Genomic DNA, 144179 nt, shown 5'->3' on the forward strand with positions numbered 1-144179 from the left:
CTTGTTTTGTCAGGTCTTTTTTAATAACTAATTTGGTGGTAATATTTATCCCTTTCCTCTTCCTATTCAGAACAGTTCAACAGTTCAAAATCTCCTTGTCTTTTCTCTCTAAGTTTATTTCAGCCAATCTTGGAAAGAAAGTTGTACTTAGAATTTAAAAGATGCACCAGCTGGTAATGGACAGAAAGTTTCAACTTGAGAGACCATCCTTTCAAAAGCAACTTCCCTTTCTGGCTTATATTTACTCTGAAAAATTCACCTTTTCCCCACTCTGGTGCCTTTGTCTTCTCTTGTGCTTGCTCATTGCTGGCCAATGGCTATGCATTCACATTTCAGGAGGGCTTTTAATCTGACATGACCAATGCATATTAAGAAAAAAGTAAGTGAAAAGCTGAAAGACAACATCATGAGGCAAGCTATGTGAAGTCAAGCATGGCCTAAATTGGTAACCCTGACAAGTTTATCTTTTGATACAACTCTATTTCTTTGCTGGAGCAAGGAAGTGGTGGACTGTTTTTCTTTCTGTTTAAAGTTGTCACAGCTGAGAAAAGTAAGAATTTATTCCCACTATGTATTACAAAATTGGAAGAGAATTATATTGCATGTTGCCCCAAAATGTCTTCAAAAGCTTTGGAAAGCAAAAATTCATACTGGATTTAATTTTGAAATGAGATTTCATTTCAGATCCTTCAACTCAAATTCCCAACAACAACAGAAGTAATCACAGCTCTTAAGTGCTACTCTGCTAACTTAGCAAAGCTGAAAACCTTCCTGGACTGTTGATCTCTAGGGCAACATGCAAGATAAGAGCTTCCGGGGGTGCCAACCCACTAGATCTTAGGTCACAAACCTGAGGATGCATTATAGGTATATGCCAAGCATACAGCTGAGCAAACTGGCAAACCCCTGATAGGAATTTGTCTGGCAACCAATCTTGGCAGCTCTCTTTGCAAGAATGTTCTTGGTCTGTGCCCAGATTCCAAGGTTAATATGTTGCTGTGAGCTAATGTCATGCTACTAATTCACATTTATAAATTCACATTTTTAACAGAAAAAGAAGATCCATTTGGACATTTCTGAGCAGTTCTAGTAAAATTTGTTACAAGGGTTACCAGTAACAGCTGGTAATGGACAGAATGTATAATATATATATATTCAGCTGGTAATTGTCAGAATATATAATAATATAATCAGGCATTATTCCCATTATCTCAGATTCCCTGGTTTTGTTTTTTGTGAATTCATTTTCATTGTAGACAATCGATTAGATCCTGTTACCTGTCACGTCCTTTAGTTCACAGCTCTTACTGAGTTTGAGTCACATCCTTTATATTGCAGCCACTTGCTTGATCTTTCCCAGCCAAAGGTCTTTCTCCTCACTAATGTTCCAAACTAATTCTGCTGCTTCTTGAAAGTACTAACCTCCCTTCCTGTTGTGAAGGAGTTTTTGTATTTTCTAAGAAAGGAAGATTCACATACAGTGAATTTGGTTTGTTAGAGCAGCTAGTTTTACACACACATTGTTCAAGCAATGCTAAAATATATCAAGAGATGCCTAACTAATAAAGATGTAGCTGAAGCTGCTAACTTTGTACTGTGCTAAGTAGACCATGCTCTGAATTGACTAGCATTAATAAAAGGCTGAGGCCCCCTTGGGATTCTAATAAACTATTTCTGGTTATCCACAGGTTGTCAGTGACTGACATTGATATGTCCTGTTTCCCACACTAATGCAGGTTTCCTAGAAATCCTCACCTTCTATCAGCAATCTTACCGCATTTGAATTAGATTTCCCAACACACCTCAACACATGTGAAATAGCAAATATGAATTGCAGTCAAGTTTGCAGTTTTTTCATATGATGCATTTTTTGAGCTGAAAAATTGACCTTATTCAAACTCCTTCCTACTCTGAAATATATTGAAGGCCTTCTGTGAATACCTATTATTTGTCACAGATGACCTCTGAAATGCAATAAGATTTGCTCAAACATGTGCTTCATCAGAGGGTTCACCACATGTATCACTTCTGTTTTCTGGAAATACTAACTTGAGATATTTTTAAGACTGTGTGTTATTCTAGAGACTATATTTTGAAGAAAGTGTCAGCCTTCACTCTCTGTGAAGGAAGCTGGCTGGCCATATGTATTCATAACACGTATACAAAGCTCAAACACCTGCAACTCAGATACTTAAGATTTTTCAATAATCCCTTAGTGAATCTGATTCCATTGGGTAAAGCTGAGCTACATTGGGTCCAACTTCCATATGTTGTCTGACAATACTGCTTCAAGAGAAACTCTTCTCACATGTCTTAAATCAACACAGAGAAGCAGCTCCACAGGAATCTATAAGATCAGAAGAATAATCTGGTGTCACCTTGAGTGCTGTCAAGCACAAAGGATGACCAAAATAGATACAGCTCTGTTTCACTACATTATGGCTACCATATGTGACTTGGGAAGTATATCATAATATCCCATGACAATGTCTACTGAAGCACAAGCGACAGGAAGCTTTCCCACCAATATATTATTACAACTTATTAACTGATTTCTCAGCCACAACTGTAACTGTTGCATGTTCTCACTCCGTGAATAATCAAACTCTTGCCTATAAAAATAGAGATATTTATTAAAAGTCAATCTATAGTTCATTTGTTGTTGGTACTGGTTTTAATGCTGTTATCTAATAGTAGGATTTCAAATACAGGATAGGGATGACGAGTTAACTACATATGGCAAGGTCTATTGCCAGGTCACAATCAGGGTGAAAGGTTTTGGGGCTACAGGCTGGAGAGACAAAGGTCAGCCAGCAAAGGGCATGGTCACACGCAGCTCATTAGCCTCCTAGGAAGCAGCCTGCAGCAGCAGAGAAGGAGAAAAAGGAGAAAGGAGTTCCTAGTGAAATTCATAGGATAAGGTTGGATCTTAAATTGTAATGAAGAGTTTCTACAGACTTTTTTTAATTGGTTAATATTATTCCTAAATTAAAAATATGATTAAACAGTATTCCTATCTTGCTGTGGCTTTGTAAGAACTTAGTGGAAAAAACCACAGAGAACTATTTTTCCATATGGATAGGAAAATACATGGGATATTTCAGGTTCCAGATCATTACTCCGAAATTTTAGTCTTCCCAAACTGGATATTCACAATTATGATTAAAAAGAGAGGGAAGGTATTGTACAGCAATCATATCTTCAAGATTTGTTTGTTACAGAGGACATTCTGCAGCTCTTCAAAGAAGCAGACGTTATTTTCACCAAAGTCCAAAGGTGTTAGATTGCCACTAGATTTGTCTTACAGGATGAGTTCTGGGGGTGATTTCTTTGGAGGAGAACGGATCCAGATATTTCCTAAGAAGAGCAGATGAAGGAACTTACAGAGATTGAGATTCTGCTACTGAATCTGATTAATTAGCAGCAAGTTGCTTTTAGTTAGTGTGTTGCAGAGATCTGTAGCAAGTCACATCATGCTATCATTGCAAACAGGAGTCTGATAAACGCTGTAGCATGATGGTTGAAATACATCCAGCATATTGGCAGCCTGTTTGAACTAATTCTGTACATGGCTGGAGGATAGGCATATCATGATTGTGGTCCAACCACGTCGTGCCACCAAGTAAATTACAAGGGAACACTTCAATAAATGCCAGAGTTTGACATCTACCAGTAACATAGCATGAAGTATGCTGCAAGAACTGGAAGATTAAGAAACAAAGGAGCTGTCTTCATGAAAGCCTGTGTCTTGTCTTGGCATGGGATTAAAACAGGTAGGCAGGGGTGCATATTGAAAATTGTTCCTACCATGTTGGTACAGACACTGCAAATATATCTGTAAAATAGATTATAATTTTGTTGGGAATATGATTTTATTACAATTCTGCCTGAAAATAGTGCGCAAGTTTATGAAAGACAAAACACCTCACATATATAGTCTACACCCACTTCACAAATACAGGTCCTTCTCATTCACTTCCTTTGAAAATCAGGCTGTTTTTCTGGCTTTAAATTACCTATTGCTAAGCAAAGACTTGAGAAAAAATTTCACTGGTCATCTCAAGTGTTTTGCACATACTTCTTCAGACACATGAGACAAGATCAGAGCCTACTTACCAAACAAATTGGGGGACATATATGGAAGATTAAAAGTAAGAACCAAAAGGTTTTGCTATCTTGCTCAGAGACAAGAAAAGACTGTGAATTGTCTGGGGCCTGGTTTAGAGCCCTCAGGCTATAGCAGGGAACATACAGTTTTCTGTCTGCAAACTGTGAACCTGGACAGAAGAGTAGTACAGAAAGATTCACACAGTTAATGTGAAATTTGTTTATTTTAGTCAGGCAAGAAAATCTGATCTCAGTGCTTGACTTTGAAGGCATTAAGAGCTTCTTATTTAAAGATCAAACTGTTCAGGAAACTAATTGCTCACCCTTTAATTTCAAACTGAGAGAGATACATTCAATTCTACAGGAATCTTTCAAGCAACAAGAACAGCTGAAGAAAATGAGTAAGTCTGCTTGGTATGGAACAACAGCAAAGGTAAGCAGGGAGAAGGAAGCAGCATGAAGTAAAGAAAGCAGGATGGAGACGTGGTGAGCCACAGTGTTTGCAGAAGAAATCACCTTGCCCTGTGGCACAGGGGAAAAAAAAAAGGAGTAGCATCTGCAGTGTCTGTCAGCCTTAACTGCCATATTTATGATTATAACACCTGATCAGCAAACCATTTGATTGCAGCTGGATTGGGAAACCAGCTGCCGTTACTGCTGAGATAAGCAGCAGTATTCATGTGGTGGCATATAGCTGAGTACTGGCGAGGTGTGTTCTGAGGCCAGTGGGCATCTGCTAGCTGTTGATAGGAAACCCACAAAATGAGAAGTGCTGCTGCAGATACCATCATAGCTGGCACAGAAGGAGTTTCCTTCTGTGCTGAGCAGCAGTGCAGTGTGAACCCCTATCACAGCAGAACACCAAAACATCTTGGGGAGTATTGCTTTAGGTTATGAGTAGTATGCTGCCAAATAGAAAACAAAAGTTTAGAGGGAATGATTCCTAGCTGGTTCCAGCTGCAGTTCTGGTTCTGTAGAGATTTTCATCTTAGGCATCCCAGCCCCTGATGAAGGCACTTTGTGTAATTTGTATTCTTGAACTACGTGAAAACTGATTCCTGGGTTTCTAAATCTAATTTCAAACTGTTTAACTACACTGCATGCAATTAGCATTATCACCTCAAAAGCAGTAGAGAAAATTCCAGGTCAGGTAAGGTACTGACTTCAACACATCACTGAAATGAGCATGGAAGACAGTTGTGAGTTCAGGACAGAAGCACTGACAGTGCAATGGCAAATAGTTTTTATAGTCTGTTTTGACTACATTGCCAGCTTGGAAATGCTTATCCTACAGGAGGTATCTGCTCAGCTATGTGGATCTGTCACTTGGAGGACAGAAGTAACTGACATCCAGTACTAGGTTAGCATTTGTCCACATACAGGATGTCAAGGGGTAATGATGCACATGCTACCAGTGCTCATCACAAGTATCTGCCGATGGTGGAGAAATAGTAATATGTCTTTCCCATTCAGGTTTTGGGGGTTTTTCTGAGGAGGTGGGCAGAAGGAGAAGGGAGCAGGACAAAGTAGCTTATGATTTAGATGAAAGTTCATAATTAGGACATGGTTTTTACTTCCTGAATTGCGTCTTGAGTTGTTTACTGGAATCAACAATATAGAATAGATTGGGGAACTTGAGTCATTCTTCAAATGAAGGAACTTTATCGTACTTGCAATTTTGCTGGCACAATTCCTCCATTTTGTCAGCTAAGTCCCTTACTGTGGACTGTATAAAAAAGGAAAGCATCAGGAAAAAATATGACTCTTTATGTATAACAGGAGGTGACTGAGGGGGAGAGAAATTTTTAGGAAGGTTAATAATTTTTATCTGACACGAAGTGAGGAAGAGCACTTTGTATTGCATCCATTTCTGTCTGAACAAGCCTCAAGTTGCCATCCTGCTCCCTGCTAAAATAAATGCTAAACATTGCTAATGACCAATGAACTTAATTTCTCAGAGCATTTGTGAAATCCAGTTTTTGGATACACTGAGAAGTGAAGGTGTATTTCTTCCAAAGAAAAATGCCAAAGCTTTTCACTAAAAGAGCCCTCAAATTCCTACTGTTACTACAATGAAAAGAAAGCTAAGTAATTTAGGTGGCTGATGAATTGTATTAATAAGTAACCAAGAGATTATAGCATTATGACTGGCTTAAGTAATGCATCATTCACGCTGTTTCTGCAGTTCTGAATTTAAAATGCCACAGCAGACAAGGAATGGTGAAGAGCTGATAGTATTGAGTTACTAAAGGTTTATTAACCTTTACAATAGAAATAAAAATGAGTCAAATATTTGGAAGAAGGAATAGAAATAGCAGTGTTGTTTTAGAAGTATGATAAGCAAATTGTACTTTGATGCTGGCCTTATTTTATCATTGAAGATCGAGTTAAAATGTCATAGCATGAAAAAACTTCAAAGAATTTGGAAGTTTCAAGTGTGATTTCTTACAGCTACTTTTCAAAAATTTCTTGTAGTTGGATAAATTATAATAGTCAAAATATATCTTTAATAAGAGATATTGAGAAAAGCAGGTGAAAACAACATGAATAGAAAACATTAAATGAGGTCTTCTCTTGGTGAATGTATCTCTGGGCTTCAAAAACTTAAGATCGTCTTCTTTTTCTGAAATGAACATCTTCAGCTAATGGTTCTTCTGAAAGATCCAAAAGTGTTTCACAGAACTTTTGAGTATTAAAAAAACTAAAAATACTTTAGTACAAGCCACTTATAGCTCAAAATACCCAAGAACGTACAGAGACTAACATCTGCACTAGGGCAAATGTGATACTTACAAAGAAACTAGCTAAGGGCTCCATACCTGGACTTCACATTGCTGAATTAACATTGCCTCTGTACATGGGCAGAGTAACTGATGTGGATTTGCTTTGTGTCAGCAAAGCAATCCATAAGTCATGCTACAAGATGGATTGAATAGTGTCCATGCAGTTTTAAAAGACTGTTTCTTTTGGTTTTGATTGGGTGAAAGATGTGCAAATACTGAAGTCAGTTGTACTACTGGTGGAGGTGTAATAACCTTGGTGTAGGCTCTGTGCCTTAGCTACATATGCAAAGTTTGCTGCAACTCCCAGTTTAGATAACATAGGCCTAGATGCCCAGAGTTGGAAGTACTTTCCACTCTTAGAGGTGATGAGAACTTATATTAAGTATCTGCAATCCACATTTTTTGTCAAGATGCTTAGCCAGATTCGTCCACTTGACCATGTAGGTCCTGCAGATTCAATCCTCAAGTTTTTCATGGTGACTAAATTTGATGTAGCAGTTCTTTAATTAGCTATGGACATGCAGGAAGATCAAGCTAATTTTGGACATTATTTCAGAATTGACTAAGCCAGGGACTCAAGCCATTCATTGTTAGTCAATCATTTGGGAAAGTTAAATACAATACAAAGTGTGCTAGATGGTGTCTTTTTGTATGGTCTCCAACAGCAATGGGATACGTGCCAATAACTTCAGTGGGTGGGGAGTCCACCCTGAATCCCCATTTTCCAATTCTGATTTCTTCAGTTGAATTTATGAACTTTACCTAGAAATGAGAACTCAGGTTCCCACTGACAACTCTTTTTTCCCATATAATGGAGATTATATATTTTCTATTCTTCATTCAGATTGATATGCAGAGGATAAATGTATCACACTTTGCAGATAATGAGAGTTGTCTTCCTTTTTACAAGCAGGATTCCAGGTACTGGAAGCATCCATAACTACAAAGAGATATTTGCTGTAGGTGACCTTAATTATTCTGGGAGCAATTGCTTCTGATAGCTGATACCATATTCACTGATATAAATCATATTCACTGACACAAAAATCATTGTATTTGTGAGGCCAAGGTACCAACAAGACCAAGTTGTATTGCCAAGGGCACATCCTGCCTTCTGTATCAATTTGCTCTTCTGTTAGTAGTATCAATAAGAGCTCAGTGATGGAAGACTTCTGAAAGGCCTAGAGAGACTGACTTTCAAAAGTTATTTCAGTTAAAGTAGAAATCAATTTATTAAATAAAGTGAAAGAACTTCTTTTGGAACTTGCTGTCCACTGATGCAAAGGTTTCTGAGTAGTCTGATCCAGAAAAAAAAAGCATTTTGTTAAATAGGACGTCACGTCTGTACCTTCAGGGTTTTAGTGTGCATAAGACAAAAACGATTCCTAGTATAGTGAGATAAGATGTAAAGCTTCCTCACTGACTTATGTTGTGTCCAAACATGCCGATTCAACTAAAGCAAGATACTTTATTTGGACTTCATTGTACTTCTGCAGTTTTCTACTGTAACAATTGGATTTTGGCCTAAGCAATTAATATTTACTATTTTCTATTTATGAAAAAAAATATCCAAATTATAATAAAGCATTGTGACAACATCGAAATTAACACAGTGTTAGAAGCAATCCTCTGGGGTTTAAGACTTAATTCCACAAGAAATTTAAAGTGTTTTATCTTATTTCATTCTATAGTCTGACTCCCACCTCTTGATGAGCTGTGCTTCTGGCCCTTAGCCACTATTTTTTCACTGGGGATGTTTCCAAACTCACTTTGAGTCAGCACTTAAAAAAGCCGTCTTCTAGTTGGTTGCTTAGTACATCTTGTTTTGTCATCTGTTTCTGTAGTGAATAAAACTCCGCAATCTTACAGTTACCCTGTTGCAGAAAGGAACAGGCAAAAGATCATTTTGGTTTGTAATTGTAAATCTACATTAATTTTATTTTTTAGTGTCAGTAAATCATGCGCATTTTTGAAACAAACTTTTTTAATAAGAGCAGATTATTTTATAAGTGGTATTTATAGCATCTATTGAAACTATTGAAGTCACATTCTTCCATCTGACAAGCTCAACATTCAATGTGTTCTGAAAACTGAACATATTTTGTAGCAGCCTTCTCCTACAGACTGAAAATGGAAACTCCTGATGATGGGATCAAAGCCAAATGAGAAAAAAGTCTAAACAGAGTATCTGCTTAAGAAGTGGTAGTAAATCTGAGGCAGAAATACAGCCAGCAGTGAGATGTACTGAGATGTGCAGTGCCCTGCAGTGGGAGCTGAGATTTAGTGTCCTTCCATTGTATCTGAAAAACATCCTTACCTTTGAAGACAGGGTAAAATGTGTTGAACAATCCAGGTTAGAGCCAACACCTACTCCTTATAAAAATTCAGCTCTCTGCACAAATCCTGAGCAAACATTCATGGCATTTACCTTCTCCTCTGTGCCCTGAAACCTGCCTGGCCTACAACCTGCACAGTGGGGCACATATACAGTTGATCAGGTCCAGAGGCTTCATTCTGCCTTACCTATCGTCCTGCAACAGGATCACAAAGATCTGATACAAGAGCAACTATAAACAAATTTAGAAAATCAAATCAATTGAGTATACTGGTCATTTGACAGTTCTGACTCAGAACAGGCAAAATGCAACTAATCAAAAAACCCAGCCTTGGCACAAATTTGGTACCAAAAAAGACAGTCTTCTACAAGAGAGGAAGAAAGGCTCTTTCTTTGTCCAACATTAGTGCATTAAAAATATCTTTTTTTTTTTTTTTAACCTTCATTTCCACAGCCAAAACCTACTTGTCTTATAAGACTGAAGTAGTAGTAGTTGTGGGACAGCAATTAGGAGATGAGGTATACAGCACTGCCTCATTGACAGCTCTTACTCCTTGGTGGAAAGATCTGCATAGATTTAATTCTACATTCTTGACTGGGATTGGATATGTGAATTTCTTTTAGTTCTCTTTTACTGAAATACTCTTAAAACTAGATGTAGGGCATGGAAAATTACATATTACTCCCTACTTGAAAGTTGTAAAATTCTTTAGAGAAGCTGAAAAGCACTCGCCAATAGGATTCTAAATGGTGTTTGCTAAAATGCAGAACAATGCATGCTGTGAACAGAAAAACTGTTTTACACATGTATAGCAGCGGGTGGATGAACTGTTTAAAGTCAACCAGAGATGATAAATAAGTGTATATATCTGTGCATGCCTACTGATAATGTTCACAAATACCCTTCTAAGTGTTTCAGATGAGAGTTCTTTAATTTATTTATAAACCTCATGTACTCTGGAATTTTATTAGTCTGCATTCCACTCCCAGGAACAAGTTCCAAACAGCTCCAGGAGTACAGAAAAACATGAAGGAGACTGCTGTTTTGGACTGACTATAGAGGCTATGAAGTCATGCCACTGAATGTGTGGTGTTACCCTCTGAAAGAGGATAGAGTGTCAAGTACAGGAGAGAACTGTTCATTTTGCAGTTAGAGGCAAAATGCAGAAAAAAGTGTATGAGAGAAAGGACCAAGTAGTTGTTAAAACCAGGGTCTGAATAAGAGAGATACAAGTCACAAAATCAGGAAGTAAAATTGAGTGCTAAAACCATTAAGTGGCATCTGTGGCTACTTGCATGGAGTGAGCCTAATCCCAGTTAAGAACCTGAATTTACTACTCTTCCCTCTCTCATCCCCATGCAGAAATCCACCTAACAATTCAAGGACAAAATATGTCATTTTTCTTGGAGCTTCTAGTCCTATTTGAAATATTAAAACAAACAAACAGACATGCAGACAGACAGACAAACAAACACACACAACAATCTCCTTTTTGCCACATATCCAGGCTTCAATTTTTCTCTGAGACAATTGTAAATTGTATTTATCTCTCAGTATGCAGTCAAAAGAATAAAATCGTAGAATTCCTTATCCAACAAAGAAAAACAGCTTACAAACTACTTTCTGCTTAGCTCAAATTCTCAGGCCAAAGCATTCTTTTCTTTATCATATTTGAAGAGCAGTGATGTTTAAAAGAGCAATCTATAGACTCATTTTTCTAGAGCTATTTATCTCAAAATATCCTTACCTAACTACAAATGTTTTATTCTGAAAACCTCCTTAAACCATTAATAACCACCTGTGAGTCAAAGAACTTGAGTTCAAGAAATCTGGATGGTTAAGTATTGATCAAGAATACCTGTCATTTCAAGAACTCTGTGTAAGAAACCAGGCACTCAGTATGTGGAAAGGCTATTGACATGTGATGGACACTTCAGTGACCCAATAACCACTCTATGGAGTGACAGCACTGGAAAGAAGAGCAGTAGACTTTTTAAGATCATGTCTGCCAGCAGAATGATGTCTGGTTTTTATTTATCACATGTATAAAGCATCCAGAAATTTTGGCAGAATGTATGATAACTTCTCTTGGCATTTGGTGACTTCAAAGTGAACTCATGTTAGTTTGTTGTCCATTCTAAATAGCTGTCAGCTCTTGGATATAGTTCCATCTTTTGTAGATACTTGACAGGACGTTGTCTATAATTCATAACTAAAAGGTACGCTAAATAAAGTTAAATCAATCACCTATCTTGGAAATGTTATGCCCAGCATAGAATTCAGATATGCTGCACAGTTCCATGTTATTAGTAAAAACTGATCTTGAATTTACTGCAAACATATCAAACATCAATTCATTAGATCCCTATTATTGGCAAGGTGGTACAAATCCTCAGTGCAAATCCTGAATTAGGATTTGCACTGAGGACAAAAGAAAGTGCATCTTCACATCAACGAATTAACTTCTTGGCAATAGAGTGACATAGATCCAAGAAGAGACAGAGAACATTTTTTTTCCTGCATTTTACTTTCTGGTTAATGATTTTCTGACAGAAAGTTAGACAGTACTTTAATTTTAATTAATTGTATTTTTGCTTTTGCATGGAAGAAAGTTGTAGGATCACAGAGAAGTTACCTCCAACAATATAATCAATGAAAAGGAAATAGAAAAGGGTTCTCATTAGATTATGTGGTCCAATACTTGCTTCAAAGCAGGAGAAACATTATTTCATTGCTCATAACAGATATTTGTCTTTCATGTTTAATAAAATGCATGGTGGGACATAAGGGAGAGCAGCAGAAAGGAATGATTTTCTCAGATGCTGTCTAAGAACTGAATTACATGATGGACTCCACTACAAATTCCTGTCTTTGAAGATAACCATGTAGTAAAACATTAATCTTGTGTCTTAACACTAATTGTACGGTCATGCTTCTTTGGTCCATTCCTTTCCTATACAAAATTACAGTAATTTCATGACTATAAGGTACACCTTAAAGCCTAAAATTTTGATCTAAACCTGGAAGTACGCCTTATAATCCGGTGTGCCTTGTATATGGACCAAGTTTGGAAATTTGCCAAGCAAGAAGTGCGAGCCGCGCGCTGTGCACCGTGAGCTGGGCACAGCCGCGCACCGCGCCACACTGAGCCGAGCCACGCCGAGCTGAGCCGCGCAGAGCTGTGCAGCACCGAGCCGAGCCACACGGAGCCGTGCAGGGGGCGAGCAGGGCGGGCTGGCACAGTGCTTGGGGGGCTCTGCTGCTCACCAGGAAGCTTTGCCGCCTGCAGCTCCCGCCGCCTCCCCCAGCCCGGGGCAGCAGGTCCCCAGCCCACCCAACCCCACTGCCCTCGCCCCCCTGGGCCGCGCCCTCCCCTCACCTGGGTGAGAGTGGAGCCGGCAGGTTTAATCAAAGTGAGTGATTTTTCTCTGCTCTTTTTTTAGTTTTTAGGCTATGTTTAAAGGCTACGCCGATCCATGAAAAATGCAAATTGAGCAGCTGCCAATAAGCCCCACAATCGCACTATTCCGTTACTAATTCGTTACTTTGTTGCGTGTCCGATCCTCGCTGCAAACAAAAATGCGCCTTATAGTCTGATGTGTCTTATATATGGACAAAGTTGGGATGTTTGCCAACACCCGGAAGTGTGCCTTTTAATCCAGTGTGCCTTATAGTTGTGAAATTACTGCACTCATTACTGAAGATGTGACTTAGTTTCTCCATTTCTTTGCACTTTTCTTAACAAAGCTTATGCCATATTCACCCTACTGATGGCTTCAGAAATTGACAGACAGAAAAAACAATTGAATTTCAAAGGGGAAGAAGTCACAGGGTCCTTTTTTCTGAATCTATTTGTGGAGAGAAGAGGAAGGAAATATTAATTTTATGTAGCTATTGCTATGCCCAGCTTGACATCTTGCTTTGTTGGTGTATTGCTACCTCTAGGAAAATTTCACGCACTGTTCACTATTTTGGGTCTGCTGGTCCTTCTCCCCGGACTCAAAGATGCAGATTTCCTCCACTATCTTCTTTTCCTCCAGCATCTTACATTGTTTAAGTGCTGTAAGTTCATCATTATCCAAAAAAAAAAAAAAATTCTGATAGCCTTTTGAAGCCTTCTCAAGTTAACTACACACATGCAAAGACCTAAAAACAGTTAAAAACTGTGTTGCCTTCAGTCAGAAGATAGCTAATACTCATCTGAGCTGTGCTCCCTACAGAATCAGAACAAAAGTTGCACTCGATACTTCTTCATGGACAGTTATGTAAGTCCTTAATTTTTTATACATCTGAATGCACACAAACATGTTTATGGCTCGCTATCCAAAATGCAGCACTCTAACAGTCAAATACCTCACTACATACAAAGAGGTTTACCTCTAATAATAAAACCAAGCATGTCAAGACCCCCTTGTCATATGACTAGACCAACAGAGAATGTGCTAAGCTATCTGTTTTTTGGAAATATAATACTTTCCATGAACTTTATTTAACCTGTGTTAACACCATTGACATCAAATAGCTGACAAATGAGCTAATAAGGCACACTTAACTGAGTTCCTTAAAAAATATCAAGAATACTGAAGCAAAGCTAACAATAAATATCCACAAAAGCTTAAAATCACATGTTTGAGCTCCCTTTCCTTCAGAAAGAATTGTGTTTAAACAGGGAAAAGTGTTATGATGCTTTCCTTTGAAATATAAACAATATTTAAATCCTTCAGACAAGAGATAATTTATTGCATGTTGCACATTTGAAATGGTACTGTTTGGAGAACTGCTCCTACTCTCAGTAAGAATGAAACCTCGCTGCTTCTCTAGCATTCAGTAAAGTAGTAATAAAACTTTCAATGGGATATATGATGCTTGTCCAGCTATGACATTTGTATTAGCACATCTATACATAGTATACTATTAGCAGTTTAACGCTATTCCAAATTACTGTGAGTCTCAATGAAGATGTTTATTTTCAGTCTATGACTAAATAATTTATATAGAAGCCAATGGAATCAGTTTAGATTTGATGAGACACTGGCCCAAAATTTCTTAGTCTTAGCTATTTTGGTAAAAAATCTATTCTCACAAATAAATAGACTGGGAAATAAAAACCCTTTCACATGGCTAAATTTAATCAGAAGCATAAATAATGTGCCTTAGCTCCTCAGCCAAAGATTCATCATTCCTGGTATGACAGATTAAAGACAAGGATATCACAAAATGTTTTTTAAATAAGCCAGTCTCCTAATATTAACCCAGCATATTTTCTTTCTGTCAATTTTTGTGCAGAGGTAAGTATGTAATTATTGACAGCCCAAGCCAAAATTAAATTTAAAATCTCTCTTCCTTTCTGCAATGCACAGTCTCACAGCATCAGACCTTTGGAAAAATAGGATTAATAAGAGCATACTTAGAGAATGAAAAAAATTTCCTACACAAAATTGTGGAGGATTGCTGCTTACCTCAGCAACTGTATGTTGCTGGGAGTAGACAAACCAAGGGGCTGCCTTTCTAAAGGGATTTTAGCTTGCATTTCTTTGAATCAATGTGATTCACACTGTATCTGTCCATCTGTAGGATAATGCCCAAAGATGATCTGTGCTTGATGTGCAAATGCTAGGTCTATCATTTGCATGCACAAGTGATATGTAGAGACCCATTTGCACTTACATATGTAGAAGATGACATTTGAAAAACTGGCTTCTAGAATCATTCCTTCTGTGAATGTTATGCAGCCATCTGTACAAAAGTAACAACCAAATACTTTGTCATAAGCAGAGTATTGGCCTTTCAGATATGACTGGTTGAGAGGAATTTTTTTGTGCAAACTTCATTTCAACAGAAAATTGTTTTTCAACTAATTTTTAAATACAATGTTGGTTTTCAGCTGGATCCCTTCTACTGTCAATATTGCCAAATTTGATCAATCTGATATATGCTAATGTTTGTGTCCTGTGACTTCAGTTTTCTCCATAGTACTGTGATAGGGATTCTTGTAATACATCCTAGCAGCTTAGGGAGGGAAGTGAGGGTCTGTAGCTTATGACAGGACCTACTATCTCCATAGCATTTGGGGGGAAAAAGCCATACCACATTTCTTTTTCTTACTCCACGTTAGAAAGCATAAAAAATTCAACAAGGAAAAAACTCTGTCTAGCCCATCCAGTGAATCTGAAAAGTCGAACTTGCCACATAATGGTACATCATTCTTCCAGGTGGGAACTGTCCCAGGACAAAAGTCCTATTCAGGGGAAGTTTTTGGGATGTATTGTCAAAAATATTTCTTTGTGTTAAGACCAATGTTAAGCCAGCTGCTCAGACCAGGTGCAAGCTGGTCAGCACTGTTTTCAATGAAGTCCATTGCCACTTGATCAATGGAGTGAAGGGACAAAATCAAAGACAATGAGGAAGGCATGAAGGGCAAGACCTCAGATGATGAGAAGCACATATGGAATCCATGCACCATGCACTGTACAAAATGCTCAGTATGTTAAATCTATCAGGGGCTATGCTGTTGAGATGCCCAGCTACAGACATTAAAATACACATGTTGCATCTTAGATTACATCTGACTCGAATAACCTAAAACCAGGTGATAGCCAATAAAAAAATCATGAAAACAAGCATGTGGCAATATTCCAAAATCTGCTGAAATAGCATACATGCCAGGACATGTGCTCTGCTTTCACACATTGTGGCAGAGAAGTTAATTTTAAAAGTAGAAGTGACTTGTATTCTCCATATTACTCTTCGTAAATGCGCATTCCATGTTGTCCTTCCTCACTGTGAGACCAAGATCATGTGTGTACATGTATAGGCAGACTGGAGACATGGATGGGATATTTTCAATGAAGTCTTTCAGTATTTTGCCAGGAAAAAGAAAAGGCTTTTAAATTTTTCCTATTTGTTGAGAAACAATTTTGCTCTCAGCTGTAAATACTGCTATCTGTTGAACCAACCAGAATTTTACCCATGAATCAGAGAAAAATCCTCAACACAACACCAGCCTGTTCAGCCAAAAGAAATGTTCCTGCAGAGTATAGCTTTCAGAGAGAAATGTTGCATTAGACCTTACTTGCAAAACCTCTATGGAAAGCCAATGTTCTGTTGGGAGAAAAATATCTATGCTCCGTTTAAGAGCAGATATTAGAAATTTGCCAGATTTTCTCCCTTCTTTCCTTCTTGCCTTTCCTGGTTCTTTACAAAGAACAATGAAGCAATCTCATGCCATTTTGGTAATGCTTTTTTCACCCATCCTACTTTAATAGCTCTTGATATACACTTTCTGATCTGATGAATTATTGCATTTGATGCAAGACAATGAGAAATCAGGATCAAGAAGCCAGTGGACCTGGAATTTTCTTCTGTATATATTTGAAAATATGTTTTGATTTATTTGGTCCTCAACTGGCAGTACTAGAAACTATTTAGCAGTGCTTTTGTTTTTCTACCAGAAACTTGTCTAAGTAAGATTTTAACAATAAAGAACACCTGATAGGTGACAGATTCTACGAAGTAAATGTTTAAAATCATTCCCTGCTCTTCAGGCTGGCATCCATTTCTATAGAAACAGAGGTGGACATGGATCATTAGCATCAGAGTCAAATTAAATTACTAGTGGTCAGATTTTTTCACTGGGAAAAAAAATTTAATTAGCAGAAAGAAAGCTATAAAATTACCTCTGAAAAGGTATTTTAATGTATTCTGCTTTTGTCACACTGTGTGCTGGCGGAACACAGTAACAAATCATCCAGAGCCAGCAGAGAAGCAGAGGATAAGGAGAACTCCAGATCACATGCAACAGCTGGAAGGAAAAAGCAAAACAAAATACAGAGGAAGCTTTGGACGTCTAAAGCCCCCAAACTGAAATACCAATTTAATTTTTTTTTTTTTGAACAGTGGTTTTTTTATTACCTTTAAAAAAACAAAAAAAACTAAAAAACCAAAAACAAAACAAAAAACCCACACCAAAACAAAAACCAACCAACCAAAAAAAAAAAAAAAACCAAAAAAAAAAATCCAACAACAAAAAACTCTCAAATTCTCAAGTGCTTTTATTAATTGCAAAGAGACCCTTCAGGAATCACTTTTCTCAGAGAGAAGCAGCTATCTAGGTCACAGGGATATTTAATTACTAATCATATATTCTGTGATACCTTGTTTTACCAGTGCAGACTACCCCCAAAGACATGAAATAAGGAAGCTTTAGCAAAGTATCTTTTGCTAGATAATTGCAAAATGCTGAGCTGTAAGAACTCTAGACTTAAGGTCTCTTGGGATTAGTGTTTAACAGCATGGTACAGATACTGAACCTCGCATTTCTTTTATTGTGGTGAAGCTACTTTTCCATTAATGACATTGGTCCAGCTTTCTGAGCATGAGAAGCTTCCTTTGTGGGAAATCATGGCAATCAAAACCAGTTTTTCAGTGGCTGCTCTCAAGCCTAAGTGTGCCTGTGCTGGGCTTTATTTGCACATTACATGAACGACAATATTTGACTAATTTTTTGTTCTTTTGTCTCTATAAGCAGTTGAAAATCTTTCTACCTCTTCTTTCTAAAGTTCATACCCACTGCAAAAGGCTTTAAAGGCATCATCTAGGAGTCTGTGCTGCAAAATCGCCCTCCTATTTGAAGACAGAGCAGCAGCATTTCTTCACAGTAGTGTGGATGCCTAGGGCTCAGTAGCTTCCCTTCTCTTTGGATGAATTTCACTCCCCTCACAGATGGTTAAAGGATGAAAATTACGCGTTTTGTTTTGGGTTTTTTTTTCAGGAATTCTGCTTGATTTTTACAGTGCACTGATATAAAGGTCAAATTCCATCATCTTCTGCCAGAGAATTCTCTAAATTTTATTCTTTTCTTCCCAGAATCTCCAATTAAGCAGTACCCTTGCCTTAAAAATGTTTCATCTTTTGGAGGTTTTGCTAATTTATTTTCTTCCAAAAGAAATGTTACCTTTGTAAGCCTTCCTTGATTTCTTTATTTAGCTCCATTATTTCAGCATTTAGACATCAGCAATGGGTTGAGTCCTTTCTTTCATTCTCCAAAGCTCTCAGGAGCAAAAAAGAACATCATGTTCCTGTGGACTGCCCAGGACACATGCTGCACAGCTGTGCCAAATTTGCAGCTGACCAATTGGCCTGTGCTGCAAGAAGAGTCATTTTCAAAATTTACAATCGTTTATTTTAATGCGTGCCAGATAGGCCGATTCACTGTGAGAATTCTTTGATTTTATTGACGCTTAGAGACTCATCCAGTTCCCAGTGAAGTCAATGGATGTCCTTCCAGTCCTTATAGTAGGACTTGGACGAATGTCTAAGCAGGCAGAACTGTTTCCTGTCACCTATTTTGCTCACTGAGACATACAAAAGATCACCAATACCCATTCTGTACCATCTTATAGTGGCATTTATCCTGGAATTTAAAGGAATTGCATGATCTTTAAAGGTAGCTACAAATTAAAGGAGGCAACTGATTTAAACTAACAAATTTCCCAGTGATAAGCCTGTCTTGGAAAGAAAAAAAATGTCATCATTATATTTGAGGGTTTTTTCCAAAAATAATGTCCCTTTTGAAATCCTAAGCCCTGCTCAACTGAACATGGTGGCTTGTCTGGATAAAGAAAGTGCACAAAAAAGGAAATGTTAGGCATCTAATCTAAAATACAGTGATGTCATTTCACTAGCAGAATCTTTAAAAGAGTGGAAGCAGGCATAACTCAACCATAAAATGTTTTGATTAGCATTTTATGTCTGAAACTATTTCAGATTGAATATTTCAGTTTACAGTGCATATAAACAGACTTATGAAAACTAGAATTTACAGAGATGAAATCATAATCTGGAAGACTCCAAACCCAGATGAATTTGAGTCTGAAGCCAACAATAGCATCTCATCTGCAGTGTAAAATCAACAGGGCAGCAGCTATGTTCACATACTTACTTGTGTGTTAGTTTACAAGCACAAAAAGCATGTATACTCTACATGCTCTGATGCCATTTTTTGGTGCATGCAAAAATAAAGAGCGACTGGACTGTTCATGGCCTTTTGGCACCAATCTAGAAAGTTACTGGAATAAGATTCCTTAAAACAAAAAGAGAGAAAGTTGCCTATTGTAAGCACAAAGGTAGGTAGGTGACTTGTCAGAAGTGCACTGAAATTAAGGTGACATATCAAGTAAAGTGTTTAGTAGGGAAGCCTACAGGAATATAAATGCTACCCTTCATAGGCGAGTGGGAGAACCACTTATAATGTTATTACTCAAGGTGCTTGAGAACAGCTATATACAACAATTTTGGTATGAAGAGCATCAACTAGAAATATAATACGGCATTTCCATTCCCACTTTCACTACAGTTTAACATAATTGAAAGAGCATTGTTTCCAAAAGTACGAAACATTTTTCTACATTTCTGTAAAAGAAGTGAAATTCTATGAGATCAGTAAAGGGAAACACTAAATTTAAAGCCAAACAAATATAGAAGTAGTCATGTTAAACTGCAAGAAGAAAGGCAGAACAGATTTTCCTCCAAAAAAAAAGGGAAAAATAAAAATCTATGCCACTGCTAATGTTAAAATTTGACAGTTTTCTTAATAAAATGGTTTTAATTTCCAGTGGCATTGTTTTCCAAAGAGAAAACAGTCAGTCATAGAGAGCTGACAAGATCATGTGTGACAGATTGACCCTGGCTGGATGTCAGGTGCCAACCTATCACTCCTCTCCACAACTGGAAAGGGGAGAGAAAATATAACAAAAGGCTCATGGAGATAAAAACTGAGATTACAAACAGATTACTGTCATAGGCAAAACAGGCTCAACTTGGGGAAATTAACTGAATTTATTACCAATGAAAATCCCAGCAGAATGAGAGGTAAAAAAAAATCTTTAAAACACCTTTCCCCTATCCCTTCTTGCTTCCTGGGATCAACCTTCTCCCTGGGACATACCTCCTCCACTCCAGTGTTGGAGGGAGTTGGAGAATGGGTGTTATGACCAGTTCATCACAGATTGTTTCTGATGCTTCTCAGGGAGAGGAGTCCTTCCCTGCTCCTGTGTGAGGTCCCTCCACAGGACACAGTTCTCTACAAACTTCTCCAGTGTGAGTCATTCCCGTGGGCTGCAGGTCTTCATGAGGGTGCAGTCCTTCAAGAACTGCCTGCTCCAGTGTCTGTGGCCCACAGGGTCACAGCTCCTACCAACAAACCTGCTACTGCATGGGCTCCTCTCTCCACAGGTCCTGACAGGAGCCTGTTTCAGCCCAGGCCTCCCACAGGGTCACAGACTTCTCTCAGGCAGCCCCCTGCTCCAGCAGGGTCTCCTCCAAGGCTGCAGGTGGATCTCTGCATCCCCATGGCTCTCCCTGGGCTGCAGGGGCACAGCTGCCTCACCATGGGCTGCACCAGGGGCTGCAGGGGAACCCCAGCTCTGGCTCCTGGAGCACCTCCTGTGCATCCTTCACCAACTTTGGTGTCTCCAGGTCTGTTCCTCTTACATATTCTAACTCTGCTCTTCTCCAATTACATCTTCATAGTAACTTCTTTTTTGATTCTTAAGTGTGATACACAGAGGCATTACAATATCCTCTGGTTGTCTTGGCCATGGCCATCACTGCTCTCCATTCCTGCTCTTGCTGTACCTTGACCAAAAGACGACAGCTGTAATGAGAAGGACCAAGAAATTACTTTTTATGAACCACTATATCTAGGGATCTACAAAGTCTGGATTTTGTCACTATATGAGAGATGCAAAGGTATGAAAGGAATGGAAATCTGCCTTAGCTACTGGAGTTAATGCAGTGGCTAGCTAAGATAGCACTTATCATTTCTTCATATTATGACATCATTAAGAAGGTTTGAGTGGACAGAAGTTCCACAATCCTAGGTGCTATGTAAGCACAAAGAAAGGTATCCTCTTCTTGGGGCAGGAATTGTAAGGTAAAATGAGTGCTTTGACAACGTGGTACTCAGTGAGGTGAAAGAGAAGAACAGAGAGACAGCAGATAGAACAGACACCAAAGATGCTGAGAAACAGGTTGCTGTTTCTGCCTAAGACAATAATGGCCACTTTTCTCAGACTGTCTATGAGCTTCACAGTACATTTAGTCATTTCAGTTCTTGTCTGAAGAGTGGCTTGTACAGGAGAAGATAATGAAAATGGCAGAGTGTGAAAATGATGTAGGTAGTATGGGTAAGCACGCATGTGCATAAGGGGCAAGTCATGTCATCATTCTTGGGTTTTGCAAGGAAGACGTCTTTACTATTCCCTGAATTTCTTTATTGACCACTATATCATAAACAGTAGTACCAAAAGACTTTGAGGGACAGTGCTTTAAATTAATTGTCCTCAATATGCTACGATTCACTGAGAGAGATAGGTAGTAGATCCAGTACCAATGACTTTCAACAATTTCTTGGAAGTACACATATGGGAGAGTGTTTCGGGACTACACATCTGACAAACAGAGCTGAGATTGCTGGAGCTGACCAGGGCTTCATTCTTTATTCTGCCTACCAGCTACATTGATTAAAAAGGCTGAACAAAATATACTTAGGGCATTGCAGCAGGCAGTGCTGGTGGTGAAGGCAGAACACTGATTTGCCCCTGCAATCACCAGGTTGGATTTTCAATCACACTGGTGAACTTTAAATGGAAGCATGAACCTAAGTGCAGGACACAGTGAAATGGCCCCAGAATGCAATAAGACAACCATTTCTTCTGAAATCCTAATTAAAGTAGCAATGACGCTTGCATTGGTCATTAAGCCACCTTTTTCAGGATGTTTATTAAAAGTGAGCCAAATTGCTCTTTTAGTTTTTTTGTAACAATGGACTTCTGTGTCCTGTAAGGGAAGCAATTAATGTTCAATTAATAAATGAATGGTTTGGATCTGAAATAATACTCTGTTTCATTTGGCCTAACAATTTGCTTAAAGAGTTCTTGATAAGGATCTTAGACACAGAAGAGGAAATTGTTACTAGATCCTTGTTCAATTATTTTTACTTCCAACATTGCCCCAATAATATTCACAGACTGTCCACTGAAGAATTCCAGCTCTCTCAGAGACAAGCATACCAACATTCTCATAAAAGATTAAAATTCCTTCCCATATCAACAACAAATTAGTCATTCATTTTCACATTCTTGTACACTGGAATCAGAAAAATATAAATTACTAACTATTATTACACTCCCTTTACAAGAGCAACTATTTTAGTTAATTGCTTATTTGAGGATAGCTTATAAACAAATGAGAAAATGCACTTTAAATTTTAGCACTGAAGTATATAAAGTGGATTCTACCAGAAACAATGTTAGCACTTAGTGGGGAGATTTGGAGGATAATTCTTCAAATGAATAACTCTTAATTCAAAAAAAGATTTGCTGAAGACTTCATTTTCCTACATAGTAGTATAAAATGGATCAAAGTTTTTAGGATACTATTTCTGTGGTATGTAGTACTTATAACTAAGTCTGTATTTTCTTACCTCCTATAGTGGAGAGTACTTTTATTTGTAGATATAGGAATATGTTTACATGCATTTGTGATTATTTAATAGGTCTGTATGGTAATTTAATAATAAAGTCCAATTAAATCTTGTCTATTGACTAGATGAACAATTATGCCAATATTATTAACACTTCAACTCATAATATTTGAGAAAGTGACTCCTTTAAAGAGAGTTGACTGCATTGTTTTGCTATCAATAAACTCACATATATTTCTGTGAAGACACACTTGCAGCAAAGCTACTACAGAGGTATCTTTCATCTCATTTGGAATTTGTGAAATAAAAGTTTTTTTCTTTTTCCATATCCACACTGACCTCATCACCAGCATAAGTTGACTTGACTAGAAGTCCTTAGACAGAGGCAGCCAGGGCAAACTGAATATCCTGCTGTCTTCATGGAAGAAGGGTGAACTCTTCGAGAAATATTGAGGCTTCAGAAGTAATACTCTCATTGAAAGGGAAATCTAACTCAGTCTGCCTCCAAAAATTGCCTCTCCTTTTTGCCAAGGCTGACTGAGATTCCATGGCCATAAATATGAAATTAGCACTGTGTGGTAAACAAGATCACTACGCTGAGTGGAAATACTTCATTCCCATTTCAGCTTTTATACTAATGTATGGGACTCAGATACATAGATGAGGCATCTATTCAGCCTGTCCCTGTTTCTATTACACGTAGTGGAAGCTTATTAAGGTTGCATTGTATGAAAGCAGAGAAGTGAAATGTTCTTTTAAAAATTCAATACACACAATAATGTCCAGCTTGAAATACAGGAGGACTCCCAGCCCACAGAAAAGACCATCTGTAGACTATAAGCTCCTTGACTTTTCTTTTGAATAAAGTTTTTTCCAGCTCCCTACTCCATTACTGAAATGCTATTCCAGCATTCTTTGCAACATTTTGTAAACCATTAGCAACAATACATGTGCACATATGGAAAGAAAAAAATACATAGGAGAAGCTTTTGGTGGTTTAAAACTAAGATATTTGATAGTTATTTCAACAGGCCCCATATTTCCCCAGCTCTTCTGAGTTTAATACTGTAGAGCAGTACATGAAACACTATGCACATTGGTCACTCAGACCTTCCTTCGTCTCTCTCTACTGAAAGAAGAAATGCTCTCAAAGGACAACTGCTTACAACTTTTTCAGAGATCAATGTGTCACATTTGTCTCTGTACCTCAATTTTCCTGTGGACCTGTATAAGCCACAATCTTGCCCTCCAGCTTCTTCCATTTTCTTTCCATTTTGAGAGACAGTTGTGGCTACACTAAGGCACATAGTTTGAGGAAGGCACACCACAGGCTCACTCAGATTGAAGTTTTTCTGTGTGGCACTTTAGTTGTGAATCCATTAAGGCATCTGTGCCTTAAGATGAGCACTGTGAGAAGACAACCTTGCAGAGATACTGGCCCTCCTTGGACCACCATTTTCTACTTTCTGGTCTTCCAGAAAAAATGTAGACTGCAGTCATCAGGTATTGCAGCTCGGAGCTCTGAGCAGGATCTGAGACAGGAGATTTTCTTCCCACAGTCCAGACTCTTGCCAGTAATTCAATTCAGTCTCATACAAGAATAGCCACAGTTTCAGAACATGTCACACTGTTTTAATAGCACTTCCTCTCATCAGCTTCCAAGAAAATGTTTTGCTGTAGCAGCAATTCTTCTGTCCTGTGTTTAACCATGATGCTTCCTACAGTGCACCTCACCATATCGCGCTGTTCCCACAGTTCATACATTTTTGCATCATTTTTCCTATACTCAAGCCATCAGCATTTTCTGCTTCTTTCAAGACTTTCTGTCTTGAACGACTCACAAATGGTAGGTTTTTTTGTGTCACATATTATGCTGGATACAGTCTCAATCCACTTTTGTACTGAGTTCAGCTGGTTCTTACATCTTCAAGGCTATCACAAGATTCCTCTGAGATCTGATTTAGGATATGACACAGCTGATGAACTACAAGTTCCCGAAATTGCTTTCCTTTAGAAAGCTATGTTTAAGAAAAGAGGCCAGAGAGCAGTCCTGTCTCTTAAGAAGCTGGTGACCCTACCATAAGCCCCAGTTGCATCACATCGAGGGAGTACTTTTCAGCAGAAAGTTGCATTAATAAATTGTCCTTTGTAACATAGTTTCTGCTTCAGACAGCTGGCACACTCTAACAAGGATGGTGAGAGCAAAAACTAGCTTTCGTCATAATTTGCAGGAGATTATGGTGTCTTTGCACCAGACACTGATTTTTGTTTGCCATCTAAACCTATCCTTGTTCAAAACCAACAAATTGAGCAAACCCACCCCATACACCACTAACAAATACTGCTGGAGACTACATGGCTCTGTTCAAGGTTCATTTTCCTGTCTTGTGAAGGTTTCTGAGAGCTGCTTCTTTTCCAAATTGCATTCTGTTTCCAAAGTCATAGAGAAGTGAAATACTTGCTCTCATATGAAGCATGCAACAATGTACAAATTGGTGGGTAATGGGTAGACATCCTTATCTTTAAATTTCCATTCTTTTTCTTAGACCCAAAACCTTGCTTTAAAACTGTGGTTTGCTCTCCCTCCCCCAAGGCTCCCCCCACTTTCCTTTGTGGCTTAACAGATAAAGTCAGAACAGGAGGAGGTTTCACCACTTTCGCTGCATGTAAAAACATTAAATAATTCTGTTATTCTGAGGCTTGCTGATAGTATGAAAACGACAACTGAACACCAAGGATAGTGTTTTCTTTTTCTGCTTGTAACTGAGGGCTTCTCTGGTTGGGTTTTTCAGTTTAGTAAATTCCCGATGCAATTGTCTTGATATAAGCCTTTCAAAAAAATGTTTTATTTTCCTATTTTTTTCAAGGAAAGTACAATTTAAACATTTATTCAGTTTATATTGAAATATATTAGCTCACATACATTTGTCAAATCCTATTTTTATCTCATTAAAAATGCTTCCTAGTAGTAGATACCAAATAAATACTCTTCTAGAAATGTTACATGTAATATATTCACTCTATAACATTCCATGTCAAAACGAAAGAAATTAAAATTTCATAGAATCACTGACTCACAGAATAATTTAGGTTGGAAAGGACCACTGGGGGCTATTCAGTCCATTCTTTGTAATTTTCTCCAAGCATGGCTAACTTCAAATTTAGCTCATGTAAACACAAAAAAGGTTCCAAACACTAATTGTTCTTATAATTGCTTGTTTTACAGTGACATTCATTTAATAGCTTTGTGACATTTTTACAGTAAGATATATCTTTTTTTAGTACAGCAACTATGCTGTTGCCATAAATGACACAAACGCCCTACTCAGATGGCAGGCACAGAAATAATGATCAGTTATATGTGCATATGTGTTGGTTGGTATGCATGTGCACAGAGGATACCCTTGATGAATCATCCTGTCCTACAGCTGAAAGGTGGGACTGAAAATCTGTTTGCTGTTCCTTTGTAAGAGAAGTAGGTAGGAATAATAAAGGCAATATGCTGCCATGCATTTTCCCACAAAAAATGAAAGGCAAATATTCACAGCCTTCTCAACTAACTGAGATTCAAGGAAGCCTGACTTTCTAAGGTGCAGCTCACAGCTCCTGTATTACCATTTTGAGCTTGTTTGAATGACCACTGTCATGTTGTGTGATAATATTTGCAATTAAAAGCTTGAAATTTTAGAGCTGCACCCTTAGTTAGCAGTAGAATGCATTGATACATCCAATTAATCACCTTGCAAGTTTCTCTCAAAATTTAAAAATATGATAGCTCTGACCCATCAGTTTAAACACCAAGAAATCATTTATTTACTGCTGCAACAAAACAAACAAACCAACAAACCAAACCAAACAAACAAAGCCCCTGAAAAAAACAAACAAAAAACCCCAAAGAACTAAACAAAACACCCACCTACCTTCCTAGTCCAGGAAGCAAGAGTATACCAAATACACTTCTTTTTTGGCCCTGAACTCCTACTAGCTTCACAGGACGAGCCCTAATTTTTTATTTGCTTCCTAGTACTGTAATTGTTGGATATGTCACTTTAGATGCATTTTATGTAGGAGCAACAGCACATGTTCCTGCCTGGCAGAGTCTGGATTATTCATGCACATATTGCAGTGGATTTCACAGGCTCTACAAAAACATCTAAATTGGCAAGCTTTCTGATGCTTGGTCTTGCATCCTATCCACTTTGAAAGAGAAGGGAGTGTACCACCTATCAAGTATCTATACTGAGATGTACTGGGATGAGTGACTCCTCTGAATAATTGATTTAAGGGTCCACGATTTCTCAGAAAATTGTAACAATATGTGACATCCTCCACCTTGATGTAATTGGAAGAAACTACACAACTCTTACTCTGTAAAAGCTGATACAAAATTACTAACTGGTCTCAACCTAAGTTGAGCATCATCCTTTTCTGAGTTTATTTCTTCAGAATTAAAATTTCCCTGTGGTCACTGTCAATACCAAAAACTACAAACAGCATCTTTAGGAAAACAGTCTTAAAAGAAAATGCAGTTACAAATGGCCCTGGATATTTAGATACATTATTACACATGGAGGTCTTATTATTCCTAGCAGTCTTACTCAGACAGAGCTGAAATATCGGTATAGTTGTTGGCACAAAAACGATACAGTGACTGAGAAAACTTAAATTTCTGTTCACTCTGCATCACTTGTCTACACAGAAGACAAGAGTTTTACATGGCTGTCAAACCTGACTTTTCCATCATTTAGCATACAAGCACTGAAAGAGCAGAGGAGGAATTACTCATAGATTTCATAAAAAGCAGAATCCTTGTTTATGTAATTTTATGTGGTTGAAAGATAAACACAGATGTTGCATTTGCAGATATTATAACATTATTTTATCAATTGTGCTGTGCTCCAGACATGGAAAAGCATTGTATACTTAGATTTTTCAATTCTTAAAGATTTTTAAAAGTTTCTTGACAAAATGTATATTTCATACATTACTCAAAATTATGAGACTAAAGAAAAAAATAAAAAATCAACTTCCACATAGCTAAAGTTAGTTTGGATGCCTTTAAGCAAAATATTTAGAAGACTTTCCATGAACACAAAAGTATTTCCTAGATGGGATTAGCGCACAAAAATCTTATTTTCCACTGCTTTTGTGTTCTAAAATATGATCTAAAGCAAACTGGAGAAACTCCTTGGTAAAAGATGATATTGCAGAAGCAAGGCCTATTCTTTTTACAGCTGTAGTTACCTGGCTGCCAGATATCAGGCGAGGGAAGGGGGAGCAAATTTTGGGCCACTTTGATTCTCACGGGAAAATTTATGTAAGAGAGAATATAATTTCTCAGGGTTTGTGCCTCCTTCTGATAATTTGTATACATGTCCACTTTTACAGAACCACAGAAGGCCTCCAGTCGCCACCAATTCCGTCTATTTGGCTGAGTTAGGACAGCCAGAGTCTCTGCCAGGCAGATGTTTGACTATCTTCCTAAAAACACTTAATTATGGAGATTCCATTGCCTCCTCAGGTGCCTTGTATCTTGAAGAATGGAAAACAGCCTTAGATGTCAACCGTGACATGAATATAAACTGGAAATGTCCATGAAGGCAGATTGTCTGATTAGCTGAGATATTAACATTTATTGCTGATGTCAGAGTTTTGGCCAGAGAGACACTATTCTATTCTTCCCACAGAACTGAAATAAATTCAAACCGAATCACGTTGCGGTGCCCAGCATAATTGGCATACTGCTAATCAGCTTCCTTCCAGTTTTAAAATGAAAGTTGTCAGGCTTATTTCTCTGATTTCTAATGAGATTGCAAGTTTTGCTTCTTTCTTTCCTGAATTTCTCTGTCTTATTTTTAACTCATTCTTTTCCTTAGCATGCTAGAAAGATTATAAGCAGTGAAGGAACTTGCTTTTCACACTACTGTTTTGACTTCTGAAACAAACTTAAAGCTACATTTCTGAACAGCAACGTTTCCTTGTCCTGGCTACATCACCATTCATAGTCTTTGATGCTTGTCCTTCTTGTGATCCATTGTATTTATTTTGCCTTTATTTCATGTCTACAATAACTGTGGATAGTTTTTCTTGTTGTTTTACTGACTCCCATTCCTTCGGGAATTTGACATGAGTAATTTAGCAATGTGTGCTGGTAGAACAATATAATTACACTACAAAAAAATTTTCATCTTTGGGAGTAAAATGGATGTATGCATTGATTCTCCTCCAATTTCTTCCCTCAAATCAGCTGGCTGAAAATTCCACTGCAGCAGGATAGAATAATATTATGTCATAAATCACAGGACCCTCTTCTGAACTTAATAAATGGCATATGCCATTAGCATTCATCACACCCAAGGTATATTGCAATAAAACTCCTCTGCACAACCTCTTCTACCTTTGTCTATCTATCCCAGGAGACCAGACTCAGCACTGATAAAATCATAGAATTATTTAGATTGGAAAAGGTCTTTAAGATTATTGAGTCCAACCGTGAACTTAACACTGTCCATTAATCTAGGCAACTTACTTCACAAATGGATTTGCCTTGACATCCTATAAGAAACAGAAGGAAATCCTGTCGATTAAAATGTTCCATTAAAGAAAAAATATGGAGTTTGTCAGTTGAAGTGGAAGAGATCCTATACTCTGCTTTCTCCACAAATCCTCTGATAAGCACATTTTTTTGGTCTCAGTTTCCACACTTCAAAATTTCAATTCTAAGATCTAGCTGAACATTTTTCCTAGAGGAAAGGGAGATTCCAGTGTAGATCCTTTCCAGTGCTGCAAGACCTTTATCACAGAAAGGTTACACAGAGATAAGATGCAAAGGTTCATATCATGCAACGCCTACTAGTACTGAAAAAAAAGACCTGCTCACTTTTTTATTGCATTCTCCTAAGGAGCTTCTAGCAGAAATGCCCAAGAGGTCTCCTGACAGATGGAAACTACAGTTGTCTTAGCAAAAACGTGTGTATGGATTGTACCTTGATGATCTTGTCCTCTTACCCATATTTTACCCTTCTGTCTTCTGCTTTTTATTGACTGTTGCCTTGAAAATCCTTCCTGTTTACATGCTGCCTCAGTAACTTAACCTTACAATTTGTCAAGAATATATTTCTCAATAAACCTAGAACTAATCAAACACATCTACATGCATTAAAGCATGTAAATTTAATATGCAAAAGCTTTATGCAGTCCTTAAGACCCTCTGAAAAGTATCTTATAGAAGAAGAAACATGGTTTTCAACTTGTGCATTCTCCTTTTTGTCTCCTGGGGTCCTGTTTTGCAAAATTCCTAGGGCACACCTTGTTGCATAACTTTCACCTACTAAGATTAAATATAGGAAATTATTCCTGGAGACATTGGGATACTGCTGGGATCTATTGGAGAAAGGGGTGTGAAAGAGCTGGAGTGACCTTGAGACCCAAGTCACAACAGGCATGACAGCAAAGCAGCAAGGCTAGCATCAAAGTTACACGCTGCTATTTCCTGCTTCTTCTCTTTTGGGTCCCTTTCTGTCTTTGACTGACAGAAAAGGAAGCAAGTGAGATGCTCAAAGTGAAATCAAAAGTCAGGTTCGGGGAAGAAAACTTGTAAGGAAAGCAGAGACCCAGATGTCCTGAAGGGGCAGAGAAGAAGCAAGAAGGAGGTCCGGAACTTCCCCTGCAAACTTTTCCCTCCACTGACAGATACCATGGCAGTAGGGAGGAAGCACAGACATTGACTCTAGCCCTGCATTTCACCTGTGGGACAAGTCTAGTCTTGCCAGCTGGGAAACACTACTTGAGAGATTTTTAGTTCCCCTAAATATCCTCTGTTAGACCAGTTCCCAGGACTGGCATTCCAATCAGCCAGTCTGCCTAATCCCCTCCAAAAATCTGTGCTGTTTTTTGCCTTCAGCAATAGCAAATACCAGAAACAGCAGTCTGGACAGAAGAAATGGAACATAATTTCTTAATTCTGCTCTGCTTGCATTTTCAATCCCACAAACCTACCCTCCCCCCCAACAAAAAAAAAACCAACCAAAAGCCTGTGTGAGCTGATATTTCCCTCAAAAATTTTACTGTTCACTATTTAAATTATAGAAATCCTTTTGCTTGTGTACAAACAGCAGTCTCTACTCCAAAAGAAGTACTATTTTAAAAGGTCATTCTGTGTCTTTAGGTTGCCAGATAGACTACTGAAGGCATCTTTGCCCTCTGTCAGGGTCTGGGTCCTGGACCTTCAAGGATACAGCCTTGCAGTGGTTCTTTCACACACCTATGGGGTTAGATTCACACTGTCACCCTATAGGCCTTGGGAGCTGTCATCCTCTCCCATCTGCAGTCCTGAAGCAAACTGGATCTTAACGAACCAATGCAAAAATCTTTAATGGTTGCTAAGAAAACATCGTTCTAGTGATTCTTGGAAGCTTGAAAAATTAGGAACACAATGGGGAAACAAATAAAATCCTCTGCAAAGAATAATAGGCCAATGAAGAGCACCTTTTTAAGGAATCATAACTAATAACTGATTCCCCATACTTGGTACTTGGTTTAGAACATTTTTCCAAACAAATACCTCCAAAAAGTCTAAGGTTTCCAAAACCTGATCTATTGCATCTGACAGAAGCTTGTAGTAAAACTGGTCCACTTCTTGCTGTTGCTCATGATCAGACTACAAGGCAATCTACTATTGTAGAATCTCAAATTAAAACAAGATACTCTTCTCTCCTGCCCAGACAATACATACTCTTCTTTAGATTATTAAGTTCAGACGTACATTTTCTTACAAGGTATTTCAAGGCCTGATTTTTGCACTCTGTCTTGCAGCAAACACTCTGGACGTTCTGTGTTATCTCTCTTTTGGCTGCTTTTAAATGGGTCAACCTCTGTTCTTGTGTTCACATCATAGGACTCCATGAACTTTACCTTGCTTCTTGTGCGGCTGCCCTTGCATTCCTTCTCTGCCACTCTAGGTCTGTCTTTGCTTAGACTACCGCGCCTTCTTTCGAAGCGACAGTCCTGGTAACACTTGTACACATACTTAATACCTAAACAGTAGATCTGTCCCAAAGCAGTAGATGTATCTGCAGCATGAATGCCTTGCTGCAAGCTCGTGGTGTTGTGGCAGTAGGGAATAAACAATTTTATTCCGCACTGTGCAGAGCCTTTCAGACTCGGGCACTGGCAATCAATGGCATAACCCGGCGGCCTCTGTTGCTGCAGACAGCTGCCATCTCCACCCAGGCTGGGGTTGAGGGGCTTGCAGCCCACGGCTCCCGGTGGGCGGCACAGGGCTGGCAGGGCCGTGCGGAGGAGTGTGGCCATGCCCGCCGCTGCCAGGCGGCCCGGGGCGAGCAGACCGGCGGCGGGGAGCCCCCGGCAGCCCATCGAGGGAGGACGGCCGGCTGCACCGCACCGCTCCGCAGACAGCCGGGCACTCACAGCCCACAGTGACCGGCTTCGTTCCGGACTTCACCAGCTTCACACTTCACCAACGTGACCGCATTAACACAGGGGGGCGGGAAGGAAAGGAGAGGAGGAAAATCCCTAACGAGGAACTAGGCAGAAGCACGTGCTCGTCTGGCCTCCCGGCTGCACTGGTCCCCGCCGGGCTGAGGCGGAGCCCGAGGTTCGCAGACACGGCCCGAGGCTCGCAGGTATCGCAGAGCGCCGCGCCCGAGGACGACGACCCAAAAGCCACTGGCCACCGGAGGGAGCTGCGGGGAGCTCAGCGGCGGCCGGGCCCAGAGCGGGCTGTGCCGTGCCCGCGGCGGGCGCGGGGTGGGCGGTGCGGCCGTCAGTCAGCGGGCGCGGCGGGGCGGTGCCCGAGCGGGTTGGCGGAGGCGCCGAGGGCGGGGCGGGGGCAGATCCTGCGGCGGGCACGGCACCGCCGAGGCGCTGAGGCGGCGAGCGCGGTCGGGGCAGTGGGTCCGGCAGCGCGGTGGGACGGGCGCACGGCGGAGAGCGCGGCGTCGCGGCGGCAGCTGCTGCCCGGCGGTGGGAGAGAAGTGGTGACGGCCCCGCCGCTCCTGCTGCTCCAGCTGTTCCTGCCGCAGCTGCTGCTACCGCTGCTGCCGCTGAGGTAAAGCGAGTCCCGCTGCATCCGCTGCAGCTGGTGCTGCCCCCCGGGCGGCCGCCGGGGCAGGGGAGTGGGGCGGTGCGGGGCCGTGCGACTGTCCGGAACCCGGGCACCGACCGCCCCTCTGGGGCGACAGTCCGAGCGGCAGCGCCGCCCCGCTCAACTTTTCCCCCTTGCGGGGCGGGCTGTGGCGCCGCCGAGCCCTCCGGCGCGGCAGGCCGGGGCGGGCCGTCCGCTGTGGCCGAGGCCGAGCCCCGAGCACGGTGCAGACTCTCCCCTCGCGGCCGGAGGCGGCTCGGCCCGGCGCTTCCTGGACGGGCAGGACGGGCGGCGCTCCGCGGCCACCGCGGGGCTGCCCGGGAGCCCCGACCCGGGCCCGCGCTGGGATACAGCCCCAGGGCGGCGGAAGGGCTGTCCGTAGGAGCGCTGGGGCGGGAGCGGGCGGCGCGGCGTCCTTCGTGCCCGGGGCTCCGCCATCGTCCCCGCGCCCCGGGGAGCGCCGGCTAGGTGCAGCCCTGCCCGGCGGTGGAGGGGCTGCAAGCCCACGGGCACTGGCGCCCGGAGAACGGCTGCTCTGCGGCGGGGACTGCATGTCGGTGCAGGGCTCCGGTGTGGTTAACCTGCCGTCCTCTTCAACGGGACGGAAGTTCAGACTGTACAGCTTTTCTAAGTTTTTTAATTATCTTTATTAATTTAATTATTCTGCCGAAGTGGTCTGGATGCTTACCTGCCTTCGTCCATCGTTTGCAGCCTTTATAAGGTCTTTGAGATGTTTCAGAATGAGATGTGATATACAGTGCTCAGAATACTTGTTCAATGTGTACGTATTTGGACTCGTTCAAAGACTTGCGATATAATATCCACAGATTCAAAATAATTATTTCAGACTGGAAGCTGTATAAAGATATTACTTCGTGATAGATCACGGACTTCACTTTCTTGCAATAAATAGTGTTCTAATGTGGTACTTGGTCGACTCCACTTGGAGAGCGTACTCCAGAGAAAGCTGCTGTTTGAGTCACAGGTGTGTAGACACCTAGTGGGGAGAAGAGTAGGTCTCCAAGCAAATTTCCTCGCTTACCCCCAATTCTCATTATTTCAGTGTCTCCCTGAGTGTTGCTCAGCTCTTCAATCTACTAAGCTTACCCTGCAGTGGAAGGGAAGCTTGTGTTAGGCACTATTTCTCTAGGGAGTTTTAGAATTAGTATTAGAGAGACTGCAGTGCAAGGAGATATGGTTATTAAATTTGTTAATATAAAGGTGAAGAAAATCTGCATCTTGCATTAGGGATGCTGTAACAGTAACCAGCCCACCCCTCTGGTATCACAGTGCATGCATATGCAGTGTAGAAGTTTTTATTCTCTGGCACCAAAGGCGTGATAGCTTGTGTGGGAGGAAACACTTTGGTACCAGTGAAGTGGGAGCCAGATGTCATTTTTAACAGCGAAAGAAGGGAAGGGTAAAGGGGAAGATTTCATGGCCCCTGCCTTTTCCACCTAAATTTGTAGGAATGTCCTGAGTTATTTTGTTGAATTTTAAATTTTGTCACTACTGAAATGCCCAACATAAATGCCCAATATTCTGCTGAGTGGAATTCTGTCTGAACTCAGGAATTTTTAGAGTCATCAAGCTCTTAGACAGTAAATAAAAAACAAATTAACAATGATTCTCTTACAATACTTCATCCTCCTTTTCCATTTGACCAGCCAAATGCAAATCCAGTAGTACATCATCTCAAATGTAAGAGTGTTTCTTCCCTGAAGTGTTCAGTTTGTTCGTTTTAATCTATTTAAGATGGTGTCCAAGCTATATGTTTTAGGACCAGTCAGCTTAAGTCAGTTTGAGTCAAAATTTCTGAGTGTAGAGACTGTGTAATTTCAATTGAAGTAAAGGGATTTTTTTTTGTACAGAATTTTAGCAAAGCACTCCAAGAGGGCATTTTGGATACACTGTGGTGTTGCTGAGCAGCTGTGGAAAACTGGTGCTTGCCCCTGTGTTAGTTCTATCTACAAGAGTCTTGAACTCTTGAGTCTTAGTTCATCCCTGAACTGTAGTAACAATAGAAGCAATTGTAGTGACAATAGAAAAAGGCATAAATCCAAGAAGTTCAGAATGGCTGAGTCACAGGAGTGTCTCCAGGTACATGAACCGTAGGTCAGATGCTGGGGACTCTGTACTGAGGGTGGTGCTGATAAGTGAGTATGAACAGGTACTGCAGCTCCGAGCCCCAGGGAAACTGGGTCTAATGAAACTTTGCTACCATAACTTCACTGAGTCTTTCTAATGTTTTGAGTTTTTAAAATGCACTTTAAAATTGTCATAAGAAGTTCTTATGTTTCTACAACATTTCTAGTTCTGTATTTTCAAAAGATACATAAGAGACAGAAGTACTCATTTTAAATATATGGCCATAAAGTTTCTATGATACATTTGATAATAAAAGATCAGAGGAGTAGGTCAAGTCGGTTGAATTATGCAGTATTTAGAAGACTTTGTTGGCTGCCCAAATGCCCATAGGCAGTAGGAGTTAAATAAGTATTTGTAGCAGAGCACTTGTTGAACCTTCCTTAAAAAGAAAATAAATATTTCAGAGTATTTAAAGTAGTCAAAGTGGTAATTTTCTAGCAGGCTTTGCTGTGTGCATAGCTGGTTTTGATTGGAAACATTTGTATTAATCATTACACTTGGATCTACACTCTGTAAGTGCATTTTTTTTCTCTTGCTACGTGAAAGAGGAGAAATCCATGCTTTTGTAAAGGCTACTCTGCTATTTAGTTGATATATTGATACTTACGCTTTTTCCCCAATTTTTGTCGGTAGACTTTTCTCTGGTAGAAGAGACAAAATTAAATATCAATGAAACTATTCATGTTAATTGCAAAGTCTGTGACACTTGGTTGCATCAGGTAGGCAGCATAGTTTGTTTTTTCAGAAGTGGCTGCAGAAATTTCTAATTAAAACTGGTGGGAGCTGAGTGCCTAATACATATGGAGAGATTTGCAAGTTGTTAAAATAAATACTTATGTGCAAGCTTTTTGAAATAGGAAGTCTAATTCAGGTCAGATCATTCTTTCCTACAACAAAAACCGGTTGCAAGGGATGATACGGAAGTTCTTCAAGAACTTAACAAGATTTTCTGTCACGAGAGATGTTGTGCAATGTGCTGCAGGGACATGATGAACTGCAGAGGAGCCACATATAAATTGGGGATCAGGTTCATTCATTGGCACTGAAAGCCCATATGCATTCTTATAAACGCTTCTTAGCTTGTCAGTTAGTCATATTTAAAAGGACTTTGACAATGACAGACATTGAAAAATGGTGTGGAAAAGAGCTGTCAGATGTTCCCTGTTCCAGCCCTGTCTGATGGTGTCTCTTTACAGTGTAAAAAGGGAGTGTTTCACAAAAAAAATAATTTTCTATACATTGAGTACATAGCACATAGTCAATATTTTACCTGCTGGTATTACACAGCTCTCTCAGGTCTTTTATTCAGATGTAGTTTAGGACTTTCAGTGTAGCTTTGGATAGTACTTTCTGGTTTCCACTATAGCATTTCAAATTATGATTTGGCTTGTCTTTTTAAGTAGATTAAAATGAATAACAGTTGAAATAATGTTTAGAAAGCTTTCACTGTTCTATGTGTATTCAAGTAACGGTTTTCTAAATAAATTTGAGTTTTAGTCATATTTTTTCTTTTACTTTATGGTTAGGCAACCTTGAGCCAAAACTTCAGACCTGTGTTCTCATGCCTTTAATGTAATTTAAGCATACACCCTGGTACTTTACTCCTGCTAGGGCTGCTTAGGTGGTCTGGGTGTGCCTGTTTCAGTTGCCGATTGTTTTTCCAGTATTATACCATAAACACATTAAAAAAAAAAATCTGGAGGATGGAGGCGTGATAAAGCCCCCCTTTAAAAAAGAAAAAGGGGAAATATGGTAGTCATCAAGTAGAAGCTCTTTCGAGTCTTTGGTTATTTTACAGATTATGAGAGGACAAGTTCCTCCAAAAGGTTTTTGAAATACGGGCTTTAGGATGCAGATTGTTGCTCATCCTCACCCTTGTCATAAACAGGAGGAGACTGAATACTCCAGTGATCAATGCTAATTACAGTAAGCTCCTCCTCTGTCTTGACAGACCTTTTGTGGAGAAGGGGTGTGGCTGGCTGGCTTCAGGGAGATAATACATAAAATCTTGCTGCCAGGTTAGATACTGCACTGGAGGGATAGCTCCAGGGCTTAGCCCTCTCACCCTGAGACTTTTCAGTAGCCGTAAGTCAGAGAAGGAAGCATGCCTCATACTGCAGGGGTACAAATTTGGTTCAAGTAATGTAGCATATATCCTTTATAAGAATACAAATACTATCTGGAGATAATTTTTGTGCTCTTGCTTGATTTTATTGTTACATAGGATTCTTATGTGGGACACAGTCACAGTCTTTGCCAGGGTTGCAGAAAGCTTAAGTCATAGGTAGAATACCCAGTTCACAATCATCTAGAGAATGTGAAATTATTTCATCAGATTTCTCTTCTCTTTCCAGGAAAAGGATGTGTGCAGAGTTTGGTGGCAGAATATTTAAGGTGTGTGGGCAGTCTGTGGCAAATACGTCTGAAGAAAGAGTGACCGGCTAATGAGTCAGCTGAACTTGCATATGGAGACACAGAAGTGCTGGCAAGCCCAGGAAAAGAGCTAATTGGAAGACTATTGCTTAAGAAGAATTGGAACTTTTAACTTCTGCAATGGACAGTGACTGAGAATAAATACATTGGTGAAAACACCAGCAGTGAAAAGGCAGACTAGTGTTTTTTCATTCTCTGTTGGATTTTATTAAGAGACATTTTCATCATCCCATTTAATTCATCTTGAATTTCTCTGTACATAAAACTATAACTGGACAATTGCATTTTAATACTGTTTAATAACACTTTTGAATGTTAAATCATTTGCCAAGATGAGTGCTGAGGGATACCAATACAGAGCTTTATATGACTACAAAAAAGAGCGAGAAGAAGACATTGACTTGCACTTAGGAGATATATTAACTGTGAATAAAGGTACCTTACTTGCACTTGGATTCAGTGAAGGGGAAGAAGCAAAGCCTGAGGAAATAGGTTGGTTGAATGGCTTTAATGAAACCACAGGGGAGAGGGGGGATTTCCCAGGAACTTACGTTGAGTACGTTGGAAGAAAAAAAATATCTCCCCCTACTCCAAAGCCTCGTCCTCCTCGGCCTCTTCCAGTAGCACCAAGTCCTGCAAAAGCTGAATCAGAGACTGAGCAACAAGGTCAGTATTCAGAAGGTTCGTGGTTTCAGGTATTTTTGTTTCACAGTCTTGTCTGAGTGTACATTCGTGTATATAACACCTGCTGGTCAGCTTTTTTAGTGTACAGCTCATTTCAGTCAATTAAGAATTTTTTTTCTACATTGTAATATTTAACTCACACACTAGTTTGTCATTTCATGTCTCAGGCACAAGAACCAGTGAGTTATTGTGAGGTACATCTCACAGGTAGAAAAGTATGTTTTTAATTCTCCACTGTAAAAACTTTAGTGGAAAATGAGCTGGTTAACATTTATTTTATGTCTCTAAGAAACTTATGGGAGTGTTTCCTGTTGTGGTTCATCAGACTCACTGTTGAGAAAGTTCTCAGTCAGTCCAACACTATGCATTCTAAATAAAAGTATCTTCTTACCACAAGTCTCTTGCTAGAAGCAAGAGATATATTCTGATCTGGGGATATGGCATGCAGTAGAAAAATATAGCTTTGTATAAGAAAAGGTTAAATAGAGGAAATATCTTCCTTTTTAACCTGTATTTGCAACAGTATGTTAGGCAGAACTCAGAATTTTATCAGAACTATTCTGTTAAGAGAAGAAGCAAGTCTTCTCTTTTATAGTTGGAAAAGCTTTGGGATAAAAAACCAAAAGAAACAAAAAACTCTTCTTCAAAGTGATTTTGTCTCCTTTACCTGCTGACATTCAGATAGTTGGATTTTACAGATCAATAAGCCAAGTACATTTTAGAATAGACTTTACAGCCTATTAGAGAAGTTTAGAGTGGTTTATATTTCTTCAAATTCTAATACTTCATAAATTCTCTGGGTTTCTAGCTGTAGGTAGTAAGAGTTGTAGTATGTGATCATGATTTTCACAGTGAAAAATTCACTCATTACACCATAGTAATGAATAGTATCGTCACACTGCCTACACAGAAATGTTTGCAGCATCACTTGCAGATTTCTGGTATCAGTTTATCAACTTTTATCCCTCTGTGCATATTATAAGTTTATATTCAGCTGTGCTGATAACCAGCAAAGATAAGGACAGAAATATGTAAAAATGTATTTGGCAACCAAGTTAACCTGACAGAAGTATTTCTGTGTCAGTGGGGACTTACTGAAGAGTGAGTCTGCACTGGTTTATGTAGCAGTGTTCTGAAGCACTGTAGCAAGTGTTACTTGCAAGTCTGCGGTGCCAGATGTGAATCATTGGATGAATGTTAGGATGAATTTGTAGGGTGTAGTGGCATTTTGAGTTATGCTGTCCCTATCTCTGAACTCTCGACTGGTAGTCATTAGAGCCTCATGTTTTCTCTTTAATTAGAATAGTTTTGAATACAGAGTATTTCTTTTGGAAAAAAAAGCTATTATATCTTTGATCAGTCCTTGTATTGGATGTTAACGTGGGCTGCTCAGGTGACACTCACATTTCTTAACCCAACTGTGGAGATAGTTATCACCATTCTATGTAACTGCAGAATAAACATGGCTTTTTGGATAGACACCTTAATGCTGGCAGGTCATTTTGAATGGAAAGAAAGTCTCATTCTTTACGTGTGCATGCTATGCTGAAGCAACCAGCATCCTGGCTTTGACGTTTATTGGTTTAAAAAGTAGTGCTTTGTAACTTCTTTGGTTTCTGTACTCATGCTTGCTACATGCTTCTGTTCACAACTCCATGCTGTGAGCTGGCCATAGCACTGTACTGGGAAGTCCTGGTGTTAATCCTGCTGTTTCCAAGCCTCCCCAGACATTTATGGGAGTTGCAGGAGTTACTTTGGGAAATTCTGCTCTAGTTCTGAGGGGCTCTGCTTATATGTGAGGTTTATTGCCTTTAGACAAGGTACTCTTTACATGCAATGTCATGGGACTTTAGGAATTGTAAACAAAATGTTCTGATTTAACTGGGAGTCTTCATTCTCAAAGTCCGCACACATAAGCCTGTTGTGCTCTAAAATGTTTAAGAATCAGCTTGCAGTCCAACCTTTTTTTCTTCTGATTTAAAAAAAAAAAAGAAAAAAGAGACCAGGGATTAGAACCTCCTGAACAGAGATTTGAACTTCAGGCTTAGTTACTGTTAAAATAAAGTTAAAATACTTTCTTAAAAGAAATGAGGAAAAGTAGTCTCTTTACAGATCTTTTTTTTCTGAAGAGATCTAAGGCAGAGAGTGCTTTGAATCTTAGAAACAAATTTGGAAACGTTTATTTACTGAAAGAGTATTATAAGAATCAAAATGAAGGTGAAATTTTAAAGTTAACCAAATGCTACAAAAATTAGGGTAAAAGCCGAGGTGAGGACAGAAATGTAGTTCAGATAAAGAACAATGTAGCAATATGTTTGATTTCCAGGTGGCTTCACTATTTTTATATATATCATTTGGGACAGAGAATATTGTCCAGCAGCCAATGTAATGGCGGTAGGCCAAAAGATTCTTCCCAGGATGATACTTCTCTCTCCACCCAGAGTGTATTTCAAATAAATTAATGTGTAGTGTGAAACTTGCCTGACCAAAAGCAATCAAGTTTACATTTTCACTACTTGATGAATTGAACGTACTGTGGATTAAAATTACAAATTAATGGGCAACTGTAATTTAAGACTTCATAAGTGTACCTAATTGAGTTGTAATCCATATACTTTTTTAATTCTGTAAAGAGTCAATTCTGTATGTACCCCTGTTACATATATGTTGAGCAAGAGCACAAGAAGTGAGATTTCAAAGAATGTATATTCATAATCAAAGAAATTCCTTTAATTTTACCATACACCTAGATTTATTTTTTGAAGAAAACACTTTTTAATATTTTCAATACTCTTTAATACTTAATTACTCACTCAGTATGGATTTTTTCTTTGGCTTTATTAAGCCTGATCACTTGCTCCTCAATGTCCAGATTGTTTTGTATTAGATTTAATTTGCAGTATTTAAGCACAATGCTGCCAGTACTCACAGATGTGTATTACTCATACAAATAATCATACACATCTAAACACACTTTGCAGTCAGTGAGGCTGGTGATACAGGCAGAGCTGCTCATCAGGCCCATGTCTTCTAAGTCTTACCTAGAAACAGGGAGCTTCCTAAATGTGAAAAACTACTGAAAAACTACTCCCCTTTCTGGTGGTCCTAACTTCCATTAAAACACTTAAATATTTCTCCATATTTTTATTTTACTCATGACTTACTCAAGTTTTAGAACCATTGGTCAAGACAAGAATTGTCATTTCTTGACTGGAATTTTAGGACTGTTACATTTTGCCTGTCTTCCCCTTATCTTTGTCAATAAAGAAATACATTTAGTCTGATTTTGTGGGGATTTAAGAAAAAAATTCATCTGAAAGGATATGAAAATAAAAGAGAAACAAAAGCCCCAAGAAGTCTCTAGCACCTTCCAGTCTCAGGCCTGATGCATGTCAGAGCTATGGCATGGTAGATGAGATTCCGCTTGCTGTTGTGAGGTTCCAAGTGACCCAACCTGTCACTGTTTTTTTCCCATGAGGCAGGGGTGCCTGGCTGTTGCTGGGAGGATTGAGGTACCTGAAACAGTGGCGACATAGCATAGGGTCATCTGTATTCTCCCCATTAGAGACCTGAAGTTTATGTGAAACAGCAAAGATTTTATGTGACTGGGGTTTTTTTCTGGAAATTTTTTTTTTCAATTGAAGCTACATTAAGCTGGTTCCGTTTGCTTATTCCAGGTTTCCTCAACTCCTTGCAAATGAAAAGTGCATAAGCTGTACAAAGTCCAGATACATTTTGCAAACTTTGATTCAGCTCATCTGATATGGCCGCATACGCTTAGGGTTGATTCATACAGTATCATTTCCCTGCCTGGTTTGTGAAGGCTGATCTTAAGCAGACTTTGGAGCATAAATTTGATTGATGGGCTGAAATACTTTCAGATTTAACTTGGAATGCTAAATTCTCACTTTGAAATGAAGATCGAATTGCAGAAGGGCAGACCAGAACTTTATATGAATAATTTGTCTGTTTTGATGTTTTAGCACTTCCTGCAACTTCCTGTGTAACTTAAAAGGGTTGTTTATGTTGACACTTTGTACTATTTCAGCTGATTTTGAGCCTAAAAATAATTTGAAGCTCTTCCTTCTTGTGATGAAGCTATGAAACAGATGTAATTTTTTTTAAAGAAAAAGCCCATACTTTTTTTCACTATTCTTCTAGAACTGATACAGATCAGCAAGTAACACAAAGATAATAACAGAGAACATTTGGAAACTCTTGCCTTTCGCCAGCCAGGTTATGGTTATGCAATGTCTCACAGAGATCCAATCTGACAGAGGGCATAAAACCATTTTTGCATGGTTGGAACTGAATGTGGTGTAGGATTTCTTTCTTTAATTTTGCTATAAAGCTGGTGTAGCAATCCATTTGTGAAAATTATTTACATTTGTATATTGAGGGACATAAGAGTGAGTGAGATGCAGCAAACCTGGAGCCTCCATTGGGAAGAAAACAGTCATCTTGCCTCATTTAGGCAAATGGAAAAAAGAAATTATGGGATGAAATGATGAGTCACAATCTCATGACAAATACAAATGGTAAATGTATTTGCCATTCAAGCCAGGGCCCTTGAATTCTTTCTTTTTAGAGCCAGTTTGGGTATAAGCCTTTGTCCTGCTGCAGTTGTCAGAACTATGTTGCAGTCATTAATTTTGATATCAGTTCAGTTTGACTTGCTCTGAGAAGTGGGGCAAGTCCCTGCCATAAGGCCTTGCTGGCTACTTGTGATCACATTTCTAGGCAAATTTCTACCTGCCAGATAAGTGCATGCATCTGAAAACAAAAGTCCTTGCTTTATCACTGATGATTGCAAAGATTTTTGAAAGCTTCACTGAGGTGAGATGGAGCATTTTTTTCACAGTGATAATATCAGGTTGGTGATAGCTACAAAAGCCTTTGTAAGCACCACAGGAAGCACAGAGATAGACTTTGAAAGTACAAGAACACATAGAATAGAGGGCCTGGGCAAGTTCATGGTTGATGCATGGCCCCACCTACTGGTACAGGAGAAAGGAAGCAGGAGGAGGAAGGACCTTTAAAACAGAGTCTTCTGTGTTGCATTTTAATACTCACAGGATAAAAATTACAATGAGAGAGAGAGCTTTTTAAAATAATACTTCAATTAAACAACAGATATTTCTGTGAAAAATATATCACTTGGGGCACACAGAACCCCCTTTTATTCCTCAAAGGTGACCTTAGACTGAAAAGGCTTGTGTGCCTGAAATGATTCTCTTTTCCCTGACTGTATCAATGTAATTTATCTAATAAGAATAGTGCCTCATCTTGGTCTGGTCCTGTAGCTGTGATCCAGGAACATCTGAAAAAAACTTTCACTGGTTAGCAAATAGTTCTTACTTAGGCTTGCATATGATAACATCAGTTTGTGAGTTTCAGCAATGCATGGTACTAAGTGTTTGCCAAGAGTGGATCATTCAGCACCCTGAGCAAATAACCATGCCCGCTTAAATAGTTGTGTGATGCCATACATGCATCCAGATTTTCTTGTGTGAAAGAACACAGGTCTGTAACTGCAGCTGGCCTGTGCAGTTTCGCATCTGCGTCTTACTCAAAAGCCACTCTCCATGATGAACATCCATGAAATCAATCTGAAGGCTAAAATACAAAGAACTCCTTTATTTTCATAGCTAAGAATGACAAATGGAATTGCAAAATATTAAAGACATGCTTATTTTAACTGGAGAAGGTTATTAAGTCCTGAGAATACTGTGGTGAGAATCTAAGTACCTGGGGGAATTTAGAATTTCTGGCTTTAAATAATAATAGTGATAATAATAAAATTTAAACCCCCCCCCCAAAAAAAAAACCACCAACAAAAAACCCCACAAAACAGTAACTCTGGTTAATAGTTGCTACCTTTTGCTTGTGCTTTCAGCAAAATACATGTCTAAAATGCAATTCTATTTTGTGATGATTTTATTAAGAGAAGGCACTTGTGTTGATTTTCTTTTTTTGTTTGTTTGTTTTCTTTTTTTCCGCTCTGTTGTAGAAATGCCTGCATCCTTGGACATTTCCTGAAATCTTTTCATCAAATGTTAGCAGGTTTAACCTTTTGTACTAACATGACTGTGTTTTGTTCAGCCTTTTATAAATGCTGTATGCCACAGTCTACAAGAATTGCACCCAAATCTTGTTTTTTATTTTCACATGTTGACCCACTTTATTGGCATGTACGACAGCATTAAAAAATTATATTTAAACTGATGGCTTTTCAGGTAACAAGATCCTCAAGGCAGAGTTTCAAAAACACACTGCTGTCCTGATCCAGGGAAAGATGTGATTGCATGTGGGTTTTTCGCTTAAAAAAATTATTTTGAGACTATCTTATACTTCAAAACTACTGTGTAAACTATGACATGAATGATGAAAAATGTCTTTAACACTTCAGTTAGCTGCCAGACAATTTTCTCGTACAATATACTAAGTGTGTTTGTATATGCTCTTCATTGTTTGCTATGTTAGAGCATTTCCCAGAGGTCAGTATCTGAGATAATTTCTTCACTGGAGATTGTGGATGTTGAGGGCAAGAAGTGAAATATGCCAGTTTCCTTCTGTGCTGGCTGTGCTGGTAGATCACTTGGTGGCATCTGGGATGGGTAGATGCTCCTGCAGAAGGGAGACCTCTTGCCAGGAGTAGCAGTTACTTTGAATCCATGCAGGCTCCAGAACATTTTGAGCAGCTATTGTATCTTTTCAGTAAAATAGATGAAGTTGATTTTTTTTTGTGGGGTTTTTGCCTATGTTTTTTTCTTTGTAGTGTTTATATTTTAGAAAAATGGAGTTAACTCTGCTTTCCTTGATTTTTTTGATCCTTCCTTGTAAAACACATGCATACTTGAAGTGGCAAAAAGCCAAACTATTCCACTCAAGCACGTTAGTAGGTATACTTTACGTGGACTCTACCTGACTCTTTCTCCTCTGTGGGGTTGCATTTGCTGCATACAACATGTTTGAACACTCCCATTCCATTGCCTCTTGCTCACCACCTGGGAAGGAAGGAAGAGTAGTGCAACCTGAGCTCTGTAGTGGGAGAGGAATGCACTTCTGAGTGGTTTTTGCTGGGATAGAGTTACCACATCAACCTAGCAGGAGGCATGGCTGCACCAGGTTTGTATGTCTTGTTTACTGGTATAACAGTGGAATTTATTTGTTGGGGTTAGGAGAGAAGCCTTAAGTGCTATCACCTATTTTTTCCAAGATCTCTTCAACCTGCTTGGATAACATTGGTAGATAGCAGATAAGCATGGAGGACTATTCTTGGCAAAGAAACTTTTGAATGATGCACTGCAAATCAATGTTTCAAAGAAGATTATGACTTCTCCAGCAGTCTGTCTCAAAGAGAAGCCTCTTAGTTTGTGAGGTTACTTTTTATTTCCAAGTCCTCTTCCTCAGCTCTTTTTTGCTGGAGGTAGATGAAGGCACTTAAATTAGGGAATTCATGAAAGAAACCGCTAATTATGCGTCTTGGTAGATAAGGCTGCACAGCTGTATCTGTTTTCATTATCTCTCTATCCAGGAACATTCCAGAAATAAGCAGTTAAGGGGGAAAATTTTCAGTCTTTTTCTTATTTGCGCATGGTGTTCAACACTGTGAGCACACATTCCAGTCCTCTCATGCTATTTTTTCATGCAAATTTCATTGCAGTTTTTCATGTGCTGTGCTTGGATGGAGACAGGAAAATATCTGTTTTGGTTTTGACCTTACACTTGAATTCTCTCCTTGCAAAGACACGGCTGCTCAGCACAGTGAGGAGCATCAGAGACCATGGCAAAACCCTCCATCATTTCCTGCCTTGCTCATACTTGATTGGGACATGCGTGAGAGACATCTGCCCTGATGTGGTCTGCAAAAAGTTGTGGGGTGCAAGGACACCATGGGGTGCAGCGAGGTGTGATCTGTTTGTTCCTTGGCCTTTCAGTCTCTGCTGGTACATGAGTCTTCTGTGAAGGCTTATTTTAGGTACTTTGGAGTAAAATCTGAACAGGTGTTTCGGTACAATTTAGAAAATATTCTGACTAGTCCAAATCTACTCAATTGTTCTGAAGCCAGAATAGTGTAGCTAGTCAGTAGTCTAAATAAGCCATTTTCTTAATAAGGAAAGGATTTAGGGGAGGCTTTTTCCTCCTGTGCAGTTCTAGGCATAAAAATTTTCTAGTCATTCTTGTAATCTGGCCAATTGATAGAATTTTAAGGAACACATTCTAAACAGCAAGTAGCAATAATTTCTTCTGAAATAACAGAAATTAGGACCTCTGTTCATTGAGGGGGGGCTTCTTAAGGGCACAGAGTGATGATTGTTTGAATTCTCTTTGCTGTATTTATAATTCATTACTGTTGGTTGAAAGATGAGCATGCATTCCCTGCAACTTTCATGTTTTTCTGACGTCCTCTTGGATCAAACTTAGTGCTTACAACTCTAAAAACTTTCTGGTAGCCTGTATAAACTGCAGCCCCTTACATGAAATGAGAGATTTTCACAGTCCCATTATTGTCAGGACAGTTTTAGGGGATAATATGCAACCACTGATTGACCAATGTTTATACAGAGCAACTAGCATAGAATCTTGCTTCTTAGCAAGTTGAAAATCTCGTCTATAATTATTAGAACCTTCACTGAAAAAGCTAGTGGGCTGCTGGTTCCTTCCAGAGTGATTTAGGATGCAGGACTTTGAGTTGCATGAACAGTTTAGCCAAAAAGGGGAAGACAGTTACCAACTGTTATGCTTTTTCCCCAGATGTTTCCTCTAAGACAAATATGTAGGGTTTTATTATGACACAGTAAGAACATGCCAATTAGATGAGAATGGTTGTTTTGTTGGGGGGTTTTGTGGGTTTTCTTTTTTTTCCTTCTCAAGGTCTGTTTGAACTAAATAGCCAGTCAATTAAATACGGTGGTAAATTGTCTAGTAGTTTGAATGGAACATGCCCATGCTTGTTGATGTGAGCTTCTCTCTTCTAAATAGGGCATTAAAATCCTTTATTCAAAATCCTTTTGGATGCAAACTAAAAATAAAATTATTTTGAAGTACTGATGTTCTTGAAAATACTATACACGGTTGAGGGTTTTTTTTCCTTTACTTCACAGATTTGTTCATACAAAAAGCCATAGGTTACTATTCTACTTTCCCTTAAATTGGTGGAAAAACCGATCTCAACTTCAGAAGGAACAGGATCAGACCTAGCCAAGATTTAGCATCATTGGGAAAAATCCCATGGTTCTTACTGGTAGTTCTATTAGGCAAAATTCCCAATGTCTTTAGGGTTTGGATCACAAATGTTAGCTCTTTCTGGAAGAGATTCCAGTATACCAGAATCATAGAATATGAAAATGCATTAAATACTACACCATAAATGCTGATATAAAGAACAGAATCTGACTGTGCTTTCATAAATTTTGAATACAAGTAAGGGAAGCTCTGTTGTGAGCATCTCTTCTGAGGTTCTGGGCTAATGAAGGGCATGTAATTTTACCCTGTTATTCCTGTTTTGAGCTCGTAACTTCTAGATTAATTTAAAACTTGTTGTTAATTAGTCCAAACTGCTTCCTTCAGTACATACTTAGTGTAGATTACTTAACCTTTTATCCCTTTAATGTCCATTACATGGTAAGAATTGAGAATTTAGAAGTAAACGGTTTACACTTGGGAAACTATATATATTTAATTGTATTTGGTGATGACAGTATAGAAATTACTTTCCCTAAGTTATTTTATTTCAATGTATTCAGAAGTCTTCATTGATACATGCTAAAAATAGGCTGATAGATACTTTGACTGGGCTGATGTTTTCCTTACAGCTGTTTGGGTAACTAATGTGATGGTAATAGGGGTTTCTTATAATTGAGGAAGTGATATGGTGACAGTTTTACTTGTATATTCTGTTACTGTAACAAATAATTATATCTAGAATAAATGCAGAGTTTTATAACCTTGATGTATGTGCATTATAAAATGAACTGCACACTACAGTGGAGAATATTAAGATTTCAAAACTGCATCTAAAACTTGTGTTTAAACATATAAGTACAACCATTTGATACAATTTTTTAATGATGACCCTTTTTCCCACTTCTTCTTGCTTTTTTTTCCCCCCAAGGTTTCACTAAATTAAAATTGCTTCATTCAGGTTAATCAGTTTGTGGTCTTAAGCCAACTGTTCTTCCCAGCCGTCAGCCTTCTCTCTGGAAACAGGTTTATTCATTGATACTTCTGCTCTTTCCAGGGACATGACTAATTAGTGTTTCATAGAACTTCATAATGACAAATACTAAATCGTCTTTAGGACACTGTTATGAGCAAAGGTGCTATCATGTTTCCTGTAAGGAATGAGGTAAACAAAACAAACAATTAAAAAAACCTGAACAAACAAACCAAGAGCTTTAAGACAGTTTAAGGTTAATCTTTTTGTCATAGGAAGGCCGTGTAGATTTCACTTCAAAATGGTGAACCTGAGGAGTAACTCTTAAAAACTCTTACTATATAAGAACCTCAATAGTTTCTATTGCTTGAGATAACTAAAACCAGGAACCACAAATTCATTAGGTTTGTCTCTGTAAATCTTTATTTGTCCCAAGAAATGAGTACCATCTTCTCACTCCATGGCTAGCTTAAGTTACTGTGTACTGGATGTCCAAAGCAATTCCTTGCAGAACAAATCTTCCTGGCATACTTCTTCCTGCACCAGATGGAATCCGAATATAAGCATCAAAATCAAAAGAATTACTAGAATGTCAGTGCACAGATTCGACAAATATGGTAACATAATTTGGCGCTAGCTTACTTGTTTCATGATTTTGCAAATCCGTAGTTTCAAATTCTCAATACTTTGTTATACATGTAAAGCATGTTTCATAATAGAACATTACAGTGACACATGTTTTAAGCACCTCTTACTTTAGGTTTTTATGGTGCATCTCTAATAGTTTTGAGAGGTTTTTTGTTATATCACAGTCGTGATTCACAATGCAGGAATTTTTGCAAACAGGGACATTACATTGTAAATTACCACTCTTGAAACATGGATTTTGTTTTTCCAATACTAATCAATAACTTGCTTCCTTAAAAATGCTTTTGCTCCCATCTTGTCATATAGTAAACTGCAATCTTACTTAATCAAGAGGTGGGGCAGTGCAATTTCATCGTAGTATGACAATGTTCAAAGTTTTTCCTGGGTTACTCTGTTGCTAGCATCATATATTAGATTCCTCTTTCAGGAAACACTAGTTTAGAAAGTGGAAGTTAAGACATCAAGTGTGGATGATCGATGAGTAATGGGGGAGGTAGGAAATATGCTCTTGACACCTGGAATGGTTATTCATTAACTTTCCAGACACACAAAAACGTGGAAGGAGTGTTCTGCCATGGAAAAATCTGTGCTGTCTTGCAGGAGACTTCTCTGCCAGATTGGAGAAATTGAAGGATATACTTACTCCTTATGAAGTTTTCTGCACAACCTTCATGTTTTTAAGTTTTTTGTTTTTCTTATCTTTAGATGTTAATATGGAAATTGAAGGGTCATTAAGTTTGAGTGTACAAACAAGACACAGAACTCTAGAGAACCATGGCATTTGATCTTTGAAAACTATGTATGAATGCATGCTCCTATGAAAACCCCAGATTGCAAAAATCATTTGTAGTGGGCTAGAGAGGTATTTGACAGATTATGTGCAAGTACATACATGTGTGTTTCATTATTTGATTGCCTTAGGAGACTGGTGTTTAAGTTGGCAGATCTACTTAACTAAAAGCAAAGCTCTTTGGCTGGCAGGATTACAGAATGCCTGGAGAAGAGCATCCAAATGCTGAGAGCAAAAGACAGGGAATGTGTAATGTGCAGAATGCATTGGGAAGCTATAAAGCCAGCAGGAAAAAAATAGACTTGAATATGGTTCCAATTTGTTCTGTTGGACTCAAGTTGATAGCCATGCAGAAGTAAAAGCATGAAATTCTCTTATTTCAGTATCAAGTTAATGTTCTGGAAAATAATGTGTTTTCTATCATGCAAAGTATTATTTGGTTACCTATTTGCAGCTTGTCAGAAATCTTTAATCCATGCTTATTTTCTGACTCAATTTTTTTTTTAAAAACACAGCTTATTTTGGATGTTCACAGAGTACTGTCAGACTGTGACATAAGTGGCCACTACAATGGCTCTGAAAACTTTGTTCTTGTCTTTACTAGTATGACACAAAACTACACTGCTGCCTCCCAGTATATGTTAAATTTCTCCATTTAATTTTGTGATACGTAATTTGGAGATATTCTATGAAAAAAAAATCCCCCATCCAGTCTTTATGCATAAAAGTTTAGTACAAAACTATCCTGCAACATTTTTGAATCAGCAGACAAACAAGTTGAGTGTGTGTATCCTACACTGGTGGCCTTGCACTATCTTGATGTCTTCCTTCTCAACCTCAGGCAACATAGATTAGCATTTTCACTTGGTCCTATTCTTTGTTCACTCCTAGCTGAATGCCATTGTGGAATAACCAGCCACCTTGTTCTTTCTCCTAAGACTTCTTGGTTTGAGAGCAAGGTTTAAAATGTGGGAAGCTGACAGGTGAAAAGCAGACTGATATACTGAAACAAGAAAAAGAGAAGCAGAAGGGCTGGCTCCCCTGAGAGATCAAGAAATATGCTATTTGAAAAAACCCAAACCACCAAAAAAACAAAAATAAAAGGGGATTTCCCTTTAAATAAGGCCAGTTTAGGTGATTGCTCATACTGATATGTCTAAATTATTTTAAAGCTACTAGTGACACATTTACCATGAAGGAGCTAGAATCCTTTGAGAGGCAGCAGGTCCTGCAACAGGTCATGCAATAAATAGGTACCTGGTGGTAGCATAACAGAGCTTAGATGAGTTAGACCAAGTGTCTGCTGCATCTGCCATTTTTGAGGAGTTTTATCTTGTAAAATCCTCAGTAAAGTTCTCTGAAGTTGCCACATCTGAGCTATTTAGGAGACGAGTTTTTCCAGCTTCATGCAGGCAGTTCATGTGAACTGTGCTTAAAAACAAGGAGTCATTTGTGTTTTAGAAAAATCAGGTCAGTTTAAAATTAATATATTCCCCTTTCTCCTGTTCTCAGCAGGGAACTGGTTCTTTTGGAATGATTTTCTATCTGGGAGTCAAATGAGATACCCTTTTTCCTTCTGGCATGGCTGACATTTAAATGAATAGATAAATAGATAAATAAAAAAGTAAATTTGAAAAGGCACATGAAATGAGGAAAAGGCGTTCCCTTATGCTAAGGCCAAATAAAGGTAACTGGTTCTTTCTTCTAGCAAGATGACCAAGGGATTCCTCTGGAGCACAATAACTAAAAGACCATAAATGTAAGGCTTCCTTTCTTTTCTCTCTCTTTCTCTCTCTTCCCCGTCACCCCCACACCACCCCGCACCCAGTAGGATAGCAAAAAAACAACCAGATTGTACCTGGCATTTTGACAGAATAGTCAACTCTCAGTCCTTGCTAGCCAGTGTGGCAGAAGGCTTACTCCAGTCAGCCAGCAGCCTTTCAGTCTCTCAATCCCCCACCCATTTCATAGTGCGTTATAGCTAGAAGGCCTTTACATGTTTGATCACATCTCGTGCAAGTCAGCAATGTATTTTTAGACCTTTATTGCATCCTATAAACAATTCAACTGAGTGACTGTTACTTTAAGCTCTGTACCTATGTGGAAATTGAAATAAATATATTAGATAGATAATGCCACTATATATTCAGGTATAGATGGGTCAGAAGACCGGCTAGCTTTCTTGACAGGAGCAGGATGTTTGAAAAACTAGTTTGGATGTTTTATGTGTGTGACCTCTAGAAGATCTGTACACTAGCAGCACTTAAATATTCAAGACATTAGTTTTTCTTGTCATTCCATGTGTACACTTAGTAGTCCTCTAAGTCCAGAGACAGCATTGTTCCTGTTACCCATGAATTTTCTACAAGCAAGTTTGAGAATGTCTATAGCACATTCTGCTGTGCTGGAGTAGATCAGTGAAGGGCTGAGTAGGAGAAGTAAGGAAAGGAAGCAATGGATCAGAATGCTTCTTGCTCATCTCTAGGGTCTTTGTAGAGGATCTATAAAGAGCTTCTGCCTCCCTCATTTTTTCCATGAAAGAGCTGCTTTTATTTGATTCACCTGAGCTAAAGATAATAGGAAACATGTCAGTTCTTAACAAGATTTATGCTTTTTCTGGTTTTGTCCTTCTGTAACTTACACATTCCAAGATTACTTACAAAATATTTCTTTCAGTTATTTCATCCTGTTCTGCTCAGTCTCCCTCCTTCACAATACACTGCTGGTTTTCAAGAGAGACATTTTTCTTTGTTTTAGACCACAAGACACTCCAACACTGTAAGACTGCAAAAGGATTTCTTGTATTTGAAGTGTTTGGGTGCTGTTAGAGAGGCTTTGTCTCTTGCTTTTGGTCTCTTTGCATATGAATACTCTCACTGCAGGCTGAAATCCTGTTTCATACCTTCTTACCCTGACTTCAGTTAATCTTTGGCTTGCAGGTGGTGGTGTAAAAACAGCCAGTTTTTCATGAGCACTATCTTTGTTGTCATTTTCATTACACTACCTATAAACAGGTTTTGCATTATATGAATTTTATAACACAGTGTGCTGGTCAGTACACATGAAATCTTTCGCCAGTTAGCGTTAGTTAATTGATTGGGGCCCTGATGGCTTTGTAAAGGTTCATTAAATTAATTTGCCACCTTAAGTGCTAAGTCTGAATTAAAGCTGCTTCAGCAGTGCAGTGTGAAGAAACAATGATTTATGAGAGATCTTTCGGTTCATGCGTTAAGTACATGTACTTGGTATTGCATGGCATCCTTTTTGTTTAGGGTCTTGGTAGTATGAAATATATTGGAATAAGAAAATAACATGGATATTGCTATGCAGACAAATCTCAAAAGGAGTATGATATGGGTCAAAAAATCTTATTACATGTAGACTCCTTCTTCATCTGGAGCTAAAGAGGATGGTAGGATTACCTCTCTGTAGATTCAGTCCAGGATTTTCCTAATATTGTTTCTGTATCTATGTCAGATCACTCCATGGTTTAATGGCTGCAAAGACTAACCCAGTTTTACTTTCTTATAAGACTACTTTCAGCATTGCTGTATTCTGTTGCTACAGCTACAGCTTTAAGCTTTTTCTTTTTCTTTCTTCTTTTTTTTTTTTTTTTTTTTTTTTTTTTTTTTTTTGAGAAGGAATCATGTTTGATTTTATTTGGAACACATTAATTTTTTGAATAAAAGTCATGGTGCTGGAGAGCTGTTGCCATTTGCCATTGTTTGCATTTTTTTTCTGGGTGACTGCTATACTCTCATTATTTTTAACTTTCTATGTACTTACAAATGTTTCCCATAATTCCAAAAAGATGAAGGAACAGTGTTCACTTTTATCTGTCAGCAGTTTCTGCCAGTTCTTTTATGTAAATCTTCCAGATCTAAACAACTTGACTTCTCAAGCATAGTAATACGCATTATCTTTTTCTTGCAGTTGTGAAGAGTTTATTCTTCTAGATTTCTTGTCCATGGAGAGTTTGACAGGGATTTGTTGGCATTGTTCTCCCATTAGTTGCTCTACAGCAAAAAGGTAACAAAGCAAAGCATTCTTCCAGAGCAAAACAATATACTGCCCTGAATTTTTATGTATTGTGATTACTGAATAAAAAGAGAATGCTTTAAATGTGCTTCTCAAGCAGAGATACTATGCTATTATAAACCAGTGACGGTCTTGAATAAGAAACTTTATGTTACTGGAAAAAAGGAAATGGCAATAAGGAACAAGGATCCTTCAGAGATGGGACAGATGATTTTCAACATTGTTCCAGCAGCCATGGTACCTCACAGTGAAGGTTCATCCACAGTCCTGTCTTGGTTACAAACAGCAGATGCTGCTGGAGCACTGTTTCTAGCCATTACCATCTATGTGTGAAAAGGGAATTGGTGTTAGTAATCCTTGTAGGATAGCACCAGCCTACTCAGAAGAAAATGCATGTTATTGCTTTTTAAATGAAAATGGTTCCAGCACATGAACTTGCTCTCTTTATGAAGTTTTATCTGATAAAGGTCATTGAAATAATCTCACAATGACTTTCCACTGGTTGGCCAGAACCAAAATTTTCAAGTGCTTCTTGAGATCAACCTCAGCATTCCTTCCCCTAAAAGATATGCAACTGCTCCTCTCCTATGTGTCAGATGTTTCCAGGAAAAAACAGATAGGTATTTCCTCTCCCACTTGCTAAGAAGAGCTCAAGAACAAATTGTGGACCAAAGTACATTTACATGGGAAACCATTCTGAAATGAGATGATAGAAAATTCAGACTTGAAGAGGAAAATAAAATAAGCTACTGCATGATCATGACCTTTACAGTCTAGATAATATTTCAGCTACTAAATTGCTCAGTTCTTCAGGTGAGTTTTACCCCTTGAGAGTTCTGTCTGATAGAGCACTCTATCCCTTGTGCACTGAAATGGGCAGTGTAATACCATGGAGAAAATTCTATGTCTTTATACAAAAAGAGACAAAAGCATGAACTGAAATTGCACATGCAGCCTTAGTTCTTTGTGGTCGTGAGTGCTTGGCCTTGGTGGTGGTCTTGATGGTCTTACAATATAGTTTTGTTAATGTAATGTATCTGTTTAGTATAGCAGGCATCAGAGGGAGCTTTGCTGCCCATTCCTTATAGAGTAACAGTAGCAAAAGTACCATGTAAATATATTAACTTACATCTAGTCATTTTACAATAAATTATATTTTTTGTGATTTTTCATTCTTGCTTTGTTTTTAAAAAAAGTGTAGAGTGCAGAAGTTAATAGAAATCATAGCATAAATATCCTTGGGAATGATGAGGTAGTTTGTGGGAAGGCAGCTGGTAACAATTCTAAGGGAATGCGTAGTTAATCATAGTACCAGTAAGGGAGGATTTGTTTAGAGAGCTATTAAAATTTTATCTAATAAGGACTTCTATGCACCAGTACAGAAATCTGGATGTTTAATGGCAATAGTAATACTGAAGCACCGGGAACTTGATAAGTAAGTCATTACAAGGTGCAGCTGCCAGAGGAATGTGCTGTTTGTCCTCACGCCAGCACTGTCCACACTACACTTGAACATTTCAGTGTTATATGTTTCCCTTTTTGATAGTCTGTATGGTTTCATGCCAAACCACTGCCAGAAGCTGAAATTGTCATTTAGTGTCTCTGAGGAAAACTGAGCAGGCTAAGTTACTCAAATTCTTGCCTATCTCAGCTCTTTTCTAGTCCTGGAACAGCAATCCTGAAGGAAGGAAGGAGGGAATATAAAAAGCCTCACTTCATGAAAAAGGCAGTTCTTCACTTTATCGGTTCAGCTACTTTGTTGATCTTGTCCCATTCCTTCCTTTCTGTCATCTCTGCCATGACGTCCTTGCATATGGTGATGCAGTAACTTGGTACCTACATCACAGCTTACCTCTCATCTGCTGATATCTCTCTGACTGAAAACTGCTGGCAGGGAACCTGCAGATGTCAACAAGACATGAAAAACAGGTGTTGGCTTATTAAAATATTTTTTTTTCTCTGTCGTTGGAATCATGCACTGAAATCCAGGCTGGCTTGTTCTATTTAGAGACATTAACCTGTCCTTCCATTTAAAGTGATGGTAGGGAATGTGAGAGCACTACTATTGCTGTGCTTCTGCATGTCACAGAGTGCTTGGGGTGATCCCTGAGAGTGAAGGATAAGAAAGAATTACTTGCCAGTCTGCCACGCCTGAGAAAAGCATGGGAAGCCTCAAGCTGTGCCAATGCTCCAGACCACGTGAGGGAGGTGACATGTGCCTCTCCTGGAAGCCAGCAGTGTTGAAGTCCCAGTGCTAACCTGCTTGGGTTTCAGTTTCAACTGTATCTATCCTGACCCACACACTATTCTTCTCAGTTTTTCAAGTGCCCCCTCTACTTGCTTATTTCTTATTTTGTTATTTCTGTTTATCTCACAGGTCCTTGAAGAGTTGAGTTAGCAGGTGGTTTTCCCATCTCTTCCTTGCTTTTTGGGGGAGAGGGTTTCCTTTGCAAAACTATGTATTATGTACGGCATTATAATGCAGTGTACTTCATGCCAGAACATTTTACTTAGTTAATGGGGTTTTATTTCTTCAGAATAGTACTGCTCATATTTTTTAATCATGCTAACAATAGTTATAAATAGTTGCAGCCATTAAATTCATTAAATTCTGTTTGGAAGAAGAGTACTGCAAAAGCTCACCCATAGAGGGAAGCAGACTACTGTCTTAACTACAGGCTGCTTTTTAAAAATTATCCATGCTTCAGATGAAACCAACAAAGAACATCTGTTGTCTTAATTATAGCTTCTATTTCTAAGAAGTATGTTCTGTAGCAGATGAGAAAAGTGTCTGACAGCTCATAATTCATAAAGTTATTGAGGTTTAATCTGATAGAATATTATGTACAGAATTCCTTCCCAGTACAGACATTATCACTTCCCTTTCAACTGATGATAGAAACAGGGCTTTATGAAATAGTAAATTAATAAGTGTGAAACATGATTATCAGCCACAATTGAAAGTATTAAACTCTTATAAAGGAATATAATTCTCTATACTATGCTGCTTTGTGGTTTTGTTTTTCTGCTTATCTCCGTAACTAAACTTTCCTCAAGCCAGACACAATCTCTTTGTTCTTTCTCTCCCTACTTTCATTTTGCTTTCTCTTAGAGAAATTCTTAGTTGATTAATGTAGCAGCTCTAGGACAAGTATTCATTTTTGTGACAAGGAACGGTAAAAAGGTCCTGTATTTTCTTTTCAGAGAATTGGTATCTTATTAAGTAAGACTTTCAGTATCAAATCAGAGCTTTTTTCTGCCCAGTCCTGCCATCTCTTCTTTATGGATTATTTTCTTGCACTAATCTGCATTTACCAGGGCTTGTTTCACCCCTTTTCATATAGTTACCCCTTGTTCTTTTTAGCCCTGAGAGTGCAGCTGGCACAACTTCATAAACTGGGATGAAGAGAGGAATTAGTTCTCCTAGCCCCCCACAATTCCCTGCATAGTCACCGTGCACATGATACTTTGTCAACCAGAGCATTGCTTCCATGTGTACTGATAACCCTGGGAAGTATCTAGGCAAAATATTTTATTGGTTTCAGTTACAGCATTGATTTATGCAGGTAACTATGTCTTTTTGACATGCTGTATGTTACTAGGATAAAATGAAGTATCATTCAGTTTTTATTCTGACCCTCTTAGATTTAGCGGGTTGGGCTATAAATGGCCTAATCTTAATATGGATGTTTATCCATTTGAAAAAATGTCTGCCTTATTAGTCCACAATAAGTGCCACAATATTGTGACAAGTTTTGCACATTTTTCTGTAAAAGTCAGTTTGAGATCCCTTTTTCAAGTTTATAGGCTGTGTTGTTAGTACCTACCTTACACAGAGGAATCAGGAGGTGTTGGCTTTGTTTTGGGCAGTAAACTGGGACAGAGGAGTCAGGAGATCATGCTTGTGAGAACTGCCTTTTGGAATAAGTCCCTTGGATTATTGTCACTTGGTGTTAGTGATGTAGGATCACAGCAGAACTATGAATGCTTTGCAAAGATATTTGAAATTCGAAAGTGTATTGCCAGAATCCTGTTTTGCCATGAGGGTTAAATGTTGTTATTGAGATGCCCTTGATAGGCTTTATTTAGTTCTGCTTTATTCAGGTGTTCCACCATTGAAGACATTGTAAAAAGAGGAATGACAGCAGATGTAATAAACTATTTTCTCAGTATAGATCTGTATTTCCTTCAGAAAATCTTCAGTGTTATGCTAACAGGGAATATGTAAATCAAGTTCCACTTTCTCCCCCAAGTCATACCCAACACCTGTGGGCCAGTGGAAGAAGCAGACTGTCCTGGGTATACATAATATTCAAGGATTATAAAATGGTAGTATTTTCATTCAGCTTTCCAGTTGTACCCCAGTAATTTAAAGTCACCAGCAGGCATAATTTCCTTATTTCTTTTCATAGCTCTGGGGTCATTCATATCACAATAAATCCTGACTCTCAGACATTTTTTTGCCTCCATATAAATGGACTTCTTCTGAGCCCAAAGGCTCATAGTTTGGGTGGGCATGACCATTTCTTTTCCTAGGGCTGCAACACTCTTCACCTGTCTTCAGTTCTCCTGAATCTAGTCTTCTCTGCTGCTAAGACTTCTGTGATATTCCAAGTGTGTGACCTGCCTGACTGATGGCATCTCACAAAAGTAAGAGACAAGTAATAGCTGGCAGACTTATCAAGCCATTTATAATGATGTGACAAATTCATGGAAGCTTGAATCTCTTTCATGTTTTTTCATGAATGGTGGTGTGTTTAAAAATCTTTCTAATGAAACCAGTACTGCAGAAAATGTTTGAGGCCTGAACAGCTCTTCCTGCTGATGCTTTAAATGGTGTTTTCAGCCTCTAGTAGCATTTAACTATAGCCAAACTAAATCGCCTCAGTAGGGTCTAAGAGGAGGTATTCTCTACCAATAGTTGCAGCTGAATTTACTATCTATTGCAGTCTTTGATTTATTTGAGACACACTGTAACACTGACTTTCTCTTCAGTCTTACCCTTTTGTCTTTCATCTTTCACCAGTGAAAACCTTTTGCTAATGGCAATTGGGCAGTTCTGAACATTGTCCTTTTGGTTAGGTTATCTGAAAATGCAAATGTCAAGGCAAAGTTAAGCTCTTCAAATCTCAGAGTGAGTAGCTCTGTGGTATTTAATTGTAATACAAGACTTACCTTTTGTGTGTGTCTGACACTGAACCCAAGGCACAGATCTGTATCGAAAATTTCTACAGTTAGAATTTAGAGGGTTTTTTTTAGTCTTTCATACTGTTGTACTGAAACTTTTTGCAGGAAGTGACTACTTTTTGTGACTTGTTAAGACACATACAGTAGATCACAGAATTGCCTCTCACTGAGAGTTCAGAGTTTTTTGTCAGTAAGGCTTCTTTCACTCTGATGTATTCTGAGGCTCATGTCGCCTTTTCTCCTCCAGCTGATTACAGCAGGTGCTGAGATGGCTGTGTTGGCTGAGGGTCAGTGTCTGTACCAGCTGCCACCACAGGGCCATGAGAAGTTTCAGGTTGTGCCATCATCTGTGTCATGATGTACCTCCTAGTGCTTTCCACTTTTCCAGGGTCTGAACTTGTGTTTCTGCAGGCATGGCTTTAGGTGTGCTCCCAATGCAGTCTCCTCTGCTGTCTGATCTGGGAGTCACTAGTAGCCAGCACCCTGGAGGAGTACATGGAACATACCCCTGCCTGAAAGGCCCTGCAGAACTGCCAAACTGCCCTCATTTCCAATGCATCTTCACTGGAATTCCACATTGTGTAGTGATAAGCTGTTGGATACAGACATTAGGGATCCTTATTGAAATTCATATTCTGTTTCAAAGAAATGGGTGATAATAGTGGAACATTATTTGAATTCCATTTCCCATACCTAGTGGAGTAAATAACTGCTGAAATTGTAGTATTTCAATCAAGAAAGTAAGCTCCTGTGTTTCCCAGAATTTTCAACAGCAAGCATGGGTGTCGAACTATGCAGGAAACCCCCTATTGTCCGCAGCTGGTAGTGCATTATACTGATGGTGCTGCTGGTGGAAGGATTCTAGGTGCTTGAGCAGCCAAGATTCTTTTCAGTTTGTTTGCTAATCTTGTTGGAGCATTATCACAACTTGCTTGACCGTGATCCTTACTTTTGCATTTCTTCTCCTGCATTAATTAATATGCTTAATATATATGTTTAATATAGCTATTTTAAGTTCTGGTAAAACCTTTCATGTCTGGATTTATTGTACGATTTTCAAATAAGGACATGTGCAAAACTATTGAAAATCATTACGCTAGTGGATACGATTGCATGCATAAGGAGTGTATCTGCATGCACCATAAGTACTATGATCATCTTAAGACCTGAACTTTTATATAGAGCTGTATTGTCATCAAAAGCAAAATGTGTGCACAAACATTAATGCCCTTTCTGGAAAAATAAGAACTGGAGTTGGAATAATCTTAAAGTTAAATTAAAGTAGCATTAGTATATAGTTCCTGTAAATATTTAGAAATTAAACTCCCTTTCACGGTATGTACTGTACATTTTAAGGAGTTTTATTATACATGTTTTTCAATTTCATTCTTCTTCTAGCAGTAATGAAAGATATGTCTCAGAAGTATCTGAAGCCAAATTGCAGCTTTAAATTTCCACTTGTCATTGCCAGGTACTAACTCTATATCTTTTTACTGAGAACCCTTCCAAAAGGTGCAGCTGTGTGCTGGTTTCATCTTGCACTTTGTAGCTGTGCTGGCAACCTTTGAATGTAAGGTATGCTCTCATCTCCCACACATTGCCATTGCCTTAGAGCTGTTCAGTCCTGTCTGTAACAGAGAGAAGGAAGAGTTTGCAGATTGGAGACAGCCTTCATTTGTGGTTCATCTCACTTGTTCTCACTGTGGCAAGGTCAAAATAGAGCTAGTGGAAAATCCAGTTTTTATCAAGTGTCATCAGAAGCTTCCTTACTATCTGGAGACCCACTACCAGACCTAGAAAGAAGACAGTTTTGAGAACTGTTGTATTTTGGAGACCCTGGGATTAAGGGAAAGAAACAAAAACAAAAAACAATACAGAGACATTTGGGTAAAAATACTGCTTTAAATGTAAAACTGATACAGGTTTTAGCAAAGGGATCTACCAAGTTGCTCAAATCCTTTAGAATGGATTTGGTTCTTCAAACATCTTTGATCCCCTACAGTGTTCTTCAAAGAAAAAGACAACTTTGAAATCAGGTATTAAATGCAGGTTGCATGTGAGGTTTTTTTCAAGTTGTCTTTTACTAAAACTGACCTATCTAAAAAGTTTTTCTTACCCACTGCAAATCTTTCCATGCATGCTGGGTTTTCTCCTGATATACCTAATCTAGAATCAGGACTTCTTTAGTCATAACTTGTATTCTGGCTCTTGGTGCAAAAAAATATTTTATTCTGGAAATAAGGTGTAGGTTTCTTCAGTTTACCTTCTGAGATTTCCTTTCAGCATTTAGAAACTGAAGTGCACCATTCCCAAATTCGGTTGTCTTCTCTGTAAATGTAATAGTGGCTTCAGTTCTTTGAGTACTGTGAAGTTTTTTAGAGGTTTTTTTTCTGACTATGTGTGCTTTGTGAAGCCTTTTGCCTTTAACATAATTTTCTATTTTGTGCAGAAGTTGGGAAATTTGAAGCAAAAGTCAGCATGATGTTATGCGTTAATTATATTGAAGGTGACGCAATGAATAGGAAATCCTAGAGCCGGTGGGAGGTTAAAAGATTTCAATTTGCTCATGATATCTTTGACATGATCATGAAATTAATGGTTTTCTTCTACATTGCTGAGCATTGTAAATGTGTGTCTTAGATATTTTCTTCTGTAACTTCTGTGTTGCTGATAACTGCAGGTTTTGGACCTGCCATTGTGTGGTTGTTTGTGTCTTTTTGCTGTAGAGCATAAAAGAGAGGCGAATACCCGAATTTTCAGTCAAATACACAAGTATTTTACAAACTGTATATTTGTGGAATGGATTATCGTTCACTTGGCATGTCTCATATCGTATCTAAAAGTTCAGGAATGTCTTTGGCTATCTAAGTTTCCAGCTTTGGAAAGGAATGGGATAAAGAGAGGAAGAGACATCAGAAATCCTCTGAACTCCTAATGCATATTTTAGGCTAGGAGAGAAGTTTTGGAAACTTTTCATTTTAAGCAATGTGGCATTTTCTTTGTATACACGTTTTGTGGATATATTACTAATTTTGTGTAAATATAAAGGGAAATGCATAGCTTCCAAAAGGCTTTCACTTTAAATAAGAATATTATTGATTGATGCATAATCTACAACAAAGATATTTGTAGCAGATTATGATACAAACCTGGTTTCAAGCCAAAGTTCTGCTTAAAGTTGAGATGAGAAGCATAGAGCATCAGGAAGAGGCCCTCTCTGCTTAGGTAATTTAGATAAAGTCTACACCATCCTAATGTCCCATGGAGACAAAATGTTTTCTGTATTGTCTTGTCTTCACCTTGCAGCAGGCTTCTTCCCAAACGGATATCTTCCTGTGACCCTGCATTCTCCTCTTTGCTTTCCTTGGACTCCATCCCTTGTGTAGAAAGTCTTCACCAGTGGAAATTGGAATTATTTTTCTAAATACACTTTGTTGATAGGTCTTGCCATAATTTCAAGACATTATTTGGTTTATGGAAGAAAGCACTCAACAGCCTGGATGGGCCATCCCTGAACTGCCAAGCTGTCACTTGATAAGGTTCAACTGTCTGTCAGTTTTGCCTTCCATCCTCTGTCTCTATTTGTTCTTCTTTGTCTCCTTCCTCTGTTTCAGTTTAGACTGCTGACTGTGGCTGCATGCTGCCTCCATCTGGAATTAGGAGACAAGCATCTTTATTCAGAGATGGTGCAATTTTGTTAATGTTATGAAAGAGGGAGAAATTTAATGTAACTAGCTCCCTAAGGGATCAAAAAGTTACTTTCATAGGTAAAAATATGTAAACTGTGTTCTTAAAACTTGTTCTTCCTCAGCTACCATGCATGGGATCCATTTTAACCCCTTAGCATTCTCTTGAGTCTATTAACATCTCACAACCTGAGTATTTTCATAGAAAAATATATTACTCTAATCTTCGATTTATTATTATTTCAATAGATTTGTCCCTATCATAAGGTAGATGCATAATTTGGGATTGAAAAGAACTATTTGATTTGAATATTACAAAGTTGTTGGTCTGTATTTCAGTACGCCTCAACAGAGACTGCTTAGAGTGCAGCATATTCTACTGAGCCCCTCTTGTGTTGATGAGGCAAATGTAAAAGAGATGTTCCAAATGGAATCTGAAAGTGATTTGAAGATGGAAGGAGTTGAAAAGTCCATTTGCTCCCTGAGTAGCTTGTTCTGCATTAATACATCTATGTAACATGCTTTTGTTGAATTCAGCTTTTAATTGGAGTGTTGTACTAAGTAAACTATCTGACAGAATTTTAGGGTTTATTATGTCTACTCATTGGCATTTTGCAACTCACAAAGGTGTGAAAGAACCTATCCTCTGAAAAGCTGTATAGAGGATCCTTAGTTACAGTGCTGTCTGCTGTCTTTTGTTGCATTTTATGAGCCTAGTTTTAGATTTTTCTTTATTTTGCCCGGGATTTATCATGACACTAGCATGTAGGCATGCTACTTGTCCTTCCAGAGGGTGGATCAGGTGTTAGAACTCTTTGGATCTGTGGGAACTGCTCTTATGTTCTTCAAGTCATTAAAAAGCATCAGCAGGCCAGAGATCTGCATAGGCGACTCTTTTGAGACTCCTGAATGGTTATCTTCTGTCCCTTCTAAGTTAAACTGCTACAACTAACAGAAGTTTTTCTGGTATCCTCAGTTATGAACAGGTTAGAAAGTATTTCCATCATTTTGGTACCATAATTTTTCTACTTTTTGCCAGTATGCTTCACTTCCATTATTACCATTGTCTTTCATTCCACTCCTTGTCTCTACACTTCCAAACTTCTGTCCCTTCCTTGCTTTCTTGCTGCTTTTTAAATTTGTGCTGGTTTTGACTGGGGTAATTTTCTTCATAGTAGCTGTCATGGGGTGGATTTCAGATTCATACTGGAAGCAGTGCTTATAGCACAGGGATGTTTTATTTATTGCTGAGTGGGTTTTATACAGTGTAAAGACCCCACCTCACAAGCGAGGAGATCGGGGTGCCCAAGTTGAGAGGGGACACTGCCAGGACATGTGACCACAACTGACATGGAGACGTTCCATACACAGAGCACTGTGCTCAGCCTTAAATCTGGGTCAAGAATAAGAAAGTGGGAGGTGTACAAAGTGACAGTGTTCACCTTCCCATGTTGCCATTACCCTGATGAAACCCTGCTGTCCTGGAGATGGCTGAACATCTGCCTGGCCATGGGAAGCACTGAATTAATACCACTGAATTGCACTGAATAATAGCACTGAATTGATTTTACTTTGCTTTTTTGTGTGGTTTTTGTGTTCCCTATTAAACTATCTAGACCTCAACCCACTAATTTTCTCACTTCTCACTCTTACTTGTGACTCTCACCCGTATCCCACCAGAGGAGAGTACCTGAGCAGTTGTGTGGGACTTGGCTGCTGGCTGGGTTAAACTGCAGCAAATATGTTTGCATTTTTATGAAGTCATGTAATCCAAAATAGGGTGACTTACCAGCCAAAACTCTGTGCTCTTTCTCAGTTGATATATATTTTTTTGGCTATCTCAAAGTTTTTCTTTAAAAATTCTCTGTTAATAATTTTCTGGGTTTTTTTTTTCCCTTTTACTTAGTTATCATAATCATTTTGTTTCAGTCTTCTGAAAATAGGGTAGAGGGTGTGCATATATGTGTTTATACATATCCATATAGGTGTCATATAGGCACCTTTGTGTATGTGTTTTATGAAAGTAATTGCATTCATCTGCAGCTTGGCTTATTTTTCTTCCTTTTTTTTTTTAAAGGTTTTTCACTTCCAGACCTTACAGAGCAGTTCACACCTCCTGATGTTGCTCCACCGATTCTCGTCAAGATAGTAGAGACAATTGAAAAGAAAGGTAGGCTGAAGAATGATCTACCAAGGTATTTTTTTGCTTATGTGAACCAAGACTGCAGAATTGGATCCAGAGCTGGCATGTCCTCTTTCTAGAGGTGATAATGCATCACATTACTTAACATCCAAAACCATCTCCTTTAAGGTTTGTTGCACTGGTTTGTGCTCATTAGAGGCTGTTTGGACTGTAGGAACAAAAGCAGAGCTTACCTCAAATGGCATTTAATAATTAATATAAGTATTTATAGAAAGTAAGGGAAAAGGGTTTGATATTGTTTTGTTTTTTCTAACCAGTAATCACCCGTAATTGGTTATGTAAATGCCAGCATAACATTGAGTTAGATACACAGATGCACAGGGGAAAATAGTAATGTTTTGCCCTGAAAAAAGGAAATAGTAAAATATGAAAAGGTTTCAAGAGCTGGTTTTATTCTTCAGGAGCCAATTCTTTATTGCTGCTTTATAGTGAGCCAGTGTCGCTTTTATTTAATTTTTTTGCCCTCATCTGCTTTCTTGTGCTGATGTCTCTCCATCATTTTGAGGCTTTCTTCTTTCTTTCACAATGTCATACTTCTTTTGCCCTATTTCTATCTTTCTAGCACCTCCTCTGATGTTGGTTTCATAGTCATGGTGAGATAAGGGGCAGCTCAGTGAGTGCTGCTCATTTAGGGGCCTTAAGCTGGGGACAAGAGCAGAAGTGGTATTCTGATGAGAATCATGCTGCTGTCCTTGGGGACGTAGATTCTAACATGATCCTCTGGCACTTTAAAGGAGTATAATCCTGTCCTGAAAGAATAGGAGCTTACTGATATCAGTGTGAAGGGCTGGTATTTATCACCAGTTTGCATAAGGAACTGCTACTTTCCAGAGACAACACTGACAGTGCTTAATCGTCAGTGCTCTGCATCCCTTCATATGGTCTCTTTCCTTATGTCTTCTTTCTTTTCACTGACATAGGAAACTTGTAAACAGTATCTTTCATGTGAAGACACTTTATTGATGTCTTTTCTAATAATGCAAGTGAATTATTGGGCACATTATTTGATATATACAGATATTTTCTCTGACACCAGTGTGAATCTGTTTCCCAGTGCGACTGCTGGCATCTCTGATCTTCCTTGGCCATCTCTTTCTGCAAACACAGCAGCTTGAGTGCACAAAGAGGTGTCTGACAGCCTTAAAAAACAATCACATTCTGTAGTGTTGTAGGTGAAAGAATGTTGCTAATTTATACTGTAGGTACTTATTGAAGAAAACAGAAATATGTGGCATCAGGGCAACGGTCACTGAAATATTAATGTTGTCCTGAATGTGTCCCATCGATTTTGTTTCGAAGGTCTGGAGTATTCAACTTTGTATGGAGCACAAGGCTCAAGCAGTGCAGTGGAATTAAGACAAATTTTTGAATGTGGTAAGTACAGTTCTCTTCCTTAAAGCATTACACAGATTTTGTGGTCACACCACTCTCATTCACACGTGAGTTCTCAATAATACACTGTTTAGAAGACATATATAAGTAAAAACGTTTTCTAACTTTTACACTTGCTACAAAAATGTTTTTCACTTTTACATGTTGTCTTTTTTCATGGCTCCACTGCACTTTTTTTTCAAGAGTATTTATTTTAAACTCTTGTCATCCCACTTGTTCAAAGACTGACAGTCTAGCTGTACAGAGAAAAAGAAGATGTTTTGTTCAGAATCAAGGTAAAACTACATTGTTCCTGAAAGGCTGCAGGTTATTATTTTGTGAACAAATGGCCAGTTGTTTACATACAGTTCTAGGGTGCATTTTTTTGGTCTAATAGGTGGGATGTCAATAGCAGCCAGCTATCTACCAGCTTCAGAGTGATACCGAAGTGAAAGAGACAATTGAATTAATATTGTAGGCTGAGTTCTCAGACAGTAAAATGCAACTACACCACTAACACCATATCCCCATTCAAGTTTCCTGAAATATATTTCCTCTTCTCTTTTGGTATAAATTAATTTCTTCTTCAGGCCAGAATTCAGTATGAGACTAGAAGAGTTTGACCACGACTTGCCAAGCTGGGGTGCAATGTGTGGTGTGAGCTTTCATTTGCCTAAAAGAGTACAAAAATATGATGAAAATGTAGGGTAGAAAATTAAAATGGTTGCTTGTCTTGTTGAAAGCAAACTCACACAGTGATTTAGTCTCCTCATTTTTAACAATTTTCCACATTTATTAACAAAGGTAATAAGTGATGGTACTCTGAGTTGTCTGTTTTTTCAAAACAAAGGAGCATCCTGTCCTATGCTGATTATGGTAGGAGTGAACAAGTATATGTGTACAAGCAGGGAAAGAAGGTAGGCATGTGGTGCTAGCAGCCTCACGATAGCAGTCACATTTTTGGTGGTATATTTTTGTTTTTCAGTCCAGATAAATCCAGATTTTCTGTGGCACCAATTTGATTGTATCTCTTAATTTATCTGAATCCTTTCTTAAGTTTCTAAACAGAGCTACACTTTTATGAAAGGTTTATCTGTCTCTTGAGATTAAAAACTCGTGGTTTATATGTATTCTTACTTAAAATGTAGTTAGGTTTGAGTAACAGAATCAGAACTTTTCCATTTAGAAACAGTGTCTCTTTTGGACTTCTCCGTAAGACAGGATTAGGATCTTCCCAGGACAGAGCTGGTGCAGTGAGTATCCAGGTGCAGCGATAGAGACTGATCTCATTTTCTCTGCCTGCTCTCTTTGAATTGGCAGGATGACAATTCAGAGGGCAAAGTCAGCTTTGGTCTCAGAGTTATGAACTTGCATTAATGTGCTGTTCTGCTAGTGGTTAAAATGCTCTCCATTTTTTAATTGGACAACTGTCTGTTAGCATCAACACAATACATGATAGGCTTCAAAATCAAAGCTGATTTACATCTTGTCAGGTCAGCAGATGGAAGAATTCAGGTCTGCTTAAGATACTGTATCCAAAGAGTTGCAAAGTATATTCTTACTCATATGTTCATTATAGTAATTTGGGACATACTTCAGAGAAATGGTCAACACATAAGAAGTATGGTTTAATGTGGCCTAGGAAATAAAAAAGTGAACAGCAAAACTAATAAAAGCTATTTCTTTATATCATCTGAGACATTCATTTTGCCTTTTCTCTCATGCAAATTCTTTGGTGTCCGGTAAGATTTGAGCTCATACTGCAAGAGTTTTGTTGGGGAAAACAAAGGAGGTGGAGGAGCAGTAAGTTTCTTATTATCCTTTCTTGGCTGCCTTATTTCAAATATTGGTGGACACACCATTTATCTGAGTCCTCTACTTCACTGCTGCCTGTGTTTAAACTGGATAAACAGATTCAACAGTTATTCTACCAGGGACCTTGCTAGATAGAAGACTGATCAGCATTAATGCCTCTAAATTCTTGTACAAAATACAGATGTTTTTGTATTCATTTAGGAATTTACTGTGTCAGAGTTTCATGTTGTAGGATGAACTCTAACCTTGCTTTCACTAACTAAGGAGTTCTGTACTTTCCCGGTTTTATTTTTGCTGCTGATAATTCTTTGCTCCAATACTAACAAGTAGTCCTTTATGTGACACTCCCAAACCTTATCCCAAGTCATAACTGTCCTGGAAGCGTATCAAGTTTTACAAGATAAATCCCAACAGCTGCATAAAACACCAAGCACACAGTTCTGCACGTGTATGTTTGTTTCAACTTACTAACATAAATATTTCCAGACTTGGATCCTCGAGATGTTAATCAAACTTTCAGTCATAATAGAAGTAGCTCCCTGTAGAGAAGCTGCATTTGACTAAATCTTTGATTAGTACTTAGTTCTCACACAAAATATTTACACATAAAACACGGACCTGTTAAAAATATTCTGATGTTCCATAACATTGCTAAGATGCAGCAAGTCACTACTGTTACTCTGAGTTCAACCCTGAATTGTATGTGGCAGAAGGCCACACACAGTTATGGAAACCATTCGGTTCATCAGATGCCGAGGGACTGGGTATGGTATTGAGCTCTGTGTGTTCTTCATCTCAAAAACTTTTCTTGGTGTCTTACATTCTTATGAATTGCTCCCCATGAACCAGATGTAAGTTAGCAATTTTTGTTTTTTATGAGCTTGTATATTTTTTCCACTTTCTGAAGTCTAAATAGCATGTTGCTCTTTCCCTTTAGATGCCTCCTCATTAGATTTAGAGACATTTGATGTTAACACTTTATCAGATGCTCTCAAGAGGTATATCCTGGACCTGCCCAATCCCATCATTCCAGCAGCTGTTTACAGTGACATGATCTCTGTAGCTCAAGGTATGATTATTGCATTATTTCCAATATCAAACAAAAAGGTTTTTATTAGAATTCTGAATATCTGGTGGTTCGCATGTCACCCACAGAACAACAAAAATTCTACACAACCTGGCAGCATCTCAGAAGTCAAAAATATACCTTTACCCCTTTGAGTGAAAGCTATTATAGTTCAGATCTAGACATTATTCTGCATTATTTGGTTACTTATTTAGGTAAATGTAATGTAAAATATAAGGGATAACACAGTTCTCTTCATTTTAGTAACTAGAAATACTATAGAAGAACTGGGGGGAAAAATCAAGGACTTACTTGTATGCAGAAAGCTAATTTTTAACTTTTTATCAGTGCTGACAAAGTAAATGTATTAGAGGTCATGTAGTGCTGTGTTACATTGGGGTTGTGGATTATGAAGTGAGAAATACATGCATGTGAGATTCGTCATCTACAGTGGTCATTTCAAACAAGTACAGCTTACAGACCTTCAGCACATGGGCCAAGTATTCTGTTATATATCTCAGGACAGGATATTGTTACTGGTAACCTTCAAAGTTAGAACAGCACCTGTGAGACTTATCTAGAGCATCTCAGAATTACCCAATCATGTGTGACGCTAAACACAAGACAGACTTCTACCAGTACACTCTGACACATTGTGGTTTTTACCAAAATGCATATCTGTTTCCATTTGACTTTTAAATACTTGTTCTTTATTCTTCCCTGAGCATTTCACTTCTTTTAAAAGAAGAAAGAAATCTTTTGGCTCTAATTAAGGACAGAATTTTTTTTTTTCTCTAAAATTGGTGTTTCCAAAGCAGCCAAATATAGTTTCATTTTACTTTAATGTTCCTGTGCTGGTTTCAAGAACCATTTATCTGTTTGCTTGCAGAACTGCAGAGCGCAGAGGAATATGCTCAGTTGCTGAAGAAACTGATCAGATCTCCAAATATACCTCCCCAGTATTGGCTCACACTCCAGTATTTGCTTAAACATTTCCTCAGAGTTTGTCAAGCCTCCAGCAAAAATCTCTTGAATGCAAGATCTCTGGCTGAAATTTTCAGCCCTCTTCTTTTTAAATTCCAGATAGCAAGGTATGTGGGTCTTCTTTACCATATTTTGTACTATAAATATGAACTGGTTATATACAAAGTAAGATTAATTAAATAATCTTCTGACCTTATTTCTGATTGAGGGAATTATAGTAAATCCTTTCAATTGTTTCTAATAATTTAAAATAAAGTTTTGTATTTCTCCTAGTTCTTACTGCTAATCCATCTCTTGCAGCTCTGATAATACAGAACACCACATAAAAATCCTAGAGGTTTTAATCACAAGTGAATGGAATGAGAGACAGCCTGTACCAGGTAAAATATTTTTAATTTAAAATTATATGTTATCTTAAATATTAAAATTCAACTTAAGGGCAGTAAATGCTTGCGTTTTTCTATTTAAATCAAACTTAATGGAAAACAAAAGTGCAAAATTACAGAGCTAAGCAGAATTTATTTAGATGTTTTACAATGGTGTGCAATGTTTGTTCTATAAGAAATAGTCTTTTTCATTAAAATTATTTCAGTGACAATATTTGTATCGCCTTAGGACTCTTGTTCTCTTTCAGTAAACAGCAAATAGGATTTTGTATTTTTTAAGACCTATAAACCAATTGAATGCATATCATACAGTGGTAGAGGGGCTTTCTCGAATTTTTATTGAACTCTGAATTTACTCCCAGGCAAATTTTCTTAGACTTGCTATACCCTATGGAGACATTATTTACATATATGTTTATTTTAATCCAGATATGCAAAAAAATTATTTATCAATATCAATAAATAATGTAAAAAATATTAAGAGTCCATCCAGGAAAACTAGATCCTACTCGTATTGCTTCTGTAAGTTAACATCTAATAAGTCAACAAATAGTAAAGCACACCTCTAATTTATGCAAAATCCCTGGGTTTGAATCAAGTATTTGGTAGAAGCAAGGCAGAGTTGCTATCTATGTGCAAAGGAAATTATTAGTGCAGGAAACTTTACATATTAGCTGAAAGCAATTCCTTTCACAATTTATTAACAGAGAATGTCCTAACAAAGGAAAGGGTGAACAAAACATTGGACATCCTATATCTTTCCCATCTCTGTAGCCAAAGCACAAAATAAAGTTCTTGGCAGTAGGATTTGCAGGGTTGCTTAAGATCTGAAGAGCTAGAACACAGCAGAAATGTGCTTTATTTCCTGTATTTCAGGTAGGCATATTGTATAATCCTCTTCATCGGCTAATGAAGATTAATTTAAAATGGCTAAAATTTTTCGTCCTAATGCTCTGTTTGAAAGGCTTTTCTAATCTTGCCAGCTCTGTTAGTTAGGAAACTGTCCCTAACATTTTGCATACATCTGTTTTCAGCATTTGTTCAATTTTGGTGAAGTAGTTAAACAGGGGTTTCCAGAACTACTGTGTATTGTTATGCCTAATGCTTTGTAACCACTAGGAGAGTCCAAACTTACAGTATTTGTACTATTTTACCAAGAATCAGCAAATATATGCTAATTGTTAAAGAATTATTTTCTTTGTCACTTGTTACAAGCTTTAAAAAGCAAAACAGATCCTAATAGTCTAATGCTAATAGCACTTTTTATAGTTGCATGTTTGCAAATGCTTTGGAGTATGTAAATATATGTGTCTAGAAGCACTGGTTGGGAGGTTACAAAGGTAGGGTCAACAGTTCGTTCAGTTTCAAAGCAAGAATTTTATAAGTTGAATTTAAGAGATGACTCAGTTGCATATCTGCCTAACTTGCTTCATGTGAGGAAAGTATAAAAGTGAAAGGTGTTGATGTTAGAACTACTAATGAGGACTAGGAATCCAGTCATTTTGAGAGTGTCATTTGGGTGCTTGAAGAAATGCCATTGTATCCATCCAATTTATGTGATTTGACGCTACATTGATAATTATACTTGAATATCTTATTGTTTTTTAATATTAACTTCTGCATTAATTAATATAGCATGATGCAGTAGTTTACTTTGACAGTCCTACTAGGATTTTTCATGTGGTCTGTTACAAAAATAGAACTCCTTCCCTGTGCACTTCAAAGTCCATCATGTCTAGTAGAATGGTTTTTAGAACATTTGCACATGTACTAATATGCTGGAAAAAACACTCAGATACAAATTTTCAGGCTTTGTAGTGTCTGGTTAGCTAGTCTCTGCCATCAGGTCTGTAAAGATTTTGAATCATTTTCAAAAGTTGAATCTTAATAGAAAATTCTGTGAGTTTGCAGGATTAGGTCATGAGTCCATTTCCACACCAATATCATTCAGTGACCTGAACATCTGAAGCGGTCTGTTTTTATTGTTCTCATAGAACTATAGAAAACACTCTAAGATGTGTTTCTCAGAATCGTCATCTTTAAGATTATTGCTTTTAGAGGACTTATTTTCTATATAGACTGTTTAGATAGACTTAAATAAAAAGATCCAAATAAAATGCACCTTATTTGTCATGTAAGTATTTTGAGAATTACAGTCTTAAATAGAATTTTACACATGGAGGATTTGAGAGGTCTTAAGCTGAAACAATTTTACTTATTGAAAATAACCTCATGACAACTAAGTGATAACAGGAAAACCAGTGCTGCCAGTTTCTTCTCTTTTTCACAGGCTGGAGTGATGTCTTCCTTCCTTCTTAATTATTTTTGTTAAGATGAGAACATTCTGTCTAAAACAAGCTGTACATGAAGTTCTAGTGATATCTTATGCAGTATATAAATACATTAAATGTAGTGTTAAGAAATAGCCAATCTTAATAGCAAGTGGATCTTTGCACAGCTGTGGGGTTTTTTCCTTACCATATCACCCACTAATTATTCTTACCTGAAAACACTAGAAAGTAAGCAGCTGGACCTTATATCTTACTGTATTTTTAAATTAGGATCTTAAATTAGGCATCTTCAGTTGGACATCTTTTACCTAAAGTGATGCTTCTTGGATGTCGCAACACAAAAAGAACAGTTACTTAGTAGTAGACTATTACTTGACTTACCATGGAACAGTTGGATTGGAGCTTTTTGTCTGTTGTGGTGTTCATCAGCAAACTACTCCAGTTTGTGGATTTAAAAAGTGCTTAGTCCTACGTAAAAATACTGAAGTTAACAATACCTGTTAATAGAATCGTACATTTTTGTGTACCAGATGAAGACAAAGTAATGTTGCAGGAGAAATAAGGCTGGAAAAAATCAGATCAGTTTTCTGGTTCTTGTGTCATTGTTCAAGTTTGTTGGTAGGAGAGACAAAGGTGGTTTTGGTGGGCAAGGTAGGTGATTTTTGCATCCCATCTGAACATCCCAGCTTGATGTACAGCTGCACAGATTTTAAATTAAAGAGTACAAGTCTCTAAATGTGCCATCCAAAACAGTACTATTAGAAGGAAATGTCTTAATGGTACCAGATTTTAGCAAATAGTGCTGCTCAGAATCTTACACGTCATACAGACTTGTGAAGGTAAATAGTAGAAAACAGGCGATATCAGGCTATATTTATAGATATAGAAGACTGGGGTAGTTTTTCAGTTAATTGTCAAGGATCTTAAACGCTCCTGTTTTTTCTGTCTGGAGGTGGCCTGCCCTGGATGCAGATCCCAAAGCTGCCCACTGTAGGTGTAGTAAGTGCTCAGAGCAACAGGGTCTGTTTATCACTCATAGCTGTGAAGGCAGGCCACACAGAGAAAGTTGGGAGGTAATTTTGGGTGAAAAGTTTAGGGACATAGGGGTCGTTTCTGGAGCCTGGGTGTGTGAGAGTAATGTCTGTCTTAGGAAGGCAAGAGGAAGTGGGATGTGGTGAGAGAGCACGGGGATGTGTGGAGCTCGTGGCATTGCTGGTGAAGAGCAGAAGAGCTGCCTTGTATCAATGAATCAAAGCCTCCAATAGCCTGTGCACTGATTAGAGCTGTGCTGCTTTGTCTGGGCTGTCTATCCGAGTTTATCCCTGTTTCCCAGGCTTGTATGTAGCATTGTAAATAACAGCTCAGACTGAAATACTGCAGCCTGAAAAAGTAGTTCTCATTGCTCAGAACATCATAGCTCAGAATGAGTGAGGTAATAAGGCTGCTTTATATGTAACTGCTCACTTGTTGGGGAGGAGATGAAAGTCCAGACACTTTGCTTTTAGTTACAAAAGATACTCGGAAGAATGCTGGCATAACAGCTAGAGCAGGGCAGTGTAAAGGCTGATCCAATGTCTCCTGGAATTTGATTCCTCCTTAAAGACACCCGTGTTGCTACAGGCATCAGCCTGAGACCACAGTCCTGTTGATACTGTCCTGGGGACATAAAAAAATGTGTAGGAATGCTGTCCGTTGTCAGAACTTATCTGCACCATGTCACAGTCTTGGCTGGATTGCCAGCAGTGCCGAGCGTGGCTTGGAGCATGCGGAGGGCTGCGTGTGCCAGGGAGAGCCAGTGCGGTGCCCACGGCAGGGGAGACCGTGTGCATCCGTGTCCTACCCAGCAGAGGGCTCCCCTCCTAAGCTAATAAAAGGCTTTATCCCTGACCTCGTGGAAACCACTGTGCTTGGCTAACCACCTGCTTTGGAATGCTGTATCCTTGGCTTAAGTTTTGACACAAGCCAGTGCTTTATGTTTTTCAATATCTAATTGCAAGAATTTGATAAAAGTGGAACAATACATATGATGTTATTAGCATTTTTTTACAGATTGTTATGTCTGTGTGCAGGTATTTGTATGAGGGTATAAAACACGTGGAAGCACGTCAAACCTGACCAATTCTTTTCCTGCTTCAGTCATAATTTTTTAGAAAAAAAAAGTGCTATGTTAATAGAAGAACACACTGAGTATGACTGCAAGGAATATTAGGCTGCAAAATAAAATGGGCACCACTCAGGATTTTGAAATTTAGATGAAAAGACAAGACAGGGCAATATTTGGAAGTGCAGGTGTGTGCGTGCCCATATCTTTTTTGGACAAGACCCTTGTTCTCTCCTGGAGGATAATGAGGAACTCATTATCTCTGTGTAGGTATCTGTGCTTTTTTAATTGATAAAAAAGTTCAGTTTGGGTTGTTTTTTCTCCTTTCACTATATACATCTGTAATATGGTCCTACAAACCAGGAAATGTTCTCAATCCCTTCTGTAATTTTAACAGTAAAGAAGTGTATCAACTACAGTCTGAAACTAAATTAGTTCAGAAACATTGGTTTCCGTCTCCACTTGAAGTAGGCTGTACCTTCATGGCTCTGCTGCTTTAAATTATATTTAGAGCTGACAATTGTTCAGATATGCACAGCCTAAAACTAGGGAAGCAAGGGACTGTTATAGGTGAGGTTAATCAATCAAGTGCAAAACATGAAAAATGTACTGCAGATATTTGGGGTTTCATTATTAGGTGCAAGTGGTATTTCACAGCATAGGAAGATTTTGGTATGTGGAGTATTAAGGAGGCAAAAACTTTTCAATACTATTTGACTGCCTTAAGGAGCAACAAGAAGATCTTAAAGAAATTTTCTGTGTTTTTATTAGAAATTCTCACTGTTTGCAAGAGGTGTGAGGAAAATATTAATTCCCTTCTCTCCTCCTCTTAATGTGTCTGCTTCTCCTTTTACTTTGAATTTATTGCCTTGTAGAAGTTTAACTGGCGAAAAAAGTTAGCCTTTGTAGTCAGAGGGAAGTAGGCTCTTCAGTTGCTACTCTGTTCCTTTAGCAAGTTTGATCTCCACCAACACTAAGGCAAGGAAAATAGATTTGACCTAAGCTTCTCCCTCACTGTACAGCTTCTTTCCTCACCTGCCTGCCCAAGAAATGAACAATTCTGATATACTGGAAACCACCATGAATACAGACAGATGTTTTTCCTAATATTTTTAGTATATAGGAAATCGATAAAAAGTCTCACAGCCTCAGACTAAGGGTCTTGAAGGAGCACCACCTGTTTTTTTTTATCCAGCATGAGCATGTATGAGGTGATGCTGTGCTTGCAAGCACACTATTTTGCTTGCACAGAGCTGCTTCTAGAGATGCAGCTCTTTTCAAGGAAAATTTTTATTCTTTTTTTTTTCTTCTGCAGTTAGCCACTTCCTGTATTTGCTGTTCATGGTGCTTTTCTCATCTTCAATACTGCATGCAGCAGCCAGTGATAGGGACTATTTTAAGGCCGCTTACAATGGTCTTCTCATTTACTTAGATAAAATGAGAAAGTTAGCCCCTCATTGGCCACTTGTTAGCTGATGACAAGTTTTACTTTGAATCTGGCTCCCATCCCCCAACTGAAATCCCTGGCTCAGCAAATATTTGAACCTACCCAAGTTAATCATGAAACTGAGATCTTTATCTGAGAGAGACGTGCAAGCTACTGAGGGTGGTGGTTTCCTTTTTTTTTTTTTTTTTTTTCTTTTTTTCAGAGCGCTGAAGTCAGGTTCACTTTTTAATGATGAACCAGAGTAAGCGGATACCTTCTGCACAGCACAGAGGTTTAAGCAATTGAGATAGAAGGCTTGGATTTTCTCACTGCAAGTTACAACTCTTTTAGGGGGTTTTATGGAACATTGGTTGGAAAGCAGAGCAGTCTCTTTTTCTTCATTGCTTCAGAGAAGCTTCTTAGTAAATGGAGGTTTTAGGATTTGTTTTTAAGCAAGATTTTTGTAAGAGGAAACCAGTACTGGATTGTATCTTCGACTGTTTCACAAAGGTGATCATTTGCGATGCATAATTTACAAAGTAAGTGATTTTGAATTTCTGTGTTTCATCATCTTGGAAGTATTGTACTGTAACTGATTACCAGGTAGAGCTTTAAGAGTCTTTTAAGATATGTGAATTTAAATCAAGTACTTCAGTACCTCTCCAGGTTATATATGAAATGGGTAATAGCCTATGTGCCTCCTCTGTCTTTTCTTGCCTCCAGGCTAGGCTAGTCTGAGCTGAGCACTAACCTGATTATACAAGTTTGTTCAGTCCTAAATTTAGCCACCAGTGAAACTCTAGGGAAGTAATTTTTTCCTGAAAGTCTTTATTAATGGAATAAAAAATTTACTGATCCAATGAGACCTAAAAGCAGCAATGCAGTTTTTGTAAGAAATCTTTATAACTTAATTGAATAATTAGCTTGGCAAGTTAACTGTTTGGGTAACAGGTGGGCTAAACCTCTATGTTCAGTGCTTAGACTTGTGTCTGGGGTGATTTTAAGGATCCTATTTCACTTTGGAAATGGAAAGAATCTTTGGAGCATATCTACCTCAACAGGAAAGGGAGAGTCTACTTCAAAATGAAGCTTCTTAATGTACAAAGCAAATTAGCATGCATCTTTTTGTGTATGTTGGTACTCCAGACATGTTCTTGTTGATGCTTGTCTGTTCAGGGGCACAGACAGTGGAGGGAGTGAGAGGAGAGGGCAGGGGCAAAATATTTGGAAATCATATAAATTGTGTTAATTTTTTAAATGAATATTTGTGAGACAGAGCATATTTCAGCTGTTCCAGAATTTCTCATGGTGTAAGGCACAGATAGTGGCTACAGCAAATCTTTGTTGTAGTTATTTTTGGTCTCTGTTTTTCTCCCCCTATAGATTGTAGTAAGCATAAAGCATTCATATTGCTTACATAGCATTCTGCTCTGAAGTTAATAGCCTATTCTGTCCATGCTTATTCCAAGAGGTCAGAGAGAATTACAGTCAGTGATGGAGGCAGTTAAGATTGAATATTTCTAAATGGTTGGAAGGTGGTGCTGACATAAAGTCACGGGGCTAAGGACACACTGACACTCAGGAGACTCTTGATTTTAAAAACAATTAACTTGATAAATATATCAATGAGAATAGAAAAATGATGTGAAAAGGCAGACTAAATCTTATTGTATCCTCATAGCTTTATTATGTTGAGGAAAACCATTTTTTAAGATCTTGCTCACTTACGACTTTCTTCCATTATTTGAGTGAATCAGCTGAGTGTAAGATTACAATATTTGGTGTTTAGATTTCAAAATTAATTAATCTAGATTGATTTGAATTGTTTTATAACATAATAGTAATAGAGAAAGCCATCTCTGCGGTAAGCATGTGTTATATAGGAATATAAACTCTATTGGACCCATGTGCTCATAAAAATAGTAGAAATATGCAGGGTTTAGAAACATAATCCGTATTTCATTATGTGGCTATATGCATCTCTGTGTGTGTTTGTATAAAACATGTGTAATAGCTATATACACACACAGTCATGCTCTTCTCTAATGCTTCACTAACATGTGTAGTAGTTCTAGAATCCTTTTAAATCTTTCTGAATGGCAAACTTCAGCCATTCAAGCAGGAGAATGCACCTGAGATGTGACTGACCTGCTTTGAAAGGAGCTGCCCTGTGTGTGCGTGTGTGCTGTGTGCGCCTGTGTGTGTAAGAGCTACGTGCTGCAGCATATCAGCCTTTTGTCATCCTGCCAGGATTGGACTGTACCATGCTGCAAAATCAGGAAAATGAGCCAGGAACATGGGCAAGGAGAGCCGACTTGCTCCTTTTGTGTGTAATACTAGCTTTATATTGCAATTCTGCTAAATGTAGATTCTTCCCAAAACTGAAATTGTTATAAGATTAATGTAGAACAAAATGAGGAAGCAGGAGTGGTTTGGTGACATTATTTTGACATGATTGGCTGAGGATTATGATGTAATAGGTTACAGTGCAGCCCCTTATAGGTTTTAAAATGAATTCCAAGACACCATTACAAAGACAGCCTGACTCTTTTCTTGTATCTGAGCTTACTCAGTGAAACTCACACAAATGTACAATACTGTTTGGAATATGGAAGAACTGGATTTAGACTATCCTAAGACAGATATAAATTGTGGCACAGACTTGATGTTTTACATAGAAATGGATCCACCAGGTAAAACTGCAGTCTTATTATAGAAGACTTAATTAATTTTGGTCTTTTCTATAGCTGCTGAAAAATTCTTACTGGATATGTATAATTTCTTTACTTTATTATTGATGCAAATAGTTTTCCTTTTTTTCATAAATTATAATAAAATTGTGAATTAGTGCATGGTTGTAGTAATTGGAATCTTAGCATATTAAAATACCTGACTGCTTGATTGAATTTTTACTGAATTGACCTGTTTCTGTTTCAGTTTTATTATGTCAGATGTAGTTTTAGTCCTGCTATTTTATCATGTAAAAATTGTATTTCTTTTATTATTTTTTGCTGTCTCTGTTCCACACTGTGCCTAAAAGGAGATGCTGTAGTAACACTCATATTTCCTGAAACAGTGATTGCAAATCATTGACTTGGATTGTTTAAGGAAAAAACATTTCTAAAATCTAGCAATACTAATTGCTAGATGCCTGTTGTAGCATCATTTTTTCATATCACATGAAAGTATTGCACTATCCTGATATTCCTTGCAACTTTAAAAACATTGTCTTTTGAGCATGGTCATAATATACAGCACAAGAATTATGTACTTACTGGAGAACTGAAAGAGCTGAGTTGATAGTTGATTTTTAATCCTGATTCCAGTGTAGTCCCTCCGTTACTAAGTCAGTGCTGCAGTATCTTCTCTGGCACCCACTGGTGTACATATGCAGCTTTGACATTGAAAAAAAAAAGGTGGGGGTGGGGGGGATGTTTTTTAATCAGTCCTGGCATTTGGAACACAATTTATTCTGTAGAATACTAAGATTAACACAAGGGATATTTGGATCACAGATGGGTTTCTTAAACTGTTGGGCTTGGTTTTTTTTATTTTTTTGCAAATCATTAAACAGTATGCCAAGGATCACAAAACCCTGATTCTTCTTCAAATAATACTGTATTACTATGGGTTTGCATCTTTTATTACTCTGCTTCTAGGTAAGAAAACAGGAAAATTTTCTAAGTTCATTACATAGGAGGATAGAAAAAAGTGGCATGTTTTATTACTTGTGTTCGCCCAAAGATGGTGAAAGAAGGTAAAAGAAAAACTTCAGATTTTTTTTCTCAAATGCTTTCTTCACAGGGGCAGGAGTTGAGTATGGTGTTGTATTTTCCTTAAAATATATTATTGCAAGATAACATAATTTTTTTAAACAGTACAACTTCCTTTTGAATTTTTCTTTTCAAATTTCTTAATTCCTACAGTGTCTTTTAGACCCTGTTAATGATGGACAACTCTATTTGGCAACCAGTTCTTTTTTTTAACGCACTCTTAGGATTACAAAGTTTATGTACAAATGTGTAATTTTAAGGAATATATGGTCATATTTTCAGTGAGTTACAACTTTTCTTCCCCCCTTTCATTTGCAGCACTGCCTCCTAAGCCACCGAAACCTAATAGCGTAACTAACAATAGCATGAATAACAACATGTCATTACAAGACGCAGAGTGGTACTGGGGGGATATCTCAAGGTAAATCACCTCAAGACATGTATTTCTTATGTTTGGCTTTGTGCTACTCTTGCTGTGCCAATCTGTGTATATGTATTATGCTTTGAGTGTAAATTCACAACTGTAAGAGCAATTTTATTATAGCTTTCACCACAAACATATTACAGTTGGTTTTATTCCAAATATGATTAAAAAGCTATGACTTAGAATGTAGTACACAAAATGATTGTTCCATTACTTTAAGACTTCTATGAAATGCTATCATGAAAAGATAGCACTAAGAAAGAATTTTGTTCTTGTCTTTCATTCAGAGCCTCGGCTGTAGGCACAATGGTCAGCAAGTCAGACTAACAAGTGCCATATATTAGCAATATTTTTATCTGTACTATATATAGGTATACTAGACCAGTACTGTCTGCTCCAATTGCATAGGCTTGTATGAACAAGCAGAAAGAGCTTTGCATGAATAATAATTTTGTCCAGTAGTGAGAGCAAAGAGTATGCCATTTTTTATCCCACTTAAATAAGGTATAATGTAGTTGTGTTAATATGGAGACATAGAAGGCTTCTAAAACACACTTATTTCAAAACATTTGAATTTTAATTTAGAGCACTGTGGAAGAATAAGTGTGTAAGAACTAATTGTAATGATTGGTTACTTTTGCTTTCATTTTAGAGAAGAAGTAAATGAGAAACTTCGAGACACAGCTGATGGTACCTTTTTGGTACGAGATGCTTCAACCAAAATGCATGGGGACTACACACTGACACTGAGGTAAGATTGGTTACACTGGGTCTGTAATACTTGATAGTAAAATGCAATAACTGCGCTTAATGCAGAGTATTCTTAAGGAAATAGTACTTGAAGCATGCCTAACTTTTCAGTATACTTTATTTGCAGGAAAGGAGGAAATAACAAGTTAATCAAAATTTTTCACCGAGATGGAAAATATGGCTTTTCTGACCCATTAACGTTCAACTCTGTGGTCGAGCTAATAAACCACTACCGGAATGAATCTCTAGCCCAGTATAATCCTAAACTGGATGTGAAATTACTCTATCCAGTATCTAAGTACCAGCAGGTAATTTGGTTTATTTTCTTCATGTTTCACTTAAATATGGAGAAATTATTGCAGAACTTGCAGAACATGAACTTCAGCTCTGTTAATGTTTGAAAAAATCAAGTGGGTACAAAACTTGATATTTTTGTTTAAAACCAACTTCAAACAAAAACCCAAAATTTTACATGCATTGCATGTAAATATTTAAAACTTTAAATATTGCAGACACACAGTGAGAAAATAAACATTGTAATTATTATCCCACTCAATGGTGAAATATGTAATTTTCAGTATAAAGCTAAACACTTGCAATGCAAAATTCCTTTTTGTCATTAATTTCTCATTTGCATATTATGCATTTAGTGTATCTCCATATTGGTGAAAGAGGAATCACATTTCCATGTAATTATCTAAGCATTTCTAAACAGTTTTATTCAGAAAAGCTGTGCAATACGATTGTCTCCTTACAGAATGTCTTTCTTCCTGTTTATAATTCCAGGATCAAGTTGTAAAAGAGGATAGCATTGAAGCAGTAGGAAAGAAATTGCATGAATATAATACCCAGTTCCAAGAAAAAAGCAGAGAATATGACAGGCTCTATGAAGACTACACAAGAACATCTCAGGTGAGCTAGATTTGAACCAAAGGAAGAATGGCAGACTTTGTAGATTTTAAAGAATATTATTGTGAATTCATACTGTCATCTTCCTACTCTTCTCTTCCACCACCACTGCACTGCCCTGATGAGCTTGCTTGCACCAGTGCAATTGCTTACTCATGTTTGAGCAGCCACCACCTGTAAACTAAGCCACCCTCTGCCCAAGTCTGACAGCTCTATCAAAAGCAAGTACATAACTGGCTTGATTTACCACCACTTCTGCATACTGATCTCATCAAGCTGAATTACTGTTTTCAAGGCACATTTGCAGGGAAACATTGCATTTTATTATGAGTTTTTGAAGGGTCTGGTTTACCTATGCAGAATAAAGAAATGACATGTGTAGACAAAATGCAGGAATGAAAAGTTGCCTCTTTCAGCTTAATCAATTTTAGCCATGCCTTGAAGTGTCACTGAATTAGTCCAGTTTTACAGACTCAGAATCAAGACTGCAGAAAATATGCCTAAAAAGAATTGAAGAAAATTGGAGAGTTGCTGCCAACTTGAACTAATGACTTAAGACTTGGTTACCAGCTAGGTATGTAGGGGCAGGAGGGTAAACTAGATAATCTCCTGAGAGCTGTCAAGGCCACCTTCATTTCAGAAAGCCAGGTGTGCCTCTAAGGACTTAAGTTTATACAAACGGCAACGTGCACTGCCATAAAGTTCTAAGCATCAATTTATTTATGCAAAGTAAAGATTGTAATTGATTCTTTTTTAGCAGCTCTATTTCTTGAGAAAACTCATCATGGAAATCTTATCATGGTAGCCTTTTGCACAAACCTGTTGTCTCTATGCCATGAAGTTCAGCAGACAGAATACATTTTGTTGAAAAGATATTCTTCTACAATATACTGAAGTGTTTCTGTGATACAAGCCAATAAATCTTCCCCTTTATCTGATAACAACTGTAATAACAATTATTTTATTTTCAGGAAATTCAAATGAAAAGAACAGCCATTGAGGCATTTAATGAAACAATAAAAATATTTGAAGAGCAGTGCCAAACACAAGAAAGATACAGTAAGGAATACATTGAAAAATTTAAACGAGAAGGAAATGACAAAGAAATACAAAGGTCAGTATTTGATTTTGCATATCAAATTGTATGATTTTTGAAAAAACAAACAATGCCAAGTATAGGTCTGCCTAAAACTGAATCAGGATGACAAGTTTGAAATTGTTCAATTGTAAGCAAAGAAGCCTCAAATAGGGTAGATGTGAACTGGCAAAATATATAACTATATCTAGAGAAATAATCTATTAGGTGTCTACACCTCTAAATAGCAGACTGTAAAGTTATGAATAAGAAATCAGAGTGTAACCTAACACATTTTTCCATCTAGAATCATGCACAACTATGAAAAACTGAAGTCTCGGATAAGTGAAATTGTGGACAGCAGGCGTAGATTAGAAGAAGACCTAAAAAAGCAAGCAGCTGAATATAGAGAGATAGACAAGCGTATGAACAGCATTAAACCAGACCTCATACAGCTGAGGAAGACAAGAGATCAGTATTTGATGTGAGTATCATTAATTACAAATTTTAAGTTGTTTGGTTTTTTAATGGTGTCCAACTTTTGTGACTAAAAATCAATTTCATTTGCAATTATTGTCCAGGTGGCTGACTCAAAAAGGTGTTCGCCAAAAGAAGCTAAATGAATGGCTTGGAAATGAAAATGCAGAAGAGTAAGTATGGAAAGATTTAGATATTTCTGGGGTTTCAAATCACCTGAATACAAAAGTGAGATAAAGCATATTTAAGTCTTGGACCTCACAGAGGGAATCTCGAGCCTAGATCTTCAGTAACGTGTTAAGACATGACAGCCTACATAATGCAAGTATTAGAAAGGATGCTGTCTCACCCTCTACTCTCCTCCTTTCTTCAGTGAAGTGCATATTCAAGTTACTGTAGCAAAGCACTGAAATGTAACCTATGTCTTTTTTCTTGCAAGAAAAATTGAGTTCATAAGCAATCTGTATTTTAGAGAGATGTCATAAAGCTGGATAAGTTGTTCAGAAAGTCTCTTAGGAATGAGAAGTCTTTTTCCAAATCTGAACTGTGAGCACCATTATGTTGTCCAGTATAGGGGTACCCACATCATTTTCTCACATTGTTGTTGGAGATGATCAATTTCTATGTGCTGAGGAATATTCTCTGGTTTTGTGGTCTGTTTTATTTTTCTGGAAAATGGCAAGGTAATATTCTATCATTTTAAACAGTTTCGTTTACTGTAGGTTCTTACAGAGGCTAGGCTGATGAGTACATTTAAATTCTTTCTTGGGAAAAAAGGCAAAAAAGTGCTTGGCTTATGTAAACATAGACCAAATTTAAACAAAAGCAAGATGCAAAATAATATGGGAAGCAGAGTAACAGTGAAAAACGAACAAACAGAAAAATCAAAATTGTCTCAGAAGTATTTGTATCAACATTTTCTGCCTATGTAGTTTCTTGTGCATCCCTTTTATGCTGCCTGGTTGAATATACAATGAAAGCAGCTGACTGACAATACTGTAGTGCATTCTGCCTTGCATTCTGGCCTTGTCCACATCTATTTTAATTTGTCTTGGTTTATTGAGTCTCCTGCTGTTATCCTGGAAATTGTGCTTATCGCTGTGGTAGAAGGAGGAGATAAAAATGACATACACATTTTAAAGCCATGTTGTTTTCTCAGTCTTAGCGCAATTCAAAGATGAGATGTAAAATATGTAGGGCACCTGTTCTCACTAGTGTTCTTATCACTTAAACAGTAGACAACATTGTGGGTTTAGTGTAGCATCAAAATAGTAAGTGAAACTGTTTTAAAAAAATCTTCATTTTCTCTCACTCTGATACTCCTTGCTAACAAGTCTAATAGCTGCTGAAAAATTAAACTTTTAGAATATGGCTTTTCTTCTGAAGTTGTATTCTTCTGAAATTATATTGCAGAAAAATATCCCCCAGTATAATAAGCAGGATGCAAAACAAGAATTGCTTTCTCTGGATGCTGCTTAAAAACAGAGCCATTACTGAATATATATGAATGCCATGCAAGTCAAAAGAGTGATGGGATAAGGGACCTGGAGATAGTGTTATCTGAAACAAAACACCCCATTCTCATTATGAAAAATAGAATTCTGTGTGTAATTGCTGATTTCTGTAGACTACTTTGCGAATCTTCAGAAAGACAGAACCATGGATGAGTGAGAAGTCATCTTTTCTTAGACTAAGGAATACTAATTAAAAGCCTATTACATAGAGAAAAAATGCATTAGCCTAACACAGACTTACTGCAAGCTGAGCAGGAAAGGCAGGGTCAACCAGTATAGGATTTATGGGATTGGGGAGCTCTGAAACTGCAGAATTCCAAAGTGATATTCACACAGCTGAACCAGATGTTTCTTTTTTTGTGGTGGGCTTTAGCTCAGAGGATTTTCTGTAACTCTGAATCAACTTTATAATTGGTGGCTGATTTAGTAGAGAAGCATGTATTGCATGCTATTTTCATAATCTGCTTATAAGGAGAGAGGGATAGAGAGAGAGAGAGAGCACTGTTCTATTGCACCTTTTTCACAAAGCCATTCCCCTATAAATAATTAATCTGTCTCCCTGTGCAACTGCTCGGAGATTCTCCAAGCAGCAGCTGTAGTTGATACATTGCATAATTTTTCATTGCTGACCAAGTGTTCTGATCTTTAGAAACGAAGCTGACTCAGAGGGTACTGATTTTGTTGGGCTTTCTATTTACCAAAGCAGTAAGCCATGGCAGAAGTACTGAAGTGCTCACGGCATATTCTGAAAAATAAAACATCATCTTTTTATAGTCTTCTTAAAATTTATGTGTGTTCTTCAAAGAAACAAGAAACAAAGCTTATCTTTTACTTTTATCTAGTGGTTTAAATAGTGCAGTATTACTTCGTTTAAATCCCTAATTTTACCAAGGAGGCCTCCTGTACCACAGAATAAAGACTACATAATTAGTGGATTTTGTTCTGTGTTTCACAAACACATTTTTTCTTTTTGACAGCCAATACTCAATGGTAGAAGATGATGAGGACTTGCCCCATCATGATGAGAGAACATGGAATGTGGGAAATATCAACAGAAGCCAAGCCGAAAATCTGCTACGGGGAAAACGAGATGGAACATTCCTTGTTCGAGAAAGCAGCAAACAAGGCTGCTATGCCTGCTCTGTTGTGTATGTACCCTAACTTGCGAATGATCTAACCAACATGTGAGGGGCTACCTTCAGCTGGGAGCAGATAGACACTTGCATGTGTACAATTCCTCTTGGACCTTTAGGCTTAGAAGCAGGTCAAGGAGTCCTGAGGCCATTCTTACTGCTGCTCCACTTCCTTCATGGCTCCAACCTGTGCCACTCCCACAGAGGAGTCTCACTCGGAAAGGGAACCAAAACATGTGTGCACTCCATTCTGTGCAGCTACTAAGTTCTGCCTATCTCCTGCCCCCCTAAGCTAGGATGACATTCACAAATTTGGACTAAACAGGTTTTTACCATTATCCCACTGTAGAACAAAGGAATTTTGTGTACTGACTAGCATCTTAAGATGTATTGCTAGTACCTTATTTTCTGTCTTAATTTTACTGTTGTCATAAACTAAAAATTGGTTGGTTTTGTTTTTCTTTTAGGGTGGATGGCGAAGTAAAGCACTGTGTGATAAACAAAACACCTACTGGGTATGGATTTGCAGAGCCATATAACTTGTACAACTCGCTCAAAGAACTGGTGCTACATTACCAACATACATCACTTGTGCAGCACAATGATTCTCTCAATGTCACACTAGCCTACCCAGTATATGCACAGCAGAGGCGATGAAGATCTTTAGTACTCTGGGTTGTTTGTTGGTTTTTTTTAAAAAATGATTTAGCAACATTGAGGCCTCTGGAGAGAAAAAGGCTCCTTTCAACTTTACTCAAGAATTTGCAGTATCAAAGCTATCTGTCTTCAGATGGGACTAGAGATTTCCTTCACAACTGCAGTGGAAAAGATCACAGTGTTTTGCTGTGAATGTATGTTTGTAATCTGAAGTACTTTTTTTTTTTTGTAATTATAAAAGAAAAACACAAGAGAAAAATCCAAACCTGATCTCCCTGCAGGGACATAGAGGCCTTTAAGCATGGTGCTTGTTTATGACCACTTCTGAAGCTTTACCAACTAGAACATTGGATTATCCAGACAAGGTATAAGAGGTCTGTGTCTTTCAGTTATTGGAATTTTGTGGTCACAATCTGACTTGGAATGGTGTTGCTGCACTCAGTGGATCCAGACATACAGCATCGTGGTTCTGTTTTGGTTTCTGGTGAATGATATGTAGCAGAGTGGCACTTTCATTTCTAAGGGACACTTTAAAAGGACTTCAGTTACAGTATGTTGTTCAGAGTAATTGTAATAGCAAAGTGCCAGGAAGTGTTTTGTTTAGATGATTAAAAATCCTGTTTTAAGAATATATTTAAGAGTGAAGAAAACAGGATTTTCAATGGCATACAGTGTATAATAATGTACATAGTACTGGATGACTAACTGTCATTGATGGAAAACTGTCAATACCAAACTGCTTTGTTTTTTCCTTTTCTGTTCGCTGAAAGCTGAATTTTTAGATTATGCTATGCAATACTTGATTTTCTTTAGGCTGTAGTCTTCTCTCAAGCATATCTACAGATTAGGCTTGGTTTTTTAGGATTTTTTTGTCTTCTTTTTTATTTCTTTTGCCTGAGGATATTTTTTCTGATGATTATTTTTTGTTAATAATTTTCTTGCTGTGTTTTTGGGGTTTTTTTGCTTGTTTTGTTTTGTTGTTTTTTTAAATTTTGTTTTGTTTTGTTTTGTTTTGTTTTAATGTACAGGGAGCCAGCAAGAGTTGGCTTGAGAATTAAAACTATGAAATATTTTACAATTTTCGCTATATAGAATATTGAGCTACTAGCTCGAGGTTTTAAAAGTTAGTAAATTTTTTTTGACTAAATATTTTGTTGGGCAGTGCCTGATAAGCTTCAAAGCTGCTTAATTCAATAAAAAATATATGAACATTACAAAATATCACTGAGTCCAACAATACTGTTTCAGAGATATCTTTAGAATACGGTACCATGCTACGTTTGCTTCTTGAAGCATTTTGAACTTCTATCATGATTGTCTTTTTATATGGAAGACAAGAAAAATAGTGTATCCTTTGATAGTGACTGCAGAAAAAAATGGGGATATTTTGCTACTGCAGTTTAGAGTGTAGGTAGTTTGGATCTCAGAATGAATCCACCCTCACAGTAAATAAATGACTTCTTGACCTCCTGTGACAGAATTTTTGTCAGCCTGTAAAGGTATTTTCATTTCACATGAAGGAAGTTTCTCTAATCTGTTGCCTAGGTTTGTTTTTTGTATTAGTATTGTGGGAAAAAAAAAGTTTCCACCTCTACTGAGAATATTTGGATATAATATAGAACTAATTAAGACTTGAAAATGATTAGGCTATGATAAGTATTTTCAAAAGTCTGTAGCCTGAGGCAGTATCAAAGTGAACACTTCCATAATTTCAGGGCACCAGAGACTTTCAAAATCATTGCTCTGTTAAAGGAAACAAATCTCACTAAAAAAGTTACCCATAACCCTGGGGTAGTTCACTGTCAATGGTTTGCAATGGTTATTTATTACCCTGACCACTGAGGAAATTCACATGTTGCAAATCAATGAAGTAATGGAATTCAGAGAAATCTTGGAAAAGATTTGACTAAGTGAACGTATGAAATTATTCTTCCCCCAAGATGCAAAAGATAAGATCTATTACTATCAACGAGAGTTGCACACACAATCAAAAGAGTGAGCCCATGAAGTTCTCTCATAATAGCTCTGCTTAGAGATCCTGGTTTTTTATTTCAAAGTACGCAATTCTTTATAAGCTATTGGAAATAATAATAAGAAATTTGTCAGTCTCCAATAATCTTTATATTACCTTTTCTTTTTTAGATTGTCATTGTTACTTCAGTTCTGAGGCTGTAAGGCTCAGATTTTATTTTGACTTTGTTGTCTTTTCTTTCTTTCTTCTTTTTTATGTTTTTTTGTGGATTGTCTTTGCTTTCCTATTGGTGTATTTTCTTACTAGAATTTGTATCAGAAACAAGATTCAACAAATATTGTTTCATGATAGTCATCACTTAGAAAATTATTCTGAACATTTTTCCTGAATAGAAGTTTAGTCTTCATGCCTTCCCTTCTTCATTCCACATTTTTTTCAGGCCTGTAGGACCATGTGAATCTTTTATACTGATAACTGGTTTATATGAAAAACACCAACAATTACTCTAGCATGCCAGTTATGCTACTGGGCTTGAAGTTACAGATCAGTTCAATATACAGCAGTTTAACACTTAACAGCAATCCAAGATATTCTTCGGACATATATTAATTTCTGAATGTTAAATATTTTAAGAGTAAAGTCGCATTTTTTTTCTGTAGGCAAAATATATGTAATCTGAATTGATGTTTCACGTAGCGTTTGTCAAGAAATTTTATCATAGTCAAAGCATTTGGATCTAATTTTCCTCATATTAAGAAAACCCCTGCTATGTCAGTGGGCCATATCCTTAGCATGCTCAGCCCAGTATGGAATATAATTTGTTCCTGTGTGCTGTGCAACTTCTCTTTGTGTGTGGCTGTAGCAGAAAAAAAAAATAGTGTGTGTGCAGATTTGATACTTGCTTTTCTTGCACAAGCAACAATGAGAAATAAGCACTATGTTATAAGGATGAGTGCTTAGGGCTTCTTAAGGGGATGTTCTGCCTACACAGGGTCTGTGCAATTTGCAGGGATCATTTACGCCCTCAAATTGGCATGAGTGGGTTTTCTTTGGTACTTACATATTGTGTGGCCTCTGCATTTCTCTCCCTCCTTAATGCACAGAGCTAAGTCCTGCCAAAGGCCCTATTCACTGCAGAGTTGTTTGTCTTTAATGTACCATATTGTTCACTCCAGTTTTGATTTGATCTCAGACTACTATATACAGAAAAAAAAGCATGGGGATATAACTGAAGAAACACAGTGTTTTTCTGTATTTCTATTGATGCTTTTTTTTTTTTCTAATATAATTCATGGACAGGCTTTGTTCTGTTACTTTTTTTTTTCCTTGGTTGGGGAACTTTTTATTTTAAATCCCTGAGTTATGCTGCACTGCAGCATCACTTTCGCAAGGCCTTTGAAAGGCATGAGACACAGCAAAGAGAACCAAAACTCACAAGCAAAATTAAGAGTTTCTGATTTAAGTTGAAATATGAATTTGCAAGTTGGGGATGTGTATCTGTGCATACTTGTACACACTTGCTGTGTTTATGTATGAACAGTTCCCAATATAGATGCATTTTCACAGAACATGGTCATTTTGCTGAGTTTAATAAAGTGATATCATTAACTTTGTTTAAAGACGCACACATGCACACTAGACCTTTGTGAGTGCAGCATGTTTCCAGATACAGTTAGAAAACTGAGTTTCTGTGTTGTTGGGTAGTTTCTTTAAAAAAAAAAAAAAAAAAAAGCTTGTCTGTATGGTTCTGTTATGTTGTCAAGCAATCTGTAAAACCAAATCTTCAGATTTTCTATTTGGTGTCAGCTGTTCTGTAGTGACAAAATGGCTTCGTCTTGTAATTGGCAATGAAATAATAATGCTTGGGAAAACATTCAGATGCTTATAATGGGGAAAACTGCCGATTTTCACACAGTGCTTTTGCTATGCATGGTATTAAGTTGGGAAAGTGAATCCTGATTCTGTTTTCTTCAGGGTCACTTTAGAAATGGGCAGCTCAGAGCATAATGCCTCCCTTGGGACAAGGTTATAAAGTGCAACATTTTATGTAGAATCATGTGCTGTTTACTGCAGTTGAGACTAAACTGTAGGAGTTGGTTAAGGTTACATTGCACTTGTCCTGATGAGATTGCATTAGCTGCCCAAGATGCTGCTATTTTTTTTTTTAATTCTTGTTTTTTGAAAATAAAGCTCTGTTCTGTTACATGTCTTTAAAACATTAAGATTACTTTGTTTTAAAATTGTCTTGAGGAGGTGGAGGGTAAAGCAGATTGTAAATTGCCTTTACAAGGCAAAAGTGAAAACATGCCTCCTTAAAATTTTGTTCAAGCTGTAGAGTTGATGGAGCTGTGTCTTGTTTTTGAGTTGCTTTAAAAATTGTAATAAGTCTTCAAGCAGAATAAAGGTTGTTTTGAAACTGCAGTTCAGTTGTTGAGGCTTCAGTAAGGACTGTGATGCCTACTTTCCAGCATCCTTGCCTAACTCTTCCTGTCTCTATGTGGCCTTCTTTGAAAATGATACCCAAATGCTCTTATTATTAGAGAAACTAGGAAGCAAATAGTTTCAGCTGACTCACAGCCATTTTGTGTCTTGAATTGAATGAGGTAGTTGAGTACCTCCAAAATAATCTCATGTCAAACAGTGACAAAATGACTGTTTTGCTCATCTCATACTATTGCCAAAACAGTACAATACTCATGATCTGTTATCTGCCTCTTGCAGTGCAGAAGTGCAGGCAAAGTTATGGTTTTCTGAAAAGAGTGTGAACTTTTTCACTGGTTTCCATGAAGCTGGCCTGTGAACTTTTACTACTAAAAGTCATTTTCCAGTTTCTTGTCAGCATCTAATTGTGAAAATCAGCTTAAGACTGAAGAAGAGGGGGGAAGTATGGTGGGGAGGGAACTGGGTAAGGCCAATTGTGAACACTGTTTGCCTCCACTCATTATTGGTATATGGTATCTGACTTCTTTGAGCTCATTCATATCTTGCTGCAAGAGAGGTCCTCTGGGGAAGTCAGCCAGCTACTCTGGAAGAAGAAAGAGATTCCTATTCCCATCTGTCCAAGGTTTCCATTCTAAAATGTGCTTACATATTGCTCACACTAATGTGGAAGTACCCTGGACTGAGATAGTCAGAACAGACTTGAACAATTTTTAACAACCACAGTATTGTCACTGGCCCTTAGAGATTCTTATAATAAACTTAGACTAAGGACTATTACTGTATTTTTAGCCTGCTTAATAGCAAGTGGGGCTAGATCTCCAATGCTTGCATCTGTTGCAGTTTTTCTTGGAAGGCTGATTCTTTTATACTGACACTGAGTTTATCTCACTCCTGCCCCCTGAATTGATGTTGGGGACCACAAAGGTTTCTGCAGCCACAGAATCATCATTGAAAAATAAGGCGAGCTAGGTGATGAATCATGTATAATCATCATCTGTTGGAGAGAAATTTAGACTAATGGATCATAATCCAGAAAAATCTATGGACTGGCAAATTTCTTGCGAGTATCATACATTGTATAGAAATCACTCTTGGCAGACCAGAAAAGTAGATTGCAAAAATGCCATTCTATTTTTACTGTCTGCAGACAAACACTCCCCCACTTTCCCCCTCTGCTCTCTTGCTAAACTTTGACGGTCACAGAATCATAGGGAAAACTGCTTAAATCTATCTTTGTGCCTATACAAGTGGGTGTGATATTTTTAAAGGCTTGGGAATGCTCATGGGTTGGGATTCTTTCTCCCAGACTCGTGCATAGTTGTGTGCAAGTAATTTCACACAGATCCCTTTTTCTGAGCTGTGAAGCCAAAAAGAGGAGGAAAAGTTTTGAAACTCACTGTTCCCATTTCTATGGCTCTGCATGGACCAAGAGGTGCTCTCAGGGCTGCAGCTGGGCACAGAAGGGCAGGGGCAAGAATAGCAGCCCTGGGCCACCTATCACTGCCCACAATGGCCCTCCCAGCCCTTATGGGGGAAGAGCTGTTCTTGTTCATATGAGGACTCTTTTGAGATGACTGCCATTAGGATACACCTAGCATTTACAACAGGGGCTCCATTCCCTCAATTAAAGAGTGCAGACTGAGGAAACAGCAAACAGCAGAGACTTGCCAGCATCCCTGACTGGAAAGAAAGCTAAAAATAAGTGGTTTTACTTTCCCTGCAGGACAGCTTGCGGGGGAGGGAGGTCAGACATGCTTCCAGACAGACGTGGGCTGTGCAAGAGGCATTCCTATTGCCTTCCCTATTGCCTCTGGTACAACAAAAGACAGGAACTGTGGGAATACCGCATGGTTCTGGTGTTTCCCTTTAAATCCCTTTGAGGACTTATATCCTCGAATATATAGACCACCAAAAAGAGAAATTCTGTTGGGACTTTCTAGACAAACAGATATTAATTGATCAGCTACTATTTAAACTTTGGATAATCTTTGTAGGAACAAGCCTTTTGACCTCTGATCAAGCAATCAACCAGAAATGCCCTTCTTTGAAAAAGCGAGGTTTTATCCATGGCTATTCCAGCACTTGTTTTCTGCCAGAATGGCATTGCAAGGACACCACTTTTGCCATTCTGTCCTCTATGAAAAAATTACCTTTGCATACTAAAAATGGAGACATTTAGGGCTACTGATTTAAATGTGCAAATATTGACAGGAGTAAAATATAACAGGGAGCACACAAAAGGATCTAAAACCTACCATTCTCAGGTCTTTGTACAAAAAATATTGACAAAACTGGACATGAATATAGTTACAGTAATTTCACGATTATAAGCCACACCTGATTATAAGCCGCGCTTCCGGGTCTTGGCAACTTTTCGTTCTTTGTCCATATATAAGCCGCACCTGATTATACGCCGCACTTCCAGGTTCGGACCAAAATTTTAGTCAAAATGGTGCGGCTTATAATGGTGAATTTACTATAATTCAGATGATGATTTTGCTGTCGTGTATCTGGTATTCCTAACTCATTGGAAGACCATAGCCTGGGAAGAAAGAAAATGAATTCATACCTGAGAGCATTTCATTCTCTATAAATGTTTGTTTTTCACATGGTTTGCTTCTCGCCCCCACCGAATCTTGTGCTTGTTATAAAACAAATATTGCTGGATTTTTCGCATTTTTTTTTTCATGTTGAAACTGGTGGAAGTCCTTCAGCAGTCATCCATAGGGTGTTAGGTAAAACAGACACACTGAGAGTCAATGTTTGGACTCAATTCCACAGGGAAATGTGTGTCTCGTTTGTGTGACAGGGACATCCATTACCCCTGCCTGCCCAGTACTTGTGGCCGTGGTTCATGCAGGTGATGACTTTCATGGGCCCTCATGCCTGTCACTGCACTCAGCACAATGAGCAGAAAGCTTCACCTATCTAAAAGGTATAGCGACTCTTAACAGCTTATTTGTTGTAAGGCTTTAGAGACTTGATCAAGCATGATGTGGAAATATGAGAGGAATGGAAATCAGCAGCTGTCAGAACTGGAGTCATATCAGGGAGCAAAGGCAAGAGGAACAGCTTCACACCTCTCACCAGACTGCACAATCCAGTTTCCTTCTACCTTCCTTCTGAAATCCATGCAGGATTGGCCTTGGGTAAATGCTGTCACTTAAAAACATCAGCTGTTTGCAATCTCATGCAATTTGCAGCTCTTCCTTGTTTCAGAAAGACGGTGAGTTTGAACACTTAGAGGTGGGATTCATCTCATCTAATTTTAACCACATAAAGAAAGGCTTGTCATCAAAGCTGTCTGGCAAGACTCTCTTCAGAGAGAGCTAGGCAATTCCTCAGTGATTCATCCCACCTACCTCAGGCACTATTCTTAGGATGCAGTGAATCATTCTATGGAATTGTTCCATTGACTGGAAGGAGAGCCCAGGCAAATGGCATATGCTAGATGCGCACCTTTAATGTGGCTAAGGTTAGATGAACTCAGGCTCTTCCCTGCTGATAGGCAGTTCAGTTTTAATCTTTCCAGTACCAGCTGCGATATCTTCTGCTCTTAGGCATAATGATAAAGGACAATTAATATGGGTCTGGAATTTCAATTGGTTTCTAGAACTTGGGTTTTTCATAATAAATGCAAAGGTGACAGACAGGTTCAAAAAGATGCTGGCCCGTATCTTCCTTGGAGATGCAATGCTGGACTCCACGCCGAGGAATGCAGATAAGCAGTAATGCCATGATACTAACGCCTTCTCTGACTGCTTCAGGGAAAAACCTGGCACTGCCTCAGACCTGGCTTATCAGTGCCTCCCAACAGCCTGTCTATGTGAGTGCTATAGACCTCTCTTTTAAGGAATAATTTGGGATCTTGCCAGCCACTGAAAAAACATGGATGAAGAAGATGCTGCTATTTTTTCCAAGTAAGATCAGTTTGTTAGTTGCCACATCTGTATTTCCTTTCTTACCCAGGGAAAATTTAGGGAATTAGGCTTTCTTTCCTTCCAGGGTTCATAGCTGAGACCCCAGGGTGGGGTATTGCAATAGTAAAACTAAGATAGGAAGGACTTCAGTCAAATTACCTCCTTGTTGAACTGAGTTCTACCTCAGGGCAGGAGAGCTGTGTGAAATCCCCCAGACATCTACTACATGAAAAATTCAAGAAGATGGGCAGGTCCCATGAGTGTGTGCATACCTACTCCAGTCAAACCAAACCTTTCAGTGCAGAATGTTCTACTGTGAAGAGTCTATGGAGAGTCTGGGGAATTTCCCCACACAATGAAATGGAAGATCAGGCCTTGAACAGCTACAATTGCTAGAGTAGATCCATTGTCAGGTCAAAGGCAGGAACATTTCAGGGAGAAGGTTCAGAAGTCTTGAGATGAAAGAAGAGAAGCTGCTATGCAAACAGTCTGTTGCTCTACTGATAAGAGGCAACGTAAACAAGAAAGCCAGGGATTGACAACCAACCCTTGAGCACCAGAATTCCTCAGGATATGTGAGTAAAATCCTCAGAGTGGGTTCACAGCATTGCACTTCTTCACGGTAGGCACTGTGGATTTCTGGACAAAAGCATGTTGCTCCCAGATGAAAACAGACTGACCTAGTTCGTGAGTGAATGTGTACAGCCACCCTCCTTCAGGACTGCGAGTATTTCGGTCAGAATGAGAGGACAAACTGATTTTAAAAAAAAAAAAGCCACCTGTGTACAAATACACACAATTAAATTACATTGATATTTCAAAATGTCTTGATCTTCATTGCCAATAACAGTGTTACTAAAACTTAAATCTTGTCACGGTCTGTCAAATTTGCACCGTAATCTTGGCAGGCATGGATGAGCTAGGTCTTGTCTATGGTTCTTCAGAGGAAAAAATGTCTCTTATCTGGCTGGGCCATATGTGCTTCCAGCAGGGTGTGGCCAGAGACCAGACACAATTTGCCCATGTACCCTTCTGACAGTTGTGTGAGGCAACTCCTGACTCCAAACAGCCATTTCCAGAGTAAAGGAGAAGGCAGGAAAAGAAAGGGACTGCTATAAAAGCCTTGATAGTAAAAATTTCCCTTTTGGTGTCACATACCAAAGAGCACATCCTCTATCAAGATGGTTGAAGAAAGCTCATTTTACTAGGCAAGGTGGTTAGCTGTGGCAATTACATGAACAAGTCCTCCCTTATTTTCTCTATACCAATATGTATGCACATGCTCCCTTCAGCATGTCTCCAACAGAGACATGACTTTAACATCCATGACCTACAGCTCAGCTGACATTTCTTAGTGGAATACACCCAATAACATGACCTCAGGTCTGAAGACAAACTAACTAATGGAAAATGTGATCAATTTCTTAGCCAGGCTGTGCCCATGGATAGTCTTCTTTTCAAAATGCCACTCTCCACAGATTTCTGAAATTCAAGCATCCTTTGAAACTGGTATAAAATTGAGAAAAACCCTGTGGAGAAGCCAAAGAAATCCATGTCAATGCCTCAGTAAAGAAGTAACCATGCTACCCATGTGAAACACAGTGCTTTAGGGGTTTTCCCCTATGGACACTTGTGGAGCTTGAAAGATCCCATCCCTACTGTACATTTGTTGGAGGTAAGGATTTTTCCATTTTGGTTTTCTTTCTCTTAGGGCATTTTCTCCCATTTTGTTGCTAAAAAAAAATAACGGTCGTTACTTAAGAAAAGAAGTAACCGCGTAGAAGGGGGAGGAGTGCAGCTGGCTTTACTATGGTAGCTGAGGGAAATTTGCCTGGGAAGGGCAGAGATACCGCAAGATTGGGGCTGGGGAAAGGGGGTGGGCACAGCTCCTAGCTCTGTCTTGCTCTCTCAGCATTTGGGGTGGTGGGGGAAAGAGGCTGTGGTCACTGTGGGAAGAATTTGCCACCACTGTGGGGTTCTGTCTCCTGCTGCCTTCCACCATGAGTAGAGCTCTGCTTGTGGGAGCAGCCCTTGCACTGCAGCCTTACTAACACCCTCCCTCGCCAAACAGGGGACCCTTCGCCATCTGCTCAGTGCCTCCAGGGCCTCCAGCACCCCTGAACCCCTTTCCCCCTCCAAGGGAGCCTGTCTGGTGGTGTTCAGGAGCCAGGCTGCCACTGCCCGTCACTGCTCTTCTCTGCCATTGACCTGAGCTTTTTTCCCCACTACACTGTAGACCCACACCGCTGCAGCTCCAGCTCCACCTGTGGAGTTTCTGATCTTTCTCATCTACTACTCTGGGACTTTCCTCATCCCAGCTGCTGCTCCAAAGTCCCTGTTATGACTCATTTCACAATCCAGAGGGGCACAGAGATCAGCTGCCCCTGGGAATTTATAAGAAAACCTTTTTTTCCTTCTCTTCCTCTCCAGGCCCAGCTGCCATTCCAAACCGCCATTCCTGCATGGCTCCAGCCCCACAGCGTCCCCTGCAGGCATGGGGGAATTACCGCACCCACCCTGCCCGGCCATGAGCCCACAGCGCCCCTGCTGGCCATGCCCAGAACTGCACCACGGGGAAACTGATTAAAGGGCAGGGAGGGTGCAGAGTGTTAATTGGGTATTCTGGGGTTTTGGTCATTGTTGTTGTTTGTCAGCCTTGTTATACACATACATATCAGTAAAGAACTATTATTCCTTTTCCCATATCTTTGCCTGAAAGACCCCTAATTTCAAAGTTACAGTATTTTGGAGGGAAGGAGGTTACATTCTCTATTCCTGGGCAGATACCTTCCATTCAAACCAAGACAATATTTATGATTTCTAGATCAGATCTGACATATTTATCTCCAACAAACAAGGGCTGTGGTCTTTTTGACTGGTGTCAAATTTTAGTGTTCTGGCTGCTGATCGGGAAACCAGCTGAAGCAGCCAAAGCTACTCCCACTCATACACTTGGATTTTTTCAATGATAACAGAGTTGTGAGGGAAGGTGATGGCTGAATTATGCCCTAATATGAAATCAGGAGGCATGTAAGAACTATGCCTGATCCAGAAACTCAAAGAAAGTGCTCTCCCATATGGTAGTACATATGTAGTCCTTGACTGTTTTGTGTCCATGCCCAATTCAACATATATATTTTCCTCTTTAAGATGACATCTTCAGAGTCCCAGCATATAAGTGATATCTGAAGTTTATCTACATTTTCACCTCTAAAGCTTCTGATGCAAACCTAGCTCTGGAGCTTTGAGAACTAGCTCCTACTGCAAGAGGAGGATCACGAGACACAAAAAAACCCAAGTTTTCTTCCATTGTTTTTCTGAACTATCCATTTTCAATGGATTCGGTTTTTGGTGGATCTTCTTGATTGCAAGCACAAGGTACAAAAATATAACCAGGTGCCCACAGAGTCTTCTAGAAGCTTGGATTTACTTATCTTTATAATTTTTCTCTGCAGACAATTGAGGATAAAGTTTTCCAGCCCAACATCCTTATCAATTCAAAGTTACTTGTGTATTTGTTAGTACTGATGCATTTGATAATTCAGGGTTATATTCCTGTGTCATATACAGCAATTTCACGATTATAAGCCGCACCTGATTATAAGCCCCACGTTACAATACTGAGTGTGATAAAAGGTATCTGTTCTGTCACCATCTGTTGAAGGTGGGGGCAGTGATCCTTCTCTCTGTGGGAGATATTCTGCTAATGAGCCGTCCATTGAAACCAGGCAGGGCATTGTTCTTTATCTTTTCACAACCCATCCTTCCTCCAGAGAGTCATTTTCTGCTAATGGCCCATTGAGTCCCATTGTGTGACTGATAAAATTACTGCATCCCATTGGAAGTTGCTCCAGCCAGGGAGAAGAGCCCAACATTTCTTACCAAGATAAAAACAGAGGTTTTGGGACACTAAGGTAGCCCTTTTCTCCACTGGACTCCAGAGGAAAACCGGATTTCTCCACATCGTCACTGGACCTCCAGAGGGAAACTGCACATTCTGCAGGAGCACTGCTCCAACTGAATCACATCTGTCACTGCAGGGGGATGCAACCACCATTTAATGGGACTGCTACCAACACCCTGCCTGACAGGGTGTCAGGTTGTACTCTGACTTTGTCAGGGTTTGGAGTTTGTTTCTTTGTAGTACTCTATTTCTATTTTAATTTCCCCAGTAAAGAACTGTTATTCCTAATTCCCATACCTTTGCCTGAAAGCCCCTTGATTTCAAAATTATAGTAATTTGGAGGGAGGGTGTTTACATTCTCCATTTCAAAGGGAAGCTCCTGCCTTTCTCAGCAGACACCTGTCCTCCAAACTAAAACAGCAACTTTTCGTTCTTTGTCCATATATAACCCGCACCTGATTATAAGCCGCATTTTGGGTTCGGACCAAAATTTTAGTCAAAATGGTGCGGCTTATAATCGTGAAATTACTGTAAACTACACACTCAGCAACAGGATATCATCATTCTCCATCCTTTCCTAAAGACTAACTTAATCATGAACCTTGAAAGAGACTAGGAAGGAAACACTCAGTATGCACAAGTTGGACTTGATCGAGAATCATTCTTCAAGAGAAATTCTTGTTTAAAAACCCTCACTTATCTCCTATGAAATCCTCACAAGGGTTATGAATTCAGCAGAGCTCTTTTACCAATCACAGAGTCACAGAATATTCTGAGTTGAAATGCATCCATAAGGATCATCAAGTCCAACTCTTAAGTGAACAGCCCATATGGAGGTTCAAAACTAAATGCAGGACTTCATTTCCCATCTAATAAAGCCTGTCAGCCAATGGTGATCATCCTAGTAGTTACTCAGAGCATGTGAGATCTAGGGGCATTTTTAGTGAGCAGAGGCTGAAGTCAGAGAGAAGATGTTCTAGGTATGCTCAAACACACTATAAAAATAGTTTCAATTCACTGGTGGTTTTACTCTACCAATAAAATAAAATAAATAAAAATATTCATTTGGATGAAGAAAACTGATTATAATGCCTAGTTATTTTGTCACTCATCACAGAAGAAGGAATGATTGGATTCACGTCCCTGCTTCAATGATTACTGCATGTCTAGAGCAGGAAAACTAGGCAGGCTTTGGCTGATATGGGTAATTGTATAGTTATTAAGACGGTGTTGTTTTTCTATAGGCAGTTTGAGATCTTTGGTTTTTACTGAGTATTACAGCTCAAGAAGTGATATCTGGATCAGAACTATTTTTAGATCAATATTCACATTTTAAGGTCTAATTTGTCTGCAGTGTGAGTCTGGCTTTGGATGCCAAAGTATCGAAGTCTGAAAGATTTTTCCACCATGGAAAACCATCACATGCAATTGTAGAAATGACAGACCTTCTGCTTTGGACATATGTAACTGAAAAATGGAACAGGAAACCAAACCTAGCCAGGTTTGAGTATGACACAGAAACCAGACTGGACTGGTATTTCCATAATCATATATTACCCATTCAGAAACCAAAGGTGTTTTGGTTTGGCCCCATTGTACTGAAAAACTCAATACGGCCTAGTATTTTAGGTTGGAAATGCAAGCATTTGAACACAGCAGTAAAAAAAAGGCCAACAAATGTGTTGGAATCTTTTACGGCTGCATGAAAGACTAACCATGAAGCATAACTAATTATTACACTGATTGGAAACTGCATGTTAGAAAAGACCCCTTAGTTTCAGAGCCCTTCCCTCCTGATATAAACTTGAAATGGACAAATATACATGTGGAGCTGTGTGTGCCAAAAATCTCTTTAGGTTCACTGATTTTATCTAATCTCAGCACAAAATGTCTTCCATCTAGGTAAATCTGGCTGCCATTCAGATCACTATTTTTGGTGTCAAATTAAAGTGATTAACCCTGATACACTTTAAAAATATTTTAAATGGTTTCTACTTTCTTTACCAACATTTTAAAATGTGGCTGAACTAAAATCACTGGTCAGGACTCCTAGCCTTGAAAACATGCATGGTCTGTTAAGAAGAAAGTCTTGTCCTATGATTTCCAAGGGAGCAATATCAAAGTGCAAAAATTATAAGTGAGTGATAAAATTGCATTCATTTTAAAAAGTTCAGCAGAAGAAAAGTCACATTAAAACATCACTCAGACAATCCCTTTTGCAGATTATTGGAGGAGCACTTGTTCAAATGGTGTTCAACCAGCAAAATGGTGATCATATCCATTAGGCTATTTATTTGACAACTTTTTCAATAATTTATCTAGATCTGATGATACCACTTTTGTAAGTGAGAAAATGTAAATTATCTGTCTCAGATAATTTTTCTGCCACAAGTTCCTGTGGGCTGCTTTTATACTAGTGTCATAGGAACCTTTTTCCTTCTGTGGCTGACTGATTGCACCTACCACACCTGAATAATATTTGCAATGGAAAGGAGAAATTGTCTTTCCCAATTAGAGAGCTTGACTGCTCTCACAGATGACCAAGTTTCTTGATCTCTTTGTCTTTGGGTCTGAGCTATAAATTTTGTTTATACATTGTTCACACAAATTTTGTCTTTTTAAGTTCTTCTTTGTGTTCATCTCCCCGTCTGAAAAATAAACTGGTGGGAGTGAGGGCGAGAGAGCAAATTGACAGTCTGATCTGATGTTTGTCTCAGCCAGTCAACAGAAGTCCCACCCTTTCAGGATGGGGCAAGCAGTGGTGTGAGACCAAATTTCAGAGGGTGGTGAAAAAAATATTCTCTTGGTGGTTACCTTATTTTCAGAGGGTTTAACATTTTCTGTCTCTTGGTTCTTTGTGGAGATACCTGGGGTGGAGTGTGGGGAGGAAGTGGTTTTTTCTTTAGTCATAAAGGCAAAGGGAGGTGTACATTTCCTCTTCTAAAATTGCAATTCTTCTTAAACCTGCTTGGGTTTTGGTTCATTGGTTGGTTGGTTGGTTGGTTTAGTTTGCTTTTTGAGGGATTTTTCGTAAGTGTTTATCCAGGTGCATAGGACAAGTGAATAAATAAATGTCAGTGCTAGAAACCCTCCTGGCAACATGAGGACAATCAGCCTGAAGACCCGTACAGACTCACCTTTTTTTCCTTGGGCTAGCAGTGGAGTTTCACACTTCGGTGACGCCTTATCAAACCTGAACCTGTGAGAAAGCCCTTAAATAGTATCCATCCCAAAGAGGCTCAGCTCATAAGCTGGTAAACAACTCAGCTGTATCAAAGACAGCAGAAGTCTTTAACGCCTTATTGTTGTCTTCTTTGTCATGGAGAAAAGCAGATGAAAAAGCTAGCAAAATTAGAGATAGCATGACAAATGTGGTCAAAGGTGTGGCATAACTTCACTGAAAGAGGACATAAGCTTGACTAGGGTGCTTTAGTCCAGAAAAGAGGCTGATGAGGAGGTGTGATAGATACAACCACTTCTGAAAAAAAGAGAGAAGGCAAACAGAAAAAAAATTAGTTACTGCTTCTTAGAGCAAAAGGTCCAAGGGCATCAAACAAACTTAACAGGTGGTTAATTTAAAGCACAAATACAAATAATACATAGATGAACTGTGAAATTCTTTAGCCTGGGAAACCAAGGGATGATTAGACAAATTAATTTCAGTCAAATACAGCAGGACAACTGAAAAACTGCTTGCTACAACTACAGGCAGTAAAATCCTTAGACTGGGGTAGAACTAAAGGAATGATAAAACACAGAAGCTAATATACAGGCACTAATGAAGTATATAATAAAAATATATTGAAATAATTCAGACCTGAATGCCAAATTTTTGAAGGTTTTGAGAGTTGGACCCTTTGTAGCATCACCTGTGATGATCAACTCCATGTAGCTCCACATTCAGAACTGTCAGATCTTGCTATGCTTTGCCTTTTCCACAGAATTTTGGTTCACATTTAGAATACCACTTTTTGTTTCTGGGTGTTTTGGTTTTTTCCCCGCCTTAGTCTCCCAGAGCTCATGACTGATTTAATAAAAGTTCTGGAAAAATCTGTAGGAACGCCATCTTTACAAGAGTCTCATAGACACTTTCAAACTCTGGAGTGTGCAGTACCATAATTGCATGTACTAAAATCACACATGTATTTGTTAACATAAACAAATAAGGTGATATTATTATTTCATTCTTATGACCTTTTGCTTCAAGGGTAAATGCAGTCTTAATTTCTAACATTTCTCAGCTTTTGCAGAGGCATTCTAAGAGGCTCAGTTTTAAACAAGATGGAACATGTTCACAGCTGAAATCTAAATGGGTTCTGCATCCCTGTTGAAATGTTCTGCTTAAATGTTTGATCCTTATTGCAGTCTACACTCTGCCCACAGCAAATGTTCCTCTCAGCTGCTCTTCTTTCCATTAACAGGAAGGGGAAGAAGAATTAAGGTACTACTCTGTCCTAATATGTTGAAGGCAAGAGTTCATTAGCTGCTATCCAATATGGAGTGGACTATAATAGATTTAGTATTTGCCTGCCTGGATATATTCAGAACTCATAGTGCATGAAAATGACATTTACTTGGTAAGAAACATTTTCCTGATAATTTCATCCTTTAAATTTTCAGTCATTCAAACAGAGATTCCTCCTCCTTTCCTTTCTGGAAAACACTCACCAAGGAGAATAATCATAAGGATTTTTTTTTCGTTATTTCCCTGCATTTATCTGTGAGGGGAAGTCTTGTTTTGTGGTCAAAGGAGAGAAAACAAAACCCTTAGGATCATGCTGGATTCAGCCCATTAATCCCTGAATTATCATAGATTAGTCACTGTTTCTCCACCTGATAAATTTCTGAATTTTTATTCCCTCCTGCCCTTTGTCTCCTTTGTCATTCTTCACTCCTTATATAAGTATGAGTAAAATAGAATCTGCTTCTACTCCATGCACTGCAGGTACAAAACCTAAAACAAACCAAAATTCCAAAATGAACAAAAAACAATAACCAAGAGACAAAATTTTTTTAAATCCCCATTTATACTAAGTTTAAAAAAAAGTAACAATTTTCAGATTAACACGGCGACAAGCCAATTTTTACCTCCTGCTTTTTAAATAAAGAGTTATATCAACCTGAATAATTTTCAAGCAGATATCGCAGTTCCTCCTGTTCAGTGGACTGCAAATACATCTGGAATTCATTCCAGGCACTAGATGAAGCTCTTTCAGAGGACCCACTGTGCTACATGAACCTGTTAAGCTCTGTCTAACCCTCAATTCCTGTCTCACTCAGTAGCCTTAGAGCCACTGTACTTCATTTTTGGCCTGACTGGGAGGACACTTTTTCTGCTAGACCAGATTGCTTGTGGAAAGTTTGATGACTGTCATCTGCCTTCTCCTAGATGACTCTGGGAAGGAGACATAATTCACCTGAAATATTCATGTTTTATCAAAAACTTTCTCATCCCTACCTGGGAAAATGGGCGGGTTCTTTCCTTCTCAGATTCTTTCTTTTTCCTTTCTGTTTTGTTCTGTTTTTCTCGAGGCCATCTGACTGCTGCACTAACACAGCATATTAGGGAAGCAGAATTCATGTGAGTGTGTATTCAATTACCCAGTGCAAGCTTGTCATTGCAATTGGTCACATTTCTTCTTTTCTCTGTTTCAGCAGAGCTTTATTTCTTAGCTTTCTGCCACAAGCTTCTTTGAGGTGGGATGAAAGGCAGAAGAGAACACTCAATCCATAGAAAATGAAAAGTAAAAAATTAGACACACACATGAAAATGAAAAAAAAAGTCTTTAAAGAAGTGTTTTGGCCAAGCCCTGTGACTGCAGAGCTTCCACTTTCAGTGTCTGGGAGAAATGACCGAGGACACAGTACTTCTGGAAATGTGTTGTGATGTTATAACCATATAATTCTACCAACACCAGCCTTCTTTTTGCGGGAGTTATTTTTCTCTGTGGAAATAATCAAACATTCACTGGCCCAGAACAATGATAGGGAATTAGGAGGAGTATGATGGCACAATGGCTAGGTGTCTCACTGGGGAATATAGGAGACCAACGCTCAAAATCCTTCTCTAGAATCTATTTAATTATTTATAGGCCCTAGTGGACAGTATTTATCTACTTTAATAATACTGACAAGAGTTTCCATTTGGAAAAGTATTACTGCAAGTGTGTAGCAGCATCATGGTGAGAGAGTACTGCAGTACATTGTGGACAAGCTGCTTTTGAGTTTCTTAAACTGACTCAGAGACAGAAGCTCATTAGCAATTAGCCATTCTAGCGAGCAGAAGGCTGATCTCCATTCCCTAGTGCTTTCCCCCACCAAACAACAATGCCATTCCTGTGACAAGAAAAAAGCAGCAGGTGGGTCTCCTCATCTTACTTGACACCTTTTTTCTGGAATATATAAGGAAGCCAAGAGCTGTTGTAAACAGATTTTGAAGTCTTCTGAAGTGGCTTTTGGTTGTGGCAGCAATTCAGCAGTGTGGCATCATCTTGACTCGATCAGGGAAACCAAATCCAAGAGCAAACATTCAAGCCATTACAAGCTCTGGGTCAGGGTGGAGGGGGCAAGAGCTCTGGTCCCAGCACTAGGGCTTGTGGAGTAGACTTTGTTACAAATCAGCTTAGCTGGAAAACAGTTTTTTGAGGATTACTGAGACAGCAGCTAACAGCAGGATAATTTGATTAGAGACATGGAATTAGGTGAAGGAGTGGCTTAAAATAAACTGCTTAGATATTTTAAAGCTATGACTAATAGGAGAGATTGAAAGAGTGCTCTCGATTTTTTTTGTGTTAGATTTTCGAAGAAAGCACTCAAGAAGATTTGCTGGTGGCCAAGGTTGTGTTGAGGAGGAAGTCATGTGAGTATAAGCACAAAGCACTGGGCAGGGGTACAGGACCACAAAGGGCTACTGCAGGAATCTCTCCCATGGGAAAGGATGCTGGGCTGAGTATGGTTTAGGAAATGCCCTTATACATAGCTGGTATTCCAGTTTGGAATAGGAAATCTTTTTCTTAGTTTTAATAATGTATTATGGTTACAGTTTATCTCAAACAGAAACTGAAATTGCTACAGCAAACCTATCAGCTGTCAAAAATCCTCTGGCAGGCACAAAATCAGTATGATGTTTTATGCTTGTGATTGTGTTATGCAGTACCAATACTCCAATTCATCCCTCACTAGGCAATCTGCCACCATTATTTTTACTTTAACTGCACAGAAATCTTTAAAAATAATAATTTTTTAAAATATCAGAAAAAAAAAAAAAAAAAAGCACTACCAAAAATGGCAGTCAGATTGTCCCAATATGTTATCAGAAATCACAGAGTAATTACTGTGGTTCCTGTTCCCCAGGCCTCAGTAACCTCCCAAGCAGTATTTAAGTAGTAGTGTAATGAGGCAGGGAGTAAGTTAAGCTTTGAGAAAAACTCATTTGAGCGGTGGAGAACCCTTTTGCCAGAGCAGTCCTGCCACACCATGCAACTCAGCTGTCCAAAACTGGAGGGCACTGCCAGGCCCTCAGTTTTCCAGCTCTGTAGAAGTTCTCACTTTTAACAGGGATGAAACTGGGACAATGCACAAGGTGTTGAGATTCTAGCTTTTCCCTGCCCTGCGCCTTGGGGCCCTGGCTCTCCACAGCCCTGTTTTATTTCTCTTACAATGAAATTCTCTGCAGCAATTGTTCTCCTGATTTGGGCATCAGTTCCTTCAGAGGGCAAGAACAAGGCGTCCATGTGCACGTGATGGGCATTAGCAATTCCAAAATTCTAAGAAGTGGTAGTTGCAGGGGGCAGAGGAGTCCAGCTCAGAATATTCAGAAAGCTAACAGCACCAGGGAAAGGTAAACTGTGCTTTACTTGATCTTCTGAGGAGCCTGACCTCTGCTCAGCCTGGTGTGAAGCAGCCCTGACCATGAGCTGCTTCCAGCACCAACGAGGGGTGATTACAGCAGTACAAAGCCCCCTCCTGCAGTTTTCCAAAACTCTGTTGGAGTCTGGGTGGAGGGAGGGAGTGGAGAGGGAGGAAGGTGCACCAGGAACCCTGTAGTGTAAGGATTTAGAGAATAGAGGGTCTTTTTATTTTTCTGTTAGGAAACATGCACATAAGCCATTATAACTAAGGAACAGACAATTCCCTTCTGTGAAAAATCACACATCCTCTTTTTAAAAACAGCAGTGTGGCTACAATGAAATGATTGTTGCATGTAAATGTGTTGCTGCTCCTGCACTTCATTTGGGGAGCAGCCACACTTCCCTTTCTATTTGCCCCTTCCCAGGCCCTGCCCTGTGCCTTGGATGCCAACACAGAACAGCCAAGCACCGCGTCCTGCCCCGTGGCTGCAGCCACCTGTGGATTGGAGCAGCTCCAACCATGAAGAGCCCACACTGAGCTGGGGAGGCACACTGGGTGGGAAGGATCTTGAGCATGGGGCAGCTTTCCATGCTTGAGGGTGCCCGTTTGCTGCAGGGGTGGCGAGCACTGCCGTGTCCCAGTGCAGCAGGAAACCTTCCCGTGGCTCCTCCAGGCTCTGACAGCCTGATGACGAGGCGATGCTGTGGCTGAATTTGCTGTGAGCCCACTGAGCTCAGGTGCACCACAGCACTGCTGGCCAGCATGACCTGCCTGGCATTCCTTCCAGGCTCTGCACCCACAGGGGTGTCTGGAAACCATCCAAGCAATTCCTGTTCCTGCAGCCAGGGCCAGCGCTGACTGGGCCTGGCTTTTTGCAGTCCTATGTTAGTGCTCCCATGTCCATAAACTGAGGTGGCATGTCAGCAGCAACAGAGGATGGCTGACGTGGCAGGCAAGAGCTTCTCATCAGGGCATGAGAACTCTGTGTCCTTCCTGCTGAGCCTCCTTGCAGCAGCAGGCTGAGGGAACGCCAGGGCTGGCCAGCTCGGAGCGAGGACAGCCCTGCCTTGCCTTCTTGCATTACAGGCACAGATGCTAGGTGAGCACCCAAACAAAGGCACTGAACAGGATTGCATTGCCCAGCACATCATCCAGGCGCAGAGGAAGCCCCAGTTAAACCAGACAGAGAGTGGAGACCCAGAGAAGGATACAGCTGGAGACATGACAGGGACCAGCTGGAATGCCAGGGCAGCACTGCCAGTCTGTGTAGCTGCAGGAGCTGCAGAGTGGGGCCAAAGAGCTCTGTTTTCTCTTCAGCATCACAAAGGAAAGCTTCAGTTTAAAGGATATCCGGTGAACTTTGTGTACATTGCTCCATTCCCCCCAGTGTCCAGCACCAACCTGAATGGGTCTTTGAGCAACCTGGTCTACTGAAAGTTGTCTCTGACCATGGCAGGGATAATTTTCAGGATCCCTTCTAATTCCAACCATTCTATGACTTTATGGTCCTAAATCCTTGGAAAACTGAAGCTTGATTCTTAGTTGGAGTTTGAAATCAGAAAGCAGGAAGCAAACCCCTGCAGAAATTGACTTCCAACAAGCTACCATCTGCTTTAGGACCAATAGGAAAATGTGTATCTTGTATAAACTTATTCAAGGAAAACACAACTATCTGATTTAGCTTGACTATTCAGTCAGATGAATGTCATTCATCACAGGTCAGTAGTGAGGAAGAGGTGTCTTTGATCATGGGTCTTTCCTTATTCTTTTGGAGTAGAAAACTTACAGCTAAATTAACTTAGGGTGATTGAAAAGCCTAGTGCAGTACACAGAGGAAACTTTCAAATATTTTAGTAACTCTCTTACATCCTGTAGCTTTTTTTGTGGGGTCTCATATCACTGTTTTGAATGCCACTGGAAAGTTGCTAGAGAAGTAAGTGAAACTGTACGTAAAGTTATCTGCACACATACATATCAGTGACAGTGATCTCTCGGAGTATGTTTATACCCATATTGTTTCTTGGTTTTATTTATACTTCATCAAGTGCAAAACAAAGTTTGAAGGTCTACAATGAATCACAACCTACTACCCCCCAACCAAACATGAGCAGCTAACAAGTTTTTCAGCATATTGGCCTGCAGCTTAACATAACACAGTCTTTGAACTGCATTAACTGCATTGCTTGAGCTAATGTGAATGAAAAATTATGCCTTTTAGCATGCTGAAACAAGATATCTGAGGAAGCAGGAACAGGGTTCAAAATCAAAGGATAAACTTATGCTGGAGATTGATTTTTCTGCCCAACAAAAAAATCAGGCCAGATCCTGAAGGCTTGTGAATGCTGTCATAGGTGTCATATAGGTGTCTTTGCTCTACCCAGTGAGATTTCTAGTCCTGAATTTAAACCATATCCTTAGACAACCAATGAAGTGTGGCACACTTTGTAATGCTGGAGTGTAGAAGACTACAGAAAACTTGTTTTGTAGCTGGCATGCATAGGATCACCATGATTGGATGGGACTTCAATCAGACACTCCCTGTCCAGCCAAGTCCAGGTCACTACTACACAGACACAAATTGCACTGTCTCAGGACTGCATCTGTGCCTACCGGAAGTGAGGTTGATCAGGGAGTTTACAGATCTTTCAGCCTCTGCCCACCAGTGGGTCATCACTTCCCTACCAGCACTGCCCTGGACTCTGATTTGAGTGAGCCTGTTGACTCAGTTCTCTCAGAGGAGAGATGCTGAGCACCTACTGATCTTTTCTTGGGATTCAAAGAATTTTGTCACTCCTAGGCATTACACAACAGTTGGCAAGGTCTAAAAGAGGAAACACTAAATGAAATACATTTCTCTGTTACACCTCTGCTAAGAGCTGCACATAATGTCAGGCCACGTACAGGTTTAATGTGCAATTGGTGATTCAAAACCATGGCTAGTTTTCAGAAATCCTTCACTATATATATGTGAGCTCTCTGCTCACTCACTGTGCTCAGAAATTATCATCCACAATACAGATGCTTCCACTTGACATTTCAAAGAAGGAAAAACTTGTCTTTATTAGACACTTCAAAGCTGTAACTCCTTGAGGTTGTTTCCCATTATATCTAGAATGTGGATGAAAAAAGAGATGATGAAAGCTGCTTCTCTATTACGACCAATCTGTTCTACAGGCCTCATTAGGCCTTGGGTGTACTGATCCTCACTAAAACATCAAGCTGAAGTGCTTAAAATAATTTCTAACTGTAGACCATTACTCTACAACTGTGTAGACAAGACTGTTTTGTATTCTCATCTTTCTCTTGCCCCATCCAGACTCCACCTTGACCCCGCGGGGATGACAGCACATAGCTACATGAAAATGAAAGACCCAGAGACACTTTTAACAACTTCTTAATGCAAGATCTGCATTATTTTTTTAATGGAGAAGAGCTCTAATCCTACTGTTCATTACCTAATTTCCCTATCCCTTGGAGCTCTTAAACAACAGACACCAGACAGCCTGCCTTACCTCCTAGAAATCTGGAGAGAGCCAACACCTCCACATGGACAGTTTGGAGATTATTAAATGCCTCGCTACAATATTTAGCAGAATAATAATTAAAATAATATTTCTTCCATTCAGCTTATGAAATGCTCTCAAAAGCAATAAGCAGTAAGCATTAATCCTTAAACTATCCTTTCAATAAAGCCAATAGTGTAAGTATTGCTCTCTCCTATATCACCAGCCTGCCTCCACCTATTGTTTTTCCTCTCTGGTCCTCATTCAGTAAAGAAATAATCTGAAGGACTGAGACAGAGATTGGGAGAATTAGCTTACTGAGGGTGTGATTTAGGTTTGAAGATTAGGTTTCTGGAGGCAGAAAAACCTTCAGAAATACTGAAGATTTTTTCTATACACATTTTCACATGGCTATAATTAGCTCTTTGCCCACTTTCAAATTTTCTCTTTAACATACTCTGCCAGCTTGTAGGCCTGATTGCTTTATTTTGCAGCTGTAGCAGATCTGAAAGGCCTAGTTCCTGTGGACAGGAATAATCACTGGGTAGCTCAGTGCTGTTTCTGATCTGTACTCTTCATTTCAAGTTCCTTAAGACTTCATGCCTCTAACTGGTCCTACAGAGGATACTTGATATTCCTGGGGAGCCTCTTCCTCTGCACTTGAAGGGAAGGGATGCCTTATGGCATATATGGTACTGGGACCAGCAGAACTGGGACACCCCCAAAGCTCTTTGAATCAGCAGAACAATTATGAGTCTTCTGGAGTGTGAAACTTGTAAATGAGGAAGCTGAAATCTGTTAAGATTAATCCAAAGTCAGAAAAGTCATGTTTGATTTACTTAGGAAGATATACACTTTAAAGCTAGGTCTTTTTACATTAATTTGTCTTCATTTTTCTTCAGAAGTATCCCACAAGTGAGTTCTTCACTTTCTGCAAGATATAGAACAGCATGAAATACATTCAACAATAAAAGTTCAGCTCCTAGAGACATTTTATGCATATGGCCAACTAAGTGCAATGAACTCTCTTTTGAATACATGTACATATTTGTGAAAATCAGATGTGGATTTGTAAGATTATGATCTGATTTATATACTGTAGTATAAACACTGTCACTACGTCAGCAAATTTCCTTTATGTAGTTTCACCAGAATGCAATGTGACAGGCTGCTTCTTAAAAGAACCAAGGGAGTTAGAAATCTGTGAGATGGAGTTAGTTGCCAGAAGAACCGTCGATGCCGTACAGGTTAGTCTGCATGCAGGTGATCCTGCTTGTCTTTTCTCCTTTTCTGTGATGGTATCAATGTCTTAAATTGCAGCTTAGCAGAAAGATGAGAGTTCACAGATCAAATCCCTCAGATTTCCAGAACCAGACAGTCGGAACAGTAAACATTCATAAGTGCAGGGAGTCCACACACACCAGACATCTCAGTTCTGAAATACTCTCTTCCTGTTTAGATTGCATAGAAATACAACTCTGTGCAAATTAGCACTTCTTTTAGATAAGATAACCCTCCTCTGAGAGCACAGATACTGTGTCAAGAGTTAGATGTTCAAAGTTCAAATGTTCATCCCAAAATTTACCACGGATTTCAATGCTCCAAATCTGTTTGCACCATATATAGGTATTTCATTAGCCTTTGTTTGCCCTCCTGAAGATTAAATACTACTCAGAAAGATGCTAGTTTTACTTTCAGCTGAGGATTAGGTTGTTACCTGCTGCATCCGTGAGCTCTGTTACTGCCCAGGTCCGTGGGTTTCATCACTGACAGGGGGTCTGTTATGGCTCGTTCCTACACCACAGCACCACTTCAAATACTAATCTCACAACCATTAGTTAGAGCTGTAGAGCAGAGCCTGAAGAAGTCCTGTCCAGCCTGATAGGTTTACACACAGAGATGTAAAAGAGCAAGAACTCCCAGAAACTTGCATTGGTCCTGTCGTGTGGGTAGCACCTGTGAGACAGGGCCTAGACCAGCCAAATAATTGTGATACTGAGGAATACCATGAACTCCAAGAAATTAAATTTCTCCTTCTCATGTGCCTCTCCTTTTTAGCTGAATACTTTCATTCAGTACGTCTAGAAAACTTGCCTCAGAAATAACCTAACAAAAACTTTGCTTCTTGTTCTGCTGCTCAGTTAAAGCAACAGCTATCCATCTCCAAAGTCTTGAACTCACAGCTTTTTAGTCCCCACCTTTGCTGTCTTACTGCAACGCCTGCCGAAAAGTTTCAGATGTAGAATGGGCTACATTGTTCAGTTGAAGGGCTCTGTCACCCATTTGACCAAACAGCTTTTCCAGCAACTGGTTTCACTTGTGTAGTAAAAGCTAAGATAAAAGGTAGCATTTATAGCTCATTGCATCACCACCCACAGCAATAGGCCCCATTAGCAGCCACCTAGCTCAGGGAGAGCTGCAGCCCCAAATGTAAATCAGTTAAATGAGAAGGACTGGCCTCTAATGGTAGATAAAATTATTTGACATTGGCAAGGTCACGGTTGCCTGTTTTTAAAAGATACTGCTATCAAATTTAAAAGATGTAAAAGGTCAAGTGTACCATTTTGGGAAATACAAGGTTAAGGGAAGCACCAGAGAAAGAGATTTAGCTGCATGGTCCTTAGGTAATGATATTCATAGATTATTCTTCCATTAACTCACAGAACAGGTGAGAAAGGACAATACTTGTTTGGTTTTTTTCTTACAACTCTCTTTCTCTGCTGCATAGACTCCACAAGCTATAATCCAGATTCAAGTAGAGAAACTTGTCATGCTTCTGATGGGACCAGAATTTTATAGACCCAGGAACCTCCTGGTTACTGGGAGCAAAGTTTAGAGATTTCTCACTGGGGATGGATCAGCTGTGGAAATCATTTTGCCTTGACACCCTGAAGTTTGGTTTGAACCAATGTTGGACAACAATACCTGTGTCATATTTCAAGTGCAAAACTCATCTGGTCTCTCACCAGGGAATTAAAGCAGTTGCAAAAACAGGGACCCACCAAGATGGACTGGAGCAGGGAGCCAGAAACTTATTCCCTTACATTTTCCACTTTTCAGTGTGAAATGGGAAGCTTATAACATGTCTGTAGATGTATTTCCTTTGAATTAGATAAAAATTTAAGGTGTATTTCATTGAGACTCACACAACATGGTTTCCAACACAGGATTTTATCTGTGAACTTTATTTTGTTTTATTGGTATGAAGATTCAAAATCATCCATGGAGTTTACATTTGCTCTGTTCTGCCGAAAGTTCAAATCATGAGCAAGGAAACAGTGTAGCTGTACCTGCGGTTGGATTAGGCCATAGAAAGAAAAAAATTGTTTCCTTTTCAGACACATCTTGTATTAGGGACAGTCTGATCTGCTGATGAACAATCCCATCCTCTGCAACGTGACTTAAGCATTTTTTCTTTGAGCTTGCGAGCATGTTGCATAGCTATCTGGCTGTATCTCAGCAAAGAGACTGATGCCTGAAGATGGAGAATGCTGGACATCCCCAGCACTGTCCATTAGGGTCAGATAGCTTCTAGCAAACCTGTGAGCCCAGCTTAGTCTTCAATGGGGCCTTGAATCCATTCCCACTAGTGATGGACATCAGATCTTTATAAAATGAGAGCTGTTCTCAGAACAGTGCTGATCAACAGCATTGATTTGTTTGAGATGCACTATGTGCTCACAGTTGAGTGGGAACAAGTTGTCAGACCACAATAAGCAGAATAATCAGCAGGACATAATTTAGACACTTTCAAAAGACCCTATTCCAAAACATATGGCCTTTCTTTTTCATTTTAATCCTTTAACTGAAACAGCTAAGCAAAAAAAATAATACTAAAAATCACTTACAACAGGTAAAAGAAAACTATTTTTAAAAAATATACACACAAACCAGACAGTAAGCAGTTTTACCAATAAAGGATAAATATATGTGAGTTCTGCAGTGTTGCATAATTACTATTGATTTTACATGAAAGGTTTTCAGCTACTTTGCTAATCTACAGAAAATCCTGTGACAAAGAGTTGTAGACATGTATCTCAGTGAAAAAGTTGCTTTGTCCTGAAGTCTTGCATTATTTCTCTGCATAACAAAACTTCAGAGTGTGAAATTACCAAAACTGTAGGTATCTGTAGTCTCACAAAGTGGGCACAGCTTCTCTTAGGAGCACTGCCTTGAACTAGGAACATCTCCATGAAGTACAATAAGGCTTGTGACAGCAGCTCTTTCCTTTTCCTTCAAAAAATGTTGACACTCCTTTACATAACAAACACGTTTCACATAAGCAAAGCAATCTGCTATGTATTGGCTTCTATTTTTCTGTAACAATAACCAAAAGAGCTGCATGAGGCAAAGGAAGGAATTGTTCTGGCTTTGTCTTGTTCTAAACAGATACAAAAAACATCACCATGAAAATCATCCCTCAGTGGCTGATAAAAATAGAACTGCAATTTATGCTCCCAAATACTACCTTTATCTTAAGGCTCTTAAGGAGCATTTTCAGTAATAATGGCTGATTTAGATGGATTCCCAGGGTGCTGGATCATTGCCAATGACATTAATGGTTTAAGGCTCCCTGAATTTTGATTGATTGCTGTAATCTGCAGAAACTATTTCAGGACATAGATTTATTGTTATTAAGCCTATAAAATGGTGTCAGGGTCAAAGCAAGTTGATGATTTGTGTTGTGATGCAAACATAGCACAGGAGAAGATGAAATCTTTTAATAAACGTGAAATTTGTGAGAGAACAATGTTTCATCTTCTTTGAAGAATCTGTGGCCAACCAATACAGATTGCAGCAGCAGGGAGAGTGTATTTAGGCTAGGGCTGCACTGCAAAAATTATTCTTCAACAGCATGCTGATTCCATTGAGTGCTACTCCACACAAAGATTGAGGTATTTCACAAGTGAAACAAAGCTAAAATGTGCTCACCTCCCCTTCCTCATTCTTTGTTTGCATAATCTGATATGATATTCTGTATTTCATTAAATATTTTGGTCCTAAATCCATCTAATACCATGCAACATTTCAAGGATGGTGAAATTTTTCCCCTGTAGGACTCATAGATAGATAAAAGGGAGACAAACTATTCTCTAACACCTCCAGAACATAATGGAAAAGGCCATAACTGAACTTAAAGATCACTGGGTTTATATTTCTATTGAAATGGATGTTCATAAGCAGAATCAGATCAGATGATTTCTTGTAAAAAGGAGAAACAGGACTATAACAAAGGAATTCTCAGCATTGCATGATGTAAAAATATCCTCATTTGCTTTCCCCCTTGGGACTGGATTACAAAAAAAGTTGTCAAATCAAGGACTAGTAGTACAGCCAAGAAGAATGAAATACATACTCTCAAAAATTAGGTGTCACATGGTTGTTTTGCTGCAGCCCAGCCTGCATGCTGATCGGTTAATGGCTCTTTATGTAACTGAATAACTTCAGGCAAAAGTTTATTTTCTGCGGTTGACAGGATTGCTGAGAAGTCCACAAAATCTGATAATTCATGTATTCTGCGGGTTCCGATCAACTGACTTGGACGAGAGATTACCAGTAAGCTCCAAAAATCATGATGCTTTTTCTCAGCCTGGCACCGTTTAACTTCATTTTGTCCTATTGAATATAAAACCATTGTCATCTCACTAGCAACTTACTATATCATTGCTGTGAACACAATCCACTATCATCAACAAGATGCAAAACCAGAATTAAAAGGCCATCTTTATCTCTGTAAGTTTAGAGTAGTAACTTAAAAAGCAGAAAGACCTAAAGAAATAGGATTCAGGAAAAAACAAGCAAAGTTTAGTTCCATGATAGATTGTGAGGTGTTGCAAATATTTGCAACTTCTATGTTTTTTGTCATAATAGAGTGTTCACTGCAGTGGAGGCAGGATATTGGAGGTGAGAGAGGGAAGAGGAATAGGCAGGGCAAAGTGCACAAGGTGTGCTACAACAGGATATAGATGTGACAAAAAACCAGTACCTGCACAGCATATAAGCAACTACCTGAAACAGAAGCAGGGCCAGCACGCAGAGTTTAATAAACGGTCACATTAGAAGGCTGCAAAGACTTTCCTATTCCTGGAATTGCAGCTACTGAATAAGAAGCCCTGGAAGATTAAACCGTATTTGATAATGAGGATGACGGCTGAGGAGTGGAGAGAGGAAAGGAAGGGTACTTGTGTGGGTGGGACTAAGAGAAACCTTTTGCACTGGTTCCTGTGGTTGAGCACTAACAAGAAATGCAAACCTGTTGAAAATGGTCAAAGGTTCTCTCAATCCCTCTTCACTAAAAAAAGTTATACAAAACTGACAGTTTCGTGAATACATGAAGTTGGTTTTTTAATTTGAAATGATAAAATTCTTCCAAAACAGAAATTTTCCAGTTTTCACAGTTAGTCTGTTATCTATTGCATCATCTGTAGTAGTCTGTTTAGAGTGTCTTTCATGCTCCAAAAAAAGTCAATTTAAATTGCTTCATGCAAAGAAAATGAATAGTTTATTTGGGCAAGCCCTATGTACGAGGTGCTGAATTCCTTCAATATTCTCTGATATCACTGGAGTCAGGCTGGAGCCTCTGGTAGGATAGTGCTCAGGAATACATGAAGATGACAAGCAGTCTGTCTATAACAGTTCAGTCCTTCATCTTTGGCCACTTTTGGGAGTTATGTCCATAAAAATTTCAGTGGAATGGAGAAGTAACACTACTGGGAATCTCTTTAGTGAGGATGTCCCCAGAAAATGGTGTCAGTCCTATGACTGCTGCTGAAAATATGTGGATAGGATGTGCTAGCAGTCCAGGGTTGGAGAGCTGAGGGAACAGCTCTGTTTCCTTTCACAGAGATTCTGAGCAAGAATTTGGATGTGCTTGCTCAGTGACAGCAAGTAATATGTCCATATTTTCCTTCAGAATAAGAAAAAACTTAATTGTCACATGTAGCTAGCAATGCAAAATAGTTCTATAATTAGGATTAATTAGAAAGAATAAACACTCTGTGTCAAAAAAACCCTGGACAATATAATAATTTTGCCCTATTCCCATATTCTTCATTGTTTCTGACTATCTCTTTCTGTTTCTCAATATGCTCAACTTTTAGGTACTCTTTGATGGATTTTTGGGGCAATGTAAAGGGAGGTCTTAGTGTATATTGTATGTTAGGACTTGATGATTTTAGCAGACTTTTCCAAGCTTAATAATTCCATGATTCTTGATATTGGCTGAAAGACAACTGAGAAGTTTTCAATTTAAAGTTGAGTCCTGCATCAGGCAGTCTTTCCAGAAGTGAGATGTCATGTTTGGGGCCATGCTACAGACCAAGGAGTTGGACGCAGCAATGGCTCAGAGGCTGAGGACATTTGAATAGATGACATAGCAATGGCTGAGGGACTTGGGGCACAGACATCCATCAAAACATGTGGAAACACGTGAGGTCTCTTTAGAAGCTGTACATAATCAGTTCACTGGACAGGTATAGTCACTGATCAGCCAGGTGAAAAAGCTTAATTTGAAAACAGCTTGTAGACCAAGATAAAGTTGTTAAGCAGGAAGAAGCTATCCAATGTATCACTAACCTAAGTCTGGGGCTATGTTGTCTTTTAATGGGCTCCTTCATAAGTTGCTTTCAACAGTAAGAAATAGAGGGGCAGAGGTTTGGAGATAAGTGTGAGAAGCACAGTAAATAATCTAGTGAAATGAGAGTGTAGAAAGGTAAACAAATTGATAGACTGTTTTTCTCTGTAAAATTGTTTTTAAATAATTACCTCTTATGCAAATGGTAGAGTGTGAGTACTATTAAAGTATTTGGAACTCTAAACTTGATTTTTGGCGTGGTTTTCTAAAGTAACTAAGATTATATTGTTGGTCTGCTATCTCTTCAGCATGTTTTGAGTAGATTGGTTGATTTCTACCACATTTAGAAAGGCAGAGAGCTAGAGGTGAGCTGATTTTGTGTTTGGGTTTTTTCAGTTGAGATCTTTATTATACTAGAAGTGGTCTTCATTCCTTTAAAAAAGAAAGAATCAGATATATACATCTAAGAGAGTGTGTAGTTCTCCAGTTATGCTTGTATAGAGCTATATGCATATATAAACTATTGAGCTTTAAACTACCTTGAAACTGCAACCTATGTTTATAATTGCAACTATATAACTATACAGCTTTTTCATAAATAAATTTAAATATCAGCTTGGTCTGTTAAATGCTAAAACATTTCAACAGGCTCTAGGCAGCTAAAAGACTAGATGGAACTGTCTAGAAGTTCTAGTTCATTTTTCTGTGTTCTCCAGTGTTATGCTGAAGGTTTGCAGACCTTATCTGTGTTTTCCACTCACTGCATTACTTCTTATCATGTTATGGGGGCAGAATAGTTTCTGTATCTGAACAAGAGAAACATTAGCTGATTAAATCCCCTGTTAGTTCACCTCACTGCATTACAGCCAGAAGAAGGGATTTGCCCACAGTTGCAAATGGTCTTGGTAGTAGAGTGTGGAACAGAGAGTAGATCTTTTGAATCACAACCCAATCTAGCAATCTAGCTCAACGCATAAACTGTGCAGCATTGCCAATAAGATTACTGAAGAATGTTTGGGAGCAAAAGGTAATATTTGGAAAACTGAACAGCATTTCTGAGCAGAAAGGTCAAAGTAATAGGGCTGCAGTTATATCTCTTTAAGGAGATGGCCCCACACCCATATTCACCCTCGTCTGATAGTTGCCCCACACCAGTCTGGAGGCACTGCACCATAGAGGGATTAGAACTGAGGGGTCCAGGGATGTGCAGGTCTCTCTCTGTAAGTAGCCAACTCCCTCCTCAAAAGTCCCAAAGGATTTCCTGGAAAAAAGCCACATGACTTTCCAAAATAAGAGTCAAGCAAAATGCCTTCAACTTTATCATACCTCGCTCTGCTGTATGCCTTCTTTGGTGTTTTGGTGGATTAATTTCAGGTCATTGGAAGAAAGCCAGAACTTATGTCTGAGAATTTTCTGAGAAAGAGACCTGTCATAGATTCCCAGAATCATGTGCAAGGTGCAAATGCACAAATGCAGAGAGACCTAGCGGGCCAAGAGCAGCCTCACTCTGCATCACAGAATCCATTGCAGGACAACCCTTCCCCACAGGAGTGGACTTGAGCTGTCCACAGCAGAGAAGTTCATGCTCCGCTAAAACAGCAGAGACACCACCATCTAGGTCTGAAGGTAAGTACTGCACCTGAGTGTTAATCAAGAGTAAGGGAAAAGAAAGCCCATAAAGGTGACTAGCAGCCTTCCTCCCTGCAGTACTGGACTCCCTGCACTGTACTCATAAGGCAGCTGGGAGACAACTGACTGCAGAATAACTGCTGGCACATGAAACAAGAAGTATTTAACTCAAATATGAGAATAGAGCAAGTGGGGAGGCTGAGAAGCAGAGAAGCTATTATCAGTCACCCACCCTCATTTCTCATACATGAAGAATCTTTGTTATCAGATCTAAAATATTCTGGTATGCAACTAAAATTCATAGCCCCGGTGCTGGTGGGAGCTACATATTCAATTCTGCAGTCAGTGTTGGGTACAGCAACAAAGGAGATCAATGCACAGGAGAGCTGTGATAATGGAAGAAGGACAAACATAAACTATGCAGGCTGAAAGGCCACATGGAGACCCTCGAGTACAAACTGGATCTGAAGAGGTCTTTTGGGGGGCGTTGTCCCTTACAGAGCTATAGGCAGGTCTAGCAGGCTAGAGGCAGATAGCTATGGCAATCAGACCGAGAGCAAAATTTTGTCTTCCCTTTCTCAGAAACAACAGCCTGCTCTGGGTGGCCGGGCTTCCCAGCAAAAGCTGTTTGATTTGCCATGATCTCACTTCATTGCAAAGCTAGATGGGGCAGAAAGCAAGGCTTTCCTGAAGATTTTAAATAGGAAATTAATTTTAATGCTGCGTCTCTTTCTCTCTCTCATTCTCTTTTTTTTTTTTTTTTACCAATCTTGGTTTGTTTCCTAGCATCAAAAGTAGGGCTCTCCCAGGATATCTGTTTTCTTTTAGTGCAGTATCTTAGGATAAATAAATTAGCCAGCAATTTCCATTCTCCTTTGCTGGATTGAAGCAACACCATCACTTAACAGCTCTCTACAGCTCAGATCAGCCTTGCAAAAACATCTCAGCTTTGTCGGTAAAGATACATCTGCTTTGCTTGGTTTAAACTCAGAGTTTTCTGAGTAAAGAAGTTCAAGGAGAGTTGAACTGGCTCTATTCAGGCCAAAGTGAGATACAGACTTTTAATTGTGCAGGTAAGCAATTGCTTATAAAGGGTCAGAACTAGTCATGTGGTTGTTTCAGAGGCACATCTGAATTATTTCTTTGTGTAATGTAATCTTTGTCAAATGCCCTTGGGCATGAAGCCACTGTAATCAAGTTGACTAATTTACCTTGTCCGTTTATCAAAAAACCTTACCTAAGTGGCCAGTTCTGCATTTACCTGTGAGGTCTGTGAAGAAATACAAAATTGGCTACAAAGATAAACAGACCTTTCAATCGTCCAGGTGGAAAGAGTAATTCATGGTTAATAACTTATCCAGTTAAATCAGCCTATTTGTCTGCTTCCAGAATATCCATAAGCAGACCACAGCTCTCCCTCACTTGTTCTATTTGCATTTTCCCAATGAGTATGTTGCAAGACTATACTCAGTGACCTGCTCCCTTCCTCCTCGTGCCAGCAGACTCCTCTTTATAAGAACGTTAAATTGCTCTTCTTTCCCCAAGTCTCCCCATGTCATGTCCTCAGCAAGTCCCCTTTTCTCACTGAACTGCTCAGTCTCCTTTTCTGAGTAATATTGGGTATTTTAACAAGAGACTTTGGAGACTGATACTGGTCTCGGGGCATTTTTTCCTCTATTTTCTGACTGAAGGGTACATAGAGAGGACAGAAGAGAGTATGAGGTTACTGTGAATCAGTTGTAATGAGGAATTACAGCATCTTACAAAATTTTTATTTAAGGCCACTTGGTCTTCTTGCTCAAAGAGTCTTTCCTGAGAGTGAGCTCTGTTTAGTCGGGTAAAGTCCTAACAATCCATTTCCCCCTCTTCCTTCTGTGGAAGATCATGTGCTTTTCTGGAGAATTGCCTCTTTTAGGAGGGTTTCATTAGAAAAATCTTGACTGGTTTAAATTGCAATACGATGCTCACATGCAAACCTCTGAGCCCAAACAGACTTTCTCAACAGGCAGGACCATGCAGATGTCAGACCTCATGCACATGCAGGACCACCTCCATGCCAGGATGACATCAAAAAGTTCTGAAAGTCTTTTTCTTCCTTTTTTCCTAATATCAGTTTGATCTATTTAAAATATTACAACTGTATATTACTGTATATCACTAACTGCTCTGGAATTTTTTGTTGCTTCTGTAAATGACACAAAATATGCAAGTGTTTGAACCCATGATCACCTCATGAGTTTCTCCTCATCTCTCTACCAAAAAAAAAAAAGGGGGGGAAGTTGAGTGCCATTTGCACTGGAAGCCAAAATCTAGAGCTTACTGCCTCCCACAGATTGTTGATGGATGCACAAATTTTCATTTGTGCATATTTCACCAACAGGAAAAATGCTGCTGTGTTCCCATTAAGCTGTGGGATTAATCATCCAGAATGATTAATGTAATTCATTAAAGCATTTGTATCACCCCAGAAAGCAAAGAGAATTATGTGGAATTTGGCATATGAAATCAGTGCTACAATGCTTGACCCAGTGGAAACACAGAAGTGCAGAGATATTGCAGAACTGAATGGACCCATAAATAGATAGGCTTATTTCCAATGTGTCTGGCACTTGTTTTAAGGCTGTGGTGTTTATCTGTGCCTAGTCTAATACATTTGTTCCACAAGGCCAAGTTTGGTGCAACCAAGAACAAAGCTGAAGAGATTTATCAATCACTAAATGGTTAAAATTGAAAGGAGCCCTTGGAGGGCATCTAGACCAACCTCCCTGCTCAAGTAGAGTTCCCTAGATCACATTACTCAGGACTGTGTCCAGAAAGTTTTGAGTATCTCCAGGGAAAGTGATTCTACAGCCTCTTTGGGCCACATGTTCCAGTGCTCAATCACCCTCATATCAGTGCAATAAAATTTATCATGATGTGAATGATAAAGAAAAGAACATTTGACTAGCTGCAGAAGATTTGTATTGGTGAGTGATCCACCTTCAGATACCCATCAGATTTTAACTTTCCCCTTCCTTAAAGTGCAGCCAACCTGAAACTGATATGAGAACTACTAGTGAGAACTATTATATATATTTGGCATAATTGTCCTCTGTCCCATTGTATTGCATTTTTTTCTGCTCTGTTTCCATGGAAATGGGAGAAAGAAGGTCAGGTATATGGTATAGGCAATTGTTTTAAAGGAGCTTGAAAGGCTTTATTATTCCCTTATCTAATTTTTGTTTGAAAATGGTGGTGGGAATAAAAGTCAGATACCCCACTTGTTGTTATTTTTGGTGGTATTTAATTTCAATCTGTATTCCCACAAAGCCAGGAAAGGCCATTTTGCTTCCTTCTGCATCTAGGAAGAAGATAATTCTTAAGGGAAAAAGTTGTGATGAGATAGGCATCTCATATAGGAATTTTTCCTGTTCATATTAATATAATTCTGTCATAGCACATGCTGTATGACATTGCTATATAGTGTCTGAAAGGCCCAGTCTCAAACAAGGAGATTCACACCTATGTGGGAAGGAAGCCCAAAAAGCCCATTTGTCTATTAGGAGATACCCATTAGGAAGTGAGAGAACTCTTTGGACAAGGACATTTTGAGGCCAAGCTGTAGTTACTCTTGGAAAGAATTTTGAAATCCACCATTGGAAATTGCTCTAGATGGAAAACCTTTGCCTTCTTACTACTATTAAGCAGAAGTAAGATATAGGTATTCAACTGCTGTCTTTTCATGATTTTCTCCTATTTTATTGTCATGCTGTTAGCTTTCATTTCCATGGAAACAGAGAGGGAGTTTTTAACAGTGTGCAAGTTTTAGTTGCAAAGGATGCATGTAGAATTTAGCTGCTGGATGTTGGCTAATAGCTATAAAATGAAGGCACAATACCAGGGGAATGAGAAGAAGGGAAGGATGGACAAAAGAAGGAGATCCAGACATTTCAGAGGCCATGAGCACCCCTCCTTCCTAGAAAAGGTTCTGAACATTTTGTTTTTACCTTCTGCTGTACTACCTTCATTTTCCAGGCCTGTGCTTGGAGCTGGCCTCCTTTCTATAATTTCTGTTTCAGTAAAGTAATATTTCATTGCCATGGTGTCTGGAGGCCTCAGGGAACCTGAGGCTCTCCTGTTCTGGAACATGCTGCTGTGGCCCAGGAATGGTACTTCCCAGTTCAATGCCCCAAGGAGACTCTCCCAGCCATATGCTGCTCCTTCAGGAAGCACAAAAGGCAAAGGTCCTGGGCTGACTGAGATAAGAACAATTTACCGGAAACAGCAATGAGATAAGAAAACAATCAGTAACAGCAAAAATATTATTGACAAAGGCTAAAAGAAAATAAGTTATTCACACAGACAAACATTCCCAATAACAGAAAATACTGGACAGCTCTCTCTACCGTGTTTTCTTGACTAGAAGCAACTCCTTCTCTCTGGAAGTGAGAGTTCCTTTCCCCTGCTCCTGGCAATGACATGAGATGGTATAGAATAACCTCTGTGTTCTGCCTACACCCTGTTAGTGTTACTGCAAAAAATACCCTGGCTGGAACCAGGACACGTGCAAACCTGAGCAAGAGACATTACCAAAGTGTGAAGGAGGAAGAAAGGGAAAGATGAAATTATTTGAGTGTTATTACACACAGGATGCTGGCAAAGCCAAACCTGTACTTTATTTGGAGCTCATTGCATAGCTCTCTCCTCTTACTAGGTTCACTATGCCAGTGCTGAGGAAGACATGCCTTTTCCACTTCTTTCTTCAATTTTTCTGTGCTCCTTCTGAACCTGTACTTTTCTTCCAGAAAAAATCTTTCCTACCTGCATATTCATTTTGAGTTGTTCTTTCATGACTGCAGCTGTCTACAGACCACTTTTTCACTGCCTCTTCCAGCTGTAGAAGAGCATTCTATCCCCAGCACTGCTCTATCTCAACTAAACCTGGTGTGGAGGAGGCATCTTCCCTCTTCCGAGTGTATGCTAAAACCTTACCCATCTGCCCAAGCCACCCATAGTCCTTCACAGAGAAGTTTTGCCAATTCATTAATTTTATCTTGAAAACCCCTGATCAAACTGTTCCTCATCTTGAATATAGTGAGAGGTTGCAGTAACAGGGCTAATCTCTAACTGCCAACTCCTTATCAGTTATAAGTTACTTCACCTTTTAATTTCTCAGCCTGATAACACACAAGCTGTTATCTTTTTACTATCTTTCTACTGAGTTCTGTGATCAGTTACCCTCTTTGCTGTTATGAGCCTTGGTTATGAGCCACGAGTCTCCTAAGGACACCACTATTTCTGAATGAAATTTCATGATGGAATTAGTACATTTTAATTGCTTTATTTTAAAATAGGTCTTCTGTCTAAAAGATACAATATTGAATGAATTAATCTTTTATTGTTCACAAGCAGCAGATGCATCACCTTATTGTCAGCTTGACAATTTTTTATTGAAGAAGGTTTTTACCATTAGTTGCACTGGTTAACTTTAACTCATCAGCATTGCAGGAAGCAAAATGCTGCAGGGAAAGAGAATGCACTAAAGACCAGACTCCTAAATGAGGACTAAGCTAGTCTTTCTGATGATATGGGAATGTATTTGGGCCAAGCAGAAGGGAAGAATTGTGTTTTGGAGACTTTAGTGCCTATGCTAAAGGCTTGATCAGACTCAAGAGAAACAAGATATGACTTACTGCACCAACACAGCTGACTAGACCGTCTACTAAAAAAGCACAGGAACAGCAGGATGAGGGGCATTATTGTGAAATCACTCTCTATTGAAAAGTATATTAAAGACTGTGTTTATGAGAAACAAGTTTACTGACTGAATTCCATGTGCTTGTTCAGCTTTTCTGCTTTTCTCAAGACATTCACTCTTTTGGGTAATCCAAATTTAATTTACAACCCGGGTCTTTACCCTAACCTTTGTTTTTTCATTGAACTCTCAGGATCTGTGTATGACTCTTTTCAGTTATGAAGAGGAAGACTGAAATACCCTAAGTATCCAGTCAAGCAAAAAATCTTCTTGTGTAATTACTTGTACAAGAAGGTAACCAGCTTTCTTCTGTGTAGTCAGAAAAGATTGGTATTCATAATGTTGAGGCAGGGAGCATAAAATCTCCTAATAATTCTAGTGTGATAGTTTTTACTCTTTTGGTACTCTTTTTGTTTGTTTTTTCGTTTGTTTGTTCATTGGTTTGGTTTGGGTTTTGGTTTTTGTTTTTTGGGGGTTTTGTTTGTTTGTTTGTTTTTTCTTTTGTTTTGTTTTGATTTGGGGTTTTTTGTTATTTATTTAGTGCACCAGGGCTCTTTTAATCATTTGCTGTTCTACTTTATATACTTTCCCAAAAGAAGAGAAGCACAGAGACAGAGCATTTTATATTACAGGAAGAATGAATGAAGAGATGTATGATACAGCACTATTCCCTTTGCGCCTTAAAACTCAACAGAGTAATGCTTCCCCTCTGTGTGTTAACTTCTTCCACCTTCAGCCACAAAGTGTTCCATTCTCCACACTTGAAGTGTACATTGTAGGACTGTTGCCCCCTTCTTTAAGCATCTAAAAACTGATCATAGCAAAATACCAACCATAGCTAAATACTAACACTGAAGTGCAAGCTGTCCCCAAACCACTCCTGCAGAAGAAATCAGTTTTTAATATGAAAAAACAAAATAACACAGAAGCTATGGAAAGACTTACCAGATTCAGATGTGCTTCAAATGTTCCCCACATGCTCTAAAATGGATGTGTCAAAGGTAGGGTGAAGTTTCAGTTCTGTCTCTGTAGCAATCAAATTCTTTCCCAAAATCTAGACTGTCCTGACATTTACATCCAGTTTTCAGCCCTGAGTGCTCCTCATTCTTTCCAGAGATCAGCTTAGCACAATGTCAGGGGCTTTGCAAGTTGTCAATGGCGGATACAGTAATAGGCATCCTTGGCACTGCAGAAGACCTTTTCATGTGGGAGACCACACTGGAAACACAAAAACTGTATGTTTCCCTGTCTTGGGGTGACTTTATGATGCTTGTGTTCCCAGTCGACTGTTCTGTTGGTGTTGAATATTGAATTCTGCAGCTTTAAGACTGCTTCCAGGAGTGAAAGGGAAGAGAAGAGGTGCAGAATTGTTAGCAGAGAGTGCACTCGCTCCCCTGCATCCTTCACACAGACCGTGTTGCCTGCAGTGGGCAGTGGGAGAGAACTTCTCTTTGCTCTTGGTTGGTTTTTCTGGCTAGCTGAGGCAAAGGAGTTCCCTGGTCTGTTTTTTTTCCCCTTTTTCTTGGAACTGTTGGAGCCTGCTCTGGACTAAAACTCAGCGGAGCACTGGGAGCTGTCCCTGTGGCCCAGCAGGCCCAGCCGGCATTTCCCAGGCTGGAGGGCTGAGAGCAGCCTGAGTGAGCCGGGCTGCACCCACGGAGGGGATTCCTCTGAATTTGTCATCTCCTCAGAGCACTGAGAGGTTTTGCTGTTTGCTATTGTTCAATTTTTCACTGGGAAGTGCTTTTGCAGTTAAAGAAACATTTTTTCCCACTTGTCTCCAAGGAAATATTTTCCTGAACCAGCTGGGGGAGGAATTGCTTGAATCTGTTTCCTAGAGGGACCCTATTCAGTGGTTTCCTCCCAAATTTGCCCTAAACCAGGACATTCTCCTTCTTTCACATTTCAGCACATTAACATGCATCATGAGAAGTGCTGCAAGAAATCAGTGACCACTTAAAAGTCAAACCCATTCTAGCCATAGCTAATGAAAAATAACTATTAACAGTATTACTGACATAGTTTGCCCTGCTATGAGGAAGATGGTTCTCCTGAACCAGAGCTTGGAATCTTCTGGGAAAACTTTTTGTGCCCGACTGATTCTATAAATTATGCTTGGCAGCAAAGCACTTCACAGAATTCACAGAATTCACAGAATAACTAGGTTGGGAGAGACCTTCAGGATCATTGAGTCGAACCCATGCCCTAACACCTCAACTAAACTGTGGCACTGAGTGCCACATCCAATCTTTTTTTAATCACATCCATAGATAGTGACTCCACCACCTCCCTGGGCAGACCATTCCAGTATTTCAACACTCTTTCCATAAAAAACTTTTTCCTAATATCCAACTTAATTTTCTCTTGATGCAGCTTTAGGCTGTGTCCTCTCGTTCTGTTGGTTGCTGCCTGGAGAAAGAGACCAACCCCCACCTGACTACAACCAGCTACAACTTTCAGTAATGGGATTATGAAGCAACTAGAGAAATATTTTCTTTTACATCTTTTGACCACCGGTAAACCTCTGAGACTAAATCATAGTTTTGCAACATGTTAACATACTGCATCTAGCATGTTAACATGTCAGCATCTACTTACAGTCTGTGAAAAAATATTTATTCTTGCTCATAGGATTTGATGCTCATCTCCATTCAGAAATTGTTCAGAAGGTTGAGGGAGAAACTTTTGAAAACCTTCATTCTGATTAGCACCAAAACAACAAGATGGGGGTGAACTTTGTGTGAAGATCAAATTGAAGTAATAAAAATACCTGAGTACAAATACTGTAGATGAGCAAACAACATTGTGACATGTCTGCATCGAAAGAGTTGGCTCCTACAGCATCAGAATACATTATAATTCAGCAGTCTTGTTTAGACTGTTCAGAGTGTCTGCTTAAGCCAAATGCTGAGTGTTGGATGAACATTGGATTCATATGAAGAGCAGTGCATGCTGTGTTTAATGTGTAACAACAGTCCCAAAATGCATTCAATATCTTGCATCTGGAAGCAAACAAGCAAAAACCGTCCTATGGTACCATACTTATAAGACTTATTCTACTTGTGCCAACCACTGTTAACTGTCTCACAACACTGCAGGTGTGCCACAGGGTGGCAAAGCAAAAGGTTCAGGGAAATGTAGATGACTTAATAGTCTTGGATATGCCTAATGACTTCATTCCTCCAAAAAGCTGAACCCAGAAGAGAGTTTCAGAAAGCAAACAGAGGTCCTGAATACAGCAATATTATATGATAAATGGCATTTTGTTTGACAGACAAGCTATTTCTCATTTAATGAGATCTAATGGGTGGTATTCCTGCCCATTGCAGGATATTTGAAATTAAATGATCATTAAGATCCCTTCCAATCCAAACCATTCTATGATTCAATGATTTTTTTGTATTTTTTTGAAGGCCTTTTCTCTTATAGCCCCAAGGCTATAAGAGCCTACAGAAAATTGTAACAGGGAAGAAAACACTTCCTCTGGAGAAGTTATATTTTCTTGGGATGATTTCTACCAAATATTCCACCGCAAGTAGATACAGCATTGCATTTCTTTTACTAGTCTGGGGCCTCAACTAAGTTTCTTTTTCTTGTATACCTGTATGAATAAAAGACATTATTTACAATCAAACCGTGTCCAAGTATTTTCCTTCTTACCCCTCTCAATGAGACAGGAAAGCAAAGCACAAAGAGGAGAGTTTGTTCCAGAAATGAAAGAGCAACGTTCTGGCCAGATCATCCAAGGAAGACAGCAGTGTCCCTGCAGCATTCTGTCTTCCATTCTGTGAAGTGCTCTGGTTCCCTGGTGACATTTCATATGCAGATACTTTCCTGACAACCAGTCTGCCTCTGTCTCTTCCAGTCTGCTCTGTCTCCTCAACCAGCATGCTCACTCTTCTTGCTTGCAGAGCAACTGGCAACGGAATTAGAAAAAAAGCTGGATCCAGAAAATGATAAGAAGTACTGGCCCAGAAAATAACAGGGACCCTACCATGAATCCCTCATCATCCTGGATTTGGCTCATTCTAGCTTTCTTTCATACATATCTCCTGCAATACTTCTTTTCTACTGCAATGAATTATCTGAAATATTTCCTACTGGAGATTTCCTAGCTTGAATATTTTCAAATTGATTCAACATTTTTCTGCTTGAAGAGCTGGATCCCTGCATTATTTAAAACTTTCCTTGCTCTTTTAATTTCTCTTTATTTCCTTATTTAGGTCATGGGTTTGGTATTTTTTTCTTTATTTCCCCTCACTTTCTTTGTTTTAAATCTGACTCAAATTGGAAAGAAAGATAGCACCTGTTCTGCTCAATGCCCCTCTAAGTTTATCAAGGAACTTGGTTAGTCAAATCTTGGTCTTTGTCAGGAGCTGGCACACTGACTTGTGAGAGGCTCTGGAAGCACATGTACAGGTACTTAGGACTGATCACTTGCATTTGTTATCTAAGACCCCTCACAAAACTGTTTATCAAAAATAGCAAATATATCCACAGAGCACATGGGACAAGTCATTAGAGCAAAAGAATAGGTACAAAAATGACATGGTTTCAGAATTACATAGAAGATTATATTTTTAATGCCAGCACCAAGAAGGACAGAGAATGGAACACCCTTTCACATTTCCCATATAGTTCACATTTTGTTAAACTCTTAAAATGGTATCCTTAATGTCAGGAAAAAAGGCTTTGCAATCTTCCCTGTGGTGGAGCAATTATGACCTACTATTGAAAAAGCAACCTGTTTTCTTCATCCCAAGCAGATGTCCTCTGATGTCTCAGGACAGGAAAATGAATCACCTATTCCTGCAATTAGTTTCTGACTCTGTGTAGCTGAAGGAAAATCATTAAACTTTTTTTGTCATGTAATTCCCTCGTCTGTGTAAAAGAAATAAGAGAATACCTGTTCATGTCTAGAGATCATGCAAATGCAAGTTTTGTGAAGTGCATTGTGAGCAGCAGAATGGAGAGCTGTGCTGCACGAATGTGAGGATTCATTCATACCATGCTAGTACCTGACCACATTTGGCAGGACTTCAAGTCAGTCACTTCAAACCCCTGGTGCCCATGAATTCTTTCCACATGCTTACAATGGTCCTTGCTTCTGGAGTATGAGAAACAAACTCAACTTCTGTTGCATGTTCCAAATCAATCTTTTTATGTCTTTTGCTTGCTCTTGCTCTTTATATTTGGACACTTTGTCTTAGGAAAGGATAGAATGGTCAGGTATTTTGGACTGTGTTCCCTGTTTACACAGAAGAGCACACTGACCTCCAAAACCCACCTTTCTGCAGCAGAACTGTACCTATATGTGGCTCACACTTCAAAAATGGCTATAGAGTTAAAAGCTGGGGTAGGGTGCTAGGAGGTTATTTTTGTCACAGTCAGTTATACTTGCAATTGTGCATGGTCATGAAGATAAATTGGAGTTTATGCTTTGTAGTAAAGCAGAAAGCTTATGGGGCTAGATTTTAAAAGAATTCTCAACGAATCAGTCACCTTCAGGGACAACACTAGCAGTTGCTGGCAGTCCATACCAAGGTGGATAGGAAGGAGGATGTCTGTCTTTGACGTACATAATTAAAGTAGTCATTTTGGTGTAAAATAAGCAAAAGGCAGATTAACATCATTTACTGTTTGTGTGCTAAGAGCCTGTCCTAACATCTTCTCTTGATTAAAGAAAATACCTCTTCAAATAGATGAAGGCTTACCAAGTCCTGCAAATAATCACTCTGCAGTCTCCTCCATGGGGACATGGAGATTAAGGGAGAGATGCACCTCAGAGACAGTCCTACCTGTCCCCATGTGTGCATCTGGCTCTCACATCAGCAAGTAGGGCACTGTTGGCATTGTTTGTTCAGCTCCTTTTCCCCATCAGCACTGCAGCTTGCACCTAGCCCTACCACCCCAGGTTTACCAGTAGTCTATTCTATCTGTTATGGTTAGAAGCTATTATATCATCTGAAACAGCAAACCTGATGGGGAAGGCAGGCAAAAAACAGCATGTAAAAGTCTTCATACAAAAAGGAAATGAATAATTGCTCTTGCACAAAAAAATAAATCAAGCTATAAATCATACCTACAAGCCAAAAGAGAGAAATTACAAGAGAAAAAAAATTTACCAGGGAAACTAACAACCAAAAATCTTATGGTGACCTGTAAGTACAAGAAACTCAAAGAACACTGCACAGTGCAGCTTTTACATGATCACCAACAGTTGCCTTGAGAGAGGCACAAAACAGATAAACTGGTAGAAACTCAGACAGTAGCAATGAAAACAGGAATTGCAGAGCCACTTCAGTCTTAAGAAGGTGCATCCTTACTTCATGTGCTTCAAGGACAGAAAGACACTTTCAGTGGCTTAGTCAGCAGGTTGGATATTCTAAAACATCACTGCTGTTTTTCTACTGCATATTGTGGTCAATCTGAAGCAGAGAACACATATTAATTATATGGTCTCTAGTATATACCCTATAATTAAACACATAAGCATAGACATAGCAACACATCATACAAGTTCGGATGGGTTCATCTGAAATGGGACATATTTGTGAAAATCCATTGAGGGACAGGGGTCAGTGCACCAACACACAGAATATAAGCAAAAATTTTTCACATATGAGGAAATCCCACTCAGTTCCATATAACCATGACAATATTTCATCAGACTCCTCCCTTTCACTTTTCCTTCTTTTATTCTATTTTTTTGGTTTTGCCTCATGGCAGTGCTAATCCCTTATCTCCTTTGTACCCAATATTAACCTCCACCATCCCATATTTAGTGCTGTTCTCTGGCCTTAAAGACATCACAGTCTGACCCTTTGTGCTTATACTTCAGTATGAGATTTCATTGGTTTGAATAAAATTTGCTTTCCAGTGATCTTTCCATTGATCTGTCGTGGACAGTTTTTAGTTTGGGATAAAAAGACGTTCAATGAAAACTGTGTTGTCTCCTCCCCCATAGAGAAGGATGAAGAGTGTCATTTGCACATGATGCTTTATGGTTCCGCTATCCCTCAGTGACCACACAGGTAAATCTAAACAGATACAGACATTTATAGGGATGCAGCCTGTCAGTACTAAACAGTATTCCAACAAACCAGGGTCCATCTATGGACTTCTCCTTCTCACTGGCCTTTGTGGAAGAGGCAGCTTTGGGCAATTTAGCCATACTCTTCTGATTCATGTAGAAGAGATAAACACCTAAAACGGGTTGTCCCTTACCACTAGATTCATGAGAATTTTTCTTCCACAGATGGGTCATTAGATAATGGTTTTACTAAAGAGTAATGTATATTACCATTCTTGGGACACTAAAAATCAGATAATACTGCTTATTCCTAAACAGTTATCAGGTTGTGCTTCAATGTGTTGGAAATCCTTTGTATAGCGGGAGCCTAGTACACATGTGAACGAAAAGTAGATTGTAACTGATATCAAAAAGGGTGAAGAAATCTGTTCACAAGGGTTTTGTGTCACAGGGAATTTATAAGTAAAGCTTTGTATGACTTGTTAGGGTGAAATAATTTTCTTAGTCTCTTAACTGAGCACAGCAAGATCCTGAAGAGAAACAGATCCACTAGGTGAGGAGAAACAGCATGTATGAAGAAGACTTTCTAGAGGTCTGTAAGAGAAAGATCTTGGGAGGTAACTACTTTTAGTAGGACCAAGACAGGGAAGGTACTGGAGTCCTCTGGGAAAAGCTTCAGGAGGGGTGCCATGTGGGTCTGGAAAGGCAGTTGAGTAGAGCATTAGGTCAGTGTTGAGCTCCACATCGAGGGTCTGCTCCCTCCTGCATGCACAGGGCTGGGGCTGTTCTATCAGAATGTGTGCCTGGAATAGGAGTAGGGGTCCACACACTTACAAACACCTGGTTAGCTGCAGTAAACACTGTGCCTCAACAGCATGATGCATACAGAAAGATCATGGAGAGAGAGGGAAGGCTTCTGTGTTACTGCTCTTTAGATCCTCAGGTTTGAATTGTGGTTGCTGAGAATTGGTGTAGAGCTCATCCTGACCACAGCTATAACGCAATCAGAAAATGGTCTCTTTATCTGTACTCAAATCCAAAGCTAATGCAATCACTTGTGTTGCATTCTTAATGGGGATCTGTATTTGACCCTGTACTCTGCTACTGTCCCTTACTTGTCTAATGTCAGTATGCTTGGAGCTGTGCAACTGGAAGAATAAATATAATCCCTGGTCTTATGTTCACCTGACTGCTTTGCAGTGCTGTAAGAATCTCTACAGAGGCTTTACTGCCTTAAACTGCATGTGAGAAGATGTAATTTACCCACAAGCTTTCACATGAAGGCTACAATAAGACCACAAGGCAGTCACAGTTATCACCCTTGAGTTCTCACCTTTTGTGAGTCTGGAAAACATTCACTTTTTCTGCTTAAAATGTTCATTTCTGATTTCCAACCAGAAATGAATTACAGTAAATTCACGAATACAAGCCGCACGGAGTATAAGCCGCATATCCGGTGTGTTGGCAACATTGATGTCTTTGTTAATAGATAAGCCGCACCCGGAATATTAGCCGCACTTTAGTTCGCAGTGAACTTTCACAAAGTCGTCATTTAGTAACACAATCGCGGGATCGCCGGGGCTTACTGGCTTACTGCCAACCTCGGAAACATTGTTTCCAAGTGAAAAAAGACACAGACAATAGCTGCGGTAGCACCCTTTATTTACAAGCCGAAAAAGACACGAACAATAGTGTGGTCATTTTGCGAGCATTCCCAATGGTTCTGCATTGCCTTTAAACAGCCGCTCAGTCACGCGGGCAGGCAGCTGAGCTCCGAGCGGAGCCACATCTCCATGCTGGCACAGCCACCCGGCTCAGCCCCGCGGGCGAGTGCCCCCCCACCCCTCTCCCTGCGAGCTGAGCGGCCGCTCTACCCCTCTCCCTGTGGGCCGAGCGGCCGTTCTACCCCTCTGCCAGCAGGGCGAGCGGCTGCTCTACCCCTCTCCCTGTGAGCTGAGCGGCTGCTCTACCCCTCTCCCAGCAGGGCGAGTGGCCGCTCTACCCCTCTCCCAGTACGGTGAGCGGCTGCTCTACCCCTCTCCCAGCACGGCGAGCGGCCGCTCTACCCCTCTCCCAGCAGGGTGAGCGGCCGCTCTACCCCTCTCCCTGTGAGCTGAGCAGTCGCTCTACCCCTGTCCCTGCAGGCCGAGTGACTCCCCCAGCCCTCTCCCTGCGAGCCTAGCGGCTCCCCCAGCCCTCTCCCTGCAAGCCCAGCCAGTCCCGCAGCTGCACAAGACTGAAAACACTTTAAAAAGTACAGAGAAATATCACACACTTTTATCGAACTGCCGAGGTAACTCACCCCGATAACAACCCCCGCCCCTCAGTAATGCCGCCATCCACAGGCTGGCAATAAGCTGTTCTCTGATTGGTTCATCGTCGGAACACCGGGAAACCATGGATTTAAAACTGTTTCAACTCGGGACTGGTCTGGCATGATATTAGGTAAGGGCAGATATCACATTTTTGTTCATAAATTAGCCGCACCCAAATATTAACCACACTTCCAGGTTTCCACCAACATTTTTGTCTAATTGCTGCGGCTTGTATTTGTGAAATTACTGTATCTTAGTGGGCTGCATCTCTTCTATTGTTACTGAGTTAAGGCAGAATACGTAAAACATATTTTTCCTTCTCTTGCAAAATAATTTTTTGCAGTGCTGCTCTGTTGTTGTTGGGGAGGAGCGAGGGAGAGTTGGTTAGGATAAACAACAGCAAAAACAGATGAACTCTGAAAAATAAAACTGACAAGACCTCAGTTCAGCTGAGGATTGATCCTTCTGTCACTTCTTGCTCAGCAAAATAATTTAGCATGGACAGCAAGTTGAGTGCATGTTCACGTCCCCTTCAGGTCAGTGCTAAAGTTGCAGTTAAGTATGTGATGAAGTATTATGTGGTATAGGAATTGTTGACTGAATTTTGACTGAGCTATATTTCTTGGCTGGAAAATTAAATGTCTAAGTAGGAGCTGAGGGAGAGCGTTTCAAAACTGGGTTCTCAGAACACAGAAGAGACAGACCAAGTCTGCAGAGGCATACTTAAGCATGAGGGTCAGATAACCAGGACACGGCAAGCAAGATTTCCCCGAAGCTCTCACTGCTCTTAGCAAGTCCCAGAGCTGGAGAATTTGGGAGGGGAAGATGGAACAGTTCCATTGTGTGGGACTTGCTGGCCCACAAAACTTTTCCAGAATTCAGACGGTCTAGGATGGACAGAGAGTATTATTGGATGCTCCCTCCTCTTCAGATCCTGCAGTCTTGCCCATCGCATTCTGCTGTCCAGGATCCGTCACAGAGTGCCACCGAGCTGCTCTGACCCCTGGACCCTGCGTATCAGTTTAACTGCAATTGCTTCACACTACTGAGAAATCACAAAACATTCTAGAACACAAAATTGAAATTCATATTCATAGTCCAAATCTAACACTTCTGCTTCTATTGTGTACTTCATCTCTATTTCACTTTTACTGATAAATGACAACAATTAGCTACTGTCTCTCTTATTTACATGTGAAAAGTAGACCACATTGATATACTATCAATAAACACAGTATGTCTGATGTTCCCTTTTGAAAACTTGTAGATGCTCTCTTGGCAGGGTCTGCTTTTCCAGGCAAGCAATTTTTCAGCTTACTGCATTCCTGCACTGGGATTTGGAAATACTTTTATATATCTAATGTGACTTTCCAAATCATCATGGTTCTTTTCAGTAAGTAGAATCCTAATTTCAGGATGGTGCACTTCATTTGGAAACCACAAGTTGTTCTTAGCAAGCTAAGCACTGGACCTGATGTGACCTCACTAACTAACATGACCTAAGCAAAGGCATCATCAGGTTACCTCCTGAGCTGGCAGCAGGAGGTCGCATTGTCAAGTCTGCAGAGTCCAAAAGCAGTGTGAGCAAAGCTTTCCTGTAAAATAGAGATACATTAACTCAAGGTTCAGAGTACAGAGCAGCTGTATGAATGGAAACCTCTGATTAGGGATTGCAAAAAAAAGAGGTTAATGTTTAGCTGGCTTATCTGCTGACAAAACATTGCCAAAGATCTTCCTTAGCTTCTGATTTCTAAATGGTACACAGCACAGTTTGGGTATCACACAGCAATTTTGTCTGGGTCTTACTGAGCTGTGTAAGAACAGTCATAACTATATTTTGTTTAGATTTAGCCTCTCTGGTTTTTTATTCTGTCCCTGACTTCAGTGTTCAATAATGCATACAAGGTATCTGTTCTTTCAACATTGGAATGAAGCAGGAAGGTGAAAATGGTTTAAACCTTTTCCAGTTGCTGAAACCTTGTGAGTGTGAGATTTAAAAATGGTAGATAAATACTTCTGAGCAAATAAATTAATAACCTGCTGAAGACTGAATTAGGAGATGAGAGTGTGCGCTGCTGCAGTCAGCCCAGGAGCCCTGTATGCAAACACCAGAGCTTGCTTTTGTGTTTGAAGTGCACTTCGTTGCATTGCCAGGGGATGTGCAACACCCTTGTCTTGAGTTCTGATAATTCTGATACATCTTGAAGACAGTGGAGGAGCTGGAAGATGCTGGACCAAGCTGTTTTAAACATGCCCTGAAGTGCAAATGACACAGTATGTTATATATCTGTGGTATATGCACAGTGTGGTAAACTGGGATCCACAAGGACAGACGTCTGGCAAGGGAACCGCTTTGCCTTGTCCTTGCCATCACCTGTCATTAAGTTTCTTTGAGGGATTACTTTGCCCGAAGGATTGATCTGGGCCAGAGCTGGGAATGCAAAGCTAGGTGCTCTTCCATACTGTCTGCTAAGTCACAGCAGTAAGCCAAGGCATTAGAAACACTGTTCAAAGTAATTTCTTGTTAATCAGATTTTTTTGAGTGTTCAGTAACGGGGTTTTTAAAATTTTACTGTCATCCCTTTAGCTTATGTTCTGTTGCAGTTTCATTCTTCTAGGATTGATGCAGAAATGGGGTTGACTTGAAAACTTACCCATGTCAGTTTGCAAAAATCACTTTTTACTTCTGGATTAGCTTATTCGGCCTATCGTGCAGGGCTAAGGGAGGAAGCAGGTTGATTCTGCTTATTTGTGGGCATAGAAAATACATAAATGCTATTTTCCTGAAGTAGAAGTGGGTTCACTCCATCTATGTGCATTTGCTCAAAATTGCATCAGTGTGAGATTTCACAGTACAAACGTCAGTGAGTCAGGTCCCTGTTTGAACTTCTATTCCTGGTATCATTGGTAAAATTTTCTAGGATGATGGCCATCCCTGGGAGCTGCACATTCAGGTGCCCAGGAGACTTTTTAGGACCACAGTTGTTTTCTCTGAGGTATTTTTGAGTGGGGTTTATGGTGAAAAAGTGCTTAGGGTTTCAGGGAATTCAGCACATCCCTGGCTATCAACCCTACTTGGTTGTTCCCATCTCTGCACGCACAGGAATGGATTTAAGGAGACTTCTGATTCTGTTCTACCTGCTGGTTGATTTCTGTGTACTCAGGTGGTAGCTGGCAGAATCACAAGGCAACTTGTAGAGGTACAGCTGTTTTTGCAGTTGTTTACAGGTGAAGGAGTCTAGGTTGTTTTTTGCAGTCATCCAGAAACAACCTGACAGCATTAGACTGCCCATGTGCTGTTTTGACTATAAATAGTCCCTCTGCTTAGCCAACTCCCTCCTTCTGCTTCTCCATCTTCTACCTGCCTTACACTCCTCTTTCTGCTGTGCTGCAGCCTTCAAGAGGGGAAAGTGCCTTTGCTCTGTGCTTGTTCAGTGCTTGGCACTGTGTCTCCCAGTGTGCAACAACGACTGCCAGCTCCTGCAGTAATACCATTAACTGATACCATTAACTGTCTACCACTGCTGTCATTGCTGGAGCAAGAGAAGGTGCAGACTAGGGGTCTTAATTGGAATGCTGTGTCCCATCATTAGAAGAGGTGTGATGAGAGCAAAAAATAAAGTATGGCACTGTGGATTTGATATGCTTATCTGGCCCAAGAACCAGAATGTCACAGACCTTGAGCAGAGCTTTTTGATGACACAGCAGGGGCACCAGTGCACAAAGGCGATCTTCAAGAGGAAGACAGCTTACTCCCTCTCTGTAAAGGGCCCCTTATAATCTGCTTCCTATGCAAATGGGCAATGAGAAAGGAGGCAACATGTTAAGGAAATTTGATCACATTTGATCACAACCGAATGTGCACACCTCCACCTGGATGACAGTCCTTATTGGTGTTAAGTATTCATATTCCTGCAGGTGTGTTTACCCTTCAGCTTCTGTGGTACAAGCAAATGGAGAATATGCCAGAAACTGCTAAGCTTAACACATATCTTTTTAATAAAACTCTATCTTTCTATTGGACACTAAACCTGGCTTTAATAGGGTATGTATAAGGGTATGTATAAGCCCACTACATGACTACACTCAGTACTTCGGTGACGGAAGCAAAACAATAAGTAGTGGGTTTGCCCCTTTTTCTTCTGTAGAGATTGAGCATCAAGAAATTCAACAAAGCTATTTTGAATTTGAGCAAATCAACTGGAAAAATAATTGAAGGAGTTAATAAAGGAGATAAATAGAGAACACACATATCAGACTCCAGAAAAATTCTAGACGTGCTGTGAGAAGAAGCTTAGAGCAGGATAGATCCGTACATGACATAGTCATAGTCAGAGAAAAATCAATAGTCCAGATATTTCCACAGCCATCCTGGTGAAGGTTGTACCTGTAGGTGCCTTTAGAAAAACATTTGCATGTGAAGATAAATCCAGGATCTGTGCTTGAGTCCCTGATAAAAAGGTTTGACTTTCAAAAGTGCTAAATCTCATTTGGAACTTGCTAGAGTAACCAGCATTGGAAAACAAGGCCAGTTCCCTCTACAATCACTTGTAGGGTGCAAAAGCTCAGCTCCTGCTTCTCTCTTACAAATATCAGTCCTGGAACTCCACTAGATTTTACCTGAGAGGTAGTCAGCCACCAAACCAGAGTTTATCCAAACTCAACATTTATGATGCTATGTACCCAGTGGCAGGCCTTCCTGCCTTGCAATGTATCTCCCTTTATTTTTGAAATATCTCATTTAGGGTTTTTTTAATTTAAAATTTTAACCATTTTTATATCATGCTAAGTAGGTATAATAATAGCAGTTAGAGGGAAAGTGTTGAGTACCTTACACCAGCTTAGCCCCACTTTTTTTGGGATGTGGAGAGAGGACACAGCAAGAGATGTATGCATTTGCTGTGAAGGAGGAAGAGTGGAAAGGGATAGCAGATCAAAGATGACACATGACTTTTTCCTAAAGACAGAAATAAAAGAGAAAGGAAAAATTAGAGTGAAAGACACCGAAAACATGTCACAGAAGGAAAGAGGAGTACTCGTCTTGGCTTCCATTACTTCAACTTTCTGCCTTGATCTGAGCTGCATAATAATTGTTAAAGCCCAAAAATTCCCTCAGGTTGAGAAAAAAAATCAGTTCCAATCTAGTTATTAACATCTCTGTCATAAACTCAGAATCAAAGTCTCTTGTCTACAATGGCAGGCAATTATGGCCTTTTTAACTTTTTAACACTTAATGCCAGACCTACCTTCTCTCTAAGGTCCAAACCTTAATCTCAAATCTGTCCTTGGAGAAGAAGTGCAGGTGCTGGCAGATGATTCGGCATGGGGAAGATTGTGTACTGCCAGCCAGATGTGTTCAGCCCACACCTGCTCTGGGCTGTCACTAGAGGTATTGGAGCTTCTCATAGATAAGTTTAGGAATGAATTTTGTATGCCTATGTATAATAAGAGATAGTCAGTACAAACAGATGCTTCTACATCAGCTAGTGTTCACGACATCTCAGAAAAATGCAGCCTGAGGCTGATGTCCAAGAACCCTGAAGAAATAAATGAGGAATGTAATTTAATTATAATTCCTGTTGGATATAACTTTCTATGTTCAGTATATAATTATCTTTAGTGGGTATAGAATCTAAATTGAAAGTGATGCTGTTAGTATAGGGATCTGATAAAATGAAAATCTGAGATGTTTTATTTTTCTTGTCTTCAGCAAGGACTTTCCTATAAATTAATGTAGCTACAGACCATGAGCCTTGCGCCACTTCAAGGATTTTCTTTTCTGAAAAGGGTGGTTTATAACTCTTCACATAGAGAAATCAAGCAAAAACTTAGGGCTGGTGGCTGTGCTCAGTGTACAGGCATAAATAAGAGTGTGACAAAGCAGTAAGTACTGAAGGTTAACAGGGACTCAAGGGGACACTGGACAAGTATCCACTAAAAAACAAATAATCTGAGGCACATTGAAGTCAGGATATCCCCAAGCTGCAGTTGTTAAGGCTAGGAAAATGCTTAGGGCAATATCCTATGGCCTGACATTCCCCTATGGGCACTGCTCTCACTGATTTTTTTCAATCTATTAGTACCAAAAATAATAGTTGTTTCCTCTCCTCATTTTCCTCTCCCAAGAAGAGCAGAAAAACAAAGGATTAAGGGGAGAAACTCAGGAATAACATTGAGGGTCTCAGCACAGAACATGTTTCCAGTTAAAGATATTCTGTAATATGGAAGCCACAGCTGAAAATTTGTCCTCTCACATGGATAAAAAGCATTCACTACAGTCAAAAATGGAAGCCACCTCTTTGGGCTACAATTGCACGTGGATTTCTTCTGCTATGGTTTTCACAATGAATGCCCTCAGTAAATTTGATTGCAGAAGTGGTAAATTGTGGTAACCACAAAAACATCTAATGGACATAAAAAAAACATTTCTCGCAGGCCTTCCACTACCAGTGATCTGATACAAGTTACTTCCCAGACGTAGGTAGCTTGTACGAAGCTTTGTGTAACCTGGCTTTCCCCTGTGGAACCACACTATGAGATCAAAGGCCCTCTATATGTTCCTTGCATTATCCAGGGCAGTTGCTGTGATTATGTTTTCCATCTCTCTGGTCCCTAGGAGTCTGAGAAGCAAATTTTTTTAGAAGAACACTAGAAAATTGCAATGAAAGATTCCACCTCTGCAGTGAAGACAGGTCTGCTAGACAAGTGGTTTATTTTGTTGCCTTTGAATTTTCCCACTCATATCAGAAGTCACCACAGGATATTTTGGTCAGGTGTCTATGGCCTCTCTGCTTTTCCATATTTTGTTCCAGATCAGCTCAGATATGCCCTAGAGAAGACTTTTATTGTGATACAGTTGTTTTCACATGTGATATGCCATGGTCCACTCATGCCATCTCACCGCTCTTCTGAGGAAGATCATGCCTTGCTCTTACTGTTCATCCTCCCAACAGAACAACTAGTAGAAACACTTGCAATTTGTTCTTTTATGCCGTTTGTTCTCTGACTCTTTCTAACCTTTGTCTTGAAATTGCCTCATAACTACCTCAATTGAAGTGTTATGTATGACATATTTTCCTGCATTTCCTTCAAGTTGATGAAATAATTTCTTTAAAATTGATGAGCTGCCTTACTTCATGCCACGATATCCCTTTGGAAAAGAAGCCAGCTAAGCACACCTTGGTACCCTGAAGCATATTTTTTTATAAGTGCCAGCTCTGCAGTATCAATAGCATGTGATGAAAGTTTCCAGAAGCTTCCAGTAAGATCTTTTTATAAAGGCTTGTCATTCATGATCACCTTCTCTTTGAAGGTTTCCAGTGCTTGGATAAACTGAATGTATTTCTCATGCATTTTTCGCACACACAAAGTCCTGCAAGGCCCCAGTTTCAGTGTGACCTTCAACACAGAAGGCACCTACTGCCACTTCTGAAGTAGGTGTCTTCTCTACCACATTTTTCAGTACATATCCTAGTCTTTTTGGATGTAGTTAATGTCCAAGATGTGACGTAGCTAAGCTTCATCAAAGTAAACATATGTCTCATTTGTGTAAGAGTAACCATGCTAGTTTACTTTCACCTAAAGATCCTGGCGAAAGAAATTAAGCTAGTTTAGCACTGCTAATAGTCTGTAAACTAACTGAATCCATTTAGCATGCATTTGAGCCTTCTTACTTCTGCCTTCCCAAGGCCAAGTCACAAGGCTTATGTGGTCAGTGGCTTGGTGACACCACTTCTAATTGCAGTCCTGCATACCTGAATGGTCACAGAAGACAATGGGGATTTCTGCCATGATTTGTATCAACCTTCCCCCAGCACTTGCATCTATGCTGCCAGAACATCATCCGCTATGATGTGACTTCTAAGAATTTTGTTTATATATGTTTCTGGTAACATTGGAAATTGCCCTCGGTTTTTACCCCAAATGTCATTTCTTTGTCATTTCCATCAACCTAGTGACATACCAAATCTGGTAAAGTAGTTCTAATGAAATTTATCAATATTCATTGTTGGCACTGGCTGCCAGCATGTTTTGCTGTTGTGAACTCAGTTTCTATGTCTCCTTTTGCAGGCCTTTGATGTTGAGCTCTTTTTAGTATTTTGTTTGAAGCATTAAGGGTCTCTGGCAAATAACGAAGGAAGTACCATGCTACTCATCCAACTGCTGGCTTCTGTGACAAAATGATCTACTTTTACATTCTCTTTGCAGCTTCCATTGTCAGTGGTTTGGCTCATGTAAGTTTGGCTCCCATAATAGCCAAACTCTTTTATCTATTATCACATATAACAGGTCTGAAAGATATTCTTGCCCAGCAAAAAAAATACTAAATCATAATGGTAATATACTCACCTTCCAGCTTCCTTGATGGAACATAAAATTTAATTCCTGCTGCTATATCTTCAGTTTGCCATACTTCTATGAGGGAAATATTTCTTTTGGCTCTGGGATTGTGAGGGTCATATGTTTTAATAAAACCAGAGATTTCTCATTCTCTTTTCTTCTCTCTCTAACTGAAATGACAGCCTTCCTCTTTCCTTGTGCTCTGTTACACTATGGTTCTAGCTTTGTGAGCGTGTCATCATTTGATTTTAATTTGATTTGTTTTTCTGCAATTTCATCTTCTTTCCTTGCAAAAGACTTGGGATACCTTTGTGATATAAATCACAAAGCCACATCCCACTGTCTGTTTCACTTTTGAATTCAGCATCATTTCCTTCAAGCTCAAGACCAGTGTATTCCTATGAGCAAGGAATCAAGCAAAGGGACCAGGACACCCACAGAGATGAGCAGGGAGCTTCTACCAAATCTCAAAGAGAAGAGAAAAATTTATGTGGTGTGCAAAAAGGGATAGGCCACATGGGACATCTATAGGAACAAAGTCAGAGGATATAGAGAACCAATGCCCATTTGGAATTTAGTATATACTGGGAAATCAAGGACAGCAAGAAGGGCTTCTATAAGCACATTAGCAGCAAAAAGAAAACCAGGGAACATGTGGGGTCACTGCTGAATCAGATGGGTGTCCTGGTGAAGGAAGACAGAGAGAAGGCAGAATTACTGAATGCCTTCTTTCCTTCAGTGTTAACTGCTTAGGCCAGCCCTCAGAAATCCCAGACCTTGGGGCAAGGAGAGGAGGACTGGAGAAAAGAAGACTTCTCCTGTCACAAAGAGTTTGGTTAGAGATTAACTGTGAAGACTTCTAATACACATAAATCCACAGACCCTGACGAGATGCACCCACAGCACAGGCTGGGCTGCCCCGCTAAAGAGCAGCTCTGCAGAGAAGGACCTGGGAGTCTTGGTGGATCTCAAAGGTGACAATGAGCCAGCAGCGAGTCCTTATGGCCGGGAGCCCAGTGGT

At 39.2% G+C, this 144179-nt stretch overlaps 1 protein-coding gene and 1 long non-coding RNA gene across 3 annotated transcripts; one reads left to right on the top strand and one right to left on the bottom strand.

Moving 5' to 3' along the window:
• Window positions 1–32632: 32632 nt before the first annotated feature.
• On the top strand, window positions 32633–87863 carry PIK3R1 (phosphoinositide-3-kinase regulatory subunit 1). Of its 2 annotated transcripts, XM_033085453.1 has the most exons (16): window positions 32633–32778; window positions 37317–38061; window positions 64665–64757; window positions 66090–66164; window positions 68914–69045; window positions 69932–70133; window positions 70327–70406; window positions 80322–80424; window positions 81080–81178; window positions 81305–81485; window positions 81964–82089; window positions 83058–83200; window positions 83469–83645; window positions 83743–83811; window positions 86130–86300; window positions 86753–87863. In XM_033085453.1, exons 2-16 carry the CDS (start codon window positions 37728–37730, stop codon window positions 86940–86942), a joined length of 2175 nt encoding a protein of 724 aa, XP_032941344.1. In that variant the 5' UTR covers window positions 32633–32778; window positions 37317–37727; the 3' UTR covers window positions 86943–87863. The 2 variants fall into 2 exon arrangements, with proteins under 2 accessions (XP_032941344.1, XP_032941345.1); XM_033085454.2 differs by lacking the exons at window positions 32633–32778; window positions 37317–38061; window positions 64665–64757; ... (2 more) ...; window positions 69932–70133; window positions 70327–70406 and adding an exon at window positions 78715–78923.
• On the bottom strand, window positions 48654–79788 carry LOC117010657. The gene is made up of 4 exons (XR_004420727.1): window positions 79506–79788; window positions 73085–73171; window positions 62051–62551; window positions 48654–48775 (listed from the first exon to the last, which is right to left on the bottom strand). It is a non-coding gene; the product is annotated as an uncharacterized LOC117010657 (long non-coding RNA).
• Window positions 87864–144179: the final 56316 nt, after the last annotated feature.

This window comes from Catharus ustulatus, chromosome Z (genome assembly GCF_009819885.2).
Source record: "Catharus ustulatus isolate bCatUst1 chromosome Z, bCatUst1.pri.v2, whole genome shotgun sequence".
In the NCBI taxonomy this organism is placed as follows: domain Eukaryota; kingdom Metazoa; phylum Chordata; class Aves; order Passeriformes; family Turdidae; genus Catharus; species Catharus ustulatus.

What these genes read in the sequence shown, in the direction of transcription:
- PIK3R1 (XM_033085453.1), top strand. Translation starts at nt 37,728, where the DNA reads ATGAGTGCTGAGGGATACCAATACAGAGCTTTATATGACTACAAAAAA. An exon ending in TGAGAGACAGCCTGTACCAG is followed by an intron (nt 70,407 to 80,321) that starts GTAAAATATTTT and finishes TTTCATTTGCAG; the next exon opens with CACTGCCTCCTAAGCCACCG. An exon ending in GGAAATGAAAATGCAGAAGA is followed by an intron (nt 83,812 to 86,129) that starts GTAAGTATGGAA and finishes TCTTTTTGACAG; the next exon opens with CCAATACTCAATGGTAGAAG.